Source organism: Falco biarmicus, chromosome 2 (assembly GCF_023638135.1).
Source record: "Falco biarmicus isolate bFalBia1 chromosome 2, bFalBia1.pri, whole genome shotgun sequence".
Classification (NCBI taxonomy): domain Eukaryota; kingdom Metazoa; phylum Chordata; class Aves; order Falconiformes; family Falconidae; genus Falco; species Falco biarmicus.
The window spans coordinates 32631808-32775986 of record NC_079289.1 but is presented as its reverse complement, the minus strand read 5'-3'; the positions used below and the strand labels follow the sequence as shown (position 1 = coordinate 32775986).

General features: G+C 42.5%; 2 protein-coding genes and 1 long non-coding RNA gene across 16 annotated transcripts; 2 read left to right on the top strand and 1 right to left on the bottom strand.

Annotated features, from left to right (window-relative positions):
- The first annotated feature begins 23622 nt into the window (after positions 1 to 23622).
- On the top strand, positions 23623 to 33127 carry LOC130145107 (uncharacterized). Its single transcript, XR_008820375.1, has 2 exons — positions 23623 to 24101; positions 31899 to 33127. It is a non-coding gene; the product is annotated as an uncharacterized LOC130145107 (long non-coding RNA).
- A 9901-nt stretch (positions 33128 to 43028) lies between these two features.
- On the bottom strand, positions 43029 to 138825 carry TSC22D1 (TSC22 domain family member 1). 14 transcript variants are annotated; one of them, XR_008820062.1, is made up of 5 exons: positions 134857 to 137708; positions 106008 to 106109; positions 103529 to 103590; positions 99411 to 99608; positions 96261 to 98432 (listed from the first exon to the last, which is right to left on the bottom strand). XR_008820062.1 is itself a non-coding variant. In XM_056327592.1 (4 exons), exons 2-4 carry the CDS (start codon positions 137676 to 137678, stop codon positions 44204 to 44206), a joined length of 3132 nt encoding a protein of 1043 aa, XP_056183567.1. In that variant the 5' UTR covers positions 137679 to 137711; positions 138357 to 138825; the 3' UTR covers positions 43029 to 44203. The 14 variants fall into 14 exon arrangements, 8 of the variants coding, with proteins under 8 accessions (XP_056183567.1, XP_056183575.1, XP_056183570.1 ...); XM_056327592.1 differs by lacking the exons at positions 96261 to 98432; positions 99411 to 99608; positions 103529 to 103590; positions 106008 to 106109 and adding exons at positions 43029 to 44461; positions 45581 to 45632; positions 138357 to 138825 and having other exon boundaries at positions 134857 to 137711; XR_008820060.1 differs by lacking the exons at positions 103529 to 103590; positions 106008 to 106109 and adding an exon at positions 98740 to 98889 and having other exon boundaries at positions 99411 to 99676.
- Positions 138826 to 138867: 42 nt separating this feature from the next.
- LOC130144230 (uncharacterized) lies at positions 138868 to 140356 on the top strand. Its single transcript, XM_056327601.1, has 2 exons — positions 138868 to 140040; positions 140210 to 140356. Exon 1 carries the CDS (start codon positions 138868 to 138870, stop codon positions 139801 to 139803), a length of 936 nt encoding a protein of 311 aa, XP_056183576.1. The 3' UTR covers positions 139804 to 140040; positions 140210 to 140356.
- The last annotated feature ends 3823 nt before the right edge of the window (positions 140357 to 144179 follow it).

The following is a 144179-nucleotide window of genomic DNA, read 5'->3' as shown; positions in this document are numbered from 1 at the left end:
GTAGCTACCTAGGATTTGCATCTCATGTGATGGAGAGCCATGGTTGAAGGTTTTCCCACAGCTGGAGCACTTATAAAATGCTCTCATGTGTGGTTTCTCTGGTTTCTAATGAGGTGTAAGCTCACCCTGAGCTGGTACGTTTACGTCTCGCCCCACTGGGGAGCAGCTTATATTCATGAAACCTGTAGGAACTTAACTGTTTGTGAGACCTCCTCTCCTCTACTCCAAGTGGCTCAGATCCGAAGTGTTCAGAGGTTACTGGAGGCAAGAGAGTAGACAGAGAGGGAGGGAGTCAGAGATCTGCACAGCCAGGCAGTGCACTGGTTGCATAAGCCCTGTGTCTGTGGGAAATCAGACTAAAACCTTTTCAGAAGCAATATAAACATGTAGCCTTTTAGGACTAAAGTCATTTATGCAGAAATTTCCCCTATGGTCAGACTATTTCATAATAATCCACACTGGGATGTCTTGCATTTTGCTTTGAAGCATCTGGTTCCCGGCATGTCACCATTAGTTTGATCTAGCAGTTCCTATCCTTATATAATAGCAAACCATTTCATGGCTATTTCACACAAAATGTCTCTCTTTTTACCCATTAAATGACCTGGAACTAGAACACAAACATTCTGTTTGCACAGTTTTACATAACATTTGCCATAGTTTTCACACAACACTATTAAAGACTAATTTGTTTCTGTTCCCAGGCTGATGGAAAGCAGTACTTTTGGTAGCTCGATTGCGTCAGTGTTCTTTGAAAATGTAAATAGAGATACTGAGATAAGACCTGTCCAACTACAGAGCCCTTTTTCTCTTTATGTTTACCAGATACTTCAAGCTAAATAAATTATTCTTTGCACTTGATCTGCCTAAGAACATGCTCAACAAATTGATAATCAAATTTTCTTGGATATCACATACCCTCCTCAACTTGCTGTGGTCACGAGCAGCATCTAAGAGGATCCACAATAACATTTTCAAAAAGGCATTCTGAAAAATTACTTAGGGTCCCAAATACCATTTTGAAAAGCAACTTAAATTCTGAGGAATGGAATTTTCAGGGAGATTTTGATTCTTGAGCATTGGAGAGCTTGGAAAAAGGAGCTGCTTCTTAGCAGATTCTTTGAAAGAGTTGCCTTTCCAACTCGTATTGACCTTGATGGAAATGCATTATTTGTTGGCATCTGAAAATCTCACAGAGCACTCACCATCATCTTCATTGGTGCAAAACACCTTTGCAATGTGATTTAAAGATGCTTTTTGAAACTGTCCTAACATCTTTTTTGCTAGGCAAAGGGCAAGAATATTTTCTCCTCCTGGTTCATTTTGGGATGGTGACTTGGAGATCCGTTTGCTTGGCAAGATTTCTTGAATTGACTGAATTTTCAGTAAAGACAGATGAGTTTGGAACAACATTCAGCAAAACTGCCCTTAGTATATTTTTAAAAGATAGAGATATGACCAACCTAACACGTGAACCACTCTCCAGATACACCCAGTTTTGAAAGACTAGGGAAGTTAGTCAGTGGGATGTTTACCTCTAATGCTCCAGGTATAGGATGAATACAGCACTAGACCTTGGACATGTAGCCTCAAAGTATTTAAATAAGCCTAGCAGTACAGATTCATCAAATCAGCTCATCAAATGTTGGAGCCATGGAGCAGGTGCAGTTGGTAGAAGGTGCCCAGTTAAATGGAGAAAGGCACTGGCTCTTCCTGCCTTCATCTTTTTCTCTGCCTCCTTTGCTAGCTTCTTTCCTTCTGGACTTATTTCACCAGGTGCTACATAATGATCTTCTGGTCTCTGAAGCAGGGGAGTCACCTCCTATTGGAAATAAATGATGATGTTATATTCATTTTGCTGGGGCTGATGCTTAAACAACTGCTACAGTTATTACAGTGTTTGATGTAACATCCCAAATAAGCAATGCCAAGAATCCCTAAGTGTAAAAATAAGTGAGAAGAAAAGCAAGAAATGGAGGAGGCAGAAAATTATTAAGATCACATCAAGGTTTTTATGAAGGCCGAACACAAGGCATGTAACGCAAAGTTATTAGCCTTCAGAAGGGCGTATGAGCTATCTGTTGTTTATGGTACAATATGAAACTGCAAACCCACATCTCAAAGGGAATATTATGTAGAGTAATAGAACTTCACTTGCCCAGTCAATTCTTCTTCTGACATTGCTTAGATTTGTTTTTTAACGTGTATTTTGATAAGCCTAAAGAAATGTTGTCAATTTGGAACTGCTACCTTACACCAGATCCCAAGAATTATTATTTTTAAAAAAAGAGGAGACAGATAAGAAATGAAGAATATCAGTCATAGATACAGGAACAAGGCAACCTTTGAGGTCAGAATATTTCAGGAGGCACAGAAATTCCCCCTAAACAACCCAGCATCACATCCAACAGTACATGGCAAGAGTTTCTGAAGACTCAATGGCCCAAAGAAGCATTTTGGTCCCACCAGGTCTTTGATGCTGCCTGAAACAACAGCCAGCCACAGCCATTCCCTGGCATCAGCTGCTGACAGAAATGTTTTTAGAGGAGCTGAGAGCTTGCCAAACCTTTCCCAGAGTACTGCCACTTCATTATACAAAAACTCCGAAGTTGCAAGTGCTTAAAAACGTTTTGATGCAAAACTCCCTTTGAGATTAGTGGATTTTATGAGGACATCAGCACTGCCCAAGGCTATCCAAGAGCTGCTCTGCCCTGCTCCTGCGCAGGGATGCTGCACAGGAAAGGGAAAGCCCACATGTCCTGTAGAGGCATGGATGGGTCAAGGAGACAAGAGAGGCTGTTCCCTTCCCACCTGTTTCCCTCCTGAGACTGCCTGGAAACCCTACCAAGGGTCCAGCAGCAGAAGTCACGCCTTGCGTTAAGAGTCCCCACACCTTTTCCTCTACTTTTCCTTGGAGGCAGCAGAAGGGAGTGGACTCAGGGCTATCCCACCACCCTCTGGGTCTCAGCCACCCCTTCCTGAGCACCTCTGCACGCACTGCACGTCTTCGCCAAGAAGGAAAGCACAGCAGCCAAGGTCTGAAGCATCTCCTGCTGGCACTGTGCCCAAGGCAGGCTGCGTCAGCAAGTGACAGTCCTCACCGCACCAGCTCAGCTTTATCGCCACATTTAATAAACAACCAAACATCTGCTTGATGGTATCAGCTGGGGCAGAAGTACTGGACATTGTAAGCATGATTTAACAATGTCTGTGACCTCAGTTTGTTGTTTCTTTAGCGAGTGCAGAGCCTGACCCCACTTGCATCCTCTCAATCCCATTGCACTCTTCTTTTCCTGCCCCCCAAAAGGACACAGGATGAAAATAAAATAAAAAAACCACCCCTCTTCCTCCCCCCCCTAAAAAAAACCAAAACAAAAACAAGGGGCACTGGTATTATATTGTGAGTAGCAACAACCAGAAACTTCATCAACATGAACATGGTATTCATACAACTTTATCACCAGCAATTTTTTTACATATCTGGAATCCACTATACTGTGAATTAGTCCCATTTGTCCACTCAGTGCTAATGCCATTAAAATCAACCTCATTTTCCAAAGCGCATGAGTCCAGAAATCCCTGGACTTGTTAATTTTTCAGTTTTAAAAAGTAATCTTGATTCCTAAACTAAATTTTATGGAAAGAAATCTCATTGTAGTTTGAAACTACACCCTTGTAACTCTAAGGAAAATTAAGAGCAGACCACCCTTTGTTTGGGTTGGCACTGGAGGGTACTTTAACACCTGTATTATTTTCTTATACCTCAAGAGCAGCCGCTCATTCTTTTTCACTCCAGCCCAGTATTTTTCACCTCTGTCTTTGCCAGTGGTTGCTACAGAAATTTCGCTGTGGCTGGGGTGACAGAATATGTGATTTATCACAGTTTCCCGGAGACTGTTCTGAAAAAAGGGGATCCTTTTCTTTTCCCCAGAAGGGTAACTTTGACTATAGGCAAAATATTCTGAAAACTTAGCAATGCTGAAAAAAAAAAAAAAGCCAAAAAACCAACAGTTTTCTTGAGCTCACTATTTTCTTTCCACATTTTTTTACCAAACCCATCACTGCCTAGTGGTTTGCAACTAACACTTTCCCAATGAAATCTGACTTCTAATTTCATTTTCTGTTTTTGAAATACCTTCATAAAACTTTGCCTTAGCTGACTATAACTGCTATAAAGTTCAGATTTTCACCAACAGGTTGCTACTGCCAAAGATGAATACAAGTCTTACTTGGCCATGGAGAGATAATGTGAGCAGATACCAGTGGTAAAGGCTGTTCACTGTGTAAGTGTGGGTGTATATTTTTGAAACAGAGAATGAAAAAATATACATACTGAAACTAAAGCAAAGACAAGAAAAGGAGGGAAAAAAAACCAGAACAGTGCACCATTGCCCTCCTGTTCTTCATCTTGTTTGGTGAAGAAAACTGCAGTGTCATGCAAGAAGTCTTGAAATGGATATTGATTGCAGATGCGGTGCAGCCAAAAGACAGACCTTTGATAACCGCGTATTTCACAAGCTTCTGTTGCCTTTTAAAAGGCAATGCAGCTGTCACAGATTGATGAGGATGCCATCAGGTGAGTGATATACATACAGCTCATGAGAACGGGTACAGTCAGTGCAGGCAAAAAAACACCTCTTGAAAAACGAGCCCTCTTTCCTAGGAGATTTGCCAAGAACCAGCAGAATAGGTTAAGAAACCCCACTGCCGACGGTGAGCCCATATCTTGTTCCCTGTTTTTAGGTGCCTCTGAAACTGTGATTTAGGTTTATGTAGTAACCAGCGTGGTCCTGATGCAGGTTCCTGCTATAACCAGTTTTGTCCTCACGCAGCTTCAAGACAAATATCCTCTGTACATCTGTGCAAGTATTCAGCATCCTGAAATGCAATTTGCCTTAATCAGAAATAGGTTTTGGCCTGCTGCTCAGTGATAACCAGCTGTTATGGAAGAGAGGAAGACCCAAAGGCTGCAGCTCACAACCACTGTTCTGAAAACCCACCCTCCAATGCTGCATGGGCAGCATGTCGTCTGTCCCCACCACAGGCAACCCACCAGCCCACCGAATGCTGAGCCTCAGCATCGCTCCCACTCCACCTCCCGCCCATGATGCCTTTGTGGGCAGCTGTGGTGGGGAGGGCAGCTGGCAGGCAGATGGAGGGCAGGCAGCTTCACAGGAGCTGCCAGCCACTTCCCGGGAATGGTGGCAATGCCGGAGCCCACCGTGGGTGTCAAAAACGGATGAGTTTCCCAGGCCCAATGGTGTGTCACCCTCTGGGTCTTGGCTTCCCTGCCAGGGAGGATGGGGAGAGGAGCCCCCACCAGGGCTGACCCCTCTGGGCAGCATCATGCAAAGTACAGGACAGTGGGAGGACCAATTGTCCCCAGACTGGGGCATGGTGGTGGGATGCAAACAGGCATGTACAGTTGCCTTTTGATGCACGCAGGATGGGGAGTACAGAAATAAGGTCAGGACTGCAGGGATGTGAAGAGGAGAGAGCCAGGTCCCAGGTGAAGGCAGCCTGTTGAAGCTGTAGAGGTGTCCCTACTAACGTCCTGGCAAGATGGAGGTGAGCTGCCCACCTGGGGAAGCATGGCGGGGAGCAAAACATGATGGATAGATGGGGGGCTTGGCATGGTCCCATCCCCTGCACTGTCACCCGGGGCAGCCTGAGTGGGGCCCACTGCTCATTGCTGTTGTTTTCTCCCATGAAAATCCCAGCACATCTACCTGGCAGGTCAGCAGGGCTGGCAGTCTCTGGGACAGCCTGACCTGGGTGCTGCTCTCAGCCCCTGCTGCTGCCACCCAGAGCTGCATGCTTGTGGCACATTTCCCTGCTGTGCTCAAAGGGCCACGTCTTTCGGCGGTATTTTTGCAGCAATAAAGCAGCATTTTCACTGAGCAAAGCTGCATTTTAATAGCAAGTTGAGAGGACTGTTAAAAGCTGCAGCAGGCCCTGTTTGGCGCCAGTCATTGCTTTTTTTTTTTCTCCTCCATATGTACCCCATATGCAAGTACAGCTGAGAAGCTGACATAGAAACTTTTTGTAAAAGGAGAGAAACATCTGAAGCTGCCCTGGGAAGGATGTTCTGGGGTTTTTAACTCTGCTTTTGCAAGAGCTTGTGGAGACCCCAGAGATCTCTTACATCTGCACTTTTTAATTCCATCCTTGCAGGTAATTAATAACTTGGATAACTGTAATGGGGGTGTAGGGGAGAGACCTTTCCACTACTGAAACCCTCTCCACAGCCTAGCTGCTATTCAATGTTTTGTTCCTGTGCCATGAGAACATCTCCACGGCTGACACAGCATAAGCAGGTGGGTCCCAGTAATACCAAACCACTACTTTGCACAGATTTGCATGGCTGTAATGGGTCTGGGATAGCAGAGATGGGTTTGCAATAGATCTCCCAGCCCAGCCTCTCTTAAAGCCCCTCCACTGCCATGAGTCATCATGAGGCATCCAGCACCACCAGATGCATCAACCTACCTTCATGTCAAGAGTCCCTCCTAGCAGAGCAGGGGGTCACCCAGAACAAAAACCCATGTCCAGGCTTGGTTTTATGACCCCAGTTTAGCCACAGAAGAGGCATAGCAGTCCCCTGCTATGTCAATTGGGAAGTCATGCTCACAAGCTCCTGCTTCAGTTTCAGCTGAAGAATTCCTTGACCTTGGATTCATGGGTTGCATATGGACAGGCTTGTCTGTGTCTTTTGCTCCCTGCTGCTCATAGGCAATATTAACTAGTTTCCCTTCTTCATAGACCCATGTGAAATATGCCACAAAATAAAAAAGACATTAAATAACCTCTACACCAGTGAAAATGCCTTGAACTTCTTCCTTTCAGGCCCTGAAGCAACCTCAGTGCTCACAGGATTCACCTTGGTTTCTAAACCAAAATTCACTCTTTAATCAGGAAGCATGAGAAATACATAGATTTGGGGGGCAAATCTCCACATCCTTGCATTTCTTTATTTTAGTTTTCTCATCATCCTGGAGAACTTTTGGGGATTAAGTAAGAGTCCCAAAACTCTCTTTTTGAAACCTCTGGCTTGTTCATCAAGTCTCCAAATCTGTCTGTTCTGACTCACTTTGTGCTATATGGTCATGCAGCTATAGGCAGGATCATACTTGCTGTGAAAGGTGCTCCTCTCTTCCTGCCTCCTTTCCCATTGTTTTCTGCATGGCACTCTGAGTCCCCCACTGAGTACTGCCTTAGCGGCTCATACACATCATCACCATGTAGCTGCTCTCCGTGGGCCCAGGGACCTGCTGCTACCCAAAAGGTGCCCTGTGGAGAAGCTTCTGCTCAAGGGTCCTTCTATGACGGCAGGTGGAGGGGACATCAGTTCTTGCATGCATCTGACTACATGGAGGGTATGTTCCCAAAACTAAATACATAGAACCATAAAATCATAGAATGATTTAAGTTGGAAAAGACCTCTGAGATCCTCAAGTACAACCATTAACCTAACACTGCCAAGTCCCCCACTAAACTATGTCCCTAAGCACTGCATCTACATGTTTTTTAAATACTTCCAAGAATAGTGACTCCACCACCTCCCTGGGCAGCCAGTTCCAATGCTTGACAACCCTTTCAGTGAAAATTTTTTTTCCTAATCTCCAATCTAAACCTCCCCTGGTGTAACTTGAGGCCATTTCCTCTTGTCCTGTCACTTGTTACCTGGAAGAAGAGACCGACCCCCTTCCTGCCTACACCCTCCTTTCAGGTGGTCGTAGAGAGTGATAAGGTCCCCACTAAGCTGCCTCCTCTCCAGGCTGAACAGCCCCAGTTCCCTCAGCCGCTCCTCACCAGACTTGTGCTCCAGACCCTTCACCAGCTCCGTTGCCCGTCTCTGGACACGCTCCAGCACCTCAGTGTCTGTCTTGTAGTGAGTGCAGCCTCATCAGTGCTGAGTACAGGGGCACAATCACTGCCCTGGTCCTGCTGGCCACACCGTTCCTGATACAAGCCAGGATGCTACTGGCCCTCCTGGCCACCTGGGCACATGGCTGGCTCCTGTCCAGCCGGCTCTCGACCAGCACCCCAGGGCCTTTCCCACCGGGCAGCTTCCCAGCCGCTCTGCCCCCAGCCTGTAGCGCTGCCTGGGGTTGCTGTGACCCCATGCAGGACCCGGCACTTCTCCTTGTGCAACCTCATACAATGGAATCAGCCCATCGGTCCAGCCTGTCCAGATCCCTCTGCAGAGCCTTCCTGCCCCCGAGCAGATCAACACTCCCACCCAGTTTGGTGTCGTCTGCCAGCTTACTGAGGGTGCACTTAACCCTCTCGTCCAGATCATCAATAAAGATATTAAACAGGACTGGCCCCAGTACCGAGCCCTGGGGAACACCACTTGTGACCGGCCACCAGCTGGGTGCAACTCCCTTCACTGTCACGCTTTAGGCTCTGCCATCCATCCAGCTTTTACCCCAGCAAAGAGCACACCTGCCCAAGCCATGAGCAGCCAGGTTCTCCAGCAGAACGCTGTGGGAGATAATGTCAAAGGCATTATTGAAAACAAGGGAGACAACACCCACAGCCTTCCCCTCACCTGCTAAGCAGGTCACCTTGTCACAGAAGGAGATCACCTTCGTCAAGTAGGACCTGCCTTTCATAACCCCATGCTGAATGGGCCTGATCCCCTGGTTGTGCTGTACATGCCGTGCATTGGCACTCAAGATGACCTGCTCCATAACCTTCCCCAGCACCGATATCAGGCTGACAGGCCTGTAGTTCCCCAGATCCTCCTTCCTTATGGGAATCACATATGTTAACTTCCAGTTAACAGGGACCTCCCCAGTTTAGGTGGGACTGTTGATAAACGATGGAGAGTGGCTTGGTGAGCTCCTCGGCCTGATTCCTCAGTACACTCAGGTGGATTCCACCTGGCCCCATAGACTTGTGCGTGTCTAAGTGTAGCAACAGGTCACTACTAACCATTTCGTCCTGAACTGTGGGGACTTCATTCTGCTCCTTCTCATCCCTGTGTTCCAGCTCAGGGGGCTGAGTACCCAGAGAACAACTGGTCTTACTATTAAAGACTGAGGGGAAGAAAATATTAGGTACCTCAGCCTTTTTTTTCCTCATTCTTTGTCACAATGTTCCCCACCACATCCAATAAAGGATGGAGATTATCCTTGGGCCTTCTTTCTAATGTATTCCTAAAAAAGTGTTGCTTATCTTTCACAGCAGTGGCCAGCCTGAGTTCTAGCTGGGCTTTTGCCTCTCTAATCCTCACCCTGCATAACCTCACAACATCCCTACAGTCCTCCTGAATTGCCTGCCTTTTCTTCCAAAGGTGGTAAACTCTGCATTTTTCCCTGAGGTCCAGCCAAAGCTCTCTGTTCAGCCAGGCTGGTCTTCTTCCCTGCCAGCTTGTCTTTCGGCACATGGGGACAGCCTGCTCCTATGCCTTTAAGTTTTCCTTCTTGAATAATGTCCAACCTTCCTGGACCCCTTGGGCCTTCAGAACTATCTCCCAAGGGACTCCATCAACGAGGCTCATAAACAGGCCAGTCAGACCTCCGGATGTCCAAGGCAGCAGTTCTGCTGACTTCTCTGATAACTGAAAACTCTATCATCTGATGGTCGCTATGCCCAAAACGTCCTCCAACCACCACATCACCCACCAGTTATTCCCTGTTTGTAAACAGCAGGCCCAGCAGGATATCTCCCCTGGTTGGCTCACTCACCAGCTGTGTCATCGAACTTGCCAGAAGCATTTTACACATGGAAAGACCCTATGACGTCATCCTCTATTTTTTTAATATTTGTCAAATGTATGCTAGCATAGAGAAGTCTCCAACTAATACAGAGTCACAGGCTTTCCCTGCCCAATTCCCAGACCCAGATTTCCACTCTTGTTTGTTGTATCCTTGAGCTTCTACAGCTCCTCTAGCATGGTCTTGCAAGTAATTTGGTATTACTTGTATTTCAATGGTGTTCAGCACTATCACTGTGCCAGACACTGTCTAACCAGTCAAGTCAGACAAAACAAGGGCAGATGTAGTATTTCCACCTCCATTTTACAGTTAGGCCAAGAGAAATTATGCGTAGATCTTAGCATGACATTTAAAAGGACCAAAACTGCAGCAAGAAAAGCTTTTTGTAAGCTTCTGAGACTCCTGGGTGGCCATAGTGCCTGTGTTTCCCCCAGCAAACATCCACTTTCTTGAAGTTCTGGTCTTTTTTCCCACATAGACCACAGGGTTTGTGACCTTTTCAGTGCCATGCACCAGTGAATGAGGGAGCAGGCTTCCCCAGGATCCCCACCACCCTTCCCAGCTGGTCCCTAACCACCAAGGATGCCTGCCTTCTTCCCTAGCTGAAACCCATGTCCCATTTCCAAGTGTTCCATGGTGGCAGTGCCTAGCTCCCAGCAACATGTCCATGATGGGGTCACCTGAGGACCAGGTGCTTCAGCCCTTGTCATCCTCACAAAAAGCATGAGAACCAACAACTGGCTGTTAGCTGCTCTCTTCTGCAGTGCATTTTGAAACGTTACCTCCCTTTTCATGGCCCATCAGGACCCCTAAGTCCCTCTCTGCTTGTTATAACATACCAGGAGAGAGATGTGTTCCTCAGCTAAGAGAAACTGGGAGCTGCATCCCTTTCCATAGGGAGCTGAGAAGGGCTACCAGCCACATACGGGACCTCCTCTGGGACTAGCTCACTGAAGACCAACTCTCAGGCAGCATCATTGTCTCTCAGCAGTAAGATGGAGAAGCAGATGAGAAAGGAAGAAGTATGGCAGGGAGTAGACCTGAGGAGTGATGGGTTTAGGCAATGGACTGTGACAGGGAAAAGTATTTTTTTTACAGTTTTCCATATTGTCTACTGCAAAAGGTAATTTTTGATCCTATTTTGACCTTTGATTACATTTCAGTAGAGCAGACAGTGACACAGTATGTGATTCTCTTACTCCTACAAAGAGAGTTTCTTTATAAAGACACTGCACTGTAATAAACACGATGCTTGATGGTACTTAGGTCACTTTTCTATGGGGAAAGTTAGGCAAAATGTTCAAAAACCTGTGGCAATGAATATCTTTTCTGTAGCTTTTAAGAATCATCCTTCAATGGAGACACAATTCACCAGAATATCCTATAGGGTAGAAAAGGTAAGAATTGTTATTTTCTATTAAAACCTTTAGGACATTTTCTACAGAAACGTCTTTAAAACCATTAGTCTTTAGGAGATCTGAATGCCTCTGTGTTTTGTTCTACTGCTTAAAGTGTTGTTTTAGAACCACTTCAGCCCTGTCAACATGTGTCTGCCAGACAATGCAGCTGATATGAATTCGCCATTAATTGGAGAATGGGGCTTCATGTGTACCAGACTAAGTGACTGACTTTCAAAGTGCTGTTATTATGGTTGTAGACTGCATTTGGTTGCTTAGAAACCATCCTCATCGATGATTCAAGTTTTCTCCTGATAGCACGGATAGCACCTTTATTTTTCTCTCAGCAGTTGTCAGGAGGAACTATTTTATAAAAACCACTGCAAGAGGCAGTATCCCTCCATGGATGGGCAATAGTGTAGCTGGCATGTTGATTTAGGCCCAAGAGGTACATTATTCCAAAGGAGCAAAAAATATTTTAGAAAACAGCATTTGTCAGCACGATGCTCAGAGACCTATGGTTCAGCTGGGGGAAGAAGAAGAAAAACACTTCCCCATCAACTGGGAAGACATATCTGACAAACAGCATATCTAACAAGCAACAAATGCTGAGAAGAAGGTCTCTGTAATGTTTCATTAAAACCACAGACACATTACCAATGTGGACTTTAGGCTGCAACTCATTAGTAAATGAATTCTATCTGTGACAGCCTTGTCAAACCCAAGCTTTACTGATTACATTTGGCTTTTAGGCAGTAATCCCCAGGGAAAGTGATTTATTTCAGCACTTGATGAGTTACTCCATCGATGGTAGTGATAATGACATTATCTTGACATAGGTTAGCGTTTATAGGCCTCTTGGAAGGAGTGAGTGTTCAAGGGGGATTTCAATTAAGACAGGAGGGAGGCCAAGCACGATGGTGTGAGAATAGATAGAAATGTTTGGAAAGCGCAGACCACCTGTAATAGCGGAGGGTTTTACAAAGCTGAGCAAATGCTCTGCTGGCCACCTTTCACAGGCCAGAGCAGAGAGCGCTGAGATGAAATGGTCGCCAGGTTAGACAGCAAGCCCACAGCAGGGGGAGGCTGCAGGCTGCCCACCGCCGTCCTTCCTGCCTCAGCCCAGTGCCCTGCTGGTCTGCAGGGGCTGAGCAAAGCTGGCTTCGTCTCCTCATCTCACAGCTAAACGGGGGGCTGCAAAAGGGAATGAAACTCTTCTCATGTCCTGCTCCTGATGAGGAAGTTTTTCCAGGTGTAATGAGGAAAACAAGTTGAATGTGTGGTTACCAGGGGCTAATGATGTGCAAAACCAGAGAGAGCTACAAACACAAGCAGAACAGTTAGGATGCTGTGAGGAGCAGAAACAGGGTGTTAATGCCTAAGACTAATGCTCACATGCCTCCTCAGTAGTCAACGAAGAGAGAAAGGGGAGCAGAGAGGGACAGATCAGAGCAGCCAGCAGCTCTGACTCCCCTCTAGACAATCCTTTCTTCTTCCAGTGTCCTTGGATCAACAGAGAGATGTTGGGTTCCTTAAGATCAAGGGAATACTCCCTTGAAGTCCAGGCATTAATCTTGCCAAGGGAAATCACGTTTCAGGTTCACACATCTGCCATGGTAATTCATGCAATACAGAGCCGGTGGGCCAAAGAATAAATACTCACCTTAACAAGTGAGACATGGAACAGGAGCTCCAGGAGAAATAGGAGCTGTCTTTGAGATACGTCTGATATAGGTACCACAGGTGAGATTGCTCTGCAAGATCCCAAGTTCTTGGGATCCCAGTCTGACCTACGAAGATGCTCCCTGCAATGCAAGGGGGTGAAACCTGAGCCTGGCCAAGGCCAGGAACCAAGGCTGTCTCAGCAACAGCTATTTGGAAACCCCTTAGTTTGAGAAGTCTTTTCCAGCTTAGAAGAAATCAAACAGGGATCTGCAGACACTTGACAACCCTTTGGCAGATCTGAAGTGTGTCTGTTAAGGCTCCTTCTCTGGGAGGAACATAAAATTGAAGCATGAGCACATTCGAGGACTGATGCATTCATAATCTCTAAAACAACATCACAATCTCAATTCTGCTGATCTGTTTTTACAGAAGATACCACAAAAACTTACCCTGTGGTGGCAGCAGCATCTGTGGGCCTTGTGCAAATTCAGGAGAAGATTTTATGTCTGCTGAACTTGTTCTGTCAATTTTCACTCAAGAATATGCCTCTCAAAGTGCAATGAACATGTGCCATGTCATACTGATCCGGTGTTGCTCTAGCTGTAACAGCGAAAGCAAGAACAGCTTGTCTTTTTCAGTAATTAACTCTAACCTGAGAAGACACAGGTAATTGCATGAGTAAAGGCTATTACCCCTCCAAGAAATAAAATTTAATCTGCTTTTTTTTCAGCACCAGTGTTCAGCTGGACTACAAAGTTTTTTCTGTTGCAAATCAGAAGCATGATATGATTAAATAGTAAATCTACTATTACTGGTTTTAAGGCAATGACACCTTTTAATATCTTAAGCAACACCACATCAAGTGAGTTTGAGATGGAACCCGCAAAATTCAGTGACAACTTTTGGGAGGGAGTCTAAACCATAGGTAGCAAATGACTGGATTTCAGAAAAACGTATTTTCTTATTTAGAGAAAAAGGGGCAGAATGTTAGGCTAGTCCATAGTCCTGAAAGGGCTTTTCAAAATAAAAAATGTGCATATTAAGTCTTTCACTGGACTGGCATCACAGATATTGTGAAAAGAAAGGAGTGGACTTCAATTCACCAAATGACCATGGTTATTTTAAATCGTAATGAATGGTTATCCCGGAGCAATTGTCAGCAAAGAGGAGTTCTGGAGGAACTGCAGAACATGAAGAACTGAAGACATGTTTTCTCGGACACACCTGGCTCTGGCTGTACTGGGGGCAGTTTATAAGCAAGCCCCTGCAGGGCACCAGCTCCTCCATTCCCAGGAATATTGTCTAGGGAACAGCTCAGCTTATGAAGCAGTTAGAAGTGCTGTGTGTGAATTAAAATATAAACTATAAGGCTAAATGAAGTGAATTGTTTAGCCATAAGGCTAGATTACCAAATAATGCAGAGAATAATACTTTTCATCATGTAGCTATATTAATTCCCATACACACCAGTGAGTTTTGGAAACAATATGGGTCAGAGCCACTAGAAATACGTGGCTGCTGCGCTATTCCAAATGGCCTGTCTGTGCTGAGGACAATGCAAAATATGATTTTATTAATTTTTCCATCTAATTTCATGGCACTCAGCAGTGTTTGTGCCTGCGCACAATGACAGGCACCAATCCAGAGCCTGAACTGGCACAAGCTAGGTTTGTTCCATCTACCCCAACAAAGCCATGCTGATTTACACCAGCTGAAATCCGACCCATATTTTCTGCCTTGGGTGGATTAAACTGAATTACTTTTTTATGCTTGACCCACAGCGTTGGGATATCCCAGCATTACAAACCCAAGGGTATCCATGTCTCCCCTCAGCTGTAGTAAACTCCCCATTCAAGCCAATCTCACGACAGATGCCTGGCAAGAAGCAGAAATTGTGCTGTGGCACCAAACCCATTGACTGGTTGGTGTGGCCATGAGAGGTCACATGCCAGGGTTTCTGGAGCCCTGTGGGGCTCCAGGGGCTCACAACGCCTGCCCTGGCAGAGGCAGCTTTCAAGACCAGACCTCCTGGACTGCAGGTCCTGAAAACCAGCTTCTGAGACCTCCCCCACAAGGAAGAGGGGTTTGGCCCTTCCAAGGGGTCCCCCTCATGCTTGGTCCGGAGATGCCTTTGGAGTGCCCTTGGTCTGGTGATGCTGGAGAAGGGTGAATGTGGGGCCCTCATCTGTCTTGCAACATCGTTTTGTCTATCAGTGCTCCACACATGTCACCCTCCTGCCGGCTGTCTGTGCCTCCTTGGTTTTCTACCACTGAATTACCCTTCTTGAAAGCTAATATGGAACAGGCAGAGTCAAGTGTAAATGCAGGGTTTTCAGTTTGCCCTGAACATTTCCAAATCTTGGACCAACAGGGGAGAAAGGAGTACTTTCCAGGAGAAGATTTAACACCCAGGTCCTGCCACTTGGACAGTGACCATGCTAATGATGGCCCATGAGCAGAGCCACTTGACACAGGCCCACTGAGGATGTCAGAAGTCAAATCAGTTGGGACTTCAGAGGTTAAAACACAAGCACCTTAGATTGCCTCCCTGTGCCAGAATCAAGCAGTGGCTTGCCCAGTTCCCAGCATGATCCATTGCCCATGGGAAGTGCTGCTGAATGAGGACACGTTGCCACACTGTCCTGCGCTCACTGCAGTTTGACAAATGCTTATAGAGCAGCATCTTAACATAGAGCCCATTGTAGTAATCATGCCTTAGGGCTGTGTCCTTTCTTTCCAAGCAGAAGAGGGTGAAAGCATGCATGGAAAATATTTCTCACTGGGCACATGGGTGTAGAGAAATCCAACAGCCTTTTCCCCCCATGCTTCTCAGCCTGCCCACCCTCAGTCATGCTCCTCTCAGCCTTCTGGTTTATGCAGCTATTAGGACAGTTTAGGGCACCTTCTGGTAAGCAATTTGCAATAGAGGGATTATTGCCTGGTCCCCAATTAAACAGGTTCCCTGGTGATGGGGCTACAGAGTAGACAGGAAGAACATCCACCACAAAATGCATGGTGTGCCCCTCTGTGCCACCCTAGCATGCTACATGCCACAAGGCAGCATGTATCTTATATCCTAGCTCTGATAAGGTCAATGGTCACCTGTTCCAACAGCATTAGGATTTTGCATAAATTTTTTTTTTTTTTTTCCTGCATGGAATTCAGCAGTCTCTTATGTGAGGAGCGTTGGCCGGGTTTGTTTTGCAAAGCATAGCTGGGAATGTCATGCTGCTTGTCTTCCATGTAGGAACAAACCAATGGCTCGGGTATAATAATTTTAAAATCTCCTGTTGCTAAACTGTACCTCTATGGCGTTGATTTCACTGTGTCCCTTCACTTGAAGACATGCTGAAATGCAGCTGTTAACTGTAATGTCTATCTCCTTACGTCTCTGAAGAGTATACACCGGTTCATTAATTTTGCCATTTCATCTAGGAAGGATCAAATCTGGAAACTTTTTTTTTTTTCCTTTAACTTGGTAATTACACTGTGAGAAAACAGAGCAGAAAGGAAATTGCTTCTAAAGGACATGGTAATAAACATGTCACGTATATCACTTAGCTGGGTTGTGTTTATTATTAATTCAGAATGGGAGAAGACTCGAGTTGTGGTGTAGGAGCATAATGGACTGGTTCTCCTGGGAGTGCAATTCCAGACTGCACTGCTTATCCCACATTTGCACCAAGGGGACCCAGCCCGTGCTGCACACCTCATTAGCCAAGCGAGGGACCTGGGAATCCTATTGCTGCATACATTTCTCCACAGTTCAGCAGCAAGGAATTCCCTAACATTTCACTCTCTGCTAATTTCCACTAACTGAGGATCCAACTATTTTTAATTAAACCAGTATGTACTGAGAATAACTCCTCTGACTTCACATTAATACCAGCCAACAGAGATGAAACTCTGCCTTGTAGTGCCTCCTCCTCGGCAGCTGTCCACCTGGTGAACTTCAGCTGTGATTTACTGAACTCTGGCACTTGTAGAGATAAACCTAAAGATGGTGGCTTGATGATGAATCTCAGACAGGACTCGCGGGGCAGTGGATGCAAAACCCTAGGGAAAGTCTCCTAAATTTCACTGTAACCAAGAATTCACTTTTATCTCTAAAGAATGCATTGATTCAGGACAGATTTGCTATCCTACTGCTTTAGATCACTCCCAAGCTGTAAAATAGAGTTAAAATTGTTAAACAAGTAGCTACTTAACCTGGGTTTACTGCTGCTTTGCATAAGTGAAATGGCAAAAAGCAGCTTGCATGAGTAGTTGAATCTGGCCAAAGCTTGCCCGGATTCTTCTGTTGGAATAACTTCCTTTATAGAAAGACCATGGATGGGCAACCAAGCAGCCATTACAGGTTGGCTTTTGGCTAACGCTGGAGACAGACAAATGGTTTGGGCACTCAGTTGTATTGTGGAGCTCCTTTGTTTTTAGCAAATCCTGGTGTAGCTCTGCTTGGAGGTGTGAAAGTGGGGCAGCTGTACCAGGGCCCCCAGGGCAGAGCCACACTGGCTTTGAAAATGAGGCAAGGTAGGAACAAGCTCTCCACAGTGCAAGCTGGGACCCTGGAGCCATCCAAAGATGCTGAAATATCGCTCAGATTTAGGGAGGACGTTCAGATCAGTTGGGTTTGCATCACTTCATGGAAGTGAGTGCACAGGAGCGATGCTCAGTGAGGAAACGGATGCTTGGATGGGAGCTGGGTCATGGTGATGTCCAGATCCAACAGGGCCAGTTTAGTTCTCGGTGGCCAGTCCCAGGGCAAATACTAGACACAATCAAAAAGAAAAAAGTGCACGCATAACCACAGTTCCTTTGCTGTCACATGAAGTACATTTCTCAGGGCACGTATTTTGAAAGATGTACATTGGCCTTTGGTTTTTTCAGGAAATTAAAAAGGTGGCATCCACCCCCAAAACTGTTTCTGCCTAATTTAAGTTAATAAGCTCCACCAAGACAGCAATTATTCTCCTGTTTGGCTACTGCTTCTATTCATTATGTGAGTGTGTGTATATTATTGTTATTTATCAGTAATCTCCTTGGAGCTATACAATGACACAATATTATGACATTCGCTGCTCCCAGAACTTGCTATACCAAATACAAACAAATGATCAGCAAGAACCGTAACAACTGAGCTACTGATCTAAGCCAGCATTTGATCTGTAGCTGGGAATTTGAGCAATCGAAACATGGCTTGTCAGATTGTCAGGACCTTGAGTTTTTATATGATCCACCAGTAAAAGTGGGTACTTTGGCTAGGGCATATTTGATGCACATTCTTTCAAGGATGCTAGGGCTTTTTCCTTGGTTTGGGATTTTTTTCCCCCACACATGGCATTGGTTTGAAAGTATTTAAGTGGTGATTATCCCTTATTTTCCTACTATATTGGCAACAGTGAATCGTGGGGATAAACAGAATATATGCAATGGTGAAGAAAAAAAAAAAAAAAAAAAGCACATTTCTGAGTTAAGAAAATGAATTGTGGAGCAAAGACCACAGTGCTATTACACGAGCTTATTCACTGATGGAAATAAGTGCTGTGGCAGGCAATTATTTCCAGACCTTACCATGCAAGAAAGGCAAACTGTTTGCTGGAGAGCATTCATGAGGGTCAGATGATGGAGGGAAAGGCCAGGAAGACAAGAAGGAAAGCTTTCACATCCCTTTTTCAAACTGTCACATGAAAGAAATGCCTGCAGTAACACTCAGTGAATGTGAACAGGGAGATGTTTGCAAACTGCCAAAACGTCCTTCAGTGGGGTGGACAGAGGAGGGAGAAGAAAATTATCATGAAATAAAACAATAAGAGAATTGTTGCCATTTCATGTTATTTTTGTCATCCAGAGCTGAGTGAAGAGAACGAGTTGTGCCCATCCCGTACATGCTACCATGATGCTACTATAGGTGTTGCACAGCCTTCTTATGTGCTGCTGGCGAAGGGCAACTCGATGGGGTTGCTGGTGATACACCTTGAGTATTTAATGGCAACCAGGAGGAACCCATCACAGTAAGAGCCCAGTCAATGGAGGTCTTGGACTTGATTCACCATCACATGAGAAAAACAGTAGTGCTAAAAGCATGTGCTCTGAGCCCTGTCCCAGCTGCAAAATCACCTGGGCTTGTTCAGAAACCATAGTGGTCCCCGCAGCACGTGCACGCACACCCAGTATGCCACATGTGCTTATAGACTTCTGCTTAGCAGGCACAATTCTATCTGCTGTTCAGCCCTGAGCTGGCAGCCCCTAGATGACAGGCATCTACCCGAGATAGCGGGCAGAGACTGGCTCCTTAGAAGGTCCAGAGTTGCCCCTCTCCCCTTGACCACAGAGGGGACCCCAAGCACGCATGCTTCTACCACACCGGAGTGGTGGGGTGGCTCTGGACCTGCAGGCACTTGTATGACAGTCCCAAGGCTCAGGTGAGCTGGCAGCAGTGTGCCTGTTCCTGTGGGCACAACAGCTCCGTTAGCCCAGAGACCTGCTCAGGGTGAAGTGATGCTGCAGAGAAAGCTCCTCAGGAAGCGCAGCCGTTCAGGAGTAAGAAAGCATGTCCTGCTACTTATAGATAATGGGCTGAAAAACGGGGAACAGAGGTCAGGAGTAGACAGCCAGTTCTCACAACGGTGGTGTGATAGCAATGGCCTTCCATGGGGGTCTGTGCAGCAACCTCGGCTGCTCAGCATCCTCATAAATAGCCTGGAAAAGGGGTGAGGAGCGAGGTGAGAGAGTTTGCCACTGATAAGAAGTTATCTGAGTGCAAGGACACCCTGTGAGAACGGCAGACAAGGTGATTAGTCAAAGGGCAGATGAAATTCAACACATGTAACTGCAAAACTGGGTTTTCGAGGAGGGAAAGAGAGTCCTAGGTTCATGCGGGCTCTGCACAAACCACTGCTGGTTAAGAGACGGGTCCTGTGTTTAGTGTCCACCAAAGCATGAGCTCAGCCCTCAGCAGTCAGGAAAGCAAGTCAAGCACTAGGAACCTTCAGGAAAGGAACAGAGAGCTCAGAGGTTAGCAGGGGAAGCATCACAAGCCCTGTCTTCCCTCCTCCCAAAACATCTGGCCACAGCTGGAGATCGATACTGGGCTGGATGTGAAACAAGCCTAACCCACACAGTCAAGCTTCCTCTGTTGGCATGGTATCACCTCAGTACACATCTAGGATGGGAGATTTCTGCACCACACAGCATCATGGACATATTGTTCCTCTCACCACACCCAATAAAATGAGAAGATACGCAAATAATATGAAAAAAACTCCCCTGTGCCTTTCTACAAAGATAGCACAGTCCCAATAAATGACTGAATTTCTTCCCAGTCCTCAACAACAGGGTGTGAAAAGTCAATACCCAAAGCAAACATAACAGAATACTGACTTTAGGAAGGTCTACCACATTGTTTGTCAGCTGAAAGATGGTTTTAAAAGCCTGTAGCAATAGGTTTATTGCCTGTTATGGCACGAGTCACCTGGCCATGCAGCTATGCCATGGGGCACCCTCTCTTTTACCATGAGTAGTCATGCTTTTAGGGTACAGGTCTTGTTGCAAGGCTACTGCAAGCAGACGGACAGTTTGCCATGTGTTTTCCTTCCTACAGCTTGAAATAATTCCTGGGGACATGTTATATCCTGAAAGCTGAGACAGCCCCGGACTGAAGGAGCCAGAGAGCTGCCCGCACTCTCATTTTGGGAACCAGTTGCTGTGTCACAAGCAGGTAACTTACACCAAAACATTCGTGTTTCAAGCCTTGGATTTCTCCCCCAAAGGAAAGACTATACTCATATGGGCTTGAAATAAGCGGTGTTAATCAAAGATGTAATAATGTGCATCACGAGAGGAAACGGAGTCTTTGCTTTCACCTCAGATGTCATCCTTGCTGCTGTGGGAGCCACTTCTCCCAAAACCGCTAGGTGCCACCTCAGGGTTTGGCAGCCCCTTGTACTGAGGTGTTGGCAGCCCCCACTGCCCTGGGGACAGCAAGGGATGGGGCAGCAGGGAGAGCTGGTGGAGGACACACAGTGAGAGTGCAGGGCATAGGCACAGAGGCATAATGGGACATGCATTGGGGACCACTGGCGACACGCAGGGGGGTTGGTGGGATGTGTGGAGGATGTAGGGGGCACACGGGGACATTCATGAAGCTACAGAGGGACATGTGGGACACATGGGGTGCATGCAGGGGCACAGGAGACACACGAGGGTGAAGAGGGACACATGGAGGTGGAGTGGGAAACATGGGAGCGTGGCAGGACATGTAGAAAAGCATGGAGGGACAGGTGTGGGAGGACAGCAGGACACAGATGAGATGTTGGATCATGTTGGGGCACATGGGTGCATGGGGGGAGAATGTGGGAGCATGGGGAAGATGTAGGGGGCCAGGCACAGTAGGGCATGCTGTGACGTAGGCGGCAGGATGCATGGGGCCACACAGTGGGGATACACTGGAGATCAAGGGGGGACACACGAGGCTTCTCTGGGCAGGTGTGCCCACCTCCTGTGGGGTCCCACATGTGTCCCAACGCCACAGCCTGTGGTAAGCAAAGGCACTCAGAGGGATGCACACACTTTGGGGGCCAGAAAAGCAGCCCCCAGCAGCCTCAGCTGCACCATTGTCCCCATAAAAAAAAATGGTATTTTTTTTATACACAGGAAAATATATGCAATAAATACATATATAGAATGATACATGTCTATATACTTACAATTAATTAATATATTTATGAAATAAGAAAGCAATAGCAGCCAAATAGTGGATCTGGATGGCAAGTGAAAAGCACAGTGAAACCTCCACCCACCAGAGAGGAAAGGCAGTCCCACACTGGTAAGGTGATGCTGGGGTGGTGGGGCCATTAGTAGGGCTTTTGGGGGGACACCTCAGGTATGCTCCCTCAGCTCCCAGAGCAGGCAGGGTTCCTTTTTCCCTGGCATCCTCTTCAAAAGGGAGGAAAACAACCTGCCTGTTCATTGCAAAGCGTGCATCTGCCCCAGTGAAACCAGCAGAGGAAGTGTCAGACCCCACCCTGCAAAAAACCCACACATGTGCGAGTATGTATATATAGACGGCTCGGGGGGTGGTGGCTTTGTGGCTGAAGGGGGGCACAGTCTCCCCTTCGTGGCCATGGTGGCTGCGCCTGGGCTCCGACCCCGTCACCGCTCCACGGGCGGTGGGTCTACCCAGCCACGCAGCGCCTGGGCTGCTGAGGCTGCCGACAGCCAGAAGCTGGATTATGGGAGCGGGCTCTTCATTTAAGCTGAGCCTGCCTTCATCTGTAACTCCTGTACAGCTCTTGTTTGGTCTAAATCCACTGACAGAAGGATATAGGTGGGAAGCAAAGAGTGGATGTACTCCTTTCCCTTCCCTCCATCCCTGGGAAAGGAGGGCGTGATTTCCTGGTGTCCCAGGGGGGGAAGAGGGAGACCCGTAGCGAGGAGTTTTGGGTGTCCGGGCAGAGCGACCCACTCTGCCTTGGAAGTAGGACTCCTCAGCTACATTTGGCCAAAATCCATTTTTGTTGTTGAATCACCCTCATGTCCCTGAAGATGAACTTTAAAAGAAATATGCTACAGCTCTTGATGTTTTCCAGTCCTTAGGAAAAAATGGTAGATTTACTTTTCTTCCAAAAAAACCCACAACTCCAAGTAAACTATTACAAGTTAATTTAAAACAGTGTTTCTACAGCCCGCTGCCTTTCTGATAACAAGAAGCAAGAGTTTGGTTGGATTTTTTTTTTTTCATGTTTACTTTAAATCAGTTCAATCTTTTATTTTTTGCTCCTGCCACCTGTTGAATTGCAAAGCAGGGTTTGTGCTTGGAGTGCCCGTGATGAACACCAGCAGGAGTTACCACTTGCAGCATAAACAGCCTGGGATTTGCGGTTGCTGCTCTGGTGCCTCCTCTGTCTGCAGTCCCACATGGCCCCAGGTCTCACCCTTTGGGTCAAGGGGACATTCCTGCCAACTTGCATTGTGCCGGTTAGTGGGATTTTGCACTTTCAGCCCCAAAATTGCATTTGAAGCTTGGTTGTCATGCTCAGCACCACATGGGTGCATTGCCCCAGGTGGGAGGGGAACCGATGTGGGTGACACCCCTCTGGTTGATTCCTCTGAATGGAGGTTCAGCTCTGAAAGGAGCTCAGCAGCTGCCTTGGGAATGGGGTCCAGCCGGGGGGGCTGCCAAAGACCCCCCTGGTGCCAGCAGGGACCTGCCCCAGGACCTGTCCCCTCAGGGTGGGTACCCAGGGTGGGGAGAGAGGAAGAAAGAGCTGCTGGAAGACACTAACAGTGCTGAAATTAAAAATGGAAAGGAAAAGGAAGAAAAAAGGGAAGCCAAAGTATAAATTCAGTTACTTTGCAGAGCCAGGGAGAAGGAGTCAGACAGTTACACAGCCTTTACTCTGCTGCTGCTGCTGCTGCTGCTAAATTCTACCAGTTGAACAAGTCGAATGAGTAATTATCAGTATATGTCAGCTGTTATTTCAGTCCTGGCAACATCTGCATTTACAGAACATCTGGGGGTTTTGTGAAGCTGTTCTATAGTTAACATATTGGTATTTAATTCTTTTTTTAAAAGAAATCTTCAACCTGTTCCATGAGTGCTATGCTAGCAGTATACATGAAAATGAAACTCAGCAGTCCAAAATTACTATAAATTAATGAACTTCTCTTTTCTATGGTTTTCCCCAGCCTCAGAGCCCTGCCTCGTGCTGCTTCATTGTACTGACTCGAAATAAACTGAATAGAAGTTGCAACATCTTAGCACATTTCACATAAGGATATTTCTGGCACATGCTGAAAAGCATCTATTTTAATGGGATTTGATAGAGGGAGGGTTTAACAGTTTAGCTGGTTTTGGGGAGGAGGTGCCTGCATCAGTAGCAACTGAGGCATCTCAACAAGAGAAAAAGAAGAAGAAGAAACCCCTTGGGAGAGAGATGCTATTGGGTTGTTGAAGTTTTCAGATCTCAGAGCATCCTCTATTTTATTTACAGCTCCTCTGTGACTAAATACCATTTTCCAGTTACTATATTGTGTGTTTTTTTCAGTTGGGCTCCTTATCCTTTCTCTGAAGCAACATGACCGCATAGTAAACTGTTTTTGAGGAGCGTTTGCTGTTTGAGGTTAGAAGCTGAAACCACATAGTTCCTTATCTTGCCTTTCTGCGACTGTTTTTATATGAGCGAGTAGGGCAAAAAAGCAAAGTGCTAACAACCGAAGTCTTCTTTTTCCCCTCTCCACACCCATATTTTTGAGGCCACAGTCCCCTCTAGGACCCAGCTGCTGGCTCTCTTTGGTTTTGTTGCCTGCGGACCAGGTATGAACATGCTTCCAAAGGGTGGGCAGGGAGAGGAGGCAGGGGGCTGAGCTGGGAGGTGGAAAGCAGTTACCAGCCTGGTATCGCTCCCTCTGAAACTTGTGTTTGTGGCTTAGGAAAAAGGTCTGAAAGATGCAAAAAAGTTCATTCTGCTACCTTTCTTCCCCAGACTTTCAGTGTTCATTATTTAACGGCTGCTAAGTCTTGCTAGAAAATGTGTCTGGACGTGAAAGCTGGTGAGAGTCTTGCTTGGTACCTGGGGCACTGGGCAGCGTGGGGGTAGGTGGTGGCTGGAGTCTGTTCTCCTGGGATGCAGGTTGGCATCTGGTGTGGGAAGGTGGCAACTGTCACTGCCGCCATCTGAAATAGCTTCAGTAACCCCCAAGGGAAGGCTTTTGGATGAGCCCAGGTGACAAAATCTTCTCTTGTGGTTCAGTGTTAGGTTGCAAGGTTATTAGAGACTTCTAACTGGGACAGACTGGGTCACCTTCCCAGGCAGGGATGGGGGAGTCCTGGGGGGCTGCAAGCATCTGGTCCCTGCACTGCACCATGCACCTAGAGGCCTTTCAAACCCGCTCAAGCTTTCACAAGCCTTGAAGAGCATTTCGAAGGCATTTGTTTTTCACATGCTCTAGTGGTCATGCTGGATACATCCCAACATGACATTTTTATACACCCATGCTGGTACAAATAATTTTGTGAGGCTACCTCATTGCAGCCTCCAAGAATTGCACGGGGTCAATAAAGTCTGGCCAAGCTGGGTTGGGTACTTAGTCCTGATCTTTAACAACAGCCATCCTTGTGCTTCTGTGGCTTTTTAACTCGATGACCTTTAACTAAGAGGGAAAAGATTAAAAAAAAACAACAAAAAACCTCCAGCTTCTCTAGATGTATCTGATATGTTCTTTCCAAAGAGTTGTTCCTTGCTGTGAGAAGGTACCCAACCATTTCCAGCATCCTTGGGCAGACAGCACAAGCACTGCTTCCTGTGCTCCCTCCCCACATGTTCATCACATTGAACCAGCCCTGTAGGAACAAATGGCACCAAAATCTGCCCCAGTGCTCTGGGAGCACTGGGAGGCCAAGGAGGAGGAGGAAGAGGCAATGAGCGTAGGAGCTGAAGTGTATTGTGACCAAAGGCAAGTCAACAGCACATAGCTGACCAAGTAGCCTCATCTTCTGAATCTGAAGGCTGGATTTGGGATTTTTCTAGTGGTGAATGATCACTTTGATCGACAGATTGATTTCTAAGTGAAAACATTTGTAGTATTGAATCCTGAGCGGTGTTCATTATTTGCACTCAGCTGTCAGCGAATTACACAGATATTTTGCCTGAGAAATAGAATTAGTTTCATTATCTGGAGACCCGTCTTGAAAACACAGCACTGATAATGACACGGGTTTAGTGCTGACTCTCAGAAACTCCAGCTTTGTTCTTGAACAAGATGGCCAGGGGAGCTGTGTTTAGACAAATGCTTCCTGCTGGCAGAAGCTATTTCCCCATCTCTTGTCAAGGTCCATGTGAGCCCGGGCAGCTTCACCTCAGCGGCTGACTCCTCCCAACTGCCGGACTCTTACCTCAAGGTCTAACCTGAACCCTGCTCCTCCTTCAGCTTCAAGCCATTCCTCCTCGCCTGCCACCTCTGAGAGCAGAGCAACAGCCTGCCTTCTTTTCTGTTGGTCCCTGTCGCTAAAGATCCCATCCTCTCCCCGGTCACTTCTTCCCAGGAAGGGCCCTTAGTGACCCCAGGAGTGATGTGCACAGGTCTGTATCTTCTGTGTATTACAGCCAGATTTTGTACGCCTTTCCTGAATACCAAAGGTCAAAAACACAAACCGTATCTCAGGTTGGCCTCCGCAGCTTCATTAACGCCATAGCTTTTACCTGTAACCCCTCCTTCCTAAGGGACCAGCCATCATTTCACTTCCCAATGTTTGTTTCCACAGCACTGCAGCATTACCCTAACATTTGCCTTGCTGGTAACTGCTCCCCATCCCCAGAGGCTTGGCAGGGGTTTGGGTTCACAGTTGCAGGGTCCCAGCCAGGGTGGGGGTTGCGTGATGTGACAGCATTGCCATCCCACCATGCATGACTGGTAACCTTCCCCAGTGGAAACTCCTGACATGGCATGTCACACCTGAAAGGGCATCTTCTTAATAGCTACGTCATCAGCCTAGGCACAGAAAGGCCTGATGTCTCTTGGACATGAGGATGCGTTGTCATTCTTCCCCTCCTTCTTTGTTTGTTTGCTTCTACGGCTGGTAGAAGCCACCAGCACCCAGGGTAGGTGCTGGTTGGCTGGGGATGTCTGTGGTTGGAGCTGCAGGGGGGATGTGAGACCAAATGGCCCCTTGTGGGGATGGTGTGAGTGGACCAGCGATGTCCCTCCCCCAGGGCATCCCAACATTCCCTGCCTGACCACCAGCCCAGGTACTGCTGCAGGTCGGTGTGAGGGTACCATGTCCCATCCAGAGGCAATATAATCCAGGTCTGGAGGGAGGTGCCTCCTCCTTCCCACTGGCTATCAAGGAAGTGGAGTGACCTGCTCAGCTCTAGCTAGTTGTTAATTATCTACAATTAAAACCTGTATATACCACTCAGGGTTAAATTAAGGTTTGCAAAGTGCCTGGGAATGAAAGGCATGCTGTGGATGCGCAGTGTCACCGCTGCTGAAGGTATCCACACCTGCCTATGCAGTGGTGGGAGACTGAAGCATGTTTCCATGAACTGGAGCTAGCTGAAGAATTCAGTGACTTCTCTCCTCCTTTCTTTTTTTTTTTTTTCTTTTTTTTCTCTTTTTTTTTCCCTTTTTTTGCTAATTCAGCTGTTGCACGAAGGGAGGGATTGACAGGTGACAGGTCTTACGGCATGTTCAGAATTGTGCCTTGACAGCATCCTCCCTTCAGATGCTTGCGGAAGGCGCAGCACATTTGGATGCTGTAGGAGGCAGACCAAGCAGCCAGCGCCCACACTTCTTGCAGATTATCCCCACTTCACCCTTAGCGGGTCAGGGGCAGCGCTGATATACTTGCTTTTGCCAGTCCTCAGTGGGCATTTCTCCGTCCAGCCTCACCCACACCCCCACTCTGCCCATCAGAGCACCTGAAATCTGGCGCTGGCCACAGGCCCGCCTGCGGAGGTGAGCCCAGCCCTCTGGCCTTGCTGGAGGCTGAAAGCATCCCTCCATGTGACCTCCTTGCCTTGGCCCGTCTCAGTCCCTTTCTCCACTTTATTTCCTGTGACAAATTTGCCGTGCTGGGTCTGTGGAAAGCAGCTGGAAGGGTTTCATGCCCGCAGTATTTTTCTCCTTCTTTATCCCCCTCAGCAGGCTTCGATCTATTCAAATCTCCCTTTCTTTTTCTTTTCTTCTTCTTTTCAGCGCAGCTTCCTACAGTTTCAGCTTTTTGGCTTGAAATCTGTCTTTCCTCTTCCCTGGTGCTTCCTCCTGCATTAACCCTTCATGTGCCATGGGCTTGCTTTCCACAAGCACGTGGAGGTATGTTTTAGAGCACGGTGGAAAGCCATTGCCTTTTCAGTTGGAGGGCTGCCACCGCTCCCAGCTTACCCCCTCAACCTCCCGGCAGTGGCAAGGGCATCAGCCGCTTCACCCTACAGGTGCAGACGTGGAAGGGAAGAGCATCGGGGTGCCGTGCCTTCAGCATCTATGCAGCTCCTCACCCTCCCGTGGGCTTTTCCGGGAACAAGTGGTTGCAAACCCTGTGTCAGAGCCATTGGGACATGGGGTCTGCTTCTCCCCCCAGCTCTCCTTGCATTGTTAGGATTTGTCATGAAGTTGCTGGCATCTGCTCAGCACAATGACACAGCTTGGAAGCCACTGGTGAAGAAACCAGCCTGATGCCCCGGCTGAACATTGTTGCCTTCCAATGCCCCCCTTTCCCCCTCCTTTCTCTCTTTAGCTTTTTTCTAATATTACAGGCAATGCCCCACAAAGCCACATATAAGGAATCCCACAGCAAAAAGTTTTCAGGGCACACTACAAGCTGTGCTGGCTCCATCCTGCAGATGGATAAGGTGGGTAGATGCCCAGCACTTTGGCACACAGAGGGACTGCAAGATCAGTCCTTTAGGGACACTCAGGGCACACAGCCACTCCATGTCACAGCTGCCTCTCTTGGTATGTGCAACTGTGCCCTGGGCTTGGACAACCCCAGTTTTGATGGCACATTTCTGGCCGTCTCATGTCTTTTGGGGACTTGCCACAGCCTGATCCAGGAAGGCCAGCAGGCAGCTGCTCTTCCATTTGGCAGATGCCTGTGCAGCTGGGAGCCTGTACTGGGACACCAGTATGATGCCCTGCCACCAGCCAGCCACGCTGCTGGCAGCTGTCTGTGCACATCCAGTGCTTGGGGGATGCAGGTACCCATGAGCTCAGCTGTTGCTGTATCAGAGATGATGGTTTCACATTATTAGATAACAGTTAAAATAGGACAGGTTGAGTTATCTGAAGGGAACGGGAAGTCTCACTGGGCTCCTACCAACCCACCTAACAGCAAGGAGCTACAACACAAAGGACATTTTTGCTTTTATAGTGATTTTAACTATATGGATAAGCTGGTCCAGAGCTGGTCTGCTGATTCCAATCTGCTCTCACCAGGATGGATTTGTGTGATGACTATATGTATGTCTGTTTCTGGATGCATACGCTGTGTGTATACTATCATTCTGTTTTATGATGGAACTTCTAAAAATATTACTACTCTAATTATTACAAAAAAATGCTTATATGCACAACAGTGTGACATTGGCACCCACTTCCCAAATAGCCAGTGCATGATGGTTTGAATCGGATGTGGTGCTGAGCATGCTAATTCCTGGAACAGATCCGCAGGTACCAGAGTTAATCATCTCATGTTTATGCTCCAGACCTGGCAGCTCTTTTGCGTTTCATTTTTGTTTAAGAAATTTATTTGCCAAAAATATGCTTTTGCTTATCTGGAATTTTTATGGGCATTAAACAAGCCAATGGCAACAACGCAAGAGTCATCCTTGCTGGGCCGGTCAAACTCATCTCTCTTTTTAAACAAGGCAGGTGCTCCCAGCTCCCAGCCCTGCCAGCTCCATGCCCCCATCCCCGCAGCAGCGTGTGGGACACGCTCAGCACTCAGAAACCCCAGCCTCATCAAAGAAAAATGGCAAAGGAAAGACACCCACCAAAAAAAATAAAAGTCAATTTAGAAATGCTCTTTGCTACCTTCACTTCACTTTTTCTCTATGGTTTTTGTGGTTTTTTTTTTTTAATTTCATATAATTTCATGGCATTTCATTAGTGCTGCATATTACATAATAATCTCTTATTGTTTAAATTCAGTTTCATTTTAAAACTATTAAAACCATCTGCCACTTAGTAAACACTAACATATTTTCTTTCCTAGATCAAAGTGTCTCCCGTCTGTGTTGTAATGGAAGTTTGACATTATTTTTTTTACAAGACAGGCAGGAGACACTTTGATCAGGTGCCAAACCATTTCACTACAACAAACAGGCAACACTCTGAGCTAGAAATGATAAGATGTTATTATGCGCCATGATGATTTCACGACATGTCAGCCATAATGTTAAAAAAAAACCCTACAGAACATGTAACATTAAAAACGTCAGTGTGAAATTCCAGGTTTTAAAAAATGAACAATTTATGAATTGAAAGCGTTCCTTTTATATTTTTCCTCTACAGAACTGTGACCTTTCTGTAGCATTTTTTGACTATTTTTTTTTGCAATCCTTTTCATTTCAACGAACCAGTATCTTCAGTCAAAAACAATCCACTGAAAAAATTCTGACAGAGTTAACTTAAAAAGCTTTTCTTGAAAGCCTTTTTTATATACAAAAGATTATTGTCCTTGTCAGAGAACAAAAGAATCACCTGCTGGCTTTTTTGTCATTCCTAAATAAATTAATTGCTTGAGGATTATTTCATCCATGTTTCTCAAATGCACCGCTCCCCACTGCTCCCACCAGACCGCGGTACACATTTGCCTTTTATCCTGGGACACAGGATGCCTCCACAGAGAGCCCCCGACTTTCCAATAACACAAATACTGCAGCTACATGCTGGGGAATAAAACCCCATGCACATTGTCATTTCTGTCTTAATTTGCATGCTGAAGAGGAGAAGGGCTCTTCCATAGTCATCTGCACTCAGCGCGCGGGCATCAGAGAGGGGCTGGGCACAGGAGCTGCAGGTGGAGCAGGGGAAGGCCACCAGACCCTTCCCCCTCCCCCTAAAAGGGGGGCTACTCCTGCTTGGCTGAGCAAAGCTATTCCAGCTTTCCATGTGGACAACCACAGCTGAGAAAGGGCTAGTTGTCTCTAGCATGCATGGCAGCTGGAAGGGAGGTCCACGGCTCAGAGTAACTGGTAGCAGAAGGGCAGCAACACGCACAAGGGGAGCCTGTCTCACCAGCAGGGAAAGATGAGCACTTCTTATTTGAAGACCACAATTTATTTCACCCTAAAAGAGGTGAGAAACCTCAGGGGCCTGAAATCTGTTTCTTTACAGTGATCATAAAGGAATCAAGGATGACTGTGTTGCAGAAACCAGATAAAAGTTGCATCTGAGAAATGTCTGACTGGGTATTAGGGAAAAAAAAAATCACAAAGAGGAAGAGGTTGCCCTGGAGGGCTGTGTAGGATTTTCATCCTTGGAGATTTCCAAAATTCAGCTGGACACAGCCCTGAGTGACCTGCTCTAATGCCAAAATTAGCTCTGCTTTGCGTGAGGAGTTGGATCAGATGACCTCCACTGTTCCCTTAAAGGTTCAGCCATTCTACATCCATTTATGACATCCCTACAATTATTACGGGATGAATCCCAGTTTAAGAGATAACAAGTATCAGGTTTGCCCAAACCTGATTGTGCGTCCTTACCTGCAGCCCACTGCAGCAATGGCATTTGCTGTGTCAGTGGTGGTGCCAGTTACCACCTCCTACACCACTGGAAGCACAGTGTTCAACCCTTCCAAGGGTAAGTCCTTGGCTTCCCGGATAGCTTCATTTCAAAACATGCATTTGAACCAGTCTGGGGGTTGGGGGACTTGTATCACACTGCCCAAGGTCAGGAGGAGACCCCAGACAGCGCCGGTCTGCAGGCGTTTCAGCACGGGGAGCTCTTTGTAGCAGCAGAGCCACATGCTGGTGCAGCGTCAACACACAGCGCACGTCCAAGCGCAGCCCAGGCTGCCGCACACCGGGGTCTTGCGTCAGTATGCGCAGTACAAACAGGCACCAAGCGTGGGCTACTTCACGTTTAGGTCTTCTTTCCTCCCCTGATGCTTTGGGTCGGTGGGTGTCACTGCCCTGAGAATGACTTTCCAGCACCAGTGGAGCAAAGGCTGTGCAAGAAACGATTGAGCCTTAGCTCATCTTCTCCCCTTTTAAATGCAGATTCTTTAGAAACAAAAGCCGCAGGATTGTGTGCACTTGTTGTTTCAACCCACTAGTAAGTATTTTAATGTGCAGTAAATCATTATTGAAAGAAAAGGTCAGAAATCCAGAGCCTGGGAGGCTAGAGGTGTGGGTTGGGCATTGCAAACCAACCGACAGGAATACAACTCAGGTGTTTCATTCCCTAGGGCTCCCTCAAAATTCACAGCTTTTGTGCTTTTCTTCCTGAAAGACTGCATTCAGGGTGTGTTAGCACAAGGCAAAGTTGGTTATACTGGAAAGCTGAGAATTCAGTACTTTATCCCCTATAAGAGGGCCTGTTTACCACAGGTTGTTTATTGCTCATTATTACTGGTTGTCTGCTAGCACCTCTCCCTCTTTCTTGCCCTCTCCAGGCAAAAATCAAAGCCTTTCCTACCACCCGTGATGTTTTAGTACCCCACGGGCTTAGCAATAAGCTTGTGCCGTCCCTCCACACCCCATGTTGTGGACAGCCCAGCCAACCACACAACCCAGCATGCCTGAGGGCTTCCTTCCTCACCAAGAGAGGGAAACCACTGGGAAGCGACAACCACAACTCCCAAAGAGCCCATTGCTTCTCAAATGAAAACATTGTGGAGCTGTGGCCTAAATACAACCGTTGTTTGCCAACAAGTCAGAAACATCTAGAACAATCTCCCCTCTGGTCCAGCGCGAGGACCACCTGGTGCCCAGAAGCAGATAAACATCACGTGGCACCGTGAGCCTGTCCTGCTGCATCAGCCACACCTGCTCATCTCCTTGAAGAAGGACTTTGACTTGGGCTAGCAAAGGAGGCAGGGGTGATGCTCGCCAGGATCACGGGCCTGAGCAGAAACCCTTGGAGAAGTGCAGCATAGCCTTCAGCCACAGCATCTGACCGCTCTCTTGGCTGTGCTTGGCAGTTGCTGCCACGCGGGTACCGCCTGTAGAGCCCACAGTAAATACCCCTCCTTCGCCAGCAAGAAGAACATGAAGATCACCAGGGTACCACGCTGAGGTGCACCATACACTAACAGTTCAGGTCCCAAACGTGTTATTTGCCCCGTCAGTTCCTGAAACATGTCTTTGTAAGATGTTCACGCCTCTCCCAGCACCAAAGACACCTCCAGCAGGACTGATCTATTATCCTGCTGCCCCTCTTTGGAGTGCCTTGTCCCCGTTAAGTAAACAGTGCAGGAAACCCTTCGTATTTACCCACTCCAGAGAAGACCTTTGGTTTAACCTTGTCAGGATGCGTCTGCTGGAGCGACAGCGTACTGTATGTTCTGCCTCTCTATTTGCATGGGTCGAGGAAGGAGGCTGCCTACATAACCACCCTCCAGATGGAGTGGTCCCATACGCATCCAGACCTTTGTTGGCAGTTGCCAGGCTCACGCGGTACATGAGAAATGCCTCACGTGTAATTATAGGGCTGCGGTGTTTTGCTTAATTGTTCTGCTGACAGAATACAGCTGTCAAAGGAATTGTCCCCTTGGAAACCTCCCTGCCCACACATTTTAGGACACTCAAGATAAACTAGATCTCCTAGCAGGCTCAGGGTGGACAGATGTAATTTCATGGGGGCTGGGGGACAGAAGGGTCAAACTTCTAATTTTTCACAGAACAGCTCTCTTCTCGTTTGCTGTGCTCCTGATGTAGTTCTGCGAAGACGACAGCACACATAGGGGACTGGAGATGGGATCGTTACCATGGCTGGTTATTTTTGTTGGAAATGGCTGTTGCTATTTTTTAGTCTAGTTGATTTAGCCAGTGGTTTCCGGAGAACAAAAAAGTCAGTGCTTTCTCTTGACCCTTCATTGCAAAACGCAACCTGAGCTTTAGGAAACTTGGTGTCGGAAGGTTCCCATTCCTCAGACCTGCCCTGGCTGTTGGGGCCACTGTGAGAAAATGCCGATGGCTGCAGGGTGGCTGTCCCACCAGGCACTGAAGGGCATTAGCCCTGGCTGCCTGGGCAAGGTCTGTGAGAGCCCCTTTCCTGAGGTTCTATCTACCACAGAGCAGTTGGTGCCACACAGTGCCCAGGTTGTAGATGCCACAATTAAAACGCTCCAGAGAGTCATCTGGGGTAAATAAATGAATGCCATTGCTTCTGAAGTGAACTCTGACTTTGAGAGGCGCAGTAGAGCTGCAACACTGCACAACCCCAAGCTGGACGCTGCCTCTCCTCAGCTGTTTACACAGCTAAAAGCAAGCAGCCGTTTGCCTTCTCCATTTTTCTAAACAAGGTTGCAACCTCTGTTCCTGCCTTAAGGAACAGACTGAATTGCTTATGATCCAGAACAATATCATCCTTTATTCTCTCTCCAAAAGCAAATCGTATTTCACCTTGATTATTTGCACATAATATGATTCACCAGACAAAATACCACAGGTATAAAAATGCTTATTGATAGAGAAATTGATAAAAGGTATTAAAGATCCAACATTTGCTTAAATATCATGAAACTTGTCACACACCAAGATCAAGATTTCAGCCCCACTTTGTGAACTGGGAAGACTGATGCTGTGTTTCTGTTCACTCCCAAACCCTTAATTAATTTGTTGTGGGACCAGGGCATCATAACACTAAAGGCAGCTTGTGCTGCAGTCAGAACACAAGAACAAGTTTGCTCCAGCACCATTTCCAAAGCTATCAAAGCATCCCAAAGCCTCCTAAGTCTGGCCCAAATGCATCATTTAATCTTAAGAAAGAATTTGGGTTTTTTTTTTTTCTTTCTTGTTTCTGGCTTGGTGTATTGCAGCTCATTGATACTTCTAGCTCTTTTCCTCAGAAACTGAAGGCTAGAAACTGACTCAAGAGGAGGTATGAGTCTCATCAGAGCAACATGATTTCAGGAGCTCAGATTTTAATGGGAACATCACATCTATTTGGCATTACAAGGTCTGATCTTGGTTTGCTGAAGGTCTATCCTGGGTTTGCTTCTAACAGAGATCATAGGCTGATGTATACAAATGTCTGTACTGACGTTGCCGGGCAGCCTCATTGGCAAACTTTGCAGTTAAATATAGCTAGAAAGGAATTTCTTTTAAAATTTAGACCAAAAGTAAAGGCCGTTTTTCTTTCCCCTCTTTTTTAAAAAAGAAAAAGGAAATTATTGATGTCTGTGAGTTTTCATACAGAACATCTCCAAAGGGTGGATGTGCTTTCATTTAAACCTTCCCTTAGCTGAGCTGTTCTCAGCCCTGTTAGGATGACGTCCTTGTTGGAGAATGAGAAAGCAACTTTGCACAGACACTAAAAGGAGACATTTAACGATGTCACAGCTAAAAAAAAAGCAAATAAAATCAATGCTAACAATGGGTACCAATACTGAAAGTCCTCTTTTTCTGAAAGCGGAGAATTACTTCCTTTAAGTACCCAAGTAAGCAGGCAAGGGTGGCAAAGGTGAGGAGACAAAGTCTGCGGGGGGGCACCACACGTTAGCCATGTGAGCCTACCTGAAACTTCAAGGGCGAGGACTTGCAGAGGAGCTGACGACACCAAGTTCCAGGCAACACACCCAGAGCAGAAAACTCCATGTCTGAAGTGACGCCCATGGGCTAATAGCACAGATCAGGGCCAGTGCTGGGCTCCAGGCATGTTGCTATGCTGCAGGGCAAGCATGAGCACTGGGGGGCCTGGGGAGCCAGGCTGGGAAGGGAGAACTGGGGAACATCTGCTCTTGCAGAGCGAGCAAAAGATGGAAATGAATTTAAACATGTGTCTGCAGGACACGTCCAAACGCAACCCTAAAACATGGGCATCCAGCTGCATCCTCCAGTTTGGAAAGTCCCCGAGTTGTTGGCTGCTGGAAGGTGAAAAGATGCTTCGGGACAAGGACAGGTCCACACCTTCCCTCATGTATCTGCTGGTGGCCATGGCTACTCAGATGTGCTGGGCTAGGCGGGCTGGGTCAGTCCCCACTGATAGCCCAGGCAAGGCCGTTCCGGAGGGATAACACACCGAGTTGCTCAGTTTATCCCAAGCAGAAAGCATCACCTTCAGTGTAGCAATACCAGTACCACAGTACTTACACTGTACAGATTGGCAGGAATAGCCGCTGCTAAAATACAATCATGCTCACACTAGGAGGTCCCATGACCTCAGCAACAGGCTTGATCTCTAACAGAAACCCCTCCCCTTAAGAACATCACTGCAGTTTTTGGGGCAGTACTTTGGCAACAGCTTTTAAGGGACAAGTCGGCAGGTGCCGTTCCAGTATCGGGGTGCAGCATTTTTATGCCAGACACCTCACTAAGCAGCATGTTTTCCCTTCATGCCCTGTGTGCTGCAGCACACGCTTGGTCAGGTAGGAGCTGGAATGGCAATGAACTGCCAGGCTGTGCTGGAAGAACTCTTTTCTCCCCCTAGGATGGACTGGGGTAAGATTTTCACGACCAAAACCACCAAAAAATTACTGTGTGCAGAATTGCCCTTGCTTTTTTACATTACTTTGGGTTGGGGGTTTTTGCTCATTCTTCTTGATTAGCTAAAATGCCCACCTGAAATTTATCTTGAGAAAAGGCAAAGGATCTAACCCTCCTGTAAACAACAGACTGTTGATAGGATAACTTTTTCCTCTCTGAATTACTAATAACCGATACCTGTATTTTCACATCCCCAGAAAGGAACGTTTTTTAAAGAAAGGGGCATTTGCCACTGAAGCCGCAGGTTGAAATGCGAACAGAGTTGTGGCCGTGGGTTGATTTTACCTGCAGGCTTGACTGCAAGCAGCCACGCTGAAATGAAATAAGAGCACCATGGAAAACTGGAATATTTTCCCTGGGCTACAGGGTGCCGGGGTGCAGCCTATGTGCCCTGCCCTATGTGCCCCAGCACTCACCGGGGGCATTAACCCTCGCGAGGAGTACCACAGCTCCTCCAGGGAATGGTGGGTGGGCGATGGCTGGCTGAAAGCTGCCATCCGATGTCACTTGGTGTCACAGGCCCTCTGCCTCCTGATCCAGCAGGCTCAGCATAGATGGCCTGGGGGGGGGGGTGGTGTCTGTGCACATACATCTGTTCTGCCAAAACCCCAGAGTGTCCGGGAGCAAGTTTAAGCACTGCAGGCGTTGAGGATGCTCCAGCAGAAAAATAGCCCCAAACCTCCTTGCTGGAAACCCTTTAAGACAGATAGGGGCCCATGTTAGACTTCCCTTCCCCCATAAGATTTCACTTCATTTACTAAAGCTACATTAAGAACATCAACATTGTGAGGGTGGGGAAAAGAAAGCCTCTTCAAGCCTCTTCTGATTTCCCCTGCTCTGCATGAGATTCATCTCAGCAGCTTGGCACTTGTACCTGCTCCCAGACCTCTCTGGCTACCAAGGCCACCCAAAGTAGCCCAGGGCTGGAATAAAATCACTGCCTAGCTCTGACATGTCCAACGCAGGCATTGGCATCCAACAGGCCACGTCAGAATACTGCCTCCCCCATCATCTCCCTCTATCCTAGACCTACTGGAGCACCCCCAGCCCTGATGTGTCTGTATCTTATTGTTGGCTGGAGCTGCTTCGGTTTGCTCCACATGCCCTGGCAACACAGCTACTGCTGCTCCTTAGAAAGCCCAAGTGCATTTATGGCACTTAAGTAGTAAATAGGAGTAATTGCCTCCTGAGCAAACAGGCTGTCCTGGCTCAGATCCTCTGCATGAGCCCATTAAAGGGGAGCTGCTGTTCATTAAGAGCATGACTGAACTTGATCCCACCACTGCTCGCAGGATTTTAAGTTGAAGCTGATGGAGACTGGGAGATGGGCTAGGGGACTTTTCCCCGCACTGCCTATGAGCACTGGCACTTCCAGCCTCTTCTCACCTCCCTGTGACAGACCTCAAGTGCTTTCATCATCCTGCTGGGGTGGATCCCTTGTGAACAGCAGATGGAGAAAGTCCATGGCTGCAGGGCACTTAGCAAGGCTTTGCTAAATCCTGCGCTCAGGGGACGCAGACAGGTACAGCACCCCAACCCATCAAGGCTATACTCAGCTGCACCGTTCTGATGCGCATTTGCTTTTCTCCTGTGCCAGGTAAGCATTAAATCTGCCTCTCTATCAGTGGGGGCTGCTGCTCCCTGAAGGCACGGAAACCTGCCGTGAGCTGCAAGCCACATCCACTCCCCGCACTCACCTTTTTTTCACTTCTCTTTGGGTTTGGCGATTTTGTCAACTGCATCTTTTCTACAAAGAAGCCCACGCAAACCTCCCTTCTGACTGCTTTCATTTGTGATTTGCAAGCCTTTATAATTGGTTCTTAGAAATGCTTTAAGCAAACCGCTGAAGCACTTTGCAACATCCGTCTGCAGCGTTTTTAAACAAATGGTATGGTTGTGGTATGTGGTAGGGATCAACCTGACATCACTTGGAGGTCACCTTTACCTCTGGGGTCACGCAAATATTTCCAAAGAGTTGTTCCTCTTGGCGGTCTGGCCCAAGCAGGAGGTGTTTGGGCCTTGCCTCAGTCACCTCAGAAGGTCACTACGAGCAGGAAGAGTGGCCCTGGAGCAGCCAGCACCAGGGAATATGCATTTACAGCACTGGAGACTAAATTAAAATCAGTGAAAATAAAGCCATCCGGTTCCTTTTGGTATGGACATTCCTACCAATTCATCATGCTTTCATGCCCATGCAAAAAGCACAGTAATTTACCCCTGGAGCACCTTTGGAGCTTCTTCATCCTACTTCCCAAGGCAGAAAGACGCTACACTGCAGCAACCACTTTCAGTAAGTCATAAAGCAGATTTTGTGGCTCCTGAGTGGTGCCAAGTTTCTAGCTTCTCTCCTGCTTTGCAAGGAAGAAGTAGTACGCTCCTACCAGCCTCTGATGAGGAACGGGTCCTCATTTCAAGCATCTGTAAGCAGAGCCAGCAAGGCAGGAGGGAGGATGAGCCGGTGGCAGGAGGCAGAAGTGCTGGAGCAGAGCCCTGCAGGCTGCAGCACCAGCAAGCCCACAGCGTGGAGGGCACTCTGTTCTGGCAGCGGCCAGTTTCACAGAGATTGTGAGTTTAAGCACATATCTAATTGAATTGCAGATGTCTTTTCTGATGGCTATCGGGTAGCAAAGCTTCGATTAAAGCAGCTGCAGAGAGGCAGAACAGGCTGGTTCTCAGTAATAAAACTAATGGGAGGAAGAATGACCATTTACCGCAGCCTCCGTGGGAGCATAATGCAGGCAGCTACTTTAAACACGATTTTTGAGGGAGATCTGAGAGCTCAGCACAGATCCCCAGCTTCCAGCTCCTAGAGATCCTGAATGTATGTTGGACTGGAAAGCAGCTGACAGTAATTCAAATAATCCACAAATAAGCTCATCTCCCTCCCTTCCCATACTCCCTGATGAACAACAGATCTGCTTTCCCATGAAGGCCATAAAGGCTTGTTCTTCTTGACTTTGTTTTTTAAAGGCTGACAAATTTTAACCACTGCCCTTTTGTTTCTTCCAAGATTCAGGTGGGTTTGCCCTGAGCTTGCACTGGCCAGATGATGAAAGCACTTGAGGTCTGTCACAGGGAGGTGAGAAGAGGCTGGAAGTGCCAGCGCTCATAGGCAGTGCGGGGAAAAGTCCCCTAGCCCATCTCCCAGTCTCCAGCACCTTTCACCATTTTACGGTGCCTTTAGACCTTCAAAGAGGGAGAACTTTTAACAGAGCTCTCAGTCCACCCAAACTAGAAGACTGGAGTGCTAGGATGACCTTTTTTTTTTTTTTTTTTTCCTTCCTTTTTTCTGACTAGCCAGTTTCTCATGACAGCTTGAACCACATCCAATATGCATCACCACATATGCATCACTGAAAAACCACCCCCACCCAATCCAGCTGAAGCATCAAAGTTAAGCTTCAGGATGACCTAAGAACCTGGCTTAGCTCTAGAACAAGGCTTTTGAGAACTGTTTTCCCTTTTCTCAGCTGGCTGTTACACAGTACCCAAATTCCCATTGTGCTGCCTTTCGGAGGCCTCTTGGCCATGTCCCACCCAAACTCTTTTGCCTCTTGGTGCAGCACAACCCTCCCGGGGGCACCTCAATGAACAACCACCAACAGGCACTTAGCTGCAAGGAAAGTCATTGCAGTTTTGCTCATTTTCCTTTTTGAACCGCTGCCCTTTTCCAGCGTATTTACAATGTAAGGAAGTTGGTTTATTCATGGTTTGGCTTTTAACTTCATTGCTGAGCCTGGCTTTGTTCCTGTTGGAAACTGGACCCCGATTCAGGAGGGCAGTTGCCAGTGTCTGCTGGAAACTCCTTGCCATGGGATTTTCAGACACGGCGTTTGTTGGCCTAGCTCAGCACATACTAAATGCAGTCAGAGGAGTCTGCTTACTCATCGCAGGAAAAGGACCAGGCCAGTGGCAGGTGTTTTTCAGAGTATCCTCAAACAAGCATTTCAAATGCCTACGTTCTTTCCAGACTTCCCAGGAGCTGCCTCCAGCAACTATCCTCCATTCGGTTTCATACATCTGAAGCTACGCTGACCAGCAATGGATGGAATTAGGCTGATTTCCAGTTTAGGCACTTGGAATTGTAACTTGTTTCAGGCTCAGCCCAGCAGCAAACTTGCCAGAAAGTCAGAACGCATAATCCCAAAGAGAGAGGAGAAAAGCAAGAAATAACGCAGTGTCTGGTAAGATGTGAACTGTTACTAAAGTACTCAGCATGTTTAACAAGAGGTTTTGTGAATGGCATATATTAAGCTAAACAAGCATGCCTTCAGTCAGCGAGCTCGAGTACTGCTATTTCACCCTACAAGGAATAAATAATAATTAACATTCTTTGTATTGAGATAAATACATTCACTGTAGCTACAGAAATCAAGGGTGGTAATTCCCAAATAGCCTTGCTGGGTTCTTTCTCCAGCTGAAAGATGGGAAGCTGCCTCCCAGGCATGGATTTATTCCATGAGAATGAGGGAGAGGGATCTCTTAAGGCACTGCATTTACTCCACTGCTGCTGGGAGGTGTTGTCTGGGTGATCTCCAGATCAACATTATTGAAGCATATTTCTCTTCCCCATTTACAGAGCCCCCAGAATCTGGACAATCTGGACTTGCCTTAGAATTATTTGTCAAAAATGATTGGTTTAACCAAAAAAAAAAAAAAAAAAGCCACAAGAGGTAAAAAATAGCAACTTGCTCTCTACAATAATTGGCTTAGATGAGTTTATCATATTGCTGTTAAAAATAAAGCAAGTGTGCAGCTAATTGTCAACAAGTTAAATGACAAACAGCTTGAATATAGCCTGAAGAGTTACTGAGTTGGAGATAGGCAGAGAATAAAGAGCCTGGCAAATAAAAGACAGATTACATTATTCTCACTGTGGATGTAAACCTGAGCAACTCAGAGCTCATACAAAGAAAAATTCTGGTGGAAAAAGGTTACACTCTTAACTATTGATAAGCTTTGATTTAAAGTGCTCTGAAAAATTATTTGTTCTAGAATAAAAACAAAAATCAAAACAATTAATTCCAGAAGCATTACAACACCATTGACTGAAACACTTTTTATTTGGGTCTCAAGTGCAATTTTAGTTGATTTGAATCTGTTTCACAGAGAGGCTGCAGTTTTGATAGAGCTATTGCTAAAATCAATTCAGCAGCAAAACACTGCTCTGCCTAACTTTAGCAATTAATAAACAGCTACAAAGAAAAGCTCTATAGGTACTGAAGTTTTAAAACTAAGAGTAAATTATCGTATTTGTCAGCATTGAAGCACAAGGTACTAAAATTGTTGATTACCTTAACCAAACTTTCAGACTTCCAAATACTGTATTAAAGAACAGTTAAAAAAAATATCTTGGATTTAGGATATGCTCAGGCTCTTCGTGAAAGAAATAAAAGCAGAGGTTAATTTCTTTCTTAAATAAAAAAAAGTAATTCCTTGCAAATTTTGGTAAGTGAAGTGGGTGAAAAAGCGGCTCTGCATGTTGAGATTGACTTTTTTATATACTCAATGTTACAGCCTGGAAGTGCTAAAGAGACATTCAGAATAGAAAGGCAACTGGAGACAATTAAGCCATTTAAAAAGCACCAAAATTAGCATTCCTTTTGTCAGATCCAAATAATTCCAGTGCTGTTCTGCCACAAAGGCTATCATCAATTTCTAATTTTAGCTTAATCCATGAAAAAAAGCATCTCGCATTTCTCTCTGGCGTTTCCTCATTAAGAACATTCTCAAATTATAGACTGAAATCTCAAGAACACAAACTACGAATTAAAGTTCACACTCCCACATAGACACACTCACGCATGCACTTTGATATACTAGTCCCAATAAAGGTAATGCAACTACTCATGCCGTGATACAACTAAGCAACGCCTGAACTGCCGTATGATGAGTACCCAAAAGCAAGAATTTAGCTATAAATCACACAAAAAGATGATCTGTTCTGCCTCTGAAGCCTCAGCCTTCTTGCTCCCTCTGCTACACCCGATTACTCTCAAAACATGAGATTCCACAAGAACGGTATCTCCTGATTTTCATTATATGGAATAAGCAGTCATATAAGACCCTATAAAAAAAAAAAAACACCACACACACCTCTGTAATTAACCCTTATGTTTTAAGCCAAATTAATTCTTTCTATTCAAATTTTAGGACAATGCTTTCAAGGTCAAAGAACTGCCCTACCACTCAAAGCACTGACCATTCTCCCTCATTAACCGGGAATACTCTTTCAAGTATACAAGATTCACATGCTCAGCACTAGCTAACACCATCCACTGCAAAACTGCAAATTCCTTTGCTCCCCCGGTTATAGCCTATCAATCACGCTGTATCTAGTCATTCACCTAGAAATCGGTAGGTTTAGATTCAGTTGTATTTTAATCATCATAACTAAAGAGGAACGAAATACTTTTTTCAAACCAAAGGGAAAGTTTTTATCTTCACACATAATTGGAATTTCTTCTCAACAATTTTAGAAGGCAGAATTAATACTGCAAGCCAAGTTCAGACAACTTTAACTCACAAAAGTATCAAATAATCAAGATAAAAAGCTGTGGGAGTGAAAGTGAGAAATTCTTGGATGCCGAGGTTTCAGCCTGGCAGTTTGAGAGGAGGGCAGGTCAGTCATGTTTGCACTGCCGGGGAAGCCGTAATGCTTGCTGCCTCAGTCACCCTGAATTCAGGGTATCAGAGCTGCTGCCAGCACGGGGAGACCCACGCTCAGGCACGGGTGCAGTGTGCTGCCACGGAACAACCGTTGCACGAGATTTATACGTTCATAGCTGATCATACAAGCAGATGCCTGACTCCTGCTTATCTGCTACTCCACATACAGAAGGCACTCAACAGTCCTGCCTGCACACGACCAGAGCAAAACAAGGAGCTTTGCTTAGTCAGGCCCCCTATTCCCACCTCCTTCGTTTGGCTTCATGTTCACTGTGTTTTTAAGAACACTGTGGAAAGCGGGAGATGCATTTTTAGCTGAAACTACACCTCTGAAGCCTGGACCTTCTCCTGACCTCTCTGCTTATGTAAAACTGCATTGCAACATGTTGACAGTGACTGCAGTTAACATTAGTACAGTATACAAACAGTGATTTATCAACATTGTATGCTTTATTGAAAGTTGACAAGTGCAACAGTTAAATACATTGACGTGTTACAACTGTTTAGAGAACATGCACAAAAACATATGCATACTACTATACAGATCATATGCAAAAAATCCATACTGGGAAATCCAATTTTTTTTTTTTTTTTTAATTCTTTGCTAGCAGGGTTTGATAATTTTTGGAGTGGTTTTTCCTGTCTTGAACCAAACTACAATGAACAAAGATTTACTTCAAGATAATCAGCAGCCAGGGAACTTCAGAAGTTACACAAACAGCATAAATCTGCCAAATTCTGAACAGTTGCGTAGGTGCATTCTTATTTATGTAGCATAAAAAAAACAACTTTCCAAACTTCTTCAGATCAGCCAATGAAACAACTAAACTTCAATCTGTACAACCTAAATAGTTACAGTTTTCTATTTTACAAAGTAATTACACTAAATACACAAATATACAGTAGGCGAATAACCTTCATTGTAATTATCCTATGACCCAACTGTACGTCACCTACCTGCTTTCTATATATAATACAGCTTTATGCACCTGTCCACTGCTTCAAAAAACGGTGCAAGTATTTGCACTTAAGGTTTCAGGTGACAATTAAATGTTAAAACACTGAATTTACCTTTCTCCCTCTCCCTCTTCGATCCTATGCACCAGTCCTCACTTTGGAACCCCAGTGCACTATGGGGGATTGAACCATCACTTTTTACTCCAGTCTGTTTCTTCATATTTCCAAGCTCGAAAAGCACTTGTATCAGTTATGTCACTGGATGAGCAGAAGGTTTAAAAACAAACAAACCAAAAAAAAAAAGAATTCAGGCATGCAGCTTCGCTTCTCAGCCATTTGCAGAAGCTGCTCAAGTCCCCAGTGTACTTGTGCTAATTCTCTGGAAGAAGTTTATTTTATTCAGTCAACCTAAGAACAAAGACTCCTTCAAGCCAAAGGGGGGAGGGAGGGAAGAGAGAGAGACAGATGAGTGCATAATACGGGGAGGGAGAGAAGCCTCTCCTGATGTGTACGGGGCATGGAGTCCTCAGTCTGAGTTGCAATGTGCACTGAAATGGATGAAGGGTGGCTGTGGCGGATTCCCGCTAGTCCTTCTTGCTCTGGGCAGTCCAGAGGCCAGCAATCATGATGGCAACGACATCCCGAACTATGCTGAAGGCCCTGACCCCTGTGATGCCGGCTGAGCAGGCTGCTGTGTTGTCCCTTGTGACTGGGAAGAGGAAGGCGGGGAACCAGTCTGCAGCTGTGCTTGGAACTGGGCAAGCTGCTCCGGGCTGGCCAGTGTTTTTAGCAGAGTGTTTTCTTGCTCCAGCTGGGAGTTCTTCTCTATCAGCTCTTTGATTTGCTCTTTGAGGACCTCCACTTCCTCCCTTACCGCGTACATCAAGTGACTCTTTACCAGATCCTGAAAGGCAGCAGAGAGCAGGAGCGTCAGGAGAGCAGCCCCGCAGGCGACCCACGGTGGCGGGGGCCGGCGCCGCCCAGCTCTGCCGGGGCGCGGTGCGGCAGGTCCCCCCGCGAGGGACACGGCCCCGGCCCACGGCGGAGGGCGCCGGCCCGGCCCCAGCGAGCCCCACCGGAACCGGGGGCCGGTCACAAGCCGCCGCACACGTGCGGGCCCGGGGAGGGCGGTGGGCCCCGCCCCCGGCGCGCGGCCAGGCCCCGCCCCGCGCCCGGCCCCGCCCCCCGCGCACCGGCTGCAGCCAGTTCTCAGCGCAGGTTGCCGCATTTCCCTCCCTCCCGCCGACCGTGCGCGGCCGTGGATGACGTCAGAGCGCGCCCCGGCCAATGAGCGTCCGAGTTATTTATAGCCGGGAGTTAAAGGCTCGGAGTTTGCCTAGCAACAGTCGGCAGAGGCTCCCGTGAGAACGGCTCCAGGCACCGCTCCAGTAACAAAGGGCGGCCGGGCCCCAGGCGCAGCGCAGCGGGACCGCGCCGGGGGCAGGGCGGGGGCCGGGCCGGCGGCCGCGGCGGCCCGGAGGGGGACCCGCCGGCTCCGGGCAGCGCGACGCCCGTGCCGGCCGCCGGGAGAAGGGCGCAGCGGCGGAGGATGCCCGGCTGCAGCCCGCGGGGGATGCGCTTGTTTGGCAGAAGCGGGATGCGCTAGGAGTTTAAAAAAAAAAAAAAAAGCGAAAAGCACCCCAAAACACCCCCGCTTTGGGGGGTAGGCGTGTGTGTGTAACACCCTACACACACACAAATGCCGCTGTCTGCCCCAGCAGCGCCCCTCCCCCGCCGCACGGAGCTGGGATCAATCGGTTGGGGAGGCAGGAGCCAAAAACGATGCCGTCATTCCCTCTCCGGCATCGATAGAGAGAAGTGCGCATTCCTCCCCGCAGGAAGCCTTTGATCGATAAAACAACAACCACCAGAAAAAAAGCCCCCAGAACCGGAGCCGTGCCTCCCCCTCCCTCTCCCCGGCCCCGCTACCAAAACGCGTCCGCGCACGGGTTAACCAGCCGCATCCCCATATTGTTTACCGCTTCAAACATCACCACGGTTTTATGCCCCAATCGGTACGTACCATGGCTTGCTCGATTTTGTTGTCGATAGCTACCACGCTTGCACCAGAGGAACTGCAAAAGAGAGAAAGAAAGAAAGAAAAAAAATACATTAGCGGCGGCTGAATTATTTAAGAGAGAAGAGACGCGGGCATTGGTAGCCAGTTGGCTGAGAAAGTCATCCTCACGCTGCCCTGCCGCCGCCGCCTCACCGGGATGCTCCACTGCAGTAAAGCAACCTGTGAAGCCGCCCCGAGCCCCCCGCCCGCAGCCGGATCAAATATCCCGACATTTTGCCCCCCAGCAGACCACAAAGACCGAGCTTAACTGCAGGCTGCGGCAGCCGCGCTCCGCGCCGGGGAGGGCAGCCCCTCCGGGGCGGGGAGACGAGGCGAGGCGGGCGCCCGGTGCCGCCGCTGCGGCTCCCCCGGACAAAGGAGTCAGCCCGGCGTTCACCTGCCCCGCCACCGCCGCGCCGGCAGAGCCCCTCGGACACAACACTTATTTACCTACTGTCGAGCCTCAGGGACGAGTTGTCGGTGCCCAGCAAGGACGATAAGAAGGAAATTGAGAAGTGTCTTAGTTGATAAACTCCTAGATCCATTGCCACTGGTCTACAACATTGGGCATTCATGCAATCGCGGCCAGAAAGGCTCCCCGCAGAAATCAGGTCTCCCTCTTGCCGGACGTGTGCGTGTACGCGGGCGGCGGGGCAGCTCCGCCGGGCGGCGGGGCGGCGGCGGGACCCTGCGGGGCGCGGGGCTGCGCTCGGCCAGCTCCGAGGTCAGCGCTCCGCCGCGCCGCACAAAACCTGGCCATCCCGGCCCCCCCATAATTTATGCGGCGCCGCCGCCGTCCATTGGCTGCGCCGCCGCTCGGGCTCCGCCCCCCGCTTCATCGCATCTCATTAGGCGCGCTTGCCCCCCCCCCCCCCCCCGCCGCCCGGGGCTGGCAGCGCCCTGGCCGCCCCGCAGCGCCCACGCGGGACGACCCCGCACGGGTGGGTGGGGGGGCGGCTCTGCCCCCTCCTCCCCCCCCGCGAAACCCCGGCACACGGGGTGCCGACGCGCGGCTCACCGTGGATTTCCACCAGCAATCGCTGACGGCGAATGAAAACAATAATAATTATTATTATTAATAATAATAGTAGTAACAGCAGCCGCAGCCGAAGGAGCTGGGGAGCGGCGGGGGAGCCCAGCGCGCTGCCAGCCGCCGCCGGCGGGAGCGCGGCCCGCGCCGCCCAGGGGCCGCCCGTCGCCGCGCCGACAGCGCCACCTATCGGCGCACGGCAGGGCCGGCCGGGCCCCGCCGCACCGGGGCAGCCCCGCCGGCAGGGACGGTGCCTGCTCCCGCGGCGGGATCCACCGCCCCTACACACATCTCAGCCCCGGAGAATGAAACCCGTTACCGGACAGCTTCGCCTGTGCGGGATGCACACGCACAGACAAATGCACCTGCAGATAAAACTTGTTTCAGACTCGTACAGATCTGCTAAAACAGCAGCGATCCCTCTTTGTCCTTTACACGCCTTATTAGTCCCTAAAACCATTTATGAAAAAATATTCAGCCATCAGATCATCCACAAAAAGCACGCACTGCCAAACCTTCGGACTTCTAGCAACCCAGCTAATACTCTTGTACAATAACAGGGAAAATGCGTATTTGCTGATTTTTATATTGTCATCCAGCACTTATGGTCTTAAAAGTTGCAGCACGTGCCTAGTAATGTAGGAAAAAATTATCCCACATAACTGTGGTGTATTTATCAAGAAATGTTATGCTTTCAGGTGTCATCAAACACAGCCACTACAGTCACAGCCAGTCCAAGTGATCCTCTCTACCAGTAGAGTTTAGGAGGAGACCCAAGGCTGAGCTTGACCACCACAAAACACCTCCACAAGAAAGGGCCAGCCTCTAAAACCACTATCTGCTAGACCTGCACTTTCGTAAGGCATTACGTTACTTAAATGCACAAAAACAAAGTAAAAAACCTCTTCAATTCTCTACAGCAAACCTCTCCAAGAGCTGGAAGTCACATATATGTCACAGGTGTTGCTCCCAGAGAAGCAGGAAAGCCAGGAGGCACAGAATAATCATCTTAAAGCTAAATTTAGCATTTGCGTATCTGCATCATCCTTCTTAGTTTATTTACGTTGTCCTAGTCTACTATTCTTTCATTCAGTAATGCCAGCAGAGTAGTACAAACTAATCCTGTTCACAAGAGAGGTGACATTTAAGAATAAGTGCTCATCATAGCTGCTATCCTAGTACCACACAGGATGTACATCCCGCAAGGGCACAGCTCTCATCTCGCCATCTTCAGATATCAGGGGAAGCTCCACAGGATACCACCTAACAGGCTGAAAATTAAAGGAAGGGGGTTTTGAAAAAAATCCTTTGCTATTACATTTGCAAGTCAATACAGGCAAGTAAATTAGAACCACCACATTAAAACATACGTGTCAGGCTCCAGCTTCCCACCTCCTGATGGACAAACACCAGTAACCATACAATGTGAACAGACTTCAACTAACCGCTTTCTTTGCAAAGGTTACATACTACACACAATGGTACTCAAACATATTCAGTGATCCAAGTGAGCCATTTAATAAACAGCTCCAAAAGCACATCATCTGTACCGGAATCTGTATCAACTTCTCTCCTAGACTTGATCTAAATTAATATTTTATGAAGAGCTGGGGTTTGAAAATCAAGTAAATGTCTCAAATGACTCCTCCTCACAGTAGGGGACTTAGGACTTTAAAATTAACGGAATTGCAGCTGGACACAAGCTCAGGGGCAATCTCTGTTCCCTAAAGGTCTCAACCTGAATGGGGCAGAGTAGATATAAAACCAGAGAAATTGTATCTCTGCTAATTAGGTCCTTATAAAATAACTCCCTGGAAGATAGCAAACTCACATGCCCACACAGACGTACCCTTGAAATGCCTGCTTTTGTTGCAGGTCAGGCAGCAGACGTTTGTATGTGTTTTCATTAGTACATGTAAAAATAAAGTCATGGATGCATTCCAAGATGATCGTCAGTGCTGCCATAACAACTGGTGATTATAAAACACCATCATCCCACTTATGACAGAAAAATATGATTTTCAGACTAAATTAACAATAAGTAACATTGCCCTCTAATCTATACTAATGTATCTTCGTGAAGAAGAGATACAGGTATGATCCTAAATCCAATTCCCACTAAACTCTCTAGCCATCTTCCATTAACTTCAGTGGGCTTTTAGCAAATTCATTTATTTTTAGATGCCTACAAGCAGAGCTATGATTCAACTGAAAGCTGTCAGCTGCGTAAGTAGGACTGCATATTAATATGCATGTTCTGCTTTGCCCACCCTATTAAAAAGCAAAACATAAGCGTCCCTTTATGGCTGAGAAAGCTCTAAGCTCTCAAATCATCTAGGAAATAAAAAAAGCAGGACATGTACTTTCATGTACTACTTCATCCCCAAAAAGGCAGGGGGGGAAGAACACTAATCTGTGATGTTCTCACCTCAACACCACATCATCTGCCTGACAAGAACATGGACAGAACTCCGTATTTAAAGTTGGGGGTTTGCTATTGCTGTTTTATATCATACATTTTAAAAAATCTACACAAGCTGTAAGGAAAATAATCCTCCAAGCTCCCTTTCCCCCCCTTGCTTGCTCATCAATTTGTCTCCCCTCCTGGCCCCTCTACCATAACATTCAACATGCACTTTACTCAGCTTATGTTGTTTTGATTCACTCACCTTCTCTCACAGCACTAGAAGGGAGTCAAGATGACTACTATGTTACTCAAAATCTTCTCTCTCTCTTTTAATATCTCATTAATAGATACTACATGGTATTAGACTCCTGCAAAAGCTTACAATTTTACATTCCTGGGAGCAGAGGTGAGAAAGGCTGCAGAATTCCTTATTTCTGTAAAGCCACCCCAGGTCTGCACTGGGCTGGACCAATTCATGCCCGCTGTTAGCCCTGGACATGGAATGAGGGTCATTTATTTAGAGTCCCATCACATGGCAGATCATACACTTTGGAAGTCTGCCTGGTGTTCACAAACTGCTTAAATTAATAGAAAAAGGGTTGAGATGGGTTACTGAGAAACAAGCAGGGCAGAATACAATATACTGCTAAACAAGGAGCTCACCAGCATCTCTGATGCTCAAGTAAATCAACTGCTTAAGTTGAAACATATACGGTAGTGAAAGACTTCTTAGCATGCTTCACCTTTTGTAGTGTTTCAGTTCTTAAACACTGTTTCTCCCACTAAATAAATTTCCTCATCTCAATATAATCACGCTAAGCACTTGAAAAAAGAGCTTTTCATCTTAAGCACATAATGAAGTAAGCTGCAGCACAGAACCATTTTGTCTCTACGCAAGTTTGGTTTGGCGTATTTCTGTGTGCATGTTAGATTCTTTCACTTAAAAAAATTACCTTTCAGGTATCTTGTCAATGTATGCCCCCTTTAAATGCCAACATTAAAAGCCCTAGATAAGCATCTCCTGAACTTAAAATAAATCTCATCTTTTGACCATGTTGCAAAGAGACCACACGAAAAACTGTACTAGAAAACAGCAATTTCTGTCACAGCACGCTTTCAACTTACACTAAAGACAGGCTCAGATCCTGTGCACTTCAGCTATAGTTATCAACCACAAAATTAAAGCACTGAAAGGTTAAAAAAAATTTTTAACAATTACTAAAGAGTACAGTAATTAGATTCTACATGACATCTGACTTTACATTTCACTTGGCATCTAAAAACAGTCAATAAATGGCAAAGTACTATTCTGCCTTAAAATTCATAAATTCAAAACTATTTGTGTACTGACAGCAATCCCCCCAGTATCAAACTTAGCAACACTGCTCCAAGCTAATAACCTGAAGAGGAAAGTCTGGCTGCAGTTGGCTTCAAGGACTTAAAGAATTATTTATTTCAATACACCATGACTTTTTTTCTTCATCTCAGTAAAGGTACACGATAGGCTGGAGAAGCTTCCCAGTGATTTCCGCACCGCCCCCCGCCCCCCCCGTAAGTTATAATTATTTTTTTAACAGACTAAGGACAAAACCAAACCAACCAACTAAAAAAAGATCACATCCAGATAGTCTAAAAGATCACAGAATCTAGCCAACATCTTTTTCCAGCCCCAAAACTTGTAGCTAGGATCTTGATTTAAAGAAAACTTGGAGAGGTTGAGAACTTACTGCTCAGCTCCAAAGGCTAACACATATTTTATTTCTAGTTTGAATTCTGCAGATTTCCATTTACATATCTCTGCTAAATTGAAGAACCTCTTGCTGCCAGATACTACTTTAAATGTATCTTTTCCTCCCCCATAGTAAAGTTATTTGCAACTCTAATTTGGTTTGCTAGGAATTGGGTTTTAGTCCCATGAAAAAACAGATAAAAGGGAAAGCTATGCAAGATGCTAGTGAAATGAACTGCTATATTTGTAAATAAGTTGGTTTTTTTGCAGATGTGCAAGCATAACTAAATAAATAGTCAGCAGAAAGAATACATACACCCTGCTGGGGTTCTGGAAATAACCTGACAGTACTTCTAATTGCAATGCACACACTGAAATATCATGCTGTGTGCTCTGCACAGGAGACACAAAGCTGCATTTAAAAGCAAGAAGGTAACCATGTAAGATCAAAAGACAAACAAGGAGAGGTTCTCACTGGCCCCTCTGAGGATATCCTCTTTCTCTTTTACAGGCAACTAATTGCTAAGTCAACCCCAGTTGTTTTTAATGAGAATTATAATGATTCTACCAATTGTAATGCTGACAAAATAAAACATAAGGTCTGTACCAAGTACCTGGATATAGACAAACACAGAGATAATCCACCCATCAGAGAGAGCTCTGCAAAGAAATGCGAACCATCTTAAAGCAATTTTGATGCTTGGAGAGGGACATGCGGCATACCCTTCCCTGTGATCATCCACCGATGACCATCTAGCAATGCAGCTGGGATGAAGGACTGTTCTGTGCACATCCACTGAGTTTCAAGATCTCCTCAGTCAAGTGAGATCTATCATAACTCAAAACCTGAAATTGCATCCAGATGTTACACCACCTAAACTCAGAGAATTACATATTTGCAGTAACATCTAGTTTGGGAATCACAGGCTTCCCTAATTTCATATCCAAGCTTAAAATGAGTAAGTGTAAAATATTTAACTTCATTGAAAGTGAAAGTCCTTGTCAGTATTACATAAACTTCCCTTGACCAAGGACTGGAAGTGGGAAAAGATCCACCAGCTGTGTTAGCACCCCTGAAAGTTTTAAGTGAGACATCTGAGCCAGGAATTTATTTTCTTTCCTCCAGAAAGCTACACACATCACTCTGCAGGCTGACACTGTCCCCAGGATGGAAGGGGAGAAAAAACCCCATCTGTTTACTGCCATAAAGCAGCCTACGTAGAACAGTGGTAAAATGTTACAACCCAAGTTTCACTACCCAAAGCATGGAACTGTAACTCATCTTTCCTTTATGTGAAATTTGGTTTAAGTAATTTTAGATTTAACTTATTCCCTGTTCTTATGCATAGCTTTCATGTGCAATGATTTTCTCAAAACCAAAGAGAACACCTAGAAGGAAAACCTACTTACACTAGCATTTAATCCCACTTGTTCTAGCTGTACAACAGATTTTTCAACTGTGTACTCCAAAATTAAAAGAGGGAAAGAAACAATGTCACTGGACCATTTCAAGTTACACCTAACATAACAAAAAGAAACATAGCAAATATAGGAAGTGGTTTGGCACAGTGACACCACAAGCATTTGGAAAGCTGAAGTTCTCTATATTAACTAGTATCTCTGACCCAGGGGGCCAACAGCCCAGGAGGGACTCAGACAGTGGCTGACACCCACCCCACTCTACCTTGATAGCACACAGTGGGATTTAGTCATCAAATTAAGTAACAGCTAATTTAACCTGTAACTGAGCAGGGTAATCTTTTATCATTTTTTAAACTCTTAATATCTTCTGTTTCCTTAAGGCTGTGGAAAAGTCACTCCAAGTAACATGAAATGGGAATACTACATCTCACCGACTGGTGCTAACCATGGAAGGGGGACAGAGGACCTTAAGTCCCTCCATTTCCCCTGTCCCCAGTCTCCAGTCCCCATAAAGCCTACACCTATTATGTCAATCTCTTCCTTCCTCTTTCCCACCTCCTCCACTTTTTCCAATTGTTCCCCTTGAAACTACATTGAAAATCTTGGATCAGCTAATAATTTACTCATGCTTATTAAGAAATTACTTATACTGCATAACAGTTGGCCTACACTTCTCACTGAATATCATTTTCCCTTTAATGGCTACTTTTCAATTCAATGCTTGAAATTAAGCCTGTGTTTCCCACAGAAGTATATCACACTAGAAGCAAATTCAGAGTTGCTAGGAACAAAGCCAAAACCCACACAATTAACCAGTGTTGTCCTATGGTCTTCAGGAAGTCTGGAATGAAGTTCCCTATTCCAGCTTCTACAGAAATGATTAAAAACAGCCAGTGATGATCAAAGGAGAAAAGTACAGGCATATAGACACAAAATGTAAGGTAAGATCACAGTGCAGGAAACTGAGTGCCCGGGATGTGGAATACAATCTGCTGTGAATGAGGATGAAGGTCCGTCATTGCTCAGCTTTTGACATGGCAGATCACTCGTTACCACCCCGTTATGCAGAACCTTTTTTAAGGACATTCTGTTAAATAATAATAATAAATACCCAACACTGCAACTCTGTTACACATATAGTAGAATAAAGACAATAAGGTCAGAGTTCAACAACAATTTTCATCCTTGGCAAATATATGAAGATGACAGACCTCTATCCAATTGTCCATTTACACTCCTACAGTTTCAATCTCTTCACAATCACTGGCAAATGGCTTCAAAAGGTATTAGCAATATCAATTAACAAGTAGGTGAATGACTCCCCTGGCTCTAATGTATGTGTAATACCGTATTTCCTAATTTCTTAAGTGGTCAAAACTTTCTACTTCAGATGTACCTCAACCCACAGTTTTATCAACATCTGGTGACTACTTAGAAAATTTAGAGAAAAGTCAAGAGCTGTTGTTCCATCCAAGCAGAAGTGCACTTTGACAAACAGGCTGCATTCACTCTGATGTATTTAAAGGTATTTTTATAACTGAATGGAAACTTGCAGTTATAGAATGTACCTCCACCCATTCAGGAAGCATAGGGGAAACTTCCAGAAACCAGTAAGAATGCGACCTGATTTACTACACCTATTGCACACGGCAGTGTATCCCAAAGTCTTGCTCCTCTTTATCAACCTTTAAGTCAGCCATCTGCTGGACGATTTCCTGCCCAGGCTGTGCTTTCCCCACCCTGTGGGAACAAGGATATGAGAGGAATCTGATGTATGCTCCTGCTTCAACTCGGTACAGCATTAAGAAACAGGTACAGCTAGACCCTGGAGCGGGAAAGTACTCCCAAGCGTCTTAATCCAGGCATAGCTTCAGTGACTTAAGAGACACAAATCCTGCTGACTCACGACCGCAGAAATCTCAACAGTATCTCCACATAAAAAAAAACATTTACCTTCTCCCCACTGAAGGAAGGAATTTTAAAGCAATACTGACCTGAAATAGAAAGGCAAGAAACCTGGGAAAATACATAAGCCTATGAAATGAGGTGTGCTTAAAAATGACTTCAAAATTACCTTAAGACAGATAAATATATTTCAAATCTGACCCAACTGCGCCTTATGTCTTTAGAGATGTATTACCCGCTTTAGTGCAACACTTCGTTCCTGTAATTCTGCCACACTGCAAACCAAAGAGACCAGTCAGAACACAATGTGCCAGCTCAGCATATTTGGAACACCTTCCAGGCCAGAGACTGAAAATGGCTGGCATAGGTCCCACCATCTACAGAAGGCCCATATACCCTGAAGTCCTGGTTCTCCTTCAGTTGGGATTCAGCCTTCCTCAGTACCTTACTGCTCCTCTAAAAGAACCCCAGCCAGTACAAAGCCCTCATTTTCCGCAGGACTTCATCTTCTAGGAAGTACCTTGAGACTGTCAGATCCATGGTGGCCACACAGAACAGACACCACTGACATTTAGCCACCCTTGAGGCAGACATTTTGCAAACAGCAGAAGATAATCTTAATCTTTTAATACACAACTTGCAAAGGAAAGCTTACAGCATGTTATTTCATACCTATTCAATATCTGGGTAATAGTCTTTATGCAGAGTTGGCTAAATTTGCGAGTGGCATACTGTTTATGAAGCAGTCCTGTCCACTCCCTAAGAGTTCTGATGCCTGTTTTCTGGTGGATATCCACATAAAGTAAGTTTCATTAGCTGTTCCAAGAGTCTTTTGTACAAAACGAGTTCTGAGCTCATTTATATACTAACTGAACACTTCTTGAAAACAATTACTTCATCCTCCAGAAAACCACTGTTAATAAGATAACACCTTGAACCTTTGTGGCTTAGAAAAAAAAAAACACAACCTCAAAACAAAACCCCCACAAAAACCCCAACCAGCTCCAGCATCAGAAGCCTGAGATGAGTAACCCACTCAGTAACACATGGGAATCCAAAACAGCTCCCGGGTACATTTCCTCATTCTCGTGCAGGGTGTTAGCCCAGATGCCCAGTGGCCACTTCTACAGCATCAACGTGGTGAGCTGCCACACTGCTGTCAAGTCCTGCTGCAGGACAGGATTTAAAGCCCCTTTTCCAGCTCCACCACTGCTGCAGTGCCCCACCAAGCACAGGGCACAAGTCAGCTCTTCCAAAAAGCCACCCCAGGCAGCCTCCCATCCAGGAAGGCATTGCCTGCTCCCACACAAGGTACAGAACAGGGGAATTCCTCTCTGACACTCCCCAGCTACTGCTAATCGCTAGAGGCCCTGGGCAGGTAGACAGTAACATCGATCAGCAGTTCAACCCCGAGCAATCATGACAGCTATAAACAAAAATACTTGCAAGTGAATGTTTGAGTCACAGGATAACAACGGTGCCACTGAGATAGGCTCCTGCCTTAAATTAGTTTGGCCAAACCTGTTTTTCAGCCCCATTTCTGAAGAATTCGGCATTTTAAAAAATGCTGTTGATAAACTGAAACAGGTAGAAAAGAACCATTGAACTGATTCAGAGATTGGGGTTGGGGGAATTCACTTATACTGACAGACTGAAAGATGTCAAGGTACTTGAAAGGATCCTTGAAATCCTTGGAAGGACTGAGAATGATGAGTGAAAAGCTACCTTTAAATAGTGAAAATGCTAGGTTTCAGGAGCTGTCAGATTTTTGTTTTCTTTTTTCATATTAGAATGTATCTATTTAGTATTTGCCTAATGATGAATTAAAGCCTGCCTTTGAAAAATAGTAAGAAGGACCAGCTCAAATACAGCTGGTTTTCTATCCCTTGATATCAGATCAGGTAGAGGCTGGATGCCCTTCACTAAGGAATGCTTTAAACCAGCTAAAGTTACTGAAGTTCAGATAGGAATGACCTAAATATAACAGCACAAGACACACAAGTTTTTGTCCCTTTAACCAATACAGCCCACCTTAACCATTCCAAGAGTTAGCAGGTGCACCCAGCACTCCTTCCTTCCAGCTGACGCCATAACCAGAGCCTGAAGCATCTTCTGACTTGGGTGGGTTCCCCCAGGCCCCAGGCTCACATGACCTGCATTTCCAACCAAGTTTCAAAAAGAAATACAGAAGATGCCACGACACCATTTGTTCAGTACAAATACAGAAAAATGCCGATACACACCAGGCCTCAAGCAGACACAGCCACCAACTGCCTGCAGTACAAGAGAAGCAGGAGCTCCTGCACACCTACATAATCACAGTTTCCAGCTGCTTAGTGCTACATAGCTCCCCAGTAGCACACAGACATTAGGGATCGCTCTTCCACAGCACCCTGGCAGAGCTCCAGAGCCTGAACTCTAGATCTTGGATGTCATTCTTGCACACAAACTTTAAATGAAAAAGTATAAAGTATTTAATTTTATCTGCACTCCCTCTCAAAAAAGAGATTCTACATCTAACCTGAAGAAAGCCAAATGCTTCTTTTGATTTGGCCCACACATTCAGTAGGGTCAGTTTTGGAAAGCCAATATAACCATATGCAACAATAGCCAAGGACAGCTGCGCAAGAGGTTGAAGTTTCGCCTTCATTTGCAATTTATGGTGACGTGACAATCAGCCAGCCTGAACTCACAGAAAAACAAGTAGAGCAAACCCAGTGTCTCTGTAAATGAAACTAGAGGGAACAAAAGCAAGCGAGAAGTAAACAGGAAGTAGCTTGCTGAACAAGAATACAGGAGAAGTCATCCACATTTTCTACATAACTAACGTAGATTTTGGGTTACAACTAGAGGTGCTACGCTGGGCTGCTATGTGTATCAGTAAAAATCAGTTATAGCAAAACCTCTTAATAATGCAGAAAGGTTAAAGAAAAAGCATGTCTACTCCATCACACTTTTTTTCATCATACATTTTGTGGAACAGATTGTTTCCTACCACAAACCAATCTTCTCAATACAACCTTTCTTGCTCGGTAATATATGAGAACACAGGTCATTGCTGTACACAGACGCCACTCAAGCACAACATACCTTTTGTTGTTATATTTCGATTTCTATATAAAATCATAAAGTATTTCCATTACACTGGTTCCTTAGGCATACAGGTGATTTTAGTGTAGTTTTTAACATCCATTTCAAAATTCAAGCATGTTTTTAGAAACTGTTGATTGCTGAAGAACTTTTTTAAAAAAGTTTTCAATGTATAAATTTATATTCTTTAAAGAGGCACCACTCACAGAGGAAAGCTATTCTCTGTGGGCAGTACCGCAAACATAACATGACAAAGGTAACAAGTGAATATGTATAATTAGTATTTATCAAAATTTATATGATATGAGCAAGGTTTCTGGATTTTAAGGCTGTGGTGTAACAAAAGTTACCAGTTCAGAGATCAGAAGTTACGAAGAACACATTCTGTGCTCTCTCCCACAGAAGGGTATTTGCCTTCTGTACACAGAACAACAGCTCTTTAACATGAAGAATGAGGGCATTTTCATTCCCCCAACTATCAGATATTTTTAACTCAGTAAAATAATTCTTCCCATTCACCAAGTTACTTGGTATTTCTTTTAAACACTAGAAAGGAACCAGATCAAAACCATCCACCTCATTTTTATACTGTTTAGATGGAAAGGGAGGTTAACAAATGTAATGCAGAAGACCATGTTTTATTTCAATGTCTCTCCAAACATTTAACAAGACTGATTAACTAAGCTGTTCTTTAAACACATGACAAGACAGAAAATATATTATGTATGAAAAATATTTACATGAATATGAACGTGCTTGATAATAAATTTCAAATCATGTCAAAATTGTCATTATTTGGTTTAGTATTGCATCACTTAAGATTTGGAATAACTGTAATAACTTTTTTGAAAAGAGGAAAAGTACTGTAATGGCAAACAGTTTACTAAAATATCTAAAATAATCTATATTATAAAGAGATTTCAAGACATGCAGATTTTCAGTGAATAAGTAAAACAATAAGTAAACAAAAACTATGTCTGCATGACACAGTACATTCAACCAATGTGATACTCCTAGCTTTAAATAGTTTGAAATAGTTTCAACTTGTGCCAAGCACCTTGGTTTAGGAGAAGCATTTTTAAGTACTTGCTCAAACAAATTCGTTTAAGAAACCATTTTTTTAAAAAAAGGAAGAAAAGTAAATCAAGCATCTAAAAATTAAAAATTTTATAAATACCTCTTTAGATGCTGTTCCAGGTCCAAGAATAACACTTTCATGGTTATTTGGTCAGAGCCTTGTTTCTGAAGAAGTGTCACTTTCATTGATGTATCTATTTAGTACCCACTGATTAGTTTCCCCCAGATGGAAGGTTGGAAGAAATACCTCTCAGTCCTTGGCAGCCGTAAGATTAGCATTAGCATTCCACTATTAACCACAGGTCCTGAACTCTGCAGCACTTTCAAGAATCACAAAGCCTCACCCGTTAAAGATTATCCACTCGCTTCCATTCAAAGTTTGAGGAGTTTAATTGTGGTTGGTCATGATTAACAAAAACAAGAAGGGCGAACAGTGATGACACTACAGATTCTGAGATCACATGGTGTGCTGTTACATAAAGCATCAAGAGAGATTAAAATCTTCATGATTAGGTTTTCAAACCTCAAACAAATGCATCTTCATTCAGCAGCGCCAAATTTGCCAACTCTCAAGCTGATTCAGTCTGCTCTCACTTTTTCTGAAGCTTGTTAATCACTACAGGTAGCCAATTCTGCATAGAGAAAAGGCAGATGAGTTGTATTGTTTCTCAAATCAAAGTTCTAGTGCTTAATGACAACTGTAATTAGACACAGAATCAACAGTACCCAATTTGTCAAAACACATTTTACACAGGGAAATCGTATCCCCAACTACTATTATAAGAAGAACTGGTGACGGCAGTTACAGACATGCATCTGGTTAGTCTCTTCTGCAGACCAGATAAAGATCAACTCATCATGTATCAAGCCAAAATTCAATCAAATACTGTGTATTCTTCCCCATAGAAACACCAATCGCCATAAGGAATTTTTGGTGCACTGTAGTACATCTACCATCTAACTAGAAGCGTACTTGCATAGGGGTCATTATCCAACACTGCTTCGATGTAAACATACTCTTCTCTATCACTGTGAAAGCTTTTCAGTGAGAATAAAAATTGACTTGCCCACAGCACATTGTAGAGAAGTGAACGAGATTCACTTCCCTAGTCTACACAGGAGCTGGAGAGCCAGAGATACCCCCTCACCGTGGGAACGGCCAGATACTTGCAGCATGCGTGCAGGAGCTCCCACCACACAAGACAGCATGGGCATTGATGTTACACTCTTCTATCAGACGGAGACCACAAAAATGCAGACAAAACCAGAAATCAAACCTAGCAAATGTTACGTGGGCTTACTGCTAACTGCTAAAGCATGTCAGTTCCTCAGGCAGATTTGCCTTGTAAGACTATACAGGAAAGAAACCAAATAGAAGGGCCAAACGAGTTGGCTCAGAGCACGGCCATCTACTATGCAGCTGCACCTCTGTTGTACCTTGCCAAGGCACTGAAGACGTGACTGATGGCAAGAGAAGCAAAGCAGGTATTACACGATAAAAAAAAACAAACCAGCCTGGCCTGGGTGAGGGAGGGGTAGAGCCAATGCTTCTTAGTAGAACCAAGTCTACCCATCACACAAAGGGAATATTTTGGTTAAGAAGTAGAAAGGAAGCAAACAAAAAGAAATAACACAATAATTGGTTTTTTTTCTTCCTGGCAGTAAGGGCTGCGGTGGGATTAGTTCTCCATTCCCAAAGTCAAAAGGGAATTCAGTTAATTTAAAATAGGCATCAGAGCTACTAACTGTGAAGCAGGGCAGAATATTTCCAAATGGGTCTTCCCAGAGCCTGGTACACCTGACTTACAAGGACAAAGCATCACGTTCCTTTTAAAGCACACCAGGGAGATTGAAACAGACAAGTTACACTCTACAATAAATGTTTCTCTCATTACCTCAAGTCCATCTTAACACAGCATGGAAACGGGTAACAGTCATGGCTCATTTGAGCATTCTCTTCTCACTCCCACCAAAAAAATCATGGAGGTGGGACCACTCAGATGGTGGAGCAGTTGTACTCCAGGATCTTGGTTCTCAGAGAAGAAGCACAGAGGTATAACAGCCCTGAGAGAGATGCGTGCTCTGAAAGCAGAGCTACTCTTGAAGGCTTCAAGTGGAGACTAACATGGTACAACCAAATATAAAATGAGAGGGGGTGGGGAAGGGAAATGATTTGTAGAAGGAAGGAGACTTTCAACAGGCTTTCAAGGAACAATAAGGTAGCAGCAAAGGGATCATCCATTACAGCAATTAACGACTATTAAGATGAGAAATTTTAACCCAGTATTATTTAACAGTTTCATTATTCTAGATGAAATATTACTTGTAATGAGGAATCTTGCTTATTTTAAAGAGCCAAATCATCAAGCTGACTACAGAAATGCTCAAAACCAATTTCAAAAAGCTGAACCGAGACAGAAATTACAATTTGAGTGGCATCTTTACATATCCTTTCGTAGTCAGAGATTTAGTACACCAGTAATCTCTAAAGAATCCTGGTTACATTATCTTACGTATCACATATCCTACAACCACATATCCTACAATCTCCCTTGGCTGTTCTATAAACTACACGGCTGACCTGTGGCAGTCAGGCTCAGCTGAGTCTGTATCCCACAGAACTGCACCAACAGAGCTGACTGCTTTGGATTTTAAGCTGCCCTTCTCTTAATCCTCTTTAACATCCTTGCCATCTCTGTTGCCTGTATGCCCCTCTGTAAGGCTGCGCAGCTGACATCAGCTAGGAAGACAATCTTTCTCCGTAACTGTTGTGCATACAAGCACATGCACTGGTCACAAGTGTTTTCCAGTATGCCCGAAACAATGAAAACACATTGCAATATGTTGGAGCGGGAAAGGGAAGAAAGCAGTGCCATTAACCTTTCCCATGGACAGTCTTTACTTTCTCCTTTCCTATTCCAAGACACCCTCCGAACAGAAGCTCCATCATGCTAGGGGCTGTGTTAAGCCACTTAGAAACAAGGTCCAGTAAAAGTTGTGCACATCTGACCAATACATCACTCAGCTTCCAATGCTGATATGTCTCAAATCTGGGTTTCCTTTATAGCCAGAAGGATCATTAAATGTTAGATGACATGGGGGGGGGCATAGAGGGGAATAAATGTCTAGAGACACCAATGTAAGCACTGAATATAATTAATGACAGATAACTAACCGTACTATCAATTCATGCCCACAAACAAATCAAAAGATACTGTAAAAAGTTATCCTTCCAGCATCCTCCCCATGAGCTTATGCTAAAGCCCTTGTAGTTTGCCCTGCTTATTAAAAGAAGTCTTGTCAGAGTCCGTTTTAAAGTGAGAGACAAATATATATGCATGTATGATGCAGGACTACTGGATATATTCAGCTGCTTCATTCTGCAGAGAAGCAAGCGCACTGCTGAGCCCAAGAAGAGAAGCCATAGGTAGCTCCACCTCTGGTAACACTAATCACCCTCCCTCATGCTTCAGCCCCAATTACGGTGATGACTTTACAGTAGGGCAACACTCACAGGCTTAATTTGATGCTAATTCTCCAGTTATGCCAAGTAAAATGGTTTCTACACCACTGATCTAAAAGCACCTAATTCCAGTTCATCACCTTTTTATGTGGGGGTTTTGTGCCCCAGAGGAGTCCTACCAGTTTCATTTATCACAGCCATGTGAAACAGCGAAGGATTTGCGTTGTCAGTTACCAGAAACCAAATTAAATCTTAAAACATTAACTGCTCCAGAGGCAGGTATCCCAATAACCGATTTTCCTCGTAAACATTCCCATAAATTTGACAATTCTGGTTACAGTGTATTCAAGTAATTAAAAGTATTGCTCAGTTATGTGTAGGTTAACAACTTACAGGTAATAGAAACCACAAAGAAATTGTACGTCAACTGGATTAACTACATGATCGAACATTTTTACTGCCTTGAAAAATAGCCTCTAGCTGCAACCGAAAAAAGCTTGAAGTACAAGGATCTTCTTTCTTCTCCTGTCACATTCAAGAATTCAGCACCAAGCTATGCTTTCCTTCCTTTGTCCTGAACCATTCTGGCTCTTATATAAAGTGACAGATTGTGCACAGATGAATTATCACTGTGGGTACACTAGGATGTCAGATACGGGTAAGTTCCAGCATTTATTGAAACAAAAAACAACAAGATTTCATGCATGATAGCATCAGGGTACCTAGGTTCTCCCCTGGCCATAGCACTTATGCCCAAAGGGGAGGAGGGAGCACATTTCATGATACTTGATTTGCAGTACTCCTTGACAGTCTTGCTTTTAATTAAAAAAAAAATACATCAGCGCAAGTTTAGATTTAGCCTGGTAACTGAATGAATCTGGCATTCAGCCAACAGAATTTACTGTTTATGTCAGTCTCGATGAAGTGCAGCACTTGAGCCCGAATTCCTCAGCATGTCACACATCACTGAGTGAGCTGCCATACCTTCATGGAGTAAACATTTAGCAGGTTCATTTCCCACATACTACAGAGGACTTAAATAGACTATAGGACTTAAATAAAACACTATAGGACTTTAAAAAAAGAGACAGCTTAAGTAATCCACAATTTACCATAGGAAAAAGCAGAAAATAAAGCACAAACCAACATTTAGACTACAGACATAAAAACCCTGATGGTAACCATGTCAATTTTGATGTGATGCAACAAACTAAGAATTATGATGCGCATGAGTGCTTGATAAAGCAGAAAATATACCAAACATTCAAGCTTTTCTGGAAGCTTTGAAGTTATAAACATGTAATCCTTCCAATATTTAAGGGCTAAAAAACTTACTAAAATACTGATCCAAGATTCATGTAAGCCAGCACTCAGGATTTCCAAAGTTCGATCTGTGATCATACACCAAGTGTCTAAGACTACTACTATAGGGGGTTCAAAATCAGAAAAAAAAATATCTATGTGAAGTTGTAATGTGTGTTACAGGAGATGCCCTACATACCATTGACATTGTAACTTAACTTTTTTTTTTTTTAATGCTTTGTTCCCCCTCACCCCCATTTTAAAATCAACCTTTATGGAGTACTTTGCCAAAGTGTTTTTCAAGGCTGCTGGTCAGCAACAGCAGCACAGAAAAAACAAATCCGACTTCAGAAAATACTCTTTAGAAGTCATCAGTGAAGCAATACACGCTGGATTATCAAGGGAAATAAAACTGACAATGAGAAATGGTAAAAAGCAAAGACATCTGCACCATAATGAAAACCAAAGCGCAGAAGTGAAAGACAAGTGCATGGATGCCAAGTTGGGAAATGTCTCATTCCCAAATACTAGCAGCAGAAATCACTGCTGTACCTTTGTTATCCTCATATTTTGAGCAGACGTAATGAAGTACAGTTCAAGAAGATAGCTTTATTTCAGTGCACCATTAAGCACTTCAAAAAAGTGTCTTTAGCTATTAACATCCTAATTGAACATCTAAGGAATATTCTTAGACATCCTACACAGTCATCACCAAGTGATACGCACTGTAAGGCTTTCACAGTTGCACAAAGGTAAGCAGGACAATTGCACAAAATCAGCCTGTTTTACTGTTGATTTTTATTTTCATCTTGGCACTATGACACATACTGTCAAAAAGCAAATCCTCCCTGTGTGAAAGATCAAGAAACACGTACAGGAAAGATCTTATTGGGTATGAAACACCTGCCTAGCCTCTGACACCACCTCCAGGCAAGGCCAGAGGCAGAGGCCTGGGGGAGAACCCAAAAAGCAGGGAGATAAATGCAGCTTCCCTACAGTACGCTCCTACCTGTCAGCAACCAGCAGCTTGAGAAGACCCTGCACAAGAAATAACAACTTAAAGTGTTTAATAACGTAAAAGAATTTTCTTCCAAGAACTGGCCCAGTTGCTTTCTTTCAAAGAAAGTACATCACATAGTTCTGAGACTTTGTAAAACTCTGCTTGGTTAATTCTGAGTTAATTACCCAGAAGAGGCAGTTTTCAAACTATCAAATACAACCACCTTGACTGCTAGAGAGACATGAATTCAAATCTCAAGAGCAAACGTTATTTAAGAACACATCAGGAACACCTGGAAGCCACCACAAGCAAGAAGGAGCAGCTACCGGGAGTCATTCTCCAAGAACCACCTACGAGCAAGTGCTTTACATTCCACTTGTTGCAAATCACTGAACTTCTATCCTTTAATCACACAGAATAACAGATGTACTCGAAGCATGTTCAGGCTGTGGAACTATGTCAGTATCAGGACAAAGAAACATTTTGAAAAAACTAAGTTATCTTGGGGGAAAGAACTAATTATAAGCATTGGTACTGAATTTGTATTATAAATTAGAATATTTACTGGTAACTGCTTTTTGATTGTGAACATCAGTAAAATCAGATTAAGGCTACAGGAGACAAGCCTAGTATCTACCACTTTTACTTCCACAGGTAAGGCATCTCTCTACCCTGGCTATGTTCTATTATCCTGGTCTACAGTGAGTGCTCCTTTCCGTCACTGCAGGCACCTGTGAAACCCAAACCAGCAGAATCTCTGATTAACAAGGAGCCTGATTAACATGGACTGACACAGCACAGTAACAGCAGCTCAGCATTTTTTGCTGCAAGGGATTGTCAATTTAGTTTGCATGTTACATCAGCTGAATACAAAATTAATAATGAAGGATTTACAGACATTCATCTAGACTGGAGGGGAAGGAATCCTCCCCCCAACACAGATGTGTACGGTTGTGTTGGCATTTTTTAAACCTATGCATGCACAAGAAAACTTCAGAGAGTACTATTCAGTTGCCAGTCACATAATCCATGAAGTGGAACCTCACAGTTAAGGGTAAATAAGTTTCAACAGACAAATGCAGCATGAAGCAGGACTCACAAGCCTTCTTATTGAGAAAGGCCATCCAAAACCTTCACAGGCCAATTCCAAAACAAATCTGCACCCTGCCCAAACCTCCAAACTGAGGCTCATCACTAGGTGTGGGCTAACAGAAACCAGTTACAGCTCTTCTTGGAGACCAGACACTCCTCAGTAATACAGGAACTTTATGAAACTAAATTACAGCCGACATTCCTTGGGCATTTGGTGACATTTGTATTGAAGGAGTAAGATAAAGATTTACAACAATGTAGTTGTAGCCATTATCAAGACAGGAAGAGTTTTTAACTCTACAGCTCTCTTCCCCCAGACTTTTCCTTTCTTTCAGATTCCAGAGAGCAGTGTGCACTCAGGCAGCAGTTGAGGACCAAAAAGCTTTGGGCTCCATGAGGCTAGCATCTTATTTTTAATGTCAGCCTGTTGTAAAATGGAGGCAAGTAGAATGATGCACCACTCAAACATCAAACAAGCACAAATCCAGACAGGAGTAACCAACCCCTTTTGGTACTGCGAGTACAGCAATTACAACATGACCTTCGACGCTCTAAATAAAGCAAGCTGCAGAGACCAGAGACTGGGTTTCTCTGCCATGCCCAACATCCCCCCATCGAGGGAGCAGCACTTTGCCATCCTGACTCTCTTCAATTAGGCCAGATGCTCTGAGAGGTGAGATCTTGCTAAAGAGAGATACTCTACTGTTTCAACCAGGATAAAGCCCTTCACAAACCCACTGCTGTCAATGGGAAGGGCACTCCACCAGGTCCAATCATTCAGATGCTGGACCACCAGGACTAGAGCTATTGCAGCACAACCTCTCATGAGCAGCACAACACAGGTGCTGCGTGTGCAGAAGGAAAAAGGGTGTAACTTGCTGCTGAAACTTGAACTTTAGGACCTGACAAGCATTTTGTGCATAATCTGTTCTCATGCAGGTAACTTTCATGGTGCTGTGCAACCTACCCAAACTTGTATGTTCACAGAAAGCAGCATAAGTGCTTTAGGAGGTTTGATGGGAAACCAGCAGCAACAAAATAACACCGCAGGTAGCAAACTAATATCTTGCCATGTTGAGCTACTGATAATACACCTTTTTCTCCCTGTAGTGAATGCTCATCAGTGGCCCACCATGAATGATTACGCCACATTAGTTCAAGTCAACAACACCCCAACATTAAGTATTAGTTCCTTTAACAGGCACTGGAAGACAGCACTAATCCTATACTTGATTATTTTTACTGTGAACATTTAAGTCTTACACAGCTCTTACCCTGTATTTATTTTTGTATTCTTCTAGATTGATTGTGTTCAGCAATGTTTTATTTCAGAAAAGACTGACAGTCACAACCTTCAATTTTCTTATCTGGCTATGTGACAACAGCAAGCAATTCTGAAATTAGCTGCTTCTGACAAAGCATTTTCTTCAGAGACTGAATGTATTTTCATTTCTTACCTTATCAGTAAGGAGTACAGAATGTGACAAAGTTGCAAGATGTGCTGAAACGCCTCTCTTCTAAACCAGAGATTGGGACTTCAGTTCCGCAACCAGTAATTATCATTTTCTTGAAATTAATTGCTCTAATCAGGTAAGTAAAAGCTACTGAAATTACTTGGGAGACCAAAATAGAGGTTTGGAAGATTATTACTGCATCTCACAGAGGAAGAGATATTATTTTTATACATGCTATTATTAACGAGACTGAGAAATGTATTTATCATGAAATTAAATATTTAGTAACAGAATCATAGGAAAACAATCCAAGTACAGATTTGAAAAATCAAAAAACACGTCACTGAACTAAAAGAGATAAGAAGAGAACAGAAATAAAAAGGCAAGTGAAAGCAGGGAAGGAACAGGGAGAAATAGTCAGAGAAAACAGCAAGCAGAGCAAGGCAATAAAGACCGAAGGGTCAGAAACCGCATGAGGGAGTGAAGAGGATAAAGGAATTATGGGCTAAAAATACCCAAACGAAAGGTAACAGCAGATGTTATTTTTTTGGTACATTTAATACAACATCTGAAAAACAGAGCGTTTCTGGAAATGCCAGATTTTTCTAAAAAAAAACCCAAAATCCAAAACAAACTATACAAAGGAAAGGATTAACAAATTAAACCTACAATGAGCAGCTGCAAAAGGCCTGCCACCTCCCTTGGAACAACAGCACTTCGATTCATAACCCAATACCATGACATCACTGTCTTATGACGACAGCTTTTGGAAAAAGAGGAAAAAAGGGAGAAAAAAAAATCAGAAGTTTCAGACTCTCAATCTCTCACCTTCACGTATGTGAGCAAAAACTTCCAGCCTGTAACGACTCCCTTCTTAATTCACGCTTCAAATACAATGTACTAGAGAAATACTTTAACCTAAAGTACCAGAGGTAAAAGTTACATTAGCCAAGATAGTTACGTGGCTCAGCTTACCCCACTGAAAAGGGTTAAGCTGGCAGTGCTAGAGTAGCTCCTTCCAAAGCAACTCACACAGCCCTGAACTGTGCAGTGTGCATTCTGTAGCCACACAAAAGCCATGCAAATTCTCCTGTTAGGAGCATTGCAGTTCTGTACCGAACCAGCAGCCCTTGGCTTAACCAGTAAGGCAGCTGCCCTTCAGTGGAGATGGGTTACACAGTGCAGTGGTTAAAAGCAAAAAATCAGCCTACACCTGTGTTTCCACAATCACAACTGACTGTCACAGCAAGCATGAGGATTTTTTAGGACAGCAGCACTCTGTGTGAGCTCCAAACAATACAGTGCTATTTTCAATCCTCTTCAGAGAACAGTGAGGAAGAGAGAGCAAGGAGGTGTTTTGAGTGGGGAGGACAGACACAAAACTAGTTTATTGACCTATCTGCATTTCAGCTGTTGTTAATAACAGCTAATGCTTCATATCATTCACTGAAAGATGTATCAGAAGTAAGGAAGATGAGCTCCAAGCGTATTCCAAAAAGTCTCTGTAATTCTGGCTTCTGAATATCAATTTATCAAGTTATAAGAACTAAGAGTTCTTCTTTCCAAGATGCCCAGGGAAGAAGGAAGATAATCAAAGTTTATTACTTTCTCCTTCAGTGACCAGTTCAATATCGCATTAAACATTTGTGGTGACCCCTACTGGTACATACATACTGATCTAAGTCCAAAGATTCAAACCTGCTCAGGCATTCATGGCAACAGGCCTTCCACTCAACAACTGAATTTCACAGGTTTTAATAAAAAGCACAAACACAGCTAACATGTCAAGTTAAATAACGTTCTTTTCCTCTCACTCCATTACACATATTCCACTATTGTATTTCACAATGGGCTCCAACTAATTGCCTCCTACTTCATCCTGCCCACAAGTTCTTGCCTTCTCTTTTGTACTGGATCTGATGGAAAACCAAAAACTATTACCTGCTACACCACATGAACAATGTAAGTGAAGGCAGAAAAGAGCGACCGGCAGAGAGGGAAGGCAGCTTTCCCCTTCCTTAGATACACCCACCCACCAAATTCACTATCACGATAAGGTCTTGCAGAAAACACCAGACAGGAAATACTAGCAAAAAACCCCACAACCCCCAAACATGCAATTTTGTCCTTATTGTCTATCTGGATATTCTGTTGTTAAAGTCAGGGAAGGAATAAGAAAAGCAGATAAGGAAGATAATATTTAGGCCACTTTCCTGGCTAATTGTGTTCTCTAATGACAACCATCACAGCAGTAGGAGTTCCCTTTCCCAGTCTACAGTTACTTGTGTGGCGTGTCTGATTCAAGACTCTTTGCAAACTGCCAAGCAGAGGGCATGCTCAGTAAATAGATACACAAACAGACTGTATTTACTTGTGTCAGAAGTTTATCAGAACAGTTGAAGAACCACATTCCGAAGAAGATAAGCAGGCAGGCAGAAAGAACATCAGAAAAAAAAAAAACCAGAACTAAATTATAATCAAAGCTACCATATTGAGACATACAACAGCAAGTACAATTAACATTTAACTTGTTACTTGAAGTTTATTTGAGAAGTGACTGAATCATTTGTGCCTTGGAGCAAAGAGGTGTTGACACAGATATAGCATTAGCCAATTACTTTGCTTAATAAAAAATACGGTTAAGTCATGAATTTGTCACCTGTGACAGCGTTTGGTCCATTGAAATGAACCCTTCAAGATAAGCAAGTGGTTAAAAAGAAGAAAACTCTGCTTGTAATAGTACTGAAAGTAATGTACATATTGGATATGGTCTTTCTCAGAGTTCTCTTTAGCGTTAGGAAAGATCAGACGTCTAGAGGATAGCACCCAGCCTAAGGCTCAGTCCCTGCCTTTCTCTCCACTAATCACAGAAGCGGCCCAACACAACGAACCTCCTGCACTAAGGTTAGCCTCTGTAAATGTCCTTCCCTCTCATAAAGCAGTTTCTTCCAGTGGCCAGCATTAAGCCAAACTCTAAAAGGGAAGCTATTAAACCAACCAACCTCCCCCCACACACACACACACAAAATAAACAAAAGAATCAATTCAATGGACTAAGAGAATTCTGGTAGCTAAAAGGCATTAGGCACAGCACCTAACGGCACTCTGACTTCACAGGATTACTCAAACTCCTCAGTTCCCTTACTGTGAAGGAACTTGGTAGCACCTTTTCTGTTCCTCTGCTTTGTTCTCTTGGCTTCTAAGTGCATCCAATCGCCCTTCCGCACTTCTCCTGTATTCTTCTCTCTGTCCTTTCTCACACATCTCCCTTTGCTTTAATAAACTAGCAAACAGTAAATCTGTCAGGTGTTCTCCCTTCCCCACCCACTCCACCCCCAACACAAAAAAATACAGTTGGCAATCAACTTCCAAGCATGAGGGAAGTGCAAAATGTGTAGATGAAGGCAATGGCTATCAAGCATGCATAATTCATCGGACCTACGGCTGCCTCTATAGAGAATGGAAATAAATTTTCTTCTAGCACACCACACTGGAAGAAAAGATGAGATCCACAGAACACACAAAAGATCAATACAGCACCTTTAACAAAGCCAAAGGTAACGAGGGGAAGAAAAAAAAAAACTACTGGAGAAAAAAAATCATTATCTATTACCTGGAACTGCACAGACTAACCCTAAAATGATTTTAGATTCAGATATTTTTATGTTTCGTTCAACAGCTCCTAAAAAGCGCTCAAACCCCAGAAATTCCTACTGGTCTTAAGAAGAGTAGCTAGATTATGATTTCTGAGGAACCTGAACCTTTGTTCAACTGCACAGCAAAGGTATCTGAAGAAATTGGAACAATGTCTTAATTCTGTTTTATCATTTGTCTCTATTTTCTTGCCAACTTGAATTAGAAGAAAGTCAGAGTTTTCAGTCTCAAATTGCAGTTCATGGATGAAAGTAAGTTTTTACTAGAATTAAAAGGCATTCCGCATAGCACATCTTTGTTTTTAAAGCAAGTGGTTACTCATGGTGACTTCAAACTCCCTTCATTCACGTTAAGTGGCTGCTTTTTTCTTCAAGGCCACTATTGTGTCATAACTCAACTACTTATAACACACTTGTGTATCTCCATACAACAAGCACGAAAGAAATTATCCATTTTTGCTACAAACACTCCTCTAAACCCACAAAACCAACTTTTTCTGGTTTTCTTCGCTTTTGCACCTACTTATGAAACTGCCACCTGATATCAGCACTAGAAATAGATGCCTAAAATAGCAATGCAGCTTTTTAAAGAAATCCAAAACAACAAAAACACTATCATTTGACCATGTACGTATTGTTCAAGTGAAACCAAAGAGGTCACGCATATTTTTAAACTTCCCATACAGCACGCTACACAAAAGAAAAAAAAAATAGGAATCAGGACAGCACAATGCTTGCATAACCAGAAAGTCCTCAGTCTTGCTGCAGGAAGGCTCAACATCACCCACACCAACCCTGCCCCCAGAGGGATCCTTATACATAGGATTAACTTCTACAGTCACGCTAAGACAGAAGAAGCTCCCTATTCACAACTAGAAAGTTAAACAAGAAAAATACAAAGTGTAAGTACAGGTATAGACCAGATATTTTCCTCCCAAGCATCTCACAATTTCAGAGTTACTCAACCACAACAATTAAGAATGCCTTGAGTGCACTGTACCTGAGCAAACTCTGTTCCAGTGCACTACATTACCGACACTGCAGCCTCAGCTGAATGTAACCCAGTCCTGGCAGCTTTGAAGCTTTTTCTGCCTTTCCCTCTAATGCTTCCCTCCCGTGGAGCCTGTGGGCTTGGAGAAGCAAGTCACTCCTCTAGTCAGAGGTACACAGCTGGCTTGCAGAGATCAGGCAAGCCCCTGATGACAACTTGTCCCCAGAAGCCTAGCTCTAAACATTTTCTATTCAGCTTTTAACTTAGAAATGAAATAGGAAACCCCAAACCAGAAATCTGCAGAATCAATCCATAGCGAGATATTCACCATCATAGATAAAAGCAAAACAGGCAGACTTGGTGCCAGAAAAAGCAACCTTAATGCTATTAGCTACTTCCATCAATCCCCCCGTGGAAGCCCATACATAAGGTCAGTGGCAAGCTCTGCCTAGCTCAGTACCATTTCACAGCTGCCATATGCCAGCAGAGTCTGCATCCTTGTTGATTATAGCAGGGCAGCAGCGCCCCTTCCCCTGACCCAGTCCCCGCTAACCCTGTTAGGTTTGGTCAGATGTAGATCCAGCTGTTTGTAACTACCAGTACACGCAGGCACGAGCTGTTCTTGACCAAAGCAGTTCTGGTTTTCACTGGCTATCAAACTGCGTGCAGTCAGAACCCTGCTTCTAGCAAAACAAGCTCCTTAAGAGTAAAAATCCAAATCAACTGTTCAGAACTTTAACGCCTCATAGGGGAAATGAGGACCCCAAATTGTGCAAATTCCTCGTATTCTGCCCACTTTGCTCACTCAGCACCGTCCATACTGAACTCCCATCACCACTGTCAAGGCAACGAGGACTCGACCTTCTCGCCCTCCGCAAGATCTTCCCTCGGATACTCTGCTGAAGCCGCACTCCGGAGTTTTAAGCTTCCACTATGAAAAACCTCAACCTGCGGCGGCCACTTTCCCCCGACTCCCGAGGATGCTGCCCGAAGAGAGGCAGTGCTTGCGCGGGACACGGCTACTGAGCCCGCTCGCCACAGCTCAGCGCCGCGCGGCCCCGGGCCGTGCCCGTGCCCCCGCCGCCTGCTGCCCGCGGTGACTCTGCCCCGCCACCTGGTGGCCGCTGCCAGCGCCAGGCCGCGCTGCCCGCCGCCGGCGGCACCGCCCGCACCGCCCGCCCCCCCCCCCCCCCCGAACCGGGCAGGGGCGGCCGCCCCCCACCCTTCCGTAGCGGTGCAGGTTTTGCGGCGGCGGGGGGGAATGAGAGGGACACGCAGCCCGCCCGGAGCCGCGGGGAGAGCCCGGCCCGCCCGCGCCCCGCCGCGACCGCTAGGGAGCGCTGTGGGGCCGGCAGCGCGGCAGGGTCCGGCCGCTCGGCTCGGCGCGCCCGGCGCCCCCACAGCCCCCACCCCCCGCGGAGAGACCCTCTGCGGGGACCTCCGGGCTCCGAGCCGCTCGGACCGCCGCTGAAAAACCTGCTGGGAAAAAAACAAACAAACTAACCAACCCTAAACGTGAGATGCGCCAATAAAAGGGGAAGCAGCGGCTCAGGCCCTCCGTCGTTCCTCCAGAAAACAGATTCGTGCCCCTGAAAACAGCCCGAAAACCGCGGCACAAGGGGCCGGCTTCGCCCGCCGTTACAGAGATGGTGGCTACGGGTACAGACACACGAGTACGCCGTTCCTGCACTGAGGCTGGCTGTAACCGGACAGCACTGGGAAGCGCCGCACACAAAGGCCGGCTCGCAGCGAGAGGCGGGCAGCCGGGCCCAGCCCCGAGATGGGACACCGGGACCGTGGGCACATCTGTCCCCAGCTGTGCGCATCCCCCCAGGCCCGGGCCGCGCACCTCCTACCTGCTTTTATATCCTCCCCTAGTAATCTTCTCTTACTGCGGAGTCAAGGCATGAAGAACGTGCCGAGGGGGAGCCCACGGGGACCGGCTCCTAGAGAGAAGCTGAGACCGCAGACCTCCGCCTTGGGCCGCTCCCAGCCCCACCGACTGCCCTGAGAAAGGGGGTGCCCCCGGGATGCAGCACCAGCCCTGCCAGCCGGCCCCTTCCCCAAGGCACCCATCAGTCACTTACTACACTTTCAGGTCTAAGAAGAGCTCAGGGCCAAACCCGGTATCGGTTTTCCCTCCGAGTAAAATTTTTAAAGGCAGGAGCAGCCCAGACACATCGCCCCCCACCCCGCGCTCCAGCTACACGCAGCCAGCCGGGCTTTGACCGCTGGAGCCCGCTACTGAACGGGGTACGGAGAGACGGTGACCTGCAGCAGGCTCCCGGCACACCAGGTTTTTCTCGGGACAGTGAACCTCCAGGACGCCGCAGCACAGACTGCAGCACACCCCGCTTGCCAGCTCAAGTCAAGCTACAACAACACCCGCCCTCCCCTCGGTCCTCTCTCACCAGCAACAAAGCCACAGGCAAGGGTAGCAAGTTACGGGTGTCACACCAGAACATCCACGCTGGATGAGAAAGGAAAAAAAGACAGCATTTCAGTTTATGGAGGCATAATGTCTAAGAGACCCTTCCCCCCCTCCCCCTTCCAAAACACCAAATTGACATTATTATTTAAAAATCCTTCATCTTTCCCCACTGTAAAGCCAATGTCACTTCTCAGATCAAAGTATTCCTTGCATTAATTGGATTGCTAGATTCCCTCCGGTGTCTTCCTGAAAACTTCCCTAAACTTACTACTTTCCACTGCTGGGTGGTCATTAGATTACCCACAACACACACAGGCCCACAGCCTTGGAGCTTTATTGAGAAGAGAACCTCACCCTTTGTGCCAGCCTAGCAGCGTATGACAGGGGAAAAAAATACTCCGAAAAGTTGGTCTAGCCAAAGATGCCAAAGGGTCATTGAACTCTCCCCCGCAACCCAGTCTAGCTTTGCTCACTGGCAGTTACCTCTGAGCAAATACTAGAGGAGCAAGAGGCTGTGCACTTGAACCCTGCCACTATTCCCAGGGATACTACAAGGAAGGAATGGGTCCTTGCTGAGTCTTGCTTAAGAAAATAACACGTGTGTGTATGCATGTGCATTCATAGACACACCTGTGAGGCTGGTATGTCAGAACACACTGATTTTAGAGAGCCTTAATCTCCAAGACTTTTTACTGCTAGAATATACTTTTAAAAATCAGATCTTGTCTTTTTTTTAAAAAAAGTCTCTTCATGAAAAATGGGATGCGGGGAAAAAAAAAAAGTACTCCACAGTGCATCATTTTCAGTACTGGTACGTAATTCCGTGTTTTTCCTTTCTATGAACATCCAAACACTTGAAGGTATTGGCTTTTGGTTTTTTCCTTCCTTGTTTTTTTCTGTCTGTTTATTTTAACAGAGCATCAGCCAACATGGCAAAGACTTGTTCTTCAACTGCCAAAAGCATCACTAGTATAAAAGTGATGTCGGCACTGTTTTGTTAGTAATGTTGGCCTTCCCTCTGAAGAGGCAGAACATACACATTGCCAGGTCAAGCATTAATGGAAACTATTGTTAGTTTACTTAGCCCAGCAGCATGAAAGCTTGTAAAACAAGACATCATCATCAAAAAAGATCTGGGATCACCTCAAACAATCACTCCAACTCACTTCTCCTGAAGATCCATATGCTCAGAAATCCAAGTGACTGAAGACATGGCAGAGGTAATCACAAAAAAGGGATGGGATTAAACCTTGCCTTCTTTGTGCTCCTCCACCTCACCCTCCCCTTTGCTGTGCACTGGAACATTGTATTTTGCAGAAAAAGATGTGCCTGCAAGATTGTGAACTCAATGAAAAACAGGCATTTTATGCAGTCTACACGTCCAAATTTAACAATGAATCAACTGTCATAACAGGATTTGACACAAGTCTGAGTCTTTTGTTACTGTGCCAAGCTAGAGTTTTGCCTACTACTGTAGTTTCAATACTGCACGTAGACTCCATGAGTTTGCTGATCAAAACCATATTTATATTTTTAATTATCAATGCAATGTTTTATTCAATTATTTCAGTGAATTGCCTTAGTCTTCCTGGTTACTTTAAGGAGATGAGTTCTTTCTACTGTCTACTTTGCATGAAATTATGAGAAAATTCTCTGAAAACTGACCTTGATCAGGATGCACAGGAAGAATACTGCCCAGCAAGTATCCTTAACAGACCTACTATCTTTTGTCATGAGTTCTACAAGTTAGAGAACTGGAAGTTTATACCTTCAAAGTATGGGAACAAGTAATTACACGGCAGGCCCAATAAAAAGGAAAAAGCAATCAAGAAAAGTAGCTAAAATGGAAGCCTTCGAAACCACTTAGTGAGGTATAACACAGATGTTACCAACCACAGAGAATAATAGAAAAAATTAGATCGGAAGGCTTCTTTGGCTTTCACCTAGACCAACCTCACCATAAGTGACGGCTAGCTTCAAAATTTTATCAGGTTGCCTTCTAAAGGAAATGAGCAAGAATAGACAGAGCTCAAAGTTCGTAAACACTACTACCCTGACAGACTACCACAAGTTGGTAGGTGCCATCTGAAAGACTCAGCCTTAGGAATGCTAAAGAGCAGTAAACAAAAAACGTGCAGTCTTCATATGAACCTTGCAATTCAGATCAAGCAAAGGACAGCATTTGTGATCCCCCACCCCCAACTACAACAGAACAAGTTACTTTCTGAAACAGCAGAAAGGAAAAGAATAGAGCATCAGAAGAACCATCAATCAGTTCCCAAAATATTACAGCTCTAGGATGAGAACCAGGAAAAACTGTCTGGCTCATCTAAAGTACCATTCCAAAAGTACAGCAGGCAACTCCTCAGAACATACCTTATATTAAGCTGTATTTTAAAAATTACTTCAGCTATTTGGCTTCTGCACTCCTGGTTTGAGGCCAAACCAGAATCTCAGCTCTCCAACAGCAGTAGCCTTTAGTATGTCACACGCATTTTCTTGCAATATTTTAAGCTAAGAAATCACACTAGCCTGAAAAATAAGTATAAAAGTATAAATTGGCTCTTCTTCCTCATGGATGTTTTAAAAGAAAAAAAGTCACATTCCCTCAGTCTTCTGCCGGTAGGCTAAACAAGGCAGCATCTGATAAGAGCAAGAAACTCAGTACATGAAACCTTTTCAGAAATGCCTAGAGGGGGAGGGGAGGGAGGGGGAAGTATACAAGTGGCAGTGAAAGGAGGACCAAATAGGTCAGTCAACACAGAAGACAACTGGTTTATAGCACTGTCCCAGATGAAGCCCTGATTGCTTGCCTTGCAAATGTAAATACAACTAAGTTCTAGCTCCAAAGCACCCAAAAACCTCAAGAACTCAAGAGAGTGTAACTGTACCACCAGATCATGCTAGTAAGATCCAATTACATACTTAAAAACAACGGTCACAAACAATTATGTTGTAATTAGGTATGATGTCACAATCCAGAATGCAGACAGCATTGAAAGAAGGCTATATTCAAACTGGCAAGAGAGATCTTATCTATAAACAGCCTTAAGAGACTCATCCAAAACGTTAATGCTCTGAAGATTTCAGACTAAGTAGAATCCATCATAAAAATGCCAAGTCTATTTAACAGGAAGCTATAGGTAGTATTAAAAAAAGGCAGGCAAAAATTAGGATATTTTCATCTTAATTTTACGTTAAAAACCTGCCTATTAATCTGCATGAGTTTTATATGCTTCGGTGCTGTCCAAATATATGAATGTTCACTCAAAATGACCACTTCTACAAAGTTCAACACCTGCATATCCTGGGACTATTTCCTTCATAGTGTATCACTCTGAACCACTGTTTCAGTCCAAATGTTTAGATGAATGCTGCCCGAATTAAACCGCTATTAACAGTTCATTGAAGTGCACAGATATGTATTTGATTCGTAACTCAGTGGGTACTGCTCTCTACAGTCACTTCTGGAACTCAAAAGCAAAATAAAGCAGAAAATGAGAACAGAAACACTGAGATTAAGAGATGTAAAAATGAATGCTGCCAACACCTATAGTTCTGTGAAAAAAAATAAAGGAGGGTATGTGAAGCATTAAAACTATGTAAATGAACTGGAGACATATCTTAACCTTGTATCATCCTATTTAACATCATTCTTAAAATGTCTGTGTTACACAACTAAAATTTAAAGTATTTTTGAAGTCTATTAAGACCCAGTTACTTTGAATCCCAAGCACTCCTGCCTGCACTGGCTGCCAATAGTAACCACATACTTCAGCAAATGTACTCCTATAGCTTCTAGGAGTTAAAAACTGACATTTCTACTGTTTCAAAAACTTGACAGTCAAAGTTATAACGGAATTTTCCTTTTTTATGCTAGAAGTTGCAATCCAGACTGAGCTCTAACAGCAAGGTTAGAGACATGCTAGAAATGTTTGCAATACATGTTTGCTGAAGTTAAGAATAGCCCAAAGATAAGCAGTTGCCTAAACTTGGCAGTTACAAACTGGGTCTCTACACAGGCACAAAACATTCTTCTGATGCTCAGACTCATTTGTTCTCAAACACTGACTGTCCCGGCTCCAAAGCCATACAGAAGTTTAATGAGGTGACAATCCCCTGCTGTCAGAAAAGTTTTGAGATTCAGGTCACAGCAAAAAAAAACCAACCCAAAACAAAACACTATGGGTAATTTAACACAACAGGAACTCACTGAAGAGAATTAGATAATACGTGCTAGGAGTTGAGTTTTTCCCATCATCAAGATAAAAATCCTTTTTTTTTTCCCAACATTGAAGGAGAAGGCTCACACTTGGTATCAGAAAAATGTGTGCATATTTGATCCTTGAGTCTTGGAAGGTTTTAAAGAAACCTCTGATAAACTCATTCTTTTCAGAGGAGTCACCATTCACAATCACTTTGCCAAAGCTCTCAGAAGCTTCAAACATCTTAAGATGGTCTTACCTTTATATGCACCCATACTAAAACTAAACTTCAAGAGGTAGGTTAGCAGGGAAAGAGGAGGTGCAGCAAGACATATAATGTCATCTCTGGCAATTGAGTAACTCTGTCTCTCATCAGCAAGAGTGCCATATTGAATCTTTCTTCATTAACACATAGAATTTCCCATAGCATTTGTGGGAAATATTGATTTTGCAGATTTAGCATTATTTGATCTCACATGCCATCTATACCATCTCTCCTGAAGCTGCTGTAATTCTATTGTTACTGGAAAAATAACTTAAGTCATGGCAGCAATAAAAGAATTCCCTCACCCATAAAAGACATCCATTTTGTCTACAGTGGAACACCTTATTTTACAATTCACTTTCAAACATAAAGTATACTTAAGGCCTTGTTTGTACCAGTAGAGCCCATCAGACTCATTATTTCTATTTAAAATTTAATGTAAGAATGTTCATAAACACAGTGAATAAAGACTTACTAACAGTAATTTAAAAGTAATCGTACCTGCCTGCTCTGCATTAAATTTATCACCAGTTAGCATAACATGTAAGAGTCCATTAAGTTCAAATGCTTCATGTTAGCTGCACTGAACTGTTTTTCAACTGATCTGTAATTAAACAGGACTTTTCTGTAGAACTGGTGACCGGTTTCTGAAAGCAGACCATGCACAACAGGACAGGTTCTTCACCTAAATCAGACAGTAACAGTCTTTCACCTTCTTCCCTTTTTTCATAGATTCTTACTAGGGAGTACCCAGGTTTCCATTAATTTTAAAAGCAAAACCAGAAACAATGGCATTTTCATCTCTGAAAATACAAGAGGGTTCTATTTTCAGCAAAATAGCGCTGCACTTCACATCAGTATGCAAGACCATTACACTGTTATTACATTTCACAATCATTAAGAAAAGGAACTTCCAGATTAACAAAGGGCAGACAACAATCTGGATATTTCCTCACCACATGTAATAGACAAAAATTAAATTACTACAATTTAGACTCAAGCTTTACCTCAGTAACTGTATCTCCCTGTCTGCACACAGAAGACAACTTTTCATTCCATTGAAAGCTAAATCTGAGATGCAGTGATTTTAAAGAAAGTTACTCTAGTGATGGATACTACCACTATAAATAAATACCGGAAATTAAAATGTTGAATAAATTATTAAGCTAAATGAAAGACTTGTTTTCTTCCTCAAATTGACACTAGCCCTAATCAACAGTATGATCCTCAAATATTAGTTAATAAAAATGCCAACAGAAAACATGAGAATTAAGAAAAAAGTTAGTAAACTCGGAAAGGCAGACCTATATTCAACACATTCCAAAACAAAGGAAAGCATCAACACAAGATAGTTAGAATTATGTATACAGCATAAAGCATCTAAAAGATTTTTATTCCTTCCTCACCCTAAAGAACACAGAAAAGACAACTCATTCAGCTTCTCCTCCCCCCCCCCCCGCCCCCCCCCAGTATCATGGGATACAAGTTTCATGTTTTCATCTAGATAATTACTACTTTTGTTTTCTGTGAATTACAGTGTCACCCATTTCCAACTGAAACAAAGGCATTTATTAACTTAAGCAAGAAGGATCTGGGCTTCAAGTCATTAAGTATTTCAGAAATATAGGTTAGCCTATCTATAATTAGCATTCCTGATGATTTAAACATGGTTTGATGATTACTAAATTCATCATCTTTAAATAAACACTTCTGACTCAGCATGAGCAGAATAGAGACATTTTCATCAACTAATTTAGCTTAAGACTTTTTGGCAAGCAAGACTAGGAAAGAACCGATAGCTTTTATAAGATCAGTGAAGGCAGGAATAGGCATGCAAGTATGTTAACAAGTAAAAGGGAAAATATTATCATGAAACTGAATCCAGAATCATTGCAGACAATTGTTCCCATACTCCAGTGTTTTGCATTTTGAAGTGAGTAATCAGTAAGCAGACACTACATAGACAAAAAACATCCTTATCTAAGAATTCAGGTAAGGGAGCTACCCTTTTTTTATTATGATTAAATACTAACATGCTTTAGAAGTCAAGTTGTATCTTGTAGAAGCTAACAATATAAAATGGAAAACATTTATTTCAGTACTTAGTGGTCAAAGAGGATGAAGCTAATGACTTAAATCAAAGATTTAATCCTATAATGGAGCCACAGTGTTCAATTGCCAACAATGAGTAGGAGTAGGAGTCATCTCAGCAAGTCACCTGCTAAGCAAGCCAGGAAACAATACAAAAATAAAAAAGCACCATGTATCCACAGTGGAAGAATGTACAAAGACTGAAAGGGCACGTGCCCACTAAAATCCTCAGCAAACAAAACCTGAAATTGGGTACCAGATTTATTTCATTAGTTCATTGTTATCCAGAACTGAGACCTTCCCACAGCTTTCAAAGATCTGACCCATATTCAAAGGCCAGATCCAGAACTTTACACGTCACCTGAACTACAAAATCTTGTTTCCAATACATTGGTGTCACACAAGGCTGACTCAATCTTTTTTCTGAACACTCACAAAAAGCTTTTTTCCAAGGTTCATCTAATCCTTAGCAGTGGTTTATTGATAATACATACACCCCCCCATAATTGCACTAGAACACAATTTTGCATATCATGTCTTAAAGTCTGTTTTGTCTACAGACTCCTTGGAAACCTGGTTTGCATAACACATTCTTTCCAGAAGACTCCTCTGCTGAAATTACTATCTGGGTTTTTTCTTTTATTAAATATGAGGCAGTTAGTTCTCTGTAGTTTCAAAAACTCAGTCTAAATCTTTATCTTAAATTCAGCAAAGGACTCTTCCTTCCATCTTCATGAGGCAAGCATTCCACCCTACAGATTGTACTTGAAATCAGTTCTTTCCAGATTCAGTAACTCTCTCAGCTTTTATATATTGCATTGACTTATTTGTTCCACATTGCACATTAAGATATCAGAGACCTTTAACTCTCCTTTCTAGTGTGTTACATCAGTCTTCAGCTACTAGGCTACATACCGTTCCTTAAAATAGCATAAGCCATTCAGATTTTTTAGCAGTACGTACACATGAAGCAAATTTCCTCATTTTCCCCCTACATCAGTTGCTTTAAAATAGAGGAGACCTTAGAATGATGCTGAGTGTCTAATGTGAGCTCCTCCAGAGGTCTGACCATATTTTAGAAATTGAAAAAGGTCTATCTATACTGGGTACAAGGATATGGCTGAGTCCAACAGGAACCTATTTACACAGTGCCTCTGACATTTTGAAACAGCCTTGCAGCAAAATATCTGGGGCTCCACAGAGCACAACAGCACCAAACATTTATTCACATGCTTACTGCAAGTAGTTTTCCCACTTTCCCTGTGAGCTTGCTTTTTTTTTTTTTTTTTTTTTTTTTTTGGTCTGGTGGTTATTCCCCCCACTCAAAAAGGTAGCTGAGAGAATTCACTAAATTTCTTTAAAACTCCCTAATTTCTTTAAAAGCTGTCAACTTACATAACATTTGACAAAGTACTACAGAGCAGTTTAAGCATCTAGAAGGTTTTATGAATGATGGCTTTTGTTCATCTGAAGTTTTTACATCATTATGGAGAAACTTATTACAGGTTTAATACAATTCGCAACCTCCACTATATCAAAATAGAGGGCTATCCCACTTAATTACATGCTGTTTGTGGTTTTTTTCTCTAGGGGATGCATGGGGGGAGAAGGCTTCAAGGTCAAATTCAGGACCCTGAATTTTGCCTAAGTAGTCTAAAAACAAAGTATAAGAATAATAATAAAGAAATTGCAATATGCTACCAGAAAGATTTCATTAACAGTCTGAAAATTCACTTAGTAGAAGTCTAGCTGGGGAACAACACTGTCAAACACCATACGCCCACTTAAAGTTGTATTTTAAACAAAATTTTAAGTTCCAAATTACGTATGTTCAAGGTTATAAATGATGTAACCTTGGACTTCTGACTTTCTGTAAATCTTTAAAGTAATTTTCCATTATTCCTTACACTATTAAGTTTCTCATGCTTTTCATCAGCACAGTACATCTGAAAACCAGAATCAATTATCTCCTATAGTAAATGATCTCTAGATGTTCAGTTTGAGCTTTAATAAGGAGAGATTTTTTCAGAGACTCAGCATCTATTCTCAGACCCACCTCCCTTTACTAATAGCTGCCAAATCCATCAGCCCAACAGAAGCAACACAACCCGAACTCCCTGCCCCAAGGTCCAGCCCAGCAGCAAGGCTGAGCATGCAGTCCCTATAGGCACACACGTAAAAACACATGCACAGCGCACACATACACGGCTGGCCACACAAGTCAACACAAACTCAGCAGTTAGGTAAACACAAGCAGCACCAACAACCTCCTTCTGCTTCTCTCTGATCAGGGTGAAAATCCATTAGGAGAATACGTACAGATGTGCACACACAGAGAATATGGATACCGCTGTAACTGGCCTTGGGCTCGCTCTGAAGTCTCCCCAGCAGCTGTTCCCAGACTCTAGGTCTGCCCAGCTGCCACCACATGGCACACAAGCCCCTGTGGCCACACTCCAGCTGCTAGCACTCAGACCCCCTTGCAAACACATAAACACATCCACTACAGATCCCTCTAGGATCTGGCCTTGGACTCTTGGTCTACACAGCAGCTGGTTGCCAGAGCTTCTCGCCCCTGGTTAATTACTTCATGCACAGATACACACACAAACAGGGGTCTCAGCCAGACCCCAGAGTCTCCCCAGCAGCTGGCCTGGACTCTTAGGCTCCTCCAGCAGCCAACCCCTCTAGCTGTCGCATACAGATGCACATGTGTTTTGCCTGGGCTTTACAGCCACACTCAAGTCTCTTTTCCTACTCCCTGGCTCATCCTGCTTCACAGACCCTAGTGATCAACACCAATGCATGCACCCTCAGTTGACTCAGCCACGTGAGCCCTTGTCATCCATGGCATCTGACTCTAGCTGCTGGGACGGAGACCCCTGTAGACACACACGGTAGGTAGCCTCTATTTCTGTTTTCTTGGGTAACAGTTTAATGAGGAGACAGGCCTGGCAGACTGCACCGAGGAGGACAGGACATGGCCAAATATACTGTCCAGCCACCTGCTTACAGGCAACCAGCCCACTTTAGCCCTCTGTCCCTCTATTTTCCCCACAGTTGTTCCTTCCCCCAAAATCACCCTGATCCCTCCCTTTCCCCAACCTTGGTCCCTCCCCTAAGCATCCCATGCTGCCATGTGCAATCCCAACATGTTCTTCCCTGCAGCCCATATTAAGTCCTACAGTGACTCTAACCCCTCTTCCCAATCTGCAAGCTGACCGCACATTGCCTCTCCATTTACTCATCAATTATCTGTCACCCAGGTCCCTGGGGGCTGATGATCTCCAGTGACAGACCTGGCAGGAGCCAGGTCAGGGGGCTTGTTTCTCTGACAAGGTTACCAGGGTTCCTCAGTTTGCCGCTCTGCCTGAAGGCTTCACTGTGTGCACAGAAACGAGCCTTTTAATCACATAACCTATTACCCTTAGTATTTCCAGACTGAACATCCAAAGCCATTCCAAGAGTATTTATCAAAGCCACGAAAATAACATTTCAAAGTTCAAAGCCAATGTGTTTGGAAAATCATCATGTTCACCACTTGTTTTAAGTTGTGGGGTTTTAGATTAAAAAACACAAGCACATCATTTATCAGATCTACTCACTCAAAGTTGTTGCTCTTAAGTGTCAGGTGCTTGCTCATGTGTAATCCTAATAAATGTTTTCCAACAGTTATCAGGACACTTAAGTAATACAAAAAGCACCACATACCTTGTTGACCATATCATATTGTATTTGCTTTATAAACACTCATGACTGTTAATGTTATTGCTAGGCAACTGGACTATCTACCATACAGTATCTGCATAGCACTGTCTGTTAGCAAACAAATGATTTTGAAGTCTTTTAGTTCACAACTCACAGAATACACACCTAACACTGAACAGATTTTTTTTTTTTAAACCTTTGATAAATCATCCAAATCATTGAGTGACAAAAAACTCACTCACCACTAACACTTAGATTGGAACTGTAAAGAGATTGTAAAAATATGGGAGGTTTGGGTTGTATGGGGGATAACAAAAAAGCTGAAGTTCTAATGATACAGCAGTTCTGCAAGATAGAGGCAGCAAAACTAAAGACGTTATCTGGAATTTGTGAAGTACCATTTTATGCCTAGAAGGTGAGGGAACTTGTCTTTCCTTACCTAGCTGCTACAGCAGCTGCAAAGATGCAAATCTGTTCATGCACAGAGGAAAAATAATTAGTCTGAAAATTGAAAAGGAACAAAGAGGAACTAGGGCTGTGTTTCTTACGTTACAAACTGAAAAACTGCCCCCTTCCATTGCCTCCCACATACTATCTTTTCAGTAACCCTAACTATGCCCTTCTCTACCAATACATGGTGCCATAGCTCTTTCAGATCCCTCTTCATTTCCATGTTCTTTAAAAAGCAAAGGTTTATTTTATCCGCATTAAAACCTCAGTGTTTCCAACTTATTTCATCCTAATGGCACAATTTACAATCTGACAAAACAGCGACTATTACTGAATTAAACTGTAATGCCCCCTCCCTGAGTTTCACTGTTGTAGTTGGTTTATAGCTTTTGGTAGCAGGGGGTCTACAGGGGTGGCTTCTGTAAGAAGATGCCAGAAGCTTCCCCCTTGTCTAATGGAGTCAATGCCAGCTGGCTCCAAGACAGACCCACCGCTGGCCAAGGCTGAGCTAATCATCAACAGTGGTAGCACCTCTGTGATAGCATATTAACAAGGTGGAAAAAAAAAAATCTGCACCAGCTGAGAAGAGGTGAGGCTACGTGAGAGAAAGAGCCCTGAAGACACCAAGGTCAGCGCAGAAGGAGGGGCAGGAGGTGCTCCAGGAGGCAGAGCAGAGGTTCCCCTGCAGCCTGTACTGATGACCATGGTGATGGAGGCTGTCCCCTTCAGCCCGGGGAGGACCCCACACCAGAGCAGACGGATGGCCAAAGGAGGCTGCCACCCCATGGGAAGCTTACACTGGAGCAGAGGAAGAGTGTGAGGAGGAGGGAGCTGCAGAAATAACGTGTGATTAACTGAACTGTAACCCCTATTCCCCTATGCTGCTTGCGGGGAGAAGGTAGAGAAATGGGGGAATAAAGTTAAGGCTGGGAAGAAGGGGGGGAAGTGGTTTTTTTTTCTGATGGTAATAAAATTAAACTAATTTCCCCAAGTTGAGTCTGTTTTACCCCTGACTGATCTCTCCCTGCCCTCACCTCGACCCACCAGCCTTCTTGTTGCATTTTCTCTCCCCTGCCAGCTGAGGAGGGGAGTGACAGAGCCACTTTGGTGGGCACCTGGCACCCAGCCAGGGTCAACCCACCACAACTGTTAAATGTTGTATTCCCTTGTGCAAACCATTCTACAAAAAAATCATATTCTGAGAGAGCAATAAGCTCAGCCAGACAAGCTGAGTGAGGGCATGCAAAGCAGGGTCTATACAGAGAGCAAGATTTTAACACATGAATTTCAGTGAGAGGCTCTGAAAATCTGATGTAACAAGTTGTGCTCTCTGCACTGCAATGGTGCACTGAAACCCTGTCAGTTACTGCTATGGAAAGGTCAAATATACAGTAAGAGTCAGCATATTGTTTTAAATGCCCCATTCTTCCATGCAGAAGCATCATCTCAGTTGAATGGTACAAGCAGCCATGCACCGCCTGAATGGCAGCAGGAGTTGTTCATATATTCCTGTTACTGTCAGGTCAAAACAGTGGGTAATTTTAGAACTACTCCACAAGAGACACGTTTAAAATAGACAGATGAATGATAGGAATTTGGAGTGAGACTACAACAATTCCGATTACCAAGTGTCTAAAATTGAATGCTCTACTAGCTAGACACTAACCCAAATATTAGTTAGGCAGGTTTCCTAATCATGCAGCTTCACAAAAATCTATGGCAACCTATGTGCTTAGGTTATACCAGATATTCCCAACATAAATCACCTTATTTTTTGGTTTGATCATTCCCTCATCATTATTGATTTCTCACCTGTACTATTATCAGGAAAGCTGTGGCACTGCTGTTAGCCCTACACTTCAACATGGTCATAAGTGCAAAAAAAAAAAAATATCACACACAAGAGGATATACAAGGGATTTAAGCCGCTTTTGCACGAACAACGACCTGTTGGCACAATTTGTAAAGTTTCTCAGACAGAGTGTTATCTTTTCTGTATTGAACATGAGAGAGAAAGCTTCAGTTTGCTTGTAAAGCCAATTCTACAACAGCTATGGTAGAGGGAGGAATAATTGGCAAGAAGGACATCATAACTTACAAGTGGAAGGGGGTAGCCAAAACAGAAGAATATTGCTACCCTTTTTAAAAGGGAAAAAAAATAAATACACTTTCCAAGGTGATGCTCTTAAAATTTTCAAGTATACACCGAACAGCAAGAATTAGAAGTAGACAAGTAAGGCTGAGGAGAAAAGCCACAACCCCCAACTTCTTCAGCCCTACAACGTCTACTTAACTTGCACTGCATTAGTAGTGTTCCCAGTAGAAGTACTAACTTAATCACTTCCTCAGGTTAAATAGTTTTATGAAACAATACACATTTAGTACATATACAATGACAGGACCTAGCATCATACAGACCTGAAGTCTCTGTGGATAATGGACTACACATCAACTCTGTTTTCATGTTAAAGTGTAAGGCATTCTGGAGACTACATCTCTGAATTTTTCCAGGGAGAGTGGGGGGATACAGGAGAAAACTGTACAAGCAGACAGATCCTTTTAAACACATTACTTATGCTCACTCAGATCAGCAGTCATAGGTTTTAAAAATTATCATAAACCCACATTATTTTTCAATATAACAAAGAGAAAGGAAATGTAGCACAACACCATCAGTGTCAATGAAGAACTACTCACTGATATAGCGGGATAATTTTAGTATTACAATGCAATGGTGTTAAGTTTGTACTGGTTTAATTCCGTTACCAAAATAACAAGTTGAACCAAATCTAATGCTAAGTCCTGGCATATCTGATTATGCTAGAACTTGGATATCACAGTGGTAACACCACAGAGGCATAAAAAGAGGTCTTTCAAGCTGTTATCTTTAGATACATGTTACACATGGCCTATAATTCTCAGAAGGAAGTACTACAGAACAAATTGAAAATTTATCCATTTCATTGTTGATCAGAGAAATTTAAAAATCTCTAGTCAAACTGTTACAGCACTCAAGTTAGAAGAAACTACTAACTTAATATCACCAAATATCTGTTGTAGTTACATCAACATTATTTTAACTACTCTTTGTGCAGATTCTCCTTCCATGTAAAATCACAAGTGCAGTATTTAGTTCAAAGTGTATGTATGATAGAAGGAAAATGAGGTTTTCATGGCTCAGCAAAGACCACTTTCTATTCTCACTTACTCTTTCAGTCCTATTTCAAAAGGCAGGACTGAATTACTTCAGTAAATTGTGGTTCCTTTATTGTGACAACTAATCTGCTAAACACGACTTTTATTTGGTCTACCTAATATCAAAGTAAGCTCTCAAAAAAGGACCAGTAGAAAACAAGGACTCCAGCCTCAGATTTGTGTTAGCACAATAGAAGCTACAGCCAAGCTATGTATGATGTTAAGTCATGAATCTGTACAAGCAGAAAGCACATACTTCTGCACGTGAAGCACCATCTGCAAGCAATAAACTTCTCTATCTCACTCTGGCCTCTGGGAACATGAATAATGGCCTTTCACACAAAAGATACACAGCTGGATAGGGTGCCAAGATAAACCTGGAGTACTTGTGTTTACTGTACAAGTCCTACACAATTCTTAAGTGTTCCCAGGAACAGCCTCTCCTGGAAGCCTGTGTCTTGCTTCTCCCTACACATGCCCCAAACTACACCACTTACTCTGACATGCCGTAAGAAATAGCTTTAGTATAACTCAAAAGCTGTTAATGTGCCCCAGGAAGAGAGGAAAGGAGCCTCCAGATCTCCAGGTGGTATGTTAAAACAGACCCTCTCAAGTGGACTGCTTAATACAGCATGTGCACAAAAAGCACCACCCTATGCATTGTCATCCAAGCAACAGTGATGTCAAACAAGCACATATTTAGAGTCAGAAGGTCCTCTGTAATTCGCAAGGCAAATACAACATCTACCAGAAATACCGACATGCCCTTCAAGGGCACATCAACTCTCAACAGCATAAATCAAAGACAAAGATTCCTAAAAGGTATGATACCACAAACTGATAATAGTGTTAGATAGTACCTGTCTATCCCTAAGGACCACAACATATCTATGAAAATTCAGCAGCCACCTCTCCAGGAAGGCCACACTGCAGTAACAGGTCCTCTGTTAATGCCATACCCCACAAATGGGAAATTAAAGCGGTATTAATGAATCCTCTTGAGTTCTTACATGAAAGGATTTCATGAAAAATCTTTTTATGGATGGCCTCAGGACTCAAAAGCATCTCTTCAAAATAGAAATCCTATGTTGATGCTCTTGTCAATACAACACAGAAGTAAAAGAGCCACTTCAGCATTCAAATCCACTTCTAAAGCAAAGGATTTCAGTGATTTTTTTTCCCTTTGGCCTTGGTCTTACATACTGCTATGGTGGTGACTGAGAAATACTCCAGTCCACCATATCTGAAATTTAGAAAGTGCTGAAAAATTAAGTTGGAGGTAATGAAATAACGTGACATTTCTAGAGGACACGATTCCCACCTTCCTCAAGCCCTAGCCCACTTTATTGTAAGAATCACTGAGCTAACACTCAGGTACCAAGTCACAGCATTGGCAAAGCCACCTGTCGGTAAGTAAATCCAGCATTGTTTTGTAACAAGAAAATCACTTCTAAAGAAAACACAAAGTTTACAAACTTGTTCTGAACATGGCTTGCATACTCTTCATATTCATTTACAACCTTCATCTTTAAACAAGTTAACCTATCTGGCCTTTGCAATAACAACCTCAAGCGAACAGATTCAGCAACTTAAGTTCTTTAAACTTTACAATTTAAGATCGACAACTAAACCTACCAAACACTGCAAACTGTTTAAAAAAACATCCTGCTTACATAAGCCATCTCCTTTACTTAAAATGCAAATCGGCCGTCACCAAAACCATGTTAATACTTTATTTAAAAATGAAAGAATTAACTGACTTAATGCCTCGTTAATCAGTCTGTGCTCAGCATTTAAACCTCACTGCCCTTACAGGGCAAGAGCATTCAGGTCAAGTCAAAAAAGCAGCACACAGGAGTAACAGATGGCAAAAAAAGCTTCCTACAGCCCTATCAAGTGACAGAGGAGCACCACCACTGCAATGACTGATCACTGCTCCTGGTGGGGACAAAACCGTTCAATTACACATCAGTGCAGAATTATCAATAACTAGATAAATGTAGTATAATAATATTGTTTTGAAGGGCTGGGGGAAAAGTTACTGTAAAACCCTTATTTAATGATTAGATGGTGGGTTTGATGGACTTTAAAGTCAAAGGGAAGAAATTAAAAGTTCTGCGGCCCCAGACAAACCTGCTTACAAGTGATATTCTGCACCAACACGTTATATGTATTTATAGAAACGGATATATAGATATGTCTATATATTTATATATAGACAGATACAGACATATCATTTCACTTGCACATAAAATCTACCTAAGATTCCAACATGCTCTTACAGGCTGCAGGACTTTGGAGCTGATACAAATTCATGCTTTTAACTTCCTGAGCTCTTAAAAAGATACCAAAGGTAATGGTTCTGAATCTGTAGAAAACAGCATCCTCTCTCACTGAACGTTCTCACTTTAAAAAGAGTCATCTGCATCTTTAACCTGACCTCCTTATAACCAGAGGAATGGCTTCCCCTGGGATCCTGGTAGAACTCCTTATCTTAGTCTGCTTTCTGCAGGCAATCACATTCCTTGCTTTAGTCAGAGCTTTCACTTTAAAGGTCAGCATAAGCACCTAGTGCTACAGAGCAAATCTTTAAATAACTTTAAGACATCAGAAATTTAATTTACCACTTATTTCACCCTTCAATATAAACTTCACACATATATACACAGTACCATCTCCAAAACTCTTCTTCAGTGTAAAACCAATACACAATATAGTGTTACTCAACTAGAGATCCCTGTGTAACCCAATACATACATATTTGTGTATGTACACCCACACACAGATAATACTCATCGGCTGGAAAAATACTTTTTGATTTCTTCTACACACAAAAGCATGAAATTTTATATAAAACACTAAGAACATATATTCAGTTCCCTTACCTCTAAGAATGCTCTAATTTAGCAAAAAGCTAACACAAACTCACAGCTGAAGCTGTCACTAACAGCACAGTAGAAGGGGAAAAAAACTCATATAAACTTTTAAATGTTTAACTAAAAAAAAATAAAAAAAATCTTTCTACCACCTTTACAGGAGGAAGACAATACTACAAACCCAGTCAAAAAAATCAAGTCAGTGTGCTAAGTCAGTAACTAGGCAATAAATGCAGAGAGCTTATTAAAAACAAGTCTTCATTAGCAAAGTCTCACACCACTCTCAAGTATGAATCATTCCTTTTTAAAAACCCTCAAGCTACAGGGGGGGAACAGGAGGGACATAACAGAGAGTAGAATCCCCTGTCTGAAGATTATTTTTGTGTCATGTTAAAAAGAAACACTATCACATTATATTGTACTTTACACTACAGGTCTCAAAACCCCACTTTAGCAGGACTTTTGTCTTAACAAAATACCTTGTATGACAGCCTATGCTTAAGTTGGAATTTTGAGGAAACAGTTTTCAACTTTGGGTGCAAATGAGAAAATTCAAGTTCATTTGGGGTATAAATAAAAACCCTTGCCTTATAAACCAAATTAATGTTTGTACTGAAATACCATCCATGGGTCTTATTTAACAAGCAAAGTCTTCTTCTTGGTGTACAGAGAAAAAGGGGGGAAAAGTGACATACTGAAATTTTATACAAAGTAAACCGAAGTTTAGATTTGAGGGGGAAGGTACAAACAGCATTCATATCACATTACAGTCATTATAATTCTAGATTAAACTGTAAATTCTTGTATTTTGATACAGGTCAAGGCTTTAAGTATCACTACTAGTGTATGGACCATACTGAAATCAATTAATCTTCCAGGTTTATCTAACCTGGAAGGATTCTCTGATGGTTGGGAGTAGTTTGCCAAGTAAATAAACTCTCTTCATTGTGCCAGAAATTAAAGAGGAAACACAGGAGCGAATAAGGAGAAAAAAAAAAAGTGGGACTCCGGCAGTTTTATTGCACTTGCTTTTAGCTAGAATAGAGAAAAAGTTCCTTCAGCCAACAAGAACACCTTCCTTGCAGAAAGCCAGTCACTACATAAGTTGCTCCAGTGCAGTCCACATAAATGTCTCAAGGAGTGTCCCAATATCACATGATCACATGTCAATCAAACCGATGAGACTATTCACTGAACCAAGGCCTTACACAATGCAGTTCTCAAATAGCTCCAATACGTAATTCTGCACTCTGTGCAAAGAAACAAATATGAAACAGCTAGTCAAGACATAACACCTTGCATGTAAGTCACTATTTACATAAAGGCAGAAAGGAGAGTTTCTTTACAAAGTACACTGCATCACAGAGCAAGACAGATTTTGAAACAGTAGGTGCTCCAAGAGGGCCACAAAACAGATGGTAGCTCAGAGTGACAAAATGTGGCAATATAAACCATCCACTGCTTAAGAGTAAAGGCAAGTGAAGATCTAGATTTATCTCATGCATTCATACATGGCTTTGAAGCCTTTACAAAAATGTTTAACTTGCAAAGTTGTAAGGAATGAGCAAGGAGCCCATGTATCACTATTATACTGCCACCAAGATCACAAATTTTACGTGTCTTTGAAGGAAGCAGAAAATTAACCTGAAACAATAACTTAACTTCAACTACAAGCAGGAATTTGGGTGTTAAGATTACCTGGAGAGACAAGCAAAATGCCCTGCAGCTGAAGCGCTGCCACACTGGAAGCACTGGTTTGACTGCTAGCTGAGGAGATACGTTTGAGTCTTCCAAGTAATACGGTATTTCTGGAGAACAATGCGAGGACTGATATGAGGACAAAAATTCTTAAACATTTTTCTTAAACATTTATTTTTTAATAAATGTAATATTATTGTTCATCTTTCTCATTTGCTAAACTGCTTTATTAAGAAAAAACCCAGTTCTGAGCTAGTTAAAGGAAGTAATACAGAGACCTGGTTAGTGTACTCTCTCAACAGGGATTGATGGGAACACTCTCCAAAGCAGATGCAAGTACAGGGAAGAATAACAAAAAAAAAAATTTCTATGAAGTTTAGCAGTAATACAAGGGAACAGACACTTAAAAGATATCACCCATACAAGTATAAAGGGAACAAAAGTGTCAATAAAGAAATTACTTCTTGGAAGACTCTTGAACATAATACATAACAAAAGAAAGTATTATTCTTCCCTGAAATACTCGAAAGAAAATAATTTCATCAGGGGCTTTGTAAATACCATTTGAAAAAGTTCAGAGATCAATTAAGTAAGGTATGAAAAACATTAGTTGTGTTCTAGGACACTACAGAGGTAAAGCTGAGAAGAGATTAAGACAGGAAAAGCTAGGTCTGTTATAGCACATTCATTTTTACAACTACTCTTAATTGATTAGGAAAGGATAAGCTCTTTCTGTGAATGTCCCTAACATTTTTTTTAACCTATTTCTAATTTCAAACAGATCCAAGAGAGGGTTACAGCTTCCAAAGATAAACAAGCTCTTAAAAGAGTTCCATAAAAATAAACTGACAAGTCTAGGAGCCCTTCTAACTTGCCTCTACTTTCCCCTTTAAAAAAAAGCTGCAGCATTAACTCAACTGGTTTAGACACCATGTGGTGATAAAAGTAACTAGTGTCCAAGGCATAATAAAGCCTCAAATCAGTGCTTATACTTTATTAGACACCAGAGCACCTAACCCCACAACCTACAAATCTATAGGAATACAGACGTTACTAGTGTCATTGCAGGGGCAGGGGGGAAGCTTAGCTGCAGCAAGCGATTTTCTGTCAAGCCTACTGCCTGTTAAAGGAGTTTCTACTTTAGCTAGCTGCTTGTTATTCTAATTCCTGCAATGCTCCAGTATCCAACTCGGCCTCAATTTCTCTGTAGTCCTGAAGTCACCCAGAAACATCCTGCCTGTACCCAGTAACTGCACTGAAGTCAGCTGTTCTTCATTTACTCCTACTTGCTTCAGTCTGATTTCATCTCTCTATCATTTATACACAAACGAAAATATTTTGCAAATTATTATTTCATGGTTCCTCATCTAATGTAAAGTACTACCAGAGATCAGGAAGACATTTTGCAAAGTACTTCAAATTTTAGTATTCTGAAAAGTACTAAACATATGTCAGCAACAGGTGTGTGAAAGCACCCCTGAAACACTTGAACACATAAGGATGCTTTCCCAGGTCACGGCTTATTTGTTTTCAAGGTAATTTACACCATTTCTCAGAGAATCATGTTTCACATTCACATGCTACTTCACTTACACTCCACATTAAACAGTATTTCCTAGCCTTCCACAATACCCCGCCTCACTGGTAAATGCCAGTATATACAACTGTGGGACAACATAATGAATGAGAACAGAATTAAATATCTACCTTAAGGAGCCAAGCTTTCCTGATTTTATGCCTTAAGCCTTCCCTTAGCCATAGAGAACCAAACTTTGGAAAACCTGGTAAGAATCTACTATTTGTCACTAATTTCTGCAAAACTACGTGTCCAAACAGTCTTTCCATTCTTCCTGTAGCCCCACACAGTAAGTACAGAACAGTGTGTTTATTCTACCTTGTGTTTTTAACAAAGGTATCCTACCAACAAGAAGCAAACAGTCTGCAAGCTCATGCTGCCTACCCAGTTAAACCAATTTTAATCAAGGTAACGCACAGAAAAAGTACAAAAGCTACAGGAAATTCCATCATATTTTTACTAATAAATGATGCTGATCTACCATTTAACCTACAGCTTCTCTATAGCACTGTTTGACAGGTCTTTCCATCTTTCACCAAAAAAGCTAAAACCAAAAAGAGAGAGTTTATTTCCCTATGTGCCATGCCAATAATTCTAAAGATCACTTGAAGTGAAATTAATTTCTAAACAGTGCCTTTCCTGAATAGCAGTCTACATTTGCTGGCAACCTTTCTGCACTAATATTATCACAATTTTAATGTGGACTTTAAATGAGGTAATTCCATCCAATGAATAAACCTCAGTTTAAGTCAGTACAAAGCTAAACTTCGCAGAAATTATCTAAATCACATTTCAATCTTCAAAAGGCAATTATGATCACATAAAATCTATTTATAATCATAAAAGTTTTGCTGTTTGCTCAAACGCTGTTTACTTTACAGATGCTATCTTTATCTGAATTTGGCAAGATGAGATCAGATACTGGTAAGGTAGAAATTGTCAAAGCAGTTACCGAGAAGAAAGCCACCCCGAGCCACATGCCTCTCTGTGCAATCTCTTACAACCATCCATCAGGATAAATAAAATTATTTTGTCCCCATGAAAGCGATACCCATTTGTGCAAGATAAATTTCTTCATTTCCTGTTCTGTAAGACAAGCCTAAAACCTACACATTTTCCTGACCTCTGCTGGATCAGAACTCAGGAAAAAAAAAATAAATCAAGAAACATCAGTTTTTACCAGGGAGAGAAAAAAGGACAGCCACTTATGTATGAGAGTAGATCAAGGAAATTAAACAATGTAAGACAGTTTATTAGAATAGTGATTTTATATTCTTAAAAAAAATTAAGTTATCAGGGAAGCACCACTGTCATCAGTAAGAGAAACAAACTTAATATGGTTTTCAAAACCATTTTTTAAAAATAATTAGTCATGCCTTCCATGCCATTTAAACAATCCAGCTTAAGTGGCAAAACACAACAATTCCCGGAACAACCCACCAACTCACCTCATGTTGCTGATACCAAATTATGGACATGGCTTAGAGCTCTGCAGCCACCAATTCTTTATAAAGTCCATGCAAGAAACAAAACTGGAAGGGTTCGACCATCTGTTACCATTGCTTTCAGAGAATGCCTTTTTCCAGCCTTCAATTAAAAACAATTTTCTGAACTAACCCCTAAATCACATTCATTCTTTCAGGGATCAGTAAGAGATGTCTGGCAAACCAAGGTATCAATCTAATTTCCTCAATAAAAAAGCAGCTGAAAAGGGGTTTCTGTCACTGCTACCTGCTCAAATTCCAATGCGCTGCAAATAGGACTACTGGAGAGATGAATTCCAACATCCAGCACACCACTGCTGATGGAACCAGTCTGGCTTTCAGAAGTTCACAGAAAACTGCTGGTTTTGTTACCCATCTCCCTGACTGTAAAGCAAGGGAATTACAAACACCCCAGAACCTACACTCTTTATTCTCCTTTTCTCATTTTTAAAGTCAGCGTAATTTTCTGATTTACAAAAGGAACACATTTTTTGACACACCTCCCTCAAACTACTCTAAACCGACAAAGTATCTCTCACGCAAATGACAGGTTTAGCTCTGGTAAAGTAGCAACATTAACAAGATTTCCCCCAAAGTTTCCTGATCTTTACAGAATACTTCCTCACTCTCAAAACATCCCATAATAAAGAAGGAGTTGCAACGTAAGCCACAGAGGATGGACAGAAGGTGGAAAGCATAAAGCAAATCTTTCAGGTTAAACAATATAGATATTCTGGGACAGGAAAAAAGGAGATGTCAACAGCCAGGATTTTATTGACCAGCTAAGTAACAGTTAGGAGGCCCTGGCATCTGGTCAAGAAGATGTAAAGGATTACATGAAGTGAGTCAGGTAGCTCAAATGCTCACGGAATCTTAAAAGGGAATAAAACCAGCAAAAATAGGAACACTACAAGTCTATTCTGTGAAGTTCAGTTAGTACTGCAGATTAAAAACCTCTAAAATCATACAGTGTTTTTCCATGTTTCCTGGCATTCTGGAATCAGAGGAGTCCAATACTCAACACAGTTATGTTAGGTACAATATAAACAAGAAGAAAATGGTTTTAGACATCTTTATTATTTAATAACACAAAGGCAGGAGTTATTCCTCTAAAGATATATCAAGAACCCAGGATTCCAAGTTGCAAAACTCAGAGCATGATAGTAATATGCTAACACAATGCTGATAAGACAAGGAGTATCTGACTGCAGAATAGCAACAAATATTTTGGTTTGTGTTTTGGGTAGTTGGGTTTTTTTTTTCTCCAATCATAAATATGGGGGGATAGGGGAGTGAACTAATTTTAGCAACTGAGACAATAACATTAGAAACAGTTCTCAGTGCCCCTGTTGTTTTATTATAAGCATTTAGCATTCGTAAGTATTTGATAGTTTTAAATTTAACATACTACAGAACAAAATGACCAAAAACTGTGGCTAAGGCAAGTATACCTATTAAGGAAGGTACAAAAGGTATCAAACTTTAAAAGGACTACAAGTCAGAAAAACAGGCATTTTCAACTAAAAGCACTGCTGGCACAGATCTCTAGCCACAGATGTTAGTATTTCTTTCTGAGACTCACAGATCTTCAGCTTTTAACTTCTAGATGACTCCTGTTCAGCACACAATTCATGCCTATACTTATAACAACCACTCAATTTTAAGGTCATCACATACACATTTCCACATATTAAAAAAGTATTTGTTACATTAAATCGAATTAAATTGATTTCTCTTTAAACTTCAAAGTTCACAAGTGTTACTGTTGTTGCATAGTTTAACACACACATCCAACTATCAGTTTTCTAGAAATACCAGGTTATAAATTTAGCATTTTACTCAACCACAGAAGCAGCAAGACAAAGTAGTTTTGATACTCACAGCAAAAAAAGATATTAAAAAGCCATCCAGCAGAGCCAGATTTCAGAAAGTCCAGTGAAAATGGCTCACTACATAAGTATGTACTTGAACAGCACCATCTGAACAATTATTTTTAGAATGTACTAAGACTACAATGCATTCCAGCATAGTAAAGAAGGCCCAACTGCCATGAAGCAGTAGCCTGAGGGCTAAGTTAAGACTGTTCAACAATTTAAATATGCAGGTGAACTTAATGAAAGATCTAGGCATTAGTTAAAAAACAATGTTTTGTGGTAACTGATTTAAGACATTAATTGGATTCAAGCACAAGCATCTGATTAGTTTACTCCAACTGCCAGAAGCAGAAAACAGGAAAAGTGCTCTCTACCTACTGCCAGAGGGTCCGGTTCACCCTCCTGCCACCCCTTCTTGGTCAGCTTCAGAACAAAGCTTTCCCCGTTCCTAACCTGAACATTAAAAGTCAGCCCTATTCTTCAAAACTGATTTCCTATAACAAAAAGAACAAAAGTACACAGATATGTGTGTGTTGTTTACTACTACTGCCAAACATAAGGTTTTTATTTGAGATCTCACAAGACATTTAATTAAGTTTGACTATAGAATCCCTTAGGGGGAAAACAATTAAAAGCTTTCTGCTTTCTAACAAGTAACATTTCACTCTTAAAAAAAATATCAAAAAACTAAGTTTTTTCACTTCCAATGTACCTTTTCAACAGAAAACCACAGGAAACCTGAAAAAATGCTGTACTTCCCATCATATTGCCCATTGTGACATTTCTGGCTCAAATTTATTTTTAAGTAAACTTGGAGAGGTAGAAGCCTAATTAAATACCATTTGCACAAGAAGCTTCATTAGTATTATTGCTAATCATTTAAATGGACTATAAGTGGACAAATCTTCACAAATGTAACAGTCTGAACCACAGCAGAACCCTGTTTCACAGCTTCATGTGGCATCTCCTATGCAGGGGACAGCAAGATCTGATCACATGAGACTTGTAAACTTTTAAACTCGGATTTAACTTGATCTTCAGATAGGAAGATGCCAGGTTTAGGTTTTATAAAAGTCATCTTTATGACATTGTAACAAAAGGACCGTGGGAGACCAAACAAATTTCCTTAAGAATTATGCATTAGAAGTAATTTTCTGCCTAGGCCTCCATTTCTAGGGTAGCTCTGTGTGATGGAAAAAGGAGTCATTTCTTTCCCAATCCCATTTTTGTCAGGAGATCCTGCTTAAGGAAGGCCAAGATCCAAACCCAGTCATCTTCCAGCAACATAAATGGCTCTCAAGATCTTCTGCTGAAGGCTTGTGATGCAGTATAAAGGTTAGAAGGTGTCCTGAAGCAATTTGGAGGGAATGAAGAAGGAGAGAAGAGTCACAAGATGCACCAAAAGTAATAATGTATGTAACATAGTTCCAAATGACCAACTCAGCATGAAAGAGGAACTGGTAAAATCTCCTTAGAATTTCATTGCCAGTTTTCAAGTGATTCCTTTTGCTAAAAGTCAGAAGGAAATTTAGAATAAACTTCCTGTGCCAGCAATGACACAGCTGGAAAAAGAAAGGTCTGACTGTGGGCTATCGATGCTTGCAAGGAAGAGGCTGTTGCTCTGCACAGCACGAAGTGAGAAAGGCAGAATTTACCTGAGCTGATTCTACTGATTCCCCTTCTCTGAGCCTGAGGGATTGCTGATCATGTGGGTTAGCAGCACATCCCCTTAATCAGGATGTTCCAGTCTACTCCCTTCATATGGACAAAGAAACAGGACTTAAACCCAGCAGCCACAGGCTCCTCTGAAAGAAGAATCTATTTACACATTTAGAACTGGGGAATTTTTTCAGTGCTGGGAATCAAGTCAGATTTCAAACACATTTGGTGGCCTCCACCTTACTGCACATTCACACCTAGCACTGGTGTAAAGAGACAGGGAGGAGATGAAAATTGTGCGGCTATGGGCCATATACAGATCACTGGCCTTACCTTGACCCCAGCCACCAGTTTCTGCTCTTAGCTTCCTGTCTAGAAAAGGGTCAGACCAAGAATGTCATTAGTGCTTCAAAGAACTGAAGTACAAATATGACCCATGGAAAGGAAGCTTACACAGAGGCATAAAAACTTTCCAAGATATTTTTTCTCCTCTCTCTCTCTCTCCCCCACTTTTTTTTTTTTTCTTTAAACTGCTCACACTCTTTCCCTCTCTCAGCCAGCCTAGAGGAGTGGAAGACAACATCAACAAAAAAAAAAGCATAGAGAAACATCATAAAGTCCATCCTTCACACCTGAGCGGATGGCAGTTCAAAGGGGCCCTACCTACCTGCAACCCTGTTGTTTGCTTCAAGAACTCTGTTTGCCCAAGGAAAAAGAGGCGAGCAAATCCTGGAAGCAGATCCTTCCCCAAAGGAAGTTTCTTTGTTTCTTTCTGAGTCTGCAACCTGGAGCTTTTGCTTGAGACTCAGTCCTCTGAGCGGATTCTTTCTTCAAACTCACACTGGTTCTTTACCTTTGTGGGCAGCTGGAAAAAGAATGAAGCCGTAGGCTGAGGCAGGGACTCCATACTTCCAGGATAGGGAGGCAGAAAGACTGGAGGGGAAGGAAAAGTGCTAGTTGGTAACTTCTTGAATAATGGTCTGCATTCCCTCATTTTCTGCCACACAGAGACATACACATAGTCACTGCAATAGGGGAGGATGACAAGAGATGAGTACTAGACATGCAGTTTTCACATGCTCTGATGCCAAAAAAAAACCCAAAGTGTTGAGCTGTGAACTTTCAAGACTTAAGACATCTACCAATAGATGAGATCAATCATAAGATGTTTTGTCCAGAAAGTTCTCTCAGTTTGTTACAAGTAGATGTAGGTGGGGGAAACAAAAAAAAATAAAATTTAAGCGCTCATTTCTTGGGAAAAAAAGCCAAATCTCTCTTCTGTTCACTTTCTCTCAAGTGAATGAGAAATGGCATCTATCGCAATGCAGCGAACATCTCCCCTTAATCTCTTTAAGAAGAAACAACCATACTTACCAGACCGTTTCCCTCACCAATGACTTCCTAACCCCATCCCCAACTCCTCTGCAAGGCCTTACTCCAGCCTCAAGTCTTCTACTCTGTTTGCAAAATCAGATCAAACACTGATAGCATTTTAATGCTTTTGTGACAATCTCTGACAACCTAGGCATGTTATGGATGCTGTGGAAGCTAAGAACCAACCCAAGTTCCTGGATCGGTTTCAGGGTTTCTAGAATATTCCTCATTTTTCCTGAAAACCTAGATGTCCTAGAGTCAAGTGTCATTACACGACAAGCAAAGATAATGCATACGAGAACTCAGATTTTCTTCTGCTGACAGACTTCTGTGAAATTTTATTAGTAGCATGGAGCCAACATGCAACGAAACAGATCTAGAAGTCTCTGGACTTAAAACGCAAGTATAGGCATAGCCACTCACGTACGCATTTACCGGTTATTATGTATTGCAATACCTTTTGCATAACAGCAACAGCACCCAGCATTTGCACATAGGGTAGCTGTTGAGCCGCGCACCTCAGATGAGGCACTATCATTTTACCTGCAGTGCTTTTCATTGCTCTCAAGACACCAGGTAGAGTATGATCCAGTAGATAACCAAGAAGCTGTGCTACTCATTATGTTTGGTGCAAATTACTCTTAATTCATTTGGGGGCAATTTTGGTGGTGTTTCTTCATGTTCTCCTTTAGAGTGCATACCTAAACAAAACAGCTTTATATGGTTACATACTTCACATGTCCTTCAGTTTTAAGCTCTCCTCTCCTCAAAGAAATGTTCCTTCATTGTGCTCCAAATAACAGAAAAGAAGTAGGGGGAAAAGCTAGGTCTTCTCATTAAAATCACAGCAATAATGTATTTCTTAAAAAGCATCTTTAATTTTTACAGTTAGAGCAGACAGGAAAATTTCCTCTTTTTTTTTTTTTTGAGACTGGTGACAGATAAAGCCATCAAGGACAGAACCTGATATCGTACAGTAATTAAACCAATCAGCAAGTTTCTTCCAGAGAAACTGCTTAGGCATGCAGAAGGATACTCTGCTGCATGATTCCTCTGAGGACACCGAATATGGTGATGCTATATCAATCTAAGGTAAAAGGCTTCACTCTGAATAGCAAGACTATTTCACAGAAATAACAGGATTAGTAGTCTTTTAGTGGAATTTCATGACTTTTCAACAAAAGACCAAGATGTGTTACTAAACCTTTCAATTTGACAGAACATTGCCTTTTTGATTATTTCAGATCAACTTCCAAATACTAGAGAGCCAGGTTCAGTCTTTCCACCCCATATGCATTTTTTGGTGAAAAAGTCTGTCTGTTTGGAAAGAATAACTGACCAACGCACACAAACATACTTGGCCAACAGATATCTCCAGGATTATGTTTATATTCTCCTCTTCCAGTAAGGCAGAGGATACAAGATAAAAGAGAAAAAGTTCAATGCAAATTTCTACTCCTCTGTACTTGCTGGCTAAAAAACTATCATAAACAAACAGTAAAATTAAAAGCATATTTCTTCTTAAGATTCCCTTGCAAACAGAAGGTTCTTTTTTACCAGGTAACTTGCAAGACTTTGAATCTCTGGAACTATTCAAGCTGCTAATACTTGTTGCTTACAATTCATAAGTTCAATGCAATATACAGCATTAGAGGCTTAATTTCAGGTGATGCGTTGAAGCCTACAAACACTACTAACACTTCTGAAGTCAACATTCTTTTCCAGCTCAAAGCAGTAGAAAGTATCAAGAGCAAATCAACCCAGGTGAAGCAGCGTGACCCAGGTTATTGTAGCTTCCTTTCAAACAGGAATCTGCCTAGTACCTCTGTAATATCAAGATAAGGCTGCCTTTGAGAAATCCTCTTCACCACGGAAGGAACCTATTCACTGAAAAGAGTCCACATCACCTTCAGTATGCTGCACAGTATGAAATCACCTACTGAAGTTTTAGGGGTGTAGAAGAGAAGATTACTTGGCCTTATTCTATTCATGTAGCAGTTCAGTACAAGAGACAAAAGATCCAACATAAAATTTAAGAAAAAAAAGCATTTATCAGGACTTTGCCCACTATTGTTTTCTCATGGAAATAGCTAAACAACAAAAAGCTTCTGGAAGATCAATCTTAAACAAGTTGTTAGGAATAACTTGTTTTTAAATTCCTTTCCTTACTTCAAGGTCACAGTATCTCTCCTTTTCCGAGGAAGGGAGAACACTTTGCTTCTAATATTTATCCTTTCATACATACTTGCATACCACTTCGAACAAACTTCTCTCAAACTCTAAATAAATAAGGTTGGTAATGTTTGTGTTCTAGCTATCAGAAATACTAGCCCGATTGATTCTTATATACAGATATATATACAGATCCGCAAACAACTGGATCTCTACATTTTTAGATGAGAAATGCTAATAAATACTCCTTTGCTCTTCCAAAGATTTAGAACAGAAAATAGATCTAGAATAGACCATCCTAAAGTACCTGAATCCTTCTTATGGGAATTCTGGGAGAGGGTTTTTTTGTTGCTTCGCATCAATCATCAGAAGCGATTCATGCTGCTGAGATGGGATGTTAAGCCAGCTTAAGGCACTGAATATACAGTAGCTTTTCTCAGTCACTGTACCATAGAGTCTGCTGATTTACCTCAAGAGCAGGCCAAGATGGAATCCTTCTAGCTGGAGCAGGAAGAAGGAGCAGAATGAAATTATGGCTGGGATGACACGAGAACACCACATGCTGATGATCTTCAGGTATAGACGAAGTCAAGAAAGGCACTGGTAGATCTGTTTGTGAGTATACAGAAGACTGTATGGAATCCTATAAACAATATTCTTCTCTCCTTTGGGCAAAGAAAGGAACCTCTGCAATGTCTTTCCATAGTGACCTGACTGTTGATAAGATATTCTGGGAGGAAAACTCCCTTTAGCGCTTTCTTCCACCTTCCTCCTCTACATAGCAGGTTTCACAACCACTCATCAATTGAGGAACTAGTGAAGAGCAATCACCATTTTTCTGCAGCAGCAAGTAGAAGCTCAATATCCAGTAAAGAAAAGTTTAAACAACCGTGAGTAAATTCTACAGAATAGCATCTGCAAAATAATCAAAAAACTGAATCTATGCATTTGGTAAGTGGTATTCAATATAAGCAACAACACTTTTTTTTTCATCCTAATACTGCAACTCCAACTATAGGATCCAAGTGAAAGAACATTGAAACAAAACACAAACTGTTAGACCAGATTCAAGGTACCTGCAACTAGGTCAACTATTTCTGAACCCTCAAACTGGAATTTTAAAGCATCATGCAATTATTTTAGATTTAAAGTGCAACCAGCCATATGGAGTATTTGCAATTCCTAAAATGAAACTTGTTCTGGGTTAAGTAGCTGTGGCCCTCCTGCCATTAGTCATACCTCTAGAAGTATGTGCAGGCTGCAAACCCACGGCAGGATCTATGCACCAGCATCCCGTGGAACTGTTATTCAAAATAAACATTACAAGAACAAGAAATTTTAGTAAAACATCTTTCTGCTGGAAACCAGCACCAACATGGCATGCATATTGAAATATCAACAAGAATGATGTAAGGCTATTTAAATTCCAAGCTTCTGACATTATGAAAAAAAACAAGTTTCCCAAAACTTCCTGGCTTTGTTGTTTTTTTTTTTTTGAGGGGAAGGGGAAAGGACTTGATGGGAGAGAAGGGAAGAAGTCATTGAGCATTACAACAGCTATACCAGATAACGTCATCAAGTTCCAAGATGGAGAAAAGGCAGCAAAACTATTGATCAAAGTGTTGATTTTTAAAAGATTGTTATGCAACCCATCATTAAAAGCTAAACTTGCAGACAAATAGAATGTAGGAATCTTGACTTTCTGATTTTCAGACTTTGTTTTAAAGCATTTGGTCTCTCTCCAGAAACATTTTCTGCTCAACTTCTTTAAAGGCCTACTAGAAAGAGAGGGCCACAGCAATGTCCGAATTACCAGACAAGGCATTGTGTAAGACCTACTCAAGACTGGTGTAGGCACCAACCCCTGAAAGACCCCTCCTATTGCCAGATTACTTTTTCATTTTTCAAACTGTTTACATTGCAAGAATATTTTTAAATGTCTATTAGCATGCTTTTTGTTTCTTGTCAGCTTTGTATGCCAAGTACAGTTGAGAGCAAACCTTTTTTTGGCTTAACTAAATCACATTTCAAATTAGGTTAACAGACTTTACTGGCACTATTATATTTCTGTCATGAAGACAGACCTTTATTCAGCCTTAGGGAAATTCTATGCTTCTGGGCAGAGGGCATGAGCAGATTTAAAAATAAAAATCAGTGTTTTTAAGACTACATATGATGCCAGGTTGTTCACCTTTTTCCTCCTTAAGAAAGCCAACTATAGCAACAAAGGTTACTGTATTTATGTGTATCTTGAACTTATTTGAAGAAATTCGATAAAATGTGTAGTTTCTTAATATGAACAGTGTCTTTGCACTTTCCTTTTTAGCTCTTAATACATGGCTTTATTTAATTCAATTCCATTTACATGCAACTAGCTTAGATAAATTTCTTAGACAATTCTTTCTTTAAAGCACCATTTTTCTTACTGAGTTCTTAAACTTCACATAATTCCTATAGTTCTCTGGTCGGGGACTTTCAGCCAGTCTATCTGCAGAACCTGGAGGCTGAAATACTACACATAAGCAATGTTAAGAGGAGTGATTCCGTTACTGTTCATACAGCCACACCAAACTGGATGCCTGTGATTTTTTTTTTTTTTTCTGAGGGGGGGGGGGGGTGAGGTGGAAACTGAATTTTCAGGTGAGAATGGCTCAAGGCTTTTCTCTGTAGGTTCTGACCCTTGATCATAACTTTCCTCTGGTGTCTAGAATATCTGGAGAATACAAATACAACAAAAGTATCCCTTTCATGCAATATTTACTCAAATATATATATTTAACAGATTAATGTTAATAAGGGCAACATGGATTCCACTGGAAAACAAAAGCTAAACAAATTAGTTGTTTTTTTACAGTCACTAGTTAAGAAGTTCTACTTTGGAAAGTACTCAAAACATGTATTTCAGAGTGGAGTACTTTCTACATGTTGCCTTCCACATCTAACACTAATTTCTACATTTTTTACCTTTTTACGTTAAAAAGAACATCCTGACTCTAGAGCTTACAAATGCAGCATGCAATCTGACCAACAGGCTTTATCCTTTCCTCATTTTCAACAATAAGAACTCTACAGCCAAAACTGGACGGAGTTTTCTAGTAACTGTTACTGCTGAGATACAAAGTGATGTCAAATGCTATTGTAAGCTGTGTTACTCTCCAGCACTAACAAACGTGTGATGTTAACTAAGGCTTATTTTTGTCTAACAAGCTGGCGACAGTGGAGACAGAAGCCAATTCAGAGTCATGACTTGCAAATGATGCGCAAGCACACCATGACACTTCTGTGATATAGTCCAACTCTTCAGTTCAATATTAAGAGAGTCTCATATGCAGTCAGCTATGTTTTAGCTTGGAGTTACTTTTACTTTTACCTAGTAGGTGTTAACAGTACATGAAAAATGCATTCTGGATTATCTTGTACTGCTACATCACACAAAACATGTTGTCTTTAATAAGCTAATTTTCTGAAGATTTGCTGACTTACTTTATTGGACTAGTGCCTCGAATTCACCTGTATTTTAGTATCAAACTAAAATTGTGTAATTCTCTCAAAGACAACTTGGTATAAGACCACCACAAGTTTTATTATAAAAAAAAAAAAATGTAAGTCAACTAAGGTATAGGCCATTTGAAATGTATCATTTGTCTCTACTTAAGCAAAACTGTTTGCATTGAGTTGCCCCTGCATCTTCTTTCCATGCAAGCACCTTCACACCTACCTGCTTTGATCAGCCAGAACTCCCAGCTTTTGCACTAGACAATTAACTTTGGCAGTGCCTCTTCACAGGCATACCAGTGTGCAGTGTTTGTCATTCTGTTATCTGTTGAAATATTAGCACTTGGTTTAGGTTGTGTGCAAGAAGAAAAAAAAAACAGTATCAAGTCATAGATAAAAAAACATGAAAACACAACAAGATCTATTTCTAGCCTAGGCTTACTGCTTTCACAAAATTATTCAGAACAGAGAAAAAAAGACATAAAACAATCCATACCAAAATAGAAACTTACCCCACTGACTGATCTGGGTTGGAGAGTGTTTAACCATAGACTGAATCTCACAGGACCCTCTTTCCCTCATTTGAGTCAAGACTTCATTGACAAAAATAAACACAATCCAGGGCAGATAAAAAAAGAGCTTCCCACGCACTCAAACACACAAGACACTACGAACCCTCTCAAAAAACCCCACCATTTGAATCATTACTGAACACTTCTGTACATGATTAATATCTACAACATGCATCATTTATTTTGAAGCAAGTTTGACAACATACACCACAGATTTTTGACATGACTCAGCATGAAATTAGTTGCCTCAGAGTTCTATGCCAAAACTTAAAAGGCCAGTGTTTCCTAAAACCAGTTGTATTTCATAAAATGCTTCTGCCTTTAAGTTCCTAACATCAGCTCTCCTATAGAAGACTAGCAAGGCTCCCTTCCTTCCATCACATTTTCTTTTTAAGGCGTGATTCTAAAATTAGTTTGCAGGAAGACCAAGAGAGATCTGCATTAAGGTTCTCAGGTTTTAGCTGTGTATTACACGCAAGCTATCATACTTTTTATTTAATGGCTTTCTAGCTACCAAAAAAAGTTTAAAAAATCTCACAAGTATTCCATGTTGCTGTTACTTCTACATGCAAGAAAGTTTGTATTACAAAACTATCTTACACACTCCTAAATTAAGTCAAACTCCATCTTCTAGTTCACTGAAATGTACAAAAAGACATAGTGCATGTGACCTAGCCAAGGTAAGGAAAACTGCAACAGATGCCTAGTAAAGTAAAAGTCCTTCATTGTTGGCAAGTGTTCAAAATCCATCCCCTAATGGTTGTTGAGTTAAGCATTACATTAATATAGAATTCAACTAAGAGCAAGTCTGTATTTTTAAGTGTACTCTTCCAAATAGCTATTTCCCCAAGTTTTCAATTATTCTTAATTCATAGTTTAATATCTGCATAACTGAAACCTCCATAAACATTTTGCAAACTAGAGTTTAATATTGTGTAACTGCTTTTTTGCTCCTTTTTTTTGCTGGACAAGCATTATATTAAGTATTACTTCATCTATATAATATTACATGTGAACATCAAGTAATTTTCTATTCTTCTATTTCTTAACTATTTTTATTGTAAACTTCAGTCCAACAGAAAAATTATTCAAACAGAACTGCCACTTCATACTTCAGGATGCAACTTACTGTAACAGTCTGCTCCTATTCCAGGCAATCTTTTAATGTCCTTTTTTCAAGTCATCAGGGAACTGCCATTTACCAGTCAAGTTCTTTCACTCTATTTTATAAAATAAAGCATGTATATGTATTTAAGCAGCCTGCATGACAGAAGGATCATATATGGTACCAAATAAAATGCATTCTAAAAGGTACTTGTATAGGCAACTGTACAAGTTTGAGAGAAGCTATAGGAAGTATTTGGGTGAACAACAAATGGCATTACAATACAGCATTAAAACAGATGTTTTCACATGAAAGATTTTTCATGTGAATTGAATACAGGTTTCAGAAATATGGCATATTCAAGCCTACACTAATCAAAAGCTTGCTTTTCCAGCAACGTACCTTGATACTATGACTAAATATTTTCGTAATTTTTTCTGTTATATATTTAAAATACGTACACAGAAAAAGGGGTACAATAGAAAAAATTAAATCACTAAAAAAATAGATTCTCTCCGATTACCACAATCAAGCAATAATTTGGTTTCATACTTACTGCAGTTCATTACAAAAATGTGCAATGAAACATATATTTTGCAGTCCAACAAAACTACATGAAAGATGCTTCCATCTCCAGAGTGGGGACAGAGGACATTCTGGGCGGAGAAGAGGACATGGGGAAGGGTATACTACACAACCCCAGTAGAATCACTTGAACGCTTGTTAGCAGCATGTAAATTGGCACAGTGTTCTCAAAGAGCCAGTAATTTAACCACGATAACCCTGGCCTTCCAGAAAATGAATCATTAACTGGACTGTACAGATTTTTGGGCTCCACAGTAGCTACAGCTCTAACTATAGCAAAGTAACAATGAGTATAGACTAAAAAAAAAAAAAAAAAAAAGTACGCAAACACATGATGGAACTTTAACTGCAACTTAACAAACAGCAGTAAGAGACACTGAGAAAGTGCGAGTACTTCAAAAGGAAAGTAAAAAGACAAAACGTAAAATATTCTTCTCACTACAGACAACCACTTCTTCTTTGCCCACCAGTTCCCTAGCATGCATTAACACCACACATACGCCTTCCCTCTTCTTTATCGCTTAAATCAGAGCAAATGGTTGTTCTGAGCAGTATCCTAAATGTTTACATTTTTTAAAAATTATGTTTAGCAGCTACCAATCAGAGAAGTCTGTATCATCTGACTACTGTTTTCTATCCATCAAAAGGCAAATTTAAACTACTGCCACATGTTCATTTGGAGCATGAATATATACTGCAAGCAAAGTTAATCTGAGGTAAAAACATGACACTATGGACAAGGACACCAGTAATCCATCTCCACATGGCCTAGTCATAAAGTACACAATAGGAGGAATCAGAGTTACTATGAGGAAGCCAAATTCACACAAGCTTAATCTATTTCAGAATTGCAGCTAACATTAAACACAGAAAACTACAATTTAGAGGAAAAAAGGGCTCATCATTATTATTAACAAAAACTCATTTCCATATTTTATTATTTTGTTTAGTAAATGACTAGAAGTTACTAGGCATTTATTTAGTTTACATACACAATTTAAAACTCCATAAACTTGCACATTTCTAGTTATTACACTTAAATGGTTTGCAATGATAAACCACTCAGACTCCACAAGATTAGTGCCCACTACACACAGTTGATCTCAATTTTGATCAGTTTTTCAAAAACAAAAAAAACCCCAAACCAACACCAACAAACCAAAAGAACATGACAAAACAAGTATTTCTGCTGCCTGTTCCCTACAAAACAACTTTTGAACCACTGTTCAATTTAAAGCCTGTTTTGACACCTCAAAGAATAGGCGTGTCATGAAAGCAATGGAGTAGATGAGCATGGCCCTATTTCTGCCTCTACAAGCACAAGGCAAGGGACAGCAAGAGGCACTCCCAACATTACTCATTCTGACAGAAAGCCACCAGCAATCCATGTAGCACATCCCAAACTGGGAGCGCAGCAGCCCACCCAGCCTGGTTTTTTAGGCAGCCAGCAAGCCGAAAAACACAAAGCAACGGGGAAAACTACAGTGGGGATGGCAGAGGAAAGAGATAAGAGAACTTAAATTACTGGGGGCAAAGGGAGGAGCAGTATGGTAATAGGAAGAGGGTAACTGCAGCACCAGTCAAGGAGACTTCTGATAGAAATCCCTAGAAGCCCTACACACAGCCGCGCTGCGCGCCCCCCCCCCCCATTTATTTTTAACTCCTCCAGTATTCATGGAACTTTTTGTTTTGTTTCTCAAATAAGAAACAAAAATACTTGGGGGGGGGAACAGACTTACAGACTTGAAAGTCAAATCTTTTAAGGTTGGTTCCTAAATCATACACTCCCCCCATAGCAGAAACACTGGCTGCAGCAAGCTCCACCGACTTGAACACTCCTGCAGCATTAACTTCCTTCATTTATGAAGCCACTGGCAGGACTGCAGCCAGTGTTATAGGTGTAATAGCTGTGCTTGAACATTAGGCAGACTATTGCATCAGCCAAGCTATTTTTAAGCACAATTCAGCTTTTCTTCCATAACCTGATGCAAGCTTATATGTTTTTTGCCTTTAAACACTGTTCAGTTTGTTCATCACCACCTTATTTGCCAAATATTAAGAGCCACTCCAGTATCATACAATGTCTAGCAGTGAGAACATTTATTAAAAGCAATGATTGCTATGCTTGACAAGAGAGCTGCTAATATTACAATTTATCCTTTTACATAATATAACAAAATTGAGTTGCCAGCTTTGCATTATTTCCATTTTACTACTTTAGGCTGTATCAATGATAGTATCAAAATATTTAGCATCATTGTGCAAAAAAGTTAAGGCATCACAGGTACACTACTAAACCTAAAGTTTTTCACAAAAGCACACACTAAAAGAAATAAGAAGCACAACAATTTCCAACAGAAGTTCTGAAAAATCAGATTATCAAGTTTTAAACAACCAAAGTAGGGGGATTCTCAGTAAGACAACTTTGTCTTCAAACCTTCTAACCAATACACATTCTTATTTGTGCTGTATTTCAAAGAGCTTGATCAGTTAAATTTACTGATAGGAATTTTAACGCAATTTTATCTTGAAATTTGTACATGCAATTTTTTGGAATATCAATGCTTATATTAGCACTTAGCAGAGCTGGCAATCAAGTCTTTAGAAGTTAGGCACTGTCAAGAATATTTTGCAACAGATATAATTGTTCTTCCCCACACTTCTTTTAATTGCCTGTATCGGGAGAAGAACATTAAGTTCCCAGTTTTTAAGTACCCAACATTTTAGAAATCCCTTGCCCTTCAACCAACCAAAGCACAGACGAATGTTTTGGCAGTGTTCTCCAGCTGCAAATGGTTCCGAGTGCCCAGTTTGAAGTATCTTTGGCTCAGTTTCAGGAGCGTTCTTCCTTTCAGACCACCAATACAAGTGCATTTTAGAAAAATACGAAGTGAGACCAGTCTGTGCTAGAATAAATACCATCCAAGAGACAGCATGAAATAAAGATTCAACTAGAACCAAAGAGGTTTTATTAGAATATGAAGCTGCCATAAAATGGAATGCAACAAATGAGCCTTAAGCACAAGAGAACTACACTGGAAAAAAACCCCTGCTTCTTCCCAGTCCTCTGAGGCTGGGGAGGAACAAATGCCCTTCACTATATACTACCTTATTTTTCGGTTTACCCACAAAAACCAAAATTCAAAATACTTCCATAGAAGCAAAACCAAATTTATGAAAGGTAGTACATACTCTCTTAGAAATAACTGTAGAAAAACGGCTTAGCTAAAAGGCTAGTTGAACAGAAGAATTTAGGAGTTCTCAACCTAGGACTGCAGCAGAAATGCAGTAGAATTCTTTACGTAGTTTTGCAGAGCTCTCCTCAGTTCCTACGTTGTGTATCTAAAAAAGCATCTTCCTACAGTCTTCAGATAGTTTACAACCTCAGAAAAAAAAATTTAAGAGTTTGATTTGTGAGGTAATTTAACTCAATCAGGAAGCTACAATCACCGGTTTGTTTCTCACACTGACATTACCCCTAGACTTGCTTTCAGGATGGCATTTGAAGTATCGGCAATTCCTCAGACACAACACTAATATCTTAAAAATGCATCATGGGAAACCAGGGTTATAATTTGTGAAACTTGCTGTTGTCACAGTGATCTAATCAGACCCTAATATACAGGGCCTGGCAAAGGGAAGACAGACTTACAGATACCTGCTCTCTCCTGTTTCTTTTAATACTTAACACCCTAGCTTTTTCCAAGAAGAGTTTCACAAAAGTTCATGAAAAGGTAATTTTCAGGCTCAAGACAGGGTGTTTGAAGAGGGATATGCAGTTGCTAGTTCCTCCACCTTTGTTTTGCCTTGAGTTATTTAACAAGGCCATTTAGCAATTCAACAAAGAAGAAAAAAATAGAATAAATCTGAACAAGCATTCAAAAGCATATTCCATTTTCTTGGCTCCAATACACCCGCCCTGGTCTGCTCACTGGCCAATGTAAAACCACAAAAAACCTAGCAAGTTCTGAATTACTAGTATAACGGAAGTCTGAGCATGTTATTTTCACTCCATCATGCACTTACAGCACATTCTCTGCTAGTCCAGAAGACACAAAATGAGGGGAGGAGAGTGATGAACAGAAACATTCCAATGCTAGAATACTGGGAAATAATAGGTCTGGAGTACGTCATGAGGCCTAGTGCTTCCCTTGAGACTTACCAGGATGCACACAGCAAGACCAATGGATATGCCTCTCCACTTGCGTGATGATCAACACCTGACTAGCTTCCTCTGGAAGGAGTTTCAGAGCATGCAGTTTGACAGCTGTCCAAGAAGCTTGTAGGCTGCTGCTCAAATACCACGAAAAATGGAGGAGTTGGCAAATGGACAACAGCAGGTCAGCAGGTTCTCCTGCAATATTCTGTCAAACTTTACAGTTCTTTACTTCAAGGTTCTGTTCTCTCTACAAGCATCAGTGAAAAGGAATTCAGAACACAAAAGCAAACCCTAGACTTTTGTCTTTTCTTAGACATCTCCCCAAAAATATGCATAACAAAATGAAAAATCCCTCAATCCCAAAGAGTAGAACTGAAGGCAGCTTTGCTGATTGCATCGTGGATTCCAAGACTGCAGGAGTAAGGAAATGGGACACGATATGGATATAAGGCAATGGGTGAAACAGGCAAATGTTAGTTATAGATCACAGAAGAAACAGTAAGTTTCCTTACAGTCCTATTAATTTTACTTTACAGAAAGCTAGATGTTCTCTCTCACACTACAGTGTAGTAAATTAAATTCATTAAAAATAAATATCCACCATAGTAACACTTAAGGTATAAAACCGTACACAAATTCTACTGCTTGCTAAAACTTGCTTCTTTTAAGTCAAACTGACAATCTCATAATGTATTAAAATAAACTAAAGATGGACAAAAAGCATTGCCAGAACTGTGGGCTTAACACAGATAAAATACCACAGTGAATTCACCACACCTTCTTTCCTCTCCCATTGCCAAAACATCCCAGCTGAGGCCTTCAAATAAAGCAAATTAATAGGTTGAAGAGGAAGGCAAAGACAGAGACAGCAAACAGAGAAAGGTAAAGGGACCTCAGGAAGGAAGGAAGCAAGCTGTGTGAAACAAGACAGCTATTGGAATTTACAGCAATATCTACATCAAGTTTCCTGATGGAAGAAGAATGTTATGTCTGTTTTAGTGAAACACCACTTTCAGTTCTTGTGTTACCATCACAGATCCTATTTTTTACATTAATTTTAAAAAAGAAAACAGAATCACCAAACAAGCAATTATGCTTCATTGCTGCCTAAGTAATATCATTCAAAAGAACAATTTATAAAAGTGTATTGAATTTCTCTCAGGATCACTGACTAGTCAAGGTTGGAAGGAATCTCTGGAGACCATCTAGTCCGACTCCACTCTCAAAGCAGGGTCAGCTACCACAAAGGAGTAATAAGATACAAAAGGAATAGTAAGCTGTGAGATGTTCTTGAGTACCAACTTCTGAGACTCGAAAGCAAGCAGAGTTAGCAACTACAAACCACCTTTCCCTCTTCCTGCCCATTTTTTTTTAAAAGCTGGGTAGCAATGGCACATGTACTTCATTATTAGAATCAGAAGCTGCATGTAAGAGACCTGTATACCAATTTTTGGAAAAGCACACTTTTTCTTTACAGGAGCTATCGTACATTCAGTGAAGCACAATTCGGCACAAGGCCATTAAGTAAATATATTTAACATATCATTCTGACATCTCATCAAATCTGTAAACTTACTTGTTTACACAGATGTCACTGTTTGATATTTCCCACTTTAGGGGAAGCCTTTCTCTATTTGTTATGAACCTGCTCCAGGCAATATACCATTCCTTTACTGATGGGAACAACTTATTATTGATTCTTAATGAAGTATCCATATACAGCAGAACTAGGGCATCACAAAAAAGCTTGCATCCTAAAAGTATTAGTTTCAAGAGTGTAAAACACTTATTTAGTGAAGGTGGTAAATTCTTCTCCAACTGACAGTCCTGAATATAAATTAAAAAATAGTTATTTTATATAACTACTTGTTTTGAAACTGAAGAGTCAAGACAGCTACAGAAAAAGGTGTGAATTTTCTCTTACATGTCTGTATGGCTTAACCCAGAAAACACCAAAAGACATGAAAAAAAGTGTGAACAGAAATAGAAGCTTCAAAGAGCCAGTTCAAAAAAAGAGCAAAGAAAGCAAGTAATATTCAGGGACACACTATTTCTCATTGACTTCAAGTGCAGTGTGTCTGAAAGCATCCTAATGAATGAAAATCTCTTGAAAAGAGTATATGCCAAGACTAGTAAATAAACTAAAACAGCAAGAAAGCAAATAATGTAACCCCTCTTGAAGCATGAATATTAGCATGAGGTTTTTTGGTTGGTTTTATTTTGTTGGGGGTTTTAATTTTTCTTAGCGTTAAACCCATAAGCAGAACTAAGCGGACTAAATTGTTCCTCCCTACTTGTCAAGTAAACACTTATAGTCACTTGGGACCCTTTAAAGACAATAATTTATTTAAACTGGGCCAAAGACTTTGAAATTATCATGGGCATTTCTTAACACATTTCTGTATTATGGATAACAAAAAAAGTTTTAAACATCAAAGATGTGGAGAGTTTTAAAGCTATGATGTCTGTTCTAGTTTTTATGAACTAACAGACACATTAATGATAAAGAAAACACTATACTGCAAACACAGTACAAGAGGTAATACTTATGAACAATCCCACTGGCTTCAATAAAAACTCTTAAGTACATATATGTTTTCAGCCAAAGCTACATTATTAAAAACCTTAATGATACAAAAAGTTTCAGAAACTACTTAAAAGTCAAAGTTGCAAAAAAACAAAATCCTCAAGGAAGGTATCCAGATCGCTGTTTTGGGGGTTTATTGGTGCAAGAGACAGATGAGATGTTCTAAGAACAAATATCATCAACTCTGTGTCAAATTATGGCAATTCACATTCTCCTACCCCATCTTGCTAATATTCCCTTAGAGAGCCATTCAGAAAAAAAAAAAAGGCGGCTATGAATAAGGAGTTGCAATACAAGATCTCAACGAATTTTTAGAAAGCTATGACCATAAATTCCAATTGAAAAGTCTTTGCTAGCTAGCTTTGCTTCTTTTTCCTCCAGGGAAAAATGTGTTCCAAATATTTAGAAATAATAAGCATTTGTCAAAGGCTTTGAAATTAATTCAGCCTAGATACAGCACAGAAAGAACCATCAAATCAGAAATGCTAAAAACTTAAGTATCCTTATCTTATATATATACACAAGATGGCAAGAATGATCAAGTATCCATTAAAAAGTTAAGGAAAGGTTTGTTAGCCATCTCCCTTCACAACTGGTACTTCCATGCATTAAAACTCAGATGATGGGATTTTTTTAATTATTAAGTAGGCTTTCTATTGCACAACTAATTATCTGAACTGATTATATTAACCTTTAGAGGACAAAAACTATTAGTACAAACAAAAGAACTCAACAAGCTTGTTTTGATTTTGGAATTCAATGTAAGGTTCTTTTGTGAGGCAAGCGAAAAGCTTAAATGACACGGGGGATCAAATCATCCAAACCAAAATAGAAAAACAGCATTACACAGGTATCTGAACCAGGTTCCACAGTCCTTAGAACAGTTCATGTTTTCTGTACAAATTTCAAACAATGGAAACATATTTGCATTTCAGACGCATTGCAATGCATAATACATTTATTAGTAAATACAATCACTGAAATTCTATTCTTTTCCATTTGGAATCTCCTAAAGCTTCTGGATTTTAGTAGTTTGTATTTTAAAATAAGTCACAAACTAAGAAGAGTAAGAAGTATTTCAGTAGAGATCTACACAACATGCAAATGTTTCTATCCCCTTCTGCATTTTTTAAGGGCACTGACATCAGGAGTCATTGATTTCAAAGCAATTTACACAGTACGAGTCATGCACTGAGCTGTTCAGGCTTCCTTATTTTTCCCCTCTGATGATTTGCCTCCATCCTTACTCTACTTACATGATTTTTCAATTATTTTTTTTACTTAAAAGAACTTAAATAACATTTTGATATACAGTTTAAAAAAGTATTTATGCCACATCAATTAACCAGAATAAAGTATCTAAATACTCAGCAATAATAGAAACGCAGCAATCCCTTTCATCATTTTTTTTCCATTAGTCACAAACCCCTAATTATAAAAGCATGATTGTTTCCAAAACGTGAACAGTAGTGACAATTCTTCTCAAAGGCAAAACAGAATCAACACTTATAACTAAGTAATAAAAAAGAAGAGTAGAGAAGTGTATCGGGAGCACCTTACCATAAATCTTCATCCAGCAGAAATAACATTCCATCCATCCCACAGCCTATTAACCAATATTGCATACATCAAATACTTCTGCTGAAATCATAAGTTTTTGCAAAAGGCACCTATTAAAGTTACAGACACTAAGTTATTATTCTAATTTAGAATTATGAACTTATCCAACAGAGCAGCTAGTGTCCTACAGAATTACTTGGCTAGTTCAGAGCAGTCAAGCCCCTTGTACCGTTGAACCGTTCATCACAGGCGTATCCTGTTGCATGTAGGAAGCAGCACATTCACATAAAACTCTTACATGCACACTTTAAAAGAAGTATTTCCACAAGACCATAAAAAGATTAGTGTTTGTAAGATCAGCAAAAAAGCCCTAGCCAGTAACAGTGTGGAAAATGCTTCTGAAAAAGGAGCTAGCCAGTCTAATCACATATATCTAAACATACTAAGTATGGCAGCTTAAAATAAAGGCCCAAACCAACACATACTATGACAGAGTAACAGCTGGAAGAAAGAGGATATATTTCCAGTTAATGGACTTGGCTTTACCTTCCCACCTGCCCCTCCTCACCCACCAATGTTTATAAGCATTCCCTACCAGAAGATTTCTTTCATAAGAACATATCCCTTTCAGTCTTGTCTACCAGCACCCCTTCTTTGTCCTGTGTTTTGGCTACTTAACTTCCACTAGCACAGTCTTCTGCTGCAGTCAAGTTTCTACTCCTGATCTTCAAAGGCCTTGCTGTCCCCTGCAGTGCTCAACAACATATGAATTGCTGCCACAGATCAAGTTCAAAAGACACAGATCAATAGCCAAGAACTTCTTCAGACCTTTTTCTCCTAGCATGCTTTACAGAGATATCAACAAAGTTGTATTAGAGAGGAACAGGTACATTTTGTTAAGATTAAAGCTACACATAAGTAGTTCATACATGTGGTTGCATCGCCCTCCCCAATCTTTAGCACGCAGTTTATCTTCCAAAAATGTAAGATGCTCATGTTTGTCCCTCTTCCAGTAGAAGTGAGCAATATGTGGCACACAGTAAGCACTAACATAATAAGAATTATGGTTATTATTTCTTTATGGGTATTTTATCTAACTCCCAACAACTCTGCACACATTTTCTGAGAAGGTATTAAAAATTAACTGAACAATTAATGCATCACCTTAGTGTTCCCATAAACACTGCATTTTACAATATCACCTGGATGATAATATGATGCAAATTTCAAACACGGACTATCCAGCACAAGGAAGAAATAAATTTCCTGAACAATAGTCAAAGTGTAAATAAAACACTTGGCTAATCTTATTAGTTAGTGCAGCACTTTCCAATCTTATATTCAAGGTGCTTCATTAAGACAATGGTAAGATAGTCTAGTTGGACTTATATAACAAGACAGGTTATAGACAAAAAAATGGATTAAGTATAGAAATTCATGCAAAGACACCAACACTAAGCAAAACCACATTTGCTAACTGGTCTTACACATTAGTTAAGCGCCATGAAATGACTTGAAGTATATGACATTGGGTTTTGAATTTTGTATTTTAAGCCAAGCGTAGTAATTCCCTCCAATACTACCTGATGCTGCAGCCAACAGGGAACACTTGATAGTTTGTATTGGATATCTAGAAAATGTTACAGTAATTTATTGGCTTTAGTAACTGCTATTAATTTTAAAAAGTACGTTTTGACAAACTTTTTACATTCAAAACAAGATCAACGGGCTTCCTGCATTCCTAAATTTATTAATCATTTTACGGCTAACTTGCAACATAATTGCATTATTTGTGTATAATCCACATCAGACTCTAGTTTAAAATCTAATCAAACATCCTCTTCAAACATCAAGCACAACCCCTGAAAAGTCTGCAGACTCCTCCAGCTTCTGAAGTAGGATTCCTGGAACAGGTGCTGTAGTTTAAATACAACACTAATATTTAGCTGATAGCCACATCATGAGGAGCAAAACAGGCAGACACAATACCTGGGGCTTGTCTTAACCCAGGCTTTGGCTTAAGTCCTTCCCACAACGGTACTCTTTTAGGGATCATATTCAGGTCTTGTCCAAGCACAAACTCATTAGACAAAACACTTGTTTCCACAGACTGGACAAGATATACACATTCTACACAGTATTCTGCTGTTGGATGGATTAAAACAGAAACACAACTTAATGAAAAGACAACTATTTTCAATATATTACAAATTAGACGTTCTAAATAAAGTCAGGAAAAAAAAACCCTAAGTAGATTATTTGTCTCCTTCAGGGTTTAGTGACCTCTGTCATGCTTGCTGATCTGCAGAACATCTTCTATGCCAGCAACTCTAGAAATCTGGAAGTCCTGAAAAATGTGCTCCAGAATTTATTAGTAGCATAAAGCCAAAATCCTCCTCAACATTACTTAAAGCATTTGAAAAAGCAGCACTGTGATGAGGGAATGTTTTGAAAAAATTATGCCAGATCTCAAGAGTCCTGGTAACATCCTTTAAGATTACTATTAGCACCCTGATTGCAAATGTGACCACACAGACATGAATCAAGACAAACTGTCTTGTTCTTTTTTTACTGTGAAGACAGTTCAGAGCAACTCTGGCAACAGCATTTACCTGACAGAATTGGAAGGGGAAGCACAGGAAGCATTTCCCATCTTTGTGGGAGAGTCCTTTGCTGGCAGCAGTAAAATTGAGAACCTGGCAAATTTTAAATGCTTGCTACTTGCCTATTTATTCATTAGCAACAGCTAATGGAGTTATCCACAGACACTAAGAGGGGTTATCTCAACAGAAGGCATCTTTCCTCCCCTTTGTCAGAATGTAACTACCAAGGATGACACTGGGAAGAGCAGGGAAGGAGGCTGCTTAAAGCCATCCCTCCTCCAGTACCTGGAGCATCCTGCAAAAGGACAAACAACATACTTCAATGCCATCTCATAGCCACTGAACATATGTTTATAAAGTACAACTAGCCTAGAAAGGCCTACAGTGTATCCCAACATAGAACCAAGCATTTGAAAAATATGCAAGCAGGGAAAACAAGAAAAAAAAACTGCTGAAGCTTTTTCTTACCTCACTGGTACACTACCACTTTACTCTGTAAAACTTCAGCAGTTCTTCACAGCTAGCTACTCTCCATGCACACCTACAATCAATTTAATTACTTTGTGTTGGCAGTAAGAATTGTTGCTAATCTTGTATATCTTTACAGGATTTTAAGCTCACTCAAATATTTTGTTAGAGGCACATAATTTTAAAATTTTGGAGAATTTAAGCATCAGAAGGTGCTTTTCGAAGCTTTGTTTAACATTTAAAGCATTCTTCTTCTTCTTTTACAAGCCTCCTGGATGTTTGCCAGTGGGGCTCTAATGCCAGCACTATAGCATCCAAAACACTATTTTAAGCCATTGCTATGCTGACCAACACATTTTTCAAGCACAAGAACAGCTTCCCAAAAAATATCGACTGTGGGCAAGTGTTTTTGTTGTTCATGAAATTGTAAATATCTTGCTTCAGCCTACAGGTCTTCTTAATTTCTGACCCATGCTTTGATAAGAGTAGGGCAGTCATTACGCCTTTCCCTACTTTAAAGGTGCAACAACCTCTGAACTATTGCGACTCTCCTCAGTAACACGTCATTGCATCCCACCTAGCTTTTAGCAGCCATGGGATCAGTTGTGATCATTCACATTTCTATGAACACTCAAGGGTATCTATGGCCACCTTCTGTACCTGTTTTTCCATTTGACTCAATCAGTTTCCTCTCCTGCCCTCACACTTCACCACTATTTTCAATAAAGTTTAAATAAACTACAACTTAAAATTCTTTTTATTTCTAGTTTGGAATAAGAAGGTACAGAGCAGTATCCTGTCTTCAATAGTTGCCAGCACCAAGTTATCATGAAAAATCACTGAAAAAGGTGAAAGTAGCAGCTACAATAGATACATCTCAAAGATGTACTTGCTTCCCCTGAATTAGCTAAAAGTAGTCCTAGGAGCTGAAGCCAAAAGTCATTTAATTGCCATGTACTATTATAATTCTGTACCATTTCCTATATAAACACCAGGAAAATGTACACACACATTATATACACATGTACATTTTTTCTCCTTAAAGTGCTGCTAATTCCTAGGCCTCTACAGGATCTTGTGGCAATGAGCTCCACAGACAAAATATTTCTTAAAATTGGCCAAGGCAATTTTACCCATGTTCTCTTGTTCCCAGATTATTTGAGGGCATACAAGGTCCACATCTTGTTCTGAAGTAGTTCTCATTTATAATTTAAAGTACAAAAAAGTGGCTATGTTATCATAGCTTTAGGCTCCTTATGAGTCATTGTCTCCATCAGAAGTGTGATGTAGGTTTACCATTGAGCCTTAGAGATTTGCTTCTCTCTTTAGGTATTACTTTGTCATTACATTCTGAATTCCTTCTAATCCCCTGTAGATGATCTTTAGTCATTAAAAAAAAAATACACCACCACAACTGAATTTCAAGATGTTGTAGGACAGGCTCCGAGGACACAGCAGGCCTTAACTCATTAGCTTTTTGTCCTCAAAGGCTCAAGTTAAAAGTACTCACACAATTTACACGATGGACATCCTGGGTTTTCTATCTGTCCGCACCAAAGCCAAATGACCATTTTGGCACATTTGGCAACAGATTTGCAACTCAAACATACTAATTCACCACAGTAATAGTGGGTAAGAGTGGAAAACCCTTAGGAAGGCAAGAATGATCATCAGATAAGACACTCTACTTTGAGAATGTATCCACGAAGAGAAAAGGAAAGCCACTGACCGCAACACCAGCTCCACTCTCTGCTGGCATCAAACATCGGAAGCAAGAAACCTAACCTACAAGGACAATACAAACAGCTTGCGGTTGAAGTAAGAGTGACTCTCTAGGGAACAAAGAAGGGAAAATAACACAAACTGAGGTCTTCGCACAGTCTGACGAGGAATTAACAGCCCACAAACTTATCATTAGTTACATTGCTCATGCCATCCTTTTTCTTACCCCCTTTCATTGCCTCTGTTGTAAAGACTCACCAAAAGACAGCCTCATTTTCCTGAATCAAAGCATTTACCATTCATCGAGAGTTCTGAAGCAAACAGCAAATGCTGAACCAAACTGGATAAATGGAAAAAGCACAGGACACAGTACTGAAGCAGACCTGTAAGACACCATTCCAGGCTTAAAACCAGGACGCATCAGTTCACGCAGCATGACTTAGGTCTTGCAAGTGTTACATTTTGCCAACATTACCAGGAAAGGAACAGAACAAAGTTTTGAAGCCTCTACTTGGGTACATAAGCAGAGCAACACAGTGAAGCTACAATACAAACAGTGCACAACAAGAAAAGCAAATACACTAGGAATTCTTAAAATGCAATTTGCATCACATAAAATATGCCAATCTGGTAAATCTACAATTAACTTTAACCAAGTGCTTCTATTATGTAATAATTCTGGAAGGTATTGGCCTCAATAGTTAAGTATCAATCAAAAACCAGTCACTTCCAAGGATATACAGCAACCCCACAACACTCAATCATACTAGCCTGACTACAAAATCCACTCTAGCTGGCCAAAAGCTTCTCCACTGGTCATTTCTTCCTATGGCACTGGACCTCTGGCCATAAGCCATCAAGAGGGAGTAGAGAGAAATTACACTTAAGGTAAGAGAAGCACACATGTTTCTAGATACCTTTCAAGTACAAGGCTAAATGTTCAGAATCTCCATTGCAAACTGCTCCAAAATGCAAAGCTCAATTCAGGATTTTCAAGTTTTCCACATCAGAGCTCTATTTACCTTCCTTCACCAGCAGTTCTTTCTTCTATTATTTTTATCAATTCCCCGATTAGATGAATTAACACAAGTATGTCCTTCAGGAAGATCAAGCTGCCAAGTCAACAGCTGCCATCCTGACATTTTGAGGTGTTTATTGCCATGTTTCAAACACTTTTTATTTCCTTTGCAGAAAAAACAGAACCAAAGAGTCTTCATTGTCACGTTTCACGTCTACAATCTTAAGTCAACCCACTAACACCAATATACTTGAGAGATAAAAAATGCCTACTTCATCAGAAAAAAAATGCAAATCTCAGATACTGCATTTCAAACCATTTCTTACCATTTTAAGGTTACAAACTTTCTTTACCACTTAAGAACAATCTCACAGAAACTAGTCACATTCACTGACAGACACTATAATTAGTGTTCAGACATGGCTGGATCTTCCTTCATAAAGGAAAAAAGCCTCCTTTTCCTGTCAATTGTATTTGGTACATTTCTTTTGTGGTCACTTTAGGCAGATTGGTCTACCCAAGGTACATACTTCTTTTAACTCTTATTTCTGAAGCAAAATGCAGATCTTTCCAGCAACCTCACGATTTCTGAAAGGGCTTCATTTCTAAATCTTGTCTCTTCATTAGAAGCAGACAACATAAATCAGTGGCTGAAAAAATGCAACTGATGAGCAAAAATTAAAACGTTCAGTGTTCACCCATCATGTTCAAAGTATTTTGCACAGGGAAAAAGAATTTTTACTTCATTATAAATGTATACCTTAGAGCATATATTTAGTATACAAAATACTACAGAAGATAATCTTTTAATATATTTTTTTCATATTATAGTTACATTAAGAATGGCATCCAAGAAAGTTGACGTTTTTAATAGAAAAGGCATTGTTTATTTACAGAAGCTCTACATATACATATCACAATTTACTACAGAAAACAAAAACTTTGACTCCAACATTTCTGAACACAGACCTCACAGTGCCAAGTTGCCTATGCCAAATTGTGCAAAGCTACACGGCAGTATTATTTGATGAATGCAATATGTGTGACTGTTCTAGTGATCACAGTAACAAAAGCGTGGGAAGATTTGTCTGCATACACAGAGGCTACAGACATAATCCAGAAGATATCAACTTTCCTCTTAAGTCACAGACAGCAGGTCTAGTGCCTATCAAAGTACTTCTGTTCCAGAGTTATCTGACAGCAACTTTGAGAAAGTAATTCGAAAGAGTACCTGTAAATCCACTGAATTATAGTATTTCTAAAGCCAAAATAGAAGACATACAGAAAAGAAGGGTGTTTGTGATTTTGGATAACTGCAGGGATCTTACACAGGTATGACTTGATCCTCCATCTAACATATGTTAACTCTATCATTTAACAAAAAGATATCCCAGTGTTTTGGGTTTGGTTATTTTTTTGTTCTTGCAACATACAAATAAAAAATTTTATATATTTATAAAGCGTACGTGTTCCTGTAACATTAAGAATTGATTAGTCTACCTTGTTTGGAGGTTGAAGTAGGAAGGAACTCTTAAAAATAAATCTTAAAAAAACAAGCTTAATACTTTTTAATTGGAGAGATGTTGGGGGGGGGGGGGGCTGCATGGCTTTCTTAAACACTTTTTAGATCAGTAAGTATCAAGACAACCCTCTATTTGAAAATACCTACGAAAACTTCACACAAGTTCAACATATTTTACAGAATTCTTTGAAAGACTGTTGGTGATACTTTCAGAGAAAACACTTTCATCCAGTAACTAAAAAAGTCTGTTCTAAATATTTTAAGTATTTGGACAGTAAATATATACATTAAAGAGCCCCAGAGACTGGGCTTTGATGGTCAAGGCAAATGGAAAAAGTGAAGGTAACTACTGCTAGTCACAACTGTCTGCTATATGTTAAACATTTATTTCTCTCCTTTCACAGATCAAGTACTCTCTAGAAGCTGAAAACGTCTTCATGCAAATCATCATCTTGCATTTACCTGTTAATTTCCAATGAAGTAAAAAGACTGCTCAATTACTTCACCATGCTCCAGCATAAGCAAGCAGCACTAAGAATCTATACATCCCAAGAGCTGAGTCAGTGAAGCCTTACAGAAGGGGCTAACCCATGCTTTCACGACAAAATGGTGACTCAGTTTTCAATGCAACCGTATTCCACAGATTGTGTACTTCATTAGCAACAGGTTACACCTCTACAGGAATATACAGATTACCAACCTGCTTTGCTGCTCTGTTTTTTCATAAACCATTAAAAACATTTAAGATTTTGCCTGCTTTAAAGTATCACTGTCTTAAAATCAATTCAGAAAGTATATAGACATCAGACAGCAAGTCCTTTAGGACCACCTCTTCTGTTCTTTGTTATAAAGCAACTAGCAAGGTGGAGCCCCAGTTCACAACTAGGCCTTTTAGCCACTATCCTATAAATAAGAGCAGCCTGTATTGCCAACAACTGCATATACTTGGCTCTAACACACACATGCCTGATACCATTTCAAAAATTAAAATCCCTTTCCCGACCAGAAAAAGAAAGAAGACGACCATAACTACCATCATAAATATTTCATACTTTCTTCCTCACTCCCCTGTCTCCAATCAAAAACGTGCTCAGGTACCCCTCTCTTTCATAAGTAATTACAAAATTGGAAAGTGTCTCACAAACTCTGAAAGAAAAAAACCACAGAAGCACATACAGATCCTGCACCAGTCCCTAAGCAGTTATGAGTAACTTGCCATTTCACTCAATTTAGGATATTAGGCCTACTAAAGAAACCCTTGGCAGTGCAATATGCTGATCCATTCTTAACATAATAACCTCATTCAATATATTAAAGAGGTACATTTATACCTTTAATTCATTTGAGTGCTACAGTAAATTATTTAACAAGTACTTTAAAAAAAATGTAGTCATTAACTCATGGTTCCTTTTATTTTCACTTAGTCTTTTAAGAATGCAAGAAATTAAATTGTAAAGAACATCAACTGCTCGTTCTCTCACCAGCAGGTTTGTTTAGGGTTGCTTGGGTTTGTTGTTGTTTTTTAAAAAAGAAGGATTAAGCTTTATATGTTCTCATATACATGTATACAGATACACAACGTTCAAAATTTTAGACCAAAGAATCTCCAAAAAAATTAATCAAGAGATTTAGTAGACATTTCTAGTCAAGGCCAGGTCAAGATTATCACTAAACAGCTTATAACATAAACAAACCATAATACTGAATATAAAATAATTTTTTCCACAAAATCCTTCCTTGCCAGATTTCAGAGATGCTCAGAGTTTGAGAATCCTGAACACTGAAGGACAATGACAATTAACACCATGCACAAATTTACACACACGACAATCATGAGACATCCTGAACTGTTCTGCTTCCCTTTACATGTCTTTCTTTCTATAGGGCAAACATTGCTGCATGAACCCTCGTGAAATCCCAGGGGAAGCTAAAGCATTCCACTTCTGTTAGGCTCACCCTGGAAGAATTAAAACACTATTTACAGTCCACAGACAGACTTCCTCAGAGAAATACAGCATCTCTTCACATGGTACACAAAACACATTATGATACCTTGACACATACATCCAGTAAAATTACCAAGCTGAAAACGCTCCAGGAAATCTAGAGGAGTTGGTTTTGGTGGGTTTGTTTTGGTTTTTACTATGCTTATCCCAACTCAGTGGCCATATATGTCAAACAATTCACTCACTATTCAGATTCTACCTGAGTAGCTTTTGCTTGCTCTTCTTTAAGAAGAGAAATTTTTCATGATTGCAGCCACAATATAAGTGAAAGCAATCACACATGAGTTACTTTTAATCACAGTCTTCCTTACTAGCTCTAACAGCACTAAATAGATAGAAACACAAATTTAGTATAGTTACGTTTCAGATTCCTTCAATTTCTACAGCTTCTTATATATAAGTTATGACTGCCAGTCATCTCTTTCATCTGTATACAACTGTGACAGAGTTGGATGAAATGAAGGTCAGAGGAAGCTTAAAAGGCATTTAAGTTTTCTCTCGTCTTGACATGGATTTCATCCCTCTACATTCCACAGGGAGTTCAAAGTTGCTGGAAATTTGTTAAAAAAACATTAAAAGTTATTTCTATACCATGCATTTGTTTACAACAATTTAAAACCAAGCACAAGCAACTCACAACAGACACTAAATTCAGAAACCTAACATTTTATGCAATTAAAAGGACTAGGTATGTAAGCACCAAAGAAGATTAACACTTGATTACCAATAACTAGGACTGTAATTGACCCATGAGACAATGGATTACAAATAAAAGATCAACAATGTTTGCAAAAAAATGATGTCACTTATATTTGATGTGCACCTTCTGATCTTACAGGAGTGAGCCAAGTGTAACACTGAGGATACAGAAATAAGCATACACTAATAGCACTGCATGCCGAAATTACCTTATCTGTGTAACTTGTCTTTACGAACTATACTGCAACACAGTAGTAAAAAAAGCTATTATTAAATGCATTAAGACACCAAAAGTATTGTTGAATGTGTATCCACATATTCAGCAGCTTTGAATACTGTCCCTAATACTTAGCACAGTACTTCAATACTGTCACTCAGGTAACTGCTAGATAAGTTCACATCTTGATTACACACAAAGACATCACAGCTCTAATAAGTTCCTGGTGGATATCCATGCTAATTAAAACAACCTAATAAAAGCCACCAACCCAACAGACATACAAACAGGAGGTTGGATAAGTACTTAAAATCACATGCAAGCTCAAACAATTTGCCTGGCCAAGTGGTTTAGCACACAAGCAGGAGTTTATAGAACACTCTACAACCAACTTCCATTTGCTATCAAATCTATACCTTACTAGAAATTCTGTCTACATTTTTTTTTAACAGCCTGTGGGCCCACCCATATCTTTCTGTTAAGTCTAAACTTATGGAATACCACCTTCTGCCTGTTTTAGCAATTTATAAAATCATAATCCTCCACTATACTCAAAAGAATGGGTTGTTTAAAAGTAGACGAACAGATGATCAAGATACCCCTTAAGTTTTATTAAAATACAAAGCATGGTTTTCTGAAAGTTTCCTTGAGAAAAAAACCATCAGTGGTACTTGCATTTGTTGCTCTTCAAGGATTATAGTCAGCTTCAAAAATTAGTTAAATTTCTAGTCAATAATAAACAAAACTTCAAACTGCTTTACTTCCTACTCTGCTCTTCTAATATACTTTGAAAATCCGGTACTCGTTCCAGATCATTATCTACAACCCTCAGCAAGGAAGGCTAATTATAAAGGGTAGTTTGCTTAGGTAGACATTCTCTGCTGAACAAAGAAGTTACTTTGTTCTGGACCATCACTAGCCCTGCACTGCAAGAAGAAACATAAATTGGGACAAGAACTTCAAGCCTGAATGCCTACAATACTTAAACATATGTCCTGATTGTCAAAGGTACTCAATATATGAAACTTCACCAACACTAAGCACCTCAAAAACAGTACAATAAACTCTTAAAGCATGAACATTTAAAAAACACATTACAACACGGATTTGCTTAAGCGCCCAAATTTATCTAACTAGGTGCATGTGAATTTTACACAGAGCACAGTGGTGAAAGCTTGACTTCATATATGTAGCACATATGGAGCAACACTTTGAAACACTCCTATGCTTATATAGCCCAGTTTAAATGTTTTTTAATAACTGAATTCATAAAAAAAGGTTAAAACAACTTAGAAGAAGTCAAGACCCACATGTGTAATTCAGACTGTGGAGTAGAAAAAAAATTCAGGCATCACTTCCGCTGTACAAAACAAAGCTAAAATAATTTAAAGAAAGTAAGAACAAATAAATTGCTTGCTCAAAGAAAATGGCAAACAAGTTTGTTTCAGTAATTTGAGAAAATCACAGTAAAGTGTTCAAGATTTTACTTTGCAAGTGTAAAAAAATTCATATAATTGAAAAAGTTCAATTAGTAAAGCATAATGCTGTTTCTGAACTATGATGAGTATCTCTGCATGGCACCAAAGCCAAAAGTCGTCATTTAGTAGGTGCTAGCAAGTCATTTAGTCCGTAAGATAACCAACCATGATAAAATACCTAAACTATCACAGGCAATACTCTGACATTTGCATGTATGGGATCATTACAGTCCCTGCCTGCCAAACATTTATAATCTCTAAATCCCTCTCTGAGGCAAGTCTGTCCAGTGTCAGTGGAAGATGGAGACTTCTACATGTAACTGCAACCACAAACCAAATCCTGCCTTCAAACACTGTTAATGTGTAACAGGTGTTTGGAAGGCTGGCACAAAATGAGCTGATAAGGGTTTCCACACCACAAGTGACCGTAGCGCCATCACTATCTTAGTAACCAAAATCCAAAAGCAAACCAAGAGTTAAAAGATTTGCAAGACATTAAAGCAGAAGGATGATCAGGTGCTCCAATTTGATACCATAATTAAGCTGCACTTCCATCATGCAATTTGTAACTCTGTGAATGCTTTAGAACAGGCTAAAATAAAGTGGTATCTCCAGTCATTCAAGAGCTCTTTCTATCTTACCTTTAGGCTATGGTTTCCTGTACAATCACATTGAGAATAAACTAGTTCCTTGTTTATGGTGATCATTACCATTAAATAATTTACTGAATAATCTTACCCTTAGTCCCTACTTAGTATGCTGTTAAAGCATGCTTTTGCTTAACAATATTGCCTTTGGTGGCCTAAATGCACTAAATTAAAGTTATAGGCTCACTTTAAAAAAAAAGTTTTCAGTTATTTGTTAAAAGTGTAATACCTATTACACACAGCACACTTTAGTCTCATAAATTAATCAAGAACAGAAACGAATATGTGCATTCAATCAATGAAAACAAAAGACAATATTCTTTTCTTTTTTTTTTTTAACATTTCACCTACACCAAACTGCAAACCCAGATCACAAAGTATTCCCAAAAAGGTCATACTAAGAATACACTTGCTATTATTACACTGATACTCAGATGTGCATAGTTTCTTCTAGAAGACTACAGCAATACTACTGTTTACAACTTGACCTACCCCCTAAGCTCTTAAGAGACAGGTCTGAAAAGGCTTATTTATTTCATTACGCTCTGTAAAGTGAACGGCATTATAATAGGGGATTTTTGTAGCATAGGTGTGCTACCCATTTGCTTTTTTACTTACGCTTAAGCAAGATACATGAATATTTTGGGGGTGGTTTTTGGTTTTGGGGTGGGGGGTGATGTATTTATTTCCCCCTCCCATCCTCTTAACTTTGCTAGTTTACCACAGTTACAGTCATTACTATGTTGTAACATTATCTAGAACATAGTAATTTGTAAAGGCTGAAACATTTCACTACCAATACACAGCCTGATGAAGGGATAATTCTAATTTCCAGATTAGCCTGTAACATAAAGAATGCAAAACCTGAGACAGTAACATAGATTGCTTTTCAACATTAAATATTTTAAAACCTTTTGTTTCTTTTTGTACACACATACATACATGATTTAGTCTGCTTATCCACTGACAATTTCCAAAGACCAGCCAAAACTGTAGTGCTAAGGAACATTTTCTGGAAATCACTTTATCAGTTGGAGAGATACTTTTCTCAGTATCTCCAACAATCTGCCTTAAGTGCTAAATTACTGCTTTTACAACCCCCTGATATCTGTTGGTTCTTCCTGTCTTTAAAGACAATGCAATACCAAGCCTGCAGCAGTCCTTAGTTCAAAGCATATCATGGCATGCAGAAAACACATCTATAAAAAGAGATGAGAAAAAAGGTCCATCCAAACAGGTATTGCCACCTACAGCTGGCCAGCAGACATACAAGGCGCAGACTGAACTCCTCATTGTTCTTTACTCAGAGCAGAGAACTAACAAAGTCAATTCAGCCAACTGTAGGTATTTTATTTCATCAGATGAAATGAGAAGCTGGACTTGTCAGCACGACACAACAGCAACCACATTTTCTTCACCAAAGCACTCTCTTTTTACTCATGTGACTTACCACTACCGAGGGTAACTATTTTTTCAAGTTACATAAATAGCCAAATTAAAGATATGAAGAGAATTTTCTAACAGTCAATTGCCCAGAACTCAATTTATGCAGTTTTCACATTGGTGGCAAGACTCTGCAGCAAGTTTTAAATCTGAAAGATGGAAAACACCACCACTTCCCCCAGGATGCAGCTAAAAAAACCCACTACCATGAATCTATGCTAAGCCACCATAAATCCTTCATTGTGAAATATCTTCTAGAAGTATCTTCTCCCTTTTTCATCAAATACAGAAGCAAAATTTCCAGCAAGTAAGAAAGCCCATATACACTCTAGAACAGCTTACAAAATAATTATGCAAAATAGTTACTGCATCAAAAATAACATTTAATTGAAACTTCCAGTTGTACTTTATTACGTTCATTCTCTACTGCCTAACATCTTCAATAAGTATTCAATTACTTCTGTAAAAATCTCATTTGTACCTGATCAACCTTCCTAACTACATACATGATTAAAATTCATCCGATTTTCTGACTGTACACTTGCTTTACAAGCTAGTGCTAGTCACTACTATCAGAGATTCTCAAAGGCTGTTTACAAGTCTTTTCAGTGCTCACATTCAGCGTTAATCTTACAGTCTCTCCACAGACTTAATAACAAGTCAAAACATACATCCTAAACAAAAAAATATTTCCTCCAACATTTGTCTACCTCTGTCCAGGTGTAAAGGGATCTTTTAATAAAAATTTATCTTCAAAAAGAAAACTATGAGGTTGTCAGATAATAAAGAATAATTCAAATCTCTATGTCAGTTTTATGTGTTTATCATCACAATTTCCTCCTTTCTCTTTTGCTTCACTGTTTGGATGAAATGCACATACAGGTGAAAAAAACTTGCATCAGACTAAATAGAATAAAAGCAACTCTACAGGAAATGCTGTCAAAGATCGGAGACAGTTATTAGTTCTCTTTCATTCTCAAAATCTGCTTTTGAGTAATTGTGAACAATGTTTCAGATTAAGTTATTTTTAAATTCACTTACAACAGCCCTTATAAATACTGTAAAATACATTGACTTTAAGTGTTCGCTTTACAGGTAGTTTAAGAATTATACAAGTCTGTACAAAATCTTATTGCAAGCATCTGCAGCATAATAAGGCATTGTCTAGGAAGATGTAAAACGGATTTTGCAACAGTAAGTACAAATACACAAAAGAATTCACCACAATACAAATATGTATTTTTCCATACTTAAGTTTCAAAAGCATAAAAATAAAAGAAATCCTCTTCTATGGTTCTAGGGATGAAATACTAAGCTCAAAAGACCATGTCTAAAATTGACAGGATTTAATAACCAAACTGAATAAATCAAGATAACTGCTGCAAATCCAAGAAACTATATGAGAATCATGCACTGAAACAAGTCCACACCATGACTCAACCCAAGAAAAAAAGATACTTAACATACAAAAAACTTGCCAGCATTTTTAGTACATTGAAATATTAGAAGAGATAATGAATCTACCGACATACAAACCTCTACGGCATACCCAACAGGCTGAAGAAAGACTAGTCAGAAAAACTAGACGTGGGTTTGGTTGTTGGGGGTTTTTTTTGTTGTCATTGTTTTGGATTTTTTTAAAACACAAACTGTAATGGTATTATTTGAATCCTCTCCTTAATAAACTAAGTTTGCAAATTAATTTTCCATACAACATTCTGCCAAGCAGTTCATTTTTAATATCTCTTATTTCAAGTCAAAGTGAAGGGTTTGTTTTTTGGGTTTTTTTTTCAAAAAATCATTCATACTGGGGATATAAAGGCTACAGTTTTCAAAGCAGATACACCGACACACTCTACACTGCCTATATTTAAAAGGCAATGCCCTGATAAAGGGCATAGAAAGAGCTGCAAATGGTATTGTAAAAACTGAACAGGCCTAAAGACTTAAAGATACTGGCATGTCTTTAAATGCAATTATATACAGGTTTAACGGAAGCTGGGAGTTAATCTAAACAAGGTATTACATGGGTCAGATGTTTTTTCAAAGGCACACTAAATGGAATTTTACAGCTTCTTCGCTGGCCCAATTATGTCATCACTTACTCCTTTCTCCTACCTTTTCCCTTGCCAGGTTTAGAATCACTTGGGACGTATTGATACAAATCTGCAGCAGTATATGTACGCATAAGAGAGAGAAATAGGGATTTTATACACACATATTTACAGCATACCTCCTTCTTAAATGCTTATGTACTGTTACAATACACTACCTTTTACCTCAGTAAAGGGGGGAATAATCTAACAAGCAGGCAAAAAATTCTCTCTAGCTAGAGACATCCGATGGGCAGAGAAGTGAGGAAGCAAGCGGAGTAACAGCATTATCTTGCACTGCCTTTATTAAGTGATGAGGTCTAAGCTCTGGACCAAAAGAGATTCCAGTCAAGATGACAATACAAATAATACCTTGCCCTGAGATCCCCTGGAAGCTGAAACAGAAGCCATCTCAAAAAGTTTTTAATGCTACAGGCAGCTGTATGGGGACAAGTACTGCTGTAAATTATCTAACTGTACACAAAAGTGACCTGACCACTACTGCCATGCAAAACAAAAAGCAATTATTTTTGGTCTCCATTTAAGAGAGTCATATCCTGCTCTGTGTAAAGAATCTAAATGACTTTCCAACTGCAGCTAAACAAAAGTGTAGCCTACCTGGAGATGACAGACTGAACAAAGACACAACGTGCATGGGAGAAGAAAGGATATGATCTTTGGCTAGCCAAATAACAGAGGAAGAAGGTATTTCTGGCTATTGTTACCTTCAGGGAATTAAATATTCTGGAAAAGCTACCAATCATGACGAACAGCTAACATATGCTCTTAAAATCAGGGTAAAGTCACATGCTAGATGTCATTTTCCAAAACACTGAGTATCAATGAGTTTATGATTCTCTTACTCAGCTAGGATCCCTGAAAGCTTAGGGGGCTTTTTTTAGATGATGGGGAAAAAAACCCAAAACAAACAAAAAAACCCGAACATAAAAAAAAGCAACACACACCACCAAACACAAACAGGACCCATGAAGAGGATTAGTGTCCTGGTTTAGAAAGATCGAAGGAAGGAGGACCAGAAAACATTTCTGAGAAAATTGACTGCTAGTAGCATAATGGTGACACTGTGGGCTTTAACACTTTAATCTGTCTTCTACCACCTTCACGTACAAAAAACATAATCACAACGAAACAGTGTTGGAACTTGTCTTCTAGGACTCCTGGAAGACAAGCTGCTACTCATTATAGCGCTCTGGCATCTTAGAAAGATGTGATGAAAGCCACTAAGGCAGTCAACACCTCATGATCAACATAATCAGAGGCTGCTGATAGAGTAGTATTTTCAATATTGAAGAGACTCTAGCCTCTCCCAGCAACACAATTTTTTTTTTTTTTTTCCAGTTTGGCCACTGATACTACTCCTGATTTGAGTTATGGCACCAAGAAGATATTTAAGAAGGACTTCACCTCCCATTGCTATGGCATTTTCCTCCACCTTGTAAGTGTTCAGTGCTTTATTCTGTCTCCTCACTTGAGTCTGTTTTTCTTTTCTAGTGTTCTTTTCTGTCCTCTCCCACATTCTCAAGGCAGGTTATTTAAAGGTACTTCTCCCATTAATGTCAGCTTCTTATTAGACAAGAAGTTTTTTGGGAGAACCACCACAGTCTTCCTGTCCATTTGTAAACATGTATCACAAGAGGTCCTCAATACAGTGAGGAATTTCCTCACAGAATTAGTATCAAACAACTGCACTTTGAAACTGCTGTTCGGATTGCTTCAGCCTGCACATGCAAGGGCCTTTCACAACTGACACAGCTTTTCTGCACTCACCGTCAAAGAAATGAGACTATTCACATGCTCTTACTATTAAGACCAGCCAGTGGTCATTTATATGAAAAGGTGAAGGTGGAAGAACATGTGCGGTTTCTTATTCTGACTGCATAGAATCAGTGCACCAGATTCAAAGGCTCACCACCCCTCCACAGGCCTGCACGGCTCTCACAATGGATTAATGCTTTGAAGTAAAACCACCAAGACCAAAAGTGCCCCAAGTTCAATTTAAAGAGCCACAACAGTGTTGCTGAACCTCCCTTTTCCCACCATACTCATTTGCCTAAAGCGCCTCTTGGCTATCAAAGAGAAGGCTTCTACATACACCACAGACTTGCAACCAGTCCAAAGTGAGTAAAGTCAATCCTCAAAAAAGAGAAGCTGAGGCAGGATGAAGTCTAGGCTCGTGGGAAAAAAATAATCTACCTAGGAATAAATATTCATTATTTCAATATAATAAATAAGCTAAACTACAATCACCACTAGCATACCCACATTCCACAGTATCCTTTTGTCTTCCTCTATACAATGGGAATATACACACTGTCACAGATTGTTAAACGCAATTTACCCATGCAGCAGTTTCAGAGCATAATCAATACAACCCACCCACCATCCCAAGAGAAAAATAAGTATTTTCATGTAATACCTACATGTGCCGGGACCTGAGAAACAATGTTTCTGATTAGACAAAAACATCACACCACTTCCATTCACAGAATGGCTGTAACAAGACCTGCAAGTTAGTGTAAATCACACTGTATCAGTCTACCCCTTAATAAGGTTACAGGCAGTCTTACCTCTCATCCTCACCATCTACAAGAGGTGTTGTCAACGGCAGCACCTTCAGCGGAAAGAGGGAAGCAGAGGATGGCATATTGCTGCTACCGCCATCTGAAACAGCTGATGCTCCAACACCACTCTCGCCACTGGCAGCTTGAGGTAAACCCACCAGGGAAGGTTCCGTAGGGCGTCTGCCATCTTCAACTTGGCTTACAATTGACTGAGCTAGTGATTGTGTGGGGAACTGGGTAGAGCTTAGCGGTATCTGCTGTGGCACACTCTGTGCCACTGGCATACCTATACTTGTTGATATCAAGGGAGGCTGACTAACACTTTGAGCCAAATTCCCATTCTGCACAGCCGAAGCTTGTGCTATATTCTGTGGCTGTCCCAAACCTATAGAAGCAGAAGGTATGCCAGGGGGCACAGCTGAACCAGCTTGACTTGGTGCAGGAACAGAAGGTATAGGGCTAACCGCAGGCAGCTGCTGGCCAGTCATCCCTTGGACTACAGATTCCACTCCTTGTGCCTGTGGCTGTACAGGTAACAAGGTGTTTTGCTGAGCAATGACCATTTGCTGAGCAAGGCCTGAAGCACCAGCCTGTACTCCCTGCTGCATTATTCCTGTCTGCACAGGCTGCACTACTTGTGAAGATGGAGGAGCAGCCGTTGACGGCATAACTGGAGGTGGAATTTGGTTTGCAGCAGACGGTGGCTGCACCACAGCAGCTACGCTTCCTTGCTGCCCAACATTCAGCATTTGACCACTGGTACCTACACCTGGTATTGCTGCCGGAGCATGTGCAACAGGCTGGGCTGGGGCAGTGGCTGGATGTGCTTGTACTGAAGGCTGCATGCCCTGTGCCTGGGCAACGGGAACCGGCTGCCCTGCTCCTACTCCAGTAGAACCAGGCTGCATGGCAGGGGCTGGAGGCTGAAGGATCTGCTGATGTTGAATGTAGTCTGGCATAGCCCCCGCAACAGAGTTTTGGTTCACCGGCTTAACATGACCTGCAGCCATCTGCGTAGGAACTGTCTGTTGCTGCTGCTGTTGCTGTTGTCCATACTGCAACTGCTGTTGCTGCACAACTGGCAAAGTCTGCACAGGCTGCGCCGGCTGAGAATATGGTAGCGGCTGTTGAGCCATACTTTGAATGGCAGGTTGCTGGTGGCCCAGAGATGGGGATACACCTAGTATATTAACTGGGGCTGGCTGAACCCCAGTAACAGTGGTTAGACTGGCCTGTGCAGAAGGTTGGACCCCTGGCTTCTGCTGTGGATAGTTTACTTCTTGAGAATGCAGCTGGACTTGTGCAAGCTGTGATTGAGAAACACTCTGTGGTATACTAGATGCTGGAATTGCTGGAGGAGCAGCGCTGCTAAAATCCATCTGCTGCGGACCCACACCTTGAAACGCTTGCTGCTGTACCACAGTAGGTGCTCCCATTTCTCCACTTCCCACACTTTCTGTATAGTGACTCAGTGTGCTTACATTGCTGCTAACAGAACTCCCACTGGTGCTCTCCCTTTCAGAAGTCACTTCAAGCGGGTTTTGTTTTATCGTCTCTACTGCTTTGTTTACTGCTACTCCTTCTGAAACTGCAACAGTGTTTTCTTTATCATAGAATTCAGTGCATGTCCATCTACCTTTTTTGAAAGGTTCAGAACTAGAATCTAATTTTACAACCCTAAACCTTGATGTGCCAGATGCAGGCGGCTGCTGGCTTGATCCCACTGCCATTCCTGCAGTTGGATTAGTAACATTGTTAATGACACTAGAGGAAGCACTCGTACCATTGCCAACACCACTCAAGATATTCACATTAACACTGCTGCTAGTTCCAGACAAAGCATTTACATTACCAGTACTTGTGATGTTGCTTAAATTTATAGTACCAAGCACACTGCTTGCCACACTAGAACTACCACCACCCATATTATTTAAGGTACTAGTTCCAGTAGCAGGACTTACACCTAAATTGCCAGGAGTACTTGTAGTGCGGATATTAGAGACGACAGATGCCGGGGAACCAGTGGATGATGCAGCAGAAACTGGTGCAGTTGATATAACATTGTCAGAGCTTCCAGTTGTTGACAGTTTTCTAAATGATGGACTGGGTGGTGGTCCTCCAGAAACTGGGGCACTGCCCACCCCAGGATGTGATGGATGATGGTGTCCATGGTGGTGGTGGTGAAGATGGTGGTGGTGGTGAACATGATGGGGGTGAACACTTCCATTGATCACAACACTCTGCTGTGGGTGATGAGGCAGAGGAGCATGCTGCTGAGGAAGATGAGGCTGGTTTGGAGAAACAGCCCCAGGAGTCTCTGCCTCTTGGAAGTTATTTAAAGTCTCTTCAGAGGAGCTCCTCTCGGGTTCTCCCAAGTCAGTGGCCCTAGATAAAGAAACATCCAAGATTTCTGAAGACGACAGGTCTTCAGTGTGGGACTCGTCCAGGTCATCGTAGCTTTCTGTATCCTCAGCTATGCTGTTATTAGAGCTCATACTCGCTGATATTTGAGCAGGGGTCACACTGGTAATTTGGAAGCCACTTTTCTTTTTCATTTGAGCTCCACTCTGTGCAAGAGGCTGCGGCTGGAGCTGAGACTGTGAGAGGAGGTTCAGGCTTTGTGGAGGAGGGGGTGTCGGCTGTGGACCCACTGATGAAGATGCTGCAGGAGATGGAGGCGGCGGCTGGACCAGCAAAGGCGGCTGATAATCCTCGGCAGAGAGGGCAGCGCTCCCAACGCCGGTACCTGGTGCAGTGGGAGCAGTAACGCAGCTGCTGCCGCTGCTACTGCTGCTGCCCCTTCTAGGAAACATTGCCGGGTGCGCCATCTTCCTAGCACTAATGTCTGCGGCTGAGTCAGGCTGGTGCATTGTATCGGGTGTATTTTAAGAGTGCAATCCCCCGGTATGGAGAGAGACAGACAGACACACATACACACAGTTAGCTTTGCGCTCACGGCAGGGCAGAGGCACCAGGCACAGCCACCCACCCCACCCCCCGGCTCCCGCAGAGCACGGGCTGAGGCGCCTCAGCACCGCCGCTAACCACCCCCCTCCCCTCCTCCTCCCCTCCGAGACAGGGAGGGGGCGAGGACCGGTCCTCCGCCGCCTCGAGATTAGCGCCTCTGAATGTGACACTTTCAACCCTCCGCCATTCACTTTCTTCCTCCCTCTCCCCCCCCCCGCCTTTTGCTTTCCACGACCACCCCCCTCCCCGGCCGCCCCCCCGCCTGCGCCTCTCCCGGGGGGCGAGCAGCGGGCGGAGGAAATGCCCGCAGGAGCCGGCCGGCCCCGGGGGCGAGCCCCTTCCTCCCCGCGGCTCGCCCGGCCGCCGCGGCTCGCCGGCAGCCGGCACAGCCCGCCCACCCCACGGCGGCCGCCGCCGGGCCGCCGCCTCCCCGGCGGGGCGAGAGCAGCCGGCGGGCCCTCGGGGCAGCCCGGCGAGGCAGACGGCGCCCCTCGCCATCACCGCTGTAGTAGTAATAGTAGGAGAACGCAGATACGTACAGGACTGGCGCACGGGAGGGCGGCAGCGGCAGGCTGAGCCGGGCAGGGACATCCCCTTCAGTGGCAGCCATGGAGCTGAATCATTTTGGGTATTAGAGAGACGGAATAAGGAGGGAAGAAAAGCAGCAGCCCGACAAGAGAGTCCATGAAAAGGAGGGAGGGAGGAAGGGGGAGCCAGCCAGGCAGCCTCTCTCTCCTCCCTCTGTGTCTGGCTGTCTCTGGAGGAGGCTCCGCTCCGCACGCTCTTCCTTCCCCCTCCGCCTCCTCCCCCTTTATAACAGGCGGCACCCGCTCTTCCTCCGCAGAACCGCGCCTGGGACCGGTCCTCCTCCCGCGTGCGTCTGCCCCGTCCTTTCTTCCCTCCGGCTCTCTCCCGCCTGCCCCGCCGCTGCGGGTCTCTCCCCCTCCCGGCCCCGTCTCCTCACGGAGCGCTGGAGGAGGGCGCTGCGCGGAGCTGCAGGGGGGAGGGGAAAGCTCGCCAAAGGGGAGGGCAGGCGAGAGACAACGTAAGATGGCCGCCGCGCATGCGCGCCCCGCTGGCAGACATAAAGCCCGTCTGGCCGAGGCCGACGGAAATAGGCTCGGTTCGCGTGGCGGAAATTGCCGAGCGGCGCCGAGCCCGGGGAGGGGGAAGGGCGGGGTGTCCCCGCGTGGCGGCGCTCCTAGCTGGGGAGGGGGCGCCGGGCGGGGGCAAGGCTGCGGCTATGGCGGGCGGCCCCCCCCCACGTGCCCACTCTCTTCTTCGGGCCCGCAGCATGACTGTGCCTCACATGACCCGCCGCCGCCTCCCTCCCCCTCTCCTCAGCTCCGCTGCAGATTTATTCAAGTTATTCATCACCTTCTCCTTCCTCCCCTCCCTCGGTCCAGAATATTCCTGCCCATTCCTTCCTTCCCTCCGCCCGGGGAAAGCGGAGCCGCCTCACCCGGGGGCCGCCTTCCCCTTTGTATGTACCTCCGGCGGCTTGCCCCCGACCCCTCCCCGCGGCGGGGGTCGCCGCGGGTGGCTCCCCTCACGCCCCGAAATGGCCGCCGCCCAGCACCCCCCAGGCGCTCTTCCCCGCTCAGCCGGCCGGGCGGGAAGGCCCCCGGGGCGGTGTCACCGGGCGGTGACGGGAGGCCGCGGGTGCTGCCACCGCGGCGCGGGCCGCCGGCAGGGCGGGAGGTGCGAGCCCGCTGCGGGCGCGCACTGAGGCGGCGAGACGGTGCCGGGGAGGCGGGGCTGTGGCGGGGCTGTGGCGGGCGGGGGACGCCGCCGGCGCCCGAGGGGAGCGACGCCCGCAGGCGGCCGGGTCAGGTGAAATCGTTCATCTGCATCCACAGGCGGCGTGTGCGTGTGTGTGGATGCGCGTTGTGTGGATGCGCGTGTGAAGGAGTTTCTGATGAGAGGTCGAGAGGAAACGCGCTGCTCCAAAACCGGTGCCGTTCACAAGCATTTCGAAGTGACTGAAGGGAGCTGCGGTGAAACCCACCACCCTGCCCTCGCTGCTGGCGGCAGGCCGCCCGGGCCTCCTCAGCGCCAGGCAGCAGCGCCTGTCGCGGCAGGGCTGCTCCGGCTCTCCCCAGTCCCACAGTTGGCTTCTCATCGTGGAGCAACGACCGTCTGACCCCTGAAGACGCTAGATGCGTGCGTGTCTGCCAGGAGATGCCCCGTCCCTGTGGCTGTTAGACTGCAGGTACACAGCAGGTAGGCAGGCATCTCATGGCCGCACAAGCCCGACAGATTGGCACTGCCGGTATTGCTCCCCCTTTCCCATCAGCAGGATCCTTTCCAGGAGTGCTTTCAGAGCGCCGTAAGTTGGGCCTCCCGCTTTCCTACAGAGAGTGGGACAGGTTCGCACCCTCTCCTCCCGCAGCCTGGCATGCACCGGCGCCTGGAGAGCTGCTCGCACTCCCACCTCCTGGCAGCACGCCTGTGACTCCGAACCCAGGTGTCCCTGAGCTTCTGGAGTTGTCCGAAATCACTGCTTTGAAGTTGGTCCAGTTTGCATGGAATAATATAATGTTCGCAGGACTTGACTGGCATGGGCTAATTCTGTAATCTGACTGTGAAGCCCGCTGGACAAGACAGTCAACAGGGCATGGGGGGAAAAACAGGGCTTGGTGTTTGCTGCAGTGAATATTTAAACATACCACAAAGAGTAGTAGAGCTTTAACGAGAGGAGAGTTGTGAGAGTCCAAGGTAGTATATCATATAGCTGAGTCATTAGAGAGTTCTTGTGGGAGATGTAAATGTTAGCTCCTTCAGGCAGAGAGGAGATTTGAGTCTCCCATGTTCACTGTGTGGCGTTTAATCACTAAGGTACTAGAAAAGCTTGGGTTTCTGGCTCCATTTTGTGAAAAGAGTGAGGATTTAAGGTCACACAGAAGGAGGAGCTTTTGCTGCCTGTTCCTGAATTTCAGCCTTCCATCTTGCCTGTCCCTGTTGACCTAGCTTACCTAATTCTCACTCAATGTGGGGACCAGTGTGGCTTTGAGAAAACCCTGCCTTTTGTAGCCTAATTCCTTTTATGCCTGGAATGCAGACATTCAGCTCGTCTCTCCAGGTACCTGAAAGGTAGACTTGCAACCCTTGCTCCTTCCATGGCTCTCGGACACTATATACAGACGCTATAAAACTATTGTCATGTAATTAAATAGGATTCTGCCTTTTCTAAGAGCAAGACAGTATTATTTTTTAAAACTGATAATCAGCTAGAACACCTTGAAGACCACAATACTACCTGAACACGTGTTCCCTGTGGGAAGGAGCCTTTCTGCAACCCTCACAGATTTCAGGAAAGCATCACAAAGGTGCCCACAATCTGTCTACATCTTGGTGCAGCACTGAGACCTTGTATGTCTTCAATGAGATACTCACATGTGTAAACATTTTAGAGATGAGAGCCCGAGGTTGCAATCCAACTTCCATTATAAATTCCTGTTCTGTCTGCTTATAACTTTCCCAGACAATTTCCTTGAGGAATTAAGTCTTCTATGATTAGTTGCAGCTCGAAGATGATTTTTTGAATGTTTGAACAAAGTCCAACTACTTTTAAACCACATAGGCTATGAATACAGATGACTCTGTTTCTAACCTTAACAATTTGTGCAAAAGTAATTCAAAAAGGACTGGGCTCTGAAGTTTGTATGCAGCTAATAGACATCAACAAGCCTGAAAAAGATTTAGAACAATAGTTTTGTCACTGGTTAAATGCTTGCTTTTACCCACACTAACTTATATTAATTTTGAATAGTTGGTAGTCTTTTGGACTATAAACTTCTGAGTACAGCATGTGAAATGGTTCTTTAAGTTGGGTCTGTATAGTTCTCTTCTTATACAAGAGAAACTGAAGAAAAAATGAAATTTAGATAAGTGTTAACTTATCCGCATAACATGGTCACTGGTCAGTTAACAATCCAAATGATTGTCTAGGCTAGACAAAGCACATCTGAAATGGCATGTTTGAAATTATTTTTTTAATGCTCTTTGTAAATACGAACATTTTTGTGTTACACATTTTTTCTTTGCTTATCTGTTTTCATCAAGTATATGCTTACACTTCTCTTTCATTTTTTGCAAGCCTTAGTCTAAGCACAAAAATAAGATTCTCAAATTCAAGATTTTAATTCATTTTCATATCCATTAAAGTTTTTTAAATTAAAATAAAACCACTGAAGTTGATAATTTAATTGTTATGAATTGTCTTATTTAATTGTTCAAAGTGGGAAAAGAAATTTCATCATATACCTCATCTACAAAACACCACATATTTAAAATTCAATCACAACACAACTGACCACCTTCACATATGGACAATAAGTGAAATTACCCTGTAGTTACTCCAAACAAGTCCACCTGCTGTTTTCTAATGAACTGTATCAATCAACTAGCTGGAACCAGAGGTGCTTGTGTCATCACTGGATGAATCCAGCACCTTGTTGACCATGGTCACTGCTTATGACTACAGGGCAGATAGTCCTGCAATCCCGTCACTACCTCAGCCGGAGACTGAAGACTGCTGGAGGCTTGCCAGTATAGAGGAACCCCCTTGGATTGCATCTCCTACATACATGCTTCCCAAATGGGCCAGCACAGATGGGTTTGATACAGCCCTTGCTGCCGGGTAGAGAGAGTGAGTGTCTGAAAGAACTCCTATTTCAACCTTAAAATCTTATCATTCACGTTAGGGCAAGAGAACAAGATCTTCACAGTGTAAATATGTCTCACGTATATATAATATTTCTTCAGAGAGGAAACAACAGGCTGTGTTGCCACCACAGATTCTCCAAGGATACAAGAAGCAGCAGTATTTTAATATTTTCTTTCTTTGGCTCCTTTGCTATTTGACACAGTTGTATGTGTTCATCCTAGCATATGCAGTAGTTCATGTCTTTGTGCAGAGTAATTATAAAACCAATGAACAGGAACACTATGGGTTTTTTACTCAAGAGAGTCAGAATCGTGGCAAATCAGTCTGATGTGTGTTTTAAATCCCATGTGACGGCTTCATAAATAATTTTTTAAAAACTTCAATGAAATGAATTTTTTTATACTACAAAGCTGCCATTGTTAGTTTAGACAGAAGGCTTTTCTATGTTCATTAGTATTGCTGACTGTAGTCTCAAAGTTGGTTTGCAAAGGTGTATGCAATTTTTTTTCTTACTCAGAAAGTACAAGAAAATTCTCACCTTTCAGCTCTGAAAAAGTTGCAATTCTGCTTCTCCATTTCTTAGAAAGTTCAAGTCAAGTCTTGATCTTCCTGTCTTGTTTTGTTTTTAGTTGGCTTGTTAGTTGGCTGATTGGGTTTACTGACTGATTCCAAAACGCCTACTGAGACATTTTTCAGTCCTTATTTTAATTCTTATGAAATAATGTTGAACTTTTTGGAAAGGGAAGTTTTCCCTCAAGTTTTTATTAAATAAATGCTTGCAGAAATTGACAATTGTAGCAATGCTTAAAAATACTAGTCAGATCTACTCCAATGCCAATATACTTGAAATGATAGATCATCTGGAAAAGTTGTTTTAAAATATTCATCATACCTGCACTTGGGGAGTGTGGCCAAGTAAGTAGTCTTTTTTTTTTTTTGTCTTTTTTTTTTTTTAATGGAGATTGCATTCAAAGTCAGATTTTATGGAAGACTTCTAGAAGCTTTATCATCACTTTAAATTGTGTAGACTATGGGTTTATGGACTATGTTCACTGTACTGCAGGAATGAAGGTTAAATTAAATCCCCCACCAGCTTGTGACTGATGCATTACCAGCCATAAGACCACCATGATTTTATCACTGTTATCATCTTGTTTTCCTTTACTTTCCAGTTTCACTTGCATTTGTAGTCACCTGATGAAATTGCATCTTAAAGAAGCGACAAGTTCTGGAAAGTATTTCTCGAATACCTCAACCTACAACCTTAATGGATACCATTGTAATCTGAGATCATTTATTTAATTAAATGTTTGTAGAGTACAGGTCTTAGATTGTTAACTGTTTGATCTTTGATTAGTCAGCCAAACAGTATATATAATTAAGCTGAAGATCAAATAACGTAGATGATCAAGTCATTGAAAAATGGTCCAGTTGTTAAATAGACCCTCCCTTTTTCACCTCTGGAAAATCTATGAGCAAAGTAGCAAGTTAACTAGTTTTTTAGATTAGTTTTAGTTTTTATTAATTGATTACAAACATTTGTACATGACTAACAGTGTGGAAATGTGAGCTCTTAGCTTGCAATTCTCAGTCTCAAAGATTGTGTGGAATTGTTTTCTTTTGACTGATAGAGGGAAGCACTTAGGAAAATGCTTTGTTTAAGAGCGCACTTTGTGTCCCCTGACTACGCTGG

Excerpts from the sequence above, each read along its gene's own strand:
- TSC22D1 (XM_056327592.1), bottom strand. The coding sequence starts at position 137,678 with ATGGCGCACCCGGCAATGTTTCCTAGAAGGGGCAGCAGCAGTAGCAGC. Across the intron at positions 45,633-134,856 it reads GTAGATGGTGAGGATGAGAG|TTCCTCTGGTGCAAGCGTGG; the intron begins GTAAGACTGCCT and ends TCTCTTTTGCAG. Across the intron at positions 44,462-45,580 it reads ACAAAATCGAGCAAGCCATG|GATCTGGTAAAGAGTCACTT; the intron begins GTACGTACCGAT and ends GCTGCCTTTCAG.
- LOC130144230 (XM_056327601.1), top strand. The coding sequence starts at position 138,868 with ATGGCCGCCGCGCATGCGCGCCCCGCTGGCAGACATAAAGCCCGTCTG.